A 141,839-nucleotide genomic window follows, 5' to 3' on the forward strand; every position below is an offset into this window, starting at 1 on the left:
AGCATCTGTTCCGAAGGTAAGAGAAGAAAGCTGGGTCAAAGACAAACATAGATTTTTTTGGTACAATCCAAAGTGCCAGGAATTCCCTGGCAGTCCTGTGGTTGGGACTCTGTGCTTCCACTGCTGGGGGCCCAGGTTCAAACCCTAGTCAGGGAACTAAGATCCCTCAAGCCTCGCGGCCAAAAAAAATTTTTTTTAATAACAAATTTAAAAAAAAGCAAAGTCTCTTTGCAGCCTGACCCCCAACCTAATTAGGCATCCCAAATAAAACATGTTTCCTGCAGGAATATTTCATGATGAACTTGGTTCCTCTTTTTGTTTCCTAGGGCTACCATAACAAATTACCATAAACTGGGTGGCTTAAAACAACAGAAATGTATTCTCTCACAGTTCTAGAGTCTAGAAGCCCAAAATCAAGGCATTGGTAGGGCCACACTCCCATGCTTCCCTGTAGGGAAGAATCCTTCCCTGCCTCTTCTAGCTTCTGGTGGTTGCTGGGAATCCTTGATGTTCCTTGGTTTGTGGCAGCATGACTCCAAGCCTTCCTGTCTCACATGGCCATCTTCTCTGTTGTATGTGTGTCTCTGTCTGAGAATCTTCCTCTCTTTAGGACACCAATCATTGGATCAGGGCCCACCTTAATCCAGTATGACCTCATTTTAAATTGATTATATCTGCAAAGACCCTATTTCCAAATAAGATCTTGTTCACAGGTTCTGGATATCCATGAATTTAGTGGGGGCCAATATACAACCTAGTACAGTGCCTGTGAGTAATCACAACTTCCGTTGGTTTGGTGAATGGCTGTTTTCGTTACTATTTCCATTGGTGATTGGCCAATTCGAATCTGGGAGCATCAGAATGGCTCAAAACAAGTGAGGGGAAGACGAGAGTAGAGCTCATCATGTTGCAGGGTTTATGTAACACCTGAAGTTGAGTTATAGAGTTTGCTCCAGAACACACCAGAATGTTCTCAAAGGGAGCTCACTTCCTGCCTTCTCAGATCTCTACGCATGCCCAGGGATCCCCGTAGGCTGCAAAATCAGAGCGGGGAGGTGCAAAAGGGGAAAAGATGCAGAGCCATCAGAGGTCCTTTCCAGTTCTAATCTCGTGGCTCCTTCAATCCCCCTCCTCTACTTCTCTGGCCCTTTCTCTTTCTTGTGGTTGGCATTGTGGGCCTTCATCATCTTCGTATCTTGGTGAGTATCTGTATCTTCATTTCAACCCCTTTTCTAAAGCTTTAATGTCACACTTCCAACTTCCTCTTGGGTGCTCTATTTTGAATGACCCCATTACCTCAATCTCATTGTGTCCCAAACCACAATCAGTTTCTTTTCCCGACTTCCCTATTTCAAAGAATCACAAAGGATGTTTGTGGTAAAAGGATCCTCTTAGAAATCTAGTGCAACCCCTCTTGTTTTGTAAAAATGAGACCGCCTGGCCTGCAAATCAGCCCTGATTCCTCCCCTTTCCCCAGATTCCACACAACCTTCCCAATCCTCTCTTCCCCAAGCTATTTCCTTAGCTTAGAACACCTTCGTCCTCTTTACTTAGCCAAATACTACTGAGACTTGCAGTTCCAGTTAAAGTCACAGTATCTCCAACAAGAACTTTCTTGATGACTCCAAAGTGCTCTCTTCCCCTTCTGAGGCTTGCAGCCCTTGTCTGAGATATATACTGCCTTACTGTGAGATCATGTTTGCACGCTCATAAACTTCCATAAAGAACCATCACTTCATATATCATTGCTCTTACTATGTGGTGAGCACTATTCTAAGCACTTTTTATTTATTTATTTATTTATTTATTTATTTATTTATTTATGGCTGCATTGGGTCTTCATTGTTGTGCAAGGGCTTTCTTTAGTTGCAGCAAGCCGGGGTTACTCTTCATTGAGGTGCTTGGTCTTCACACTGTGGTGGAGAATGGGCTCTAGGCACGCGGGCTTCAGGGGTTGCAGCATGCAGGCTCAGTAGTTGTGGCACACAGGATTAGCTGCTCCACGGCATGTGGGATCTTCCCATGTTCCCTGCATTGGCAGGTGGATTCTTATCCACTGTGCCACCAGGGAAGTCCTGCTAAGCACTTTAAATATAGTAACTTATTTTTAATCTTTGCAACTAGTCCTATGAGGTAGGTATTAATATTATATCCATTTTATGGAAGAAAGAGGCTTCTAGGACTCAGGGAGGTTGAGTGATTTGCCCAAACATCACATAGGTAATAACCCCAAGTCCCTGGTTTTGGGTTTTTTTTTTTAAGAATTTTTATTGAGATACACTTGACATACAATAAACTGCCTATATTTAAAGTGTACAATTTGATTTTTTTTTCTTATTAGTAATGTATATATGGCAATCCCAATTTCCCAATTCATTCCCCCCCGACCTCCTCCCCACCCAGCTTTCCCCACTTAGTGTCAATGTTTGTTCTCTACATCTGTGTCTCTATTTCTGCCCCAATTCCCTGTTCTTAACCATTATACTATGCCATCTATACCACCTTCTGTGAATATTTTTGTATCTCCACAGGACATGGCTCCAAGCCCTTATTCCAATGTTTTTCTAAGTGTGATTTCAGGATTCTGCCTCTCTGCTTGCTTGTCAGTAATGTAGATTCTTGGCCCTGACCTATTACATCAGGGTCTTGGGGATGGTTAGATACTTAAGGTCCACTCAGGTTTGAGGATCACTCCCTGAACAAAAATAGGCATTAGAGGATTCAATGACTGAATGGAGTCATTGTCTCCAGCTCAGTTTGAAGACACCACAGTGCCCAGTAAGGACAAACGGAGGGACCTTATGTGCAATAGCATCCCAGACTCACAGCTCCTGTGTGCCATGGGGTCATGAGATGCTGTGGCCCATTCAGAGGCTCTGATCTTTGCCTTCCTTTCCTCCTCTGCTCATCTATCTCCCCAAATCCTGACTACTCCTTTCCTGATGATTTATTGCCTCTAGAGGCATTAATATGTCCATTTCAGATTACTTTAAGTACTCCTTCTGGGAAGAGTTCTTATTTTTCCAATCCCTTCTATCACCTTTCAAATATGACTGATCTGTATTCTAGATGGGGCTTGTTAAATGGTTTAAATAACACTAATCATTTACTGAGCACTTAATATTGTTCCCAACAACCCAAAGAAGCAGGTGCTATGATTTATACCTGTTTTACACACGTGGAAACTGAGACTGGGAGAGGTTAATAATCTGTCCAAGGTCACAAAGCTGGAAAATGCAGAGCCTGATTTGGAACTAAGCTCTGCTGGGTGTGGGAGGCTACTTAGCCATACTGCTTCCCACAAGTTTAGATGTTATCCAACACTTACTTTCTGGGCACCGACTGGACCCCTGGCACTGAGTCTAATTGTTTAATAACTCACCTGATTAGAGACCTTAAGAACATATTTACATTTGCTCACCAAAAGAATGGTAATGTTAATACAGTTGATCTCTTTGGCAGCAGTTCTAAATAAAGACATTAAGAAGAGCTGCCACTGGGCTTAAAGTAGAAATGTCCACACGCTAAAGGAACTTTAGCTGACACATTTAGAGACCTCCCCTTTACCCAGCCCAGTCACCCAGTCATCAGTCATCTCCCAGCTGGTTATCCTATCCTTACAATCCTCTTTCACACTCCCTACCACCTTCCAGATCAACAAAGCCATCCCCATCCCCGCCCCACCCCCTTTCCTTCTAAAGTGCACATTCTGAAATATCCTGACCCTAGGGGGCACTTAAGACAAATTCAGCACTTCTAAGATAGTTCAACCTGTCTCAGTTCCCCAAAATAGCTGTGAATAGAGGCAGGAGTTAAGAGAGGATGGCCTTTCTTTTCTGCTCCACGTATGGCTTCTCAATTGTCCTTTATTGTCTACGTCCACAACCCCGAGTTGGGTACTTAGTCCCTTAGGTGTACTATTCAGAGGAAAACCTAATATGTAGAAATTGTTCTCTGAAATCCAGGAATAATCTCCTGGCTATTTTCAGACAAAGATAGAGGTAGGAGTCTGCAGAAGTGAGCTAGAAAGGAGCTTAAAATACTTCACATTCCAGAAACACCCTCCCTTCCCCCCAGGAGATGGCTTTATTCCCACTCCTTTCTCAGCAGAGTCAGACTCAAAGGAGCTGAAGCTTAAAGTCAGGCAATCCGTACTGGTTGTCTGGGCCCAGACAAATGACATAAAGGTCTCTGAGCTTCAGTCTGCTCATCTGTGAAATGGGGCTGACACCACCCTGTTCTCCAGGTTATTGTGAGAATTAAGATATGTAAAACAACATCAGTATCAGTGTTAGGGCCTGTACCTAGGAGTCCCTAAGATTTTTATTGAGGACTCATAAATTCTTTCAAGGTCTAGCAAAGCAAAAGAAGCCCTATAAATTAGTTTCTTGACAAATGGAAGGATGACCGCACTGGGAACAGACTGACTATAACTAAAAGAGGGAAATGGAGTTTTAAGAAAAGAATCCCAGTAATCCAAGTCTGTTTTAATCAAACAACTATTTATGCCCTAGGTTTGGGGACCTAGGGGCAGTGGGGGTGGAGTGGGACGTTTACCTGACAGGAGACGGAGTTTGGGATTCAGATCCTGTTCTGTGATCTTGAGCAAGAAACCTGTTTGGGGGACTTCCCTGGCTTCCCAGTGGTTAGGACTCCGCGCTTCCTCTGCAGGGGGCATGGGTTTGATCCTTGGTCAGGGAACGAAGATTCCGCAAGCCTGCACAGCACGGCCAAAAATAAAACCAACCAAACAGAAAACCTGTCTGGGTTCCATGACCAAGTAGCAGATATTGCTTACCTACCAGGTTGTGATGAGGCTCACTTTGTAAATGTAAGGAATTTATATCAATAGTAGCTTTTGGACTCAACTCAGGCTTTGCAGGAGTACAGACGGGCAACACCAACCCAGGTCTCAGCTGTAAGGCAGGATTACATGAGAAAAAGTGGCCTTCCCCCACCATGATGCTCATGCCTTTCTGAACAGCCACGGTTTTCCTTTCACAGTCCCAGAAGGGGCCTCTCTGGGGCAAGAGGAACCTACCCAGCCCACAAATACAGCTGAGTGGCTGGTCATGGAACATTTGCTCCACTTCATCCCAGTAAGTGGCAGGCACAGTGGCCTCAAGGAGAGACAGCTCCAGCAAGCAGTTGAGTGAGGAAATTCCCTGTCTACTTCCTCCACACACCCCATGCTAACAAAACAAGCTGATGGTTATAATGCAGTGGTTAAGACCTCTGGCTCTGGAGACAGGCAGAGCTGCTTTCAAATCCCTTGAATTCGTTTACTTACTAGCTGTGTAATGTTGGGAACTTATGTTTCACTCTTAGAACTTTGGTTCCTCTTCTGCAGCCTTTGGCATGTGGTGGGTGTGGCCTAACATGTAGGAAGGAGCAGAGTGCTTAGACATAGGCCGTGCTCCAGCAGGAATGGCTATTATTAAATTCTCTGCTCTTGCATTTATAGCAAGTTTCTGAGAACTAGGGGAGGTAAAGGAAGCCTTCACCTTCCTTTATTAATCAAGGGAGAAAAAAGAAAAATCACATCACACCATCAGTTCTCATAGAATTTTTAAAAAGACATCCTGCAAGGGAATTCCTTGGCTGTCCAGTGGTTAGGACTCCGTGCTTCCATTGCAGGAGACAGGGGTTCAATCCCTGGTTGGGGAACTAAGATCCCACAAGCTGAGTGGCCAAAAGAAAAAAAAAAGTCTGTCCTTCATTAAATGCCTGCCAACCCCTTATGAGGTAGCATTTATCCCCATTTTACAAGTAAGGAAACTAGGGCGTTTAGCTTTTAGATAAAGCTAAAAGGCACAGGATGAGTAAATGAGGGAACCCCGGGATCTCAAGCCTTCTAAAATACAAATTCAGCACTCTTGCAATTCACAAGAGTGCTTACCGAGTGAGTACGGAACCTACCTTGTTTAGACATGTCTGAAATGGCATTTCAGGAACCCAAAGTGGAGTGGCCAGGTTAGCAACACGGTTAGAGATCACTCGTGGCTACCCAGAAACAGTTTTCCTTGGTTCCGGGGGACGCAGTGGGCATAAGCTGCCCCCACTCTGACATGTTTGAGAAATCTTTTATTAGAAGATGTTCCAGAAGGCAACATTTTAAAATCAGGCAATCAGTAATCACAACTAAACATAAAATTTCAGGTAAACCTGCCTTTTAAAATAAATCAGACTCTTGCAACAGGAGAATTGCCCCAGAGTTTTTTTCTTGTACAAAAACAATGAACACCACTTTGCAAAAGGCATACAAAAATACAGTATTAAAAAAAAAAAAAAAGGAGAAGACTGCTCCCAGCATGATACCCAACAGCAGCTTATAAAACATGAGCTATTCAAGTGAGACATCCCACCTGTTCTCCAAAGACAGTTCCAGAAGTCAGTTGGCTCCCAAAAACCATGCTCCAGAAGGTAGGAAGGCTTTTCCCAAACTTCCACTGGGGTTCTCAAAGACCCGGAAGCAACCTCAGGAACAGACCACCATGCATAACAGGTTTGGAAGTAGCAGCTGGCTTCCCAGAGCCATATGTATAGCGTTCTACCATCCTCCCCTCCCCTACTTTCAAACCCCCATCCGGAGGCACCTGCTGCCCTGGGCAGAGTTCTGGAGGGGCCAGTCTTTCTTCCAGGCTAGGCTTAGGGGCTTCTGAGGTTACCCACATGACACCTGTTGGGTTGGGTGCCTTTCTCAGAACAGAGGCTGTGCCTGGAATCCACTTGGAGAGGTTCAGCCCAGCTGGGGTAAAATCCATCATGGTCCACTAAGCAGAGCTCCTGGAAGCTCCTTAAAAACCCACCAGGAAGCTAGTCCGCCTTCTGGAGCACTGGATGCGTCCCAGCAACTCTCCCAGTAAGAACTGCAGTAAGGCCCAGATTCTGGGAAAGGGATCTGATTCATGACAGGCTGGCAGAGGGCCAAGGGTGGCTACAGAGCCAGCAAGCTCCTTGGAGTTGCATGAGAAGGACAGGTTTGCCTGGTCCTAGCAGAACTTCAAACTTATCATTGAGATGAGAGGGAGGTGGGAAAGAGGAAGTGGTACAGTTCTCTCTCCTTAGGTGCCTGACATCTGCTTTGAGAAGATTCCAAGATGGAAAACACCTGGACAGGGAACAAGTTCGCAGCCAGGACTCCAAGCCTTCCCCAGGCCACAGGCTGGAACACTTTGCCCTGTGTCTCAGGGAAATATTTCTGACCTGTGGGAAAGGGGGTGCCTTGGAGTCCACTGCATAACAAAGGCAGAAGGAAACAAAAAAGTCCCTGGTGAGGACCGAATGGTCTCTGCCCTCAGAGGAAAGGGCCCAGGGGACTTTAAGACAAAGAATCTAGAGGCCAAGCTCTTTAAATGTTCTTAAGGTCGCAGCATGGAGCGTGGGAGGAGGGGTGTCATCTAACGTCAGAATATATATATACATATATATATATATATATTAAAGGTTTCTAACTCCTCTGCTACTGTAAAGTGTCTGACAGTGAGGTAATGGTCCCTGCTGATCAAGTCTGCAGCTCATCTTCACCCAAGACAGCTTGTATGTCTCCTGGAAAAAGGAGCCTCAGGGAGAGCGTCCAGGCCCAGCTGTCCTAGCGTCACCCCAGAGACACCAGTGGGAGCATCCTTTCCCAGCCTAAAGCTCATCCGGAGTGTGAGATTTCATGCAGGCTGGAGCCCCCCGACAACATCCACCACCTGTTGCATAGCATCTGTCAGGCTTTTCTTCGGAGCTAGTGAGCTAGGCAGACCCCAAGGCTCCTCAGTCAGCTGCCTGCCTGAGGAGCCAAAGGCGTCAGAGAAGCCACAACACTCCCATGCATGAGTCAGGGCAGAGGGAGAGCTGGGTTGCAAGGTTTCCAAGAATGCAAGCCCTTCTTGTGTGTGCACTGGCTGCAATGCATTCTGGGATCTACTGTCCAGGCTGTCCCACTGGAACCAAAATGTGCAAATTCCTAAGGGGGAGAGGGGAGGTTAAAAAATAAACTCAGGTCTTTGTTAAGACAGAGCAGTCAGTCTTTTTGGTCAGTTAGTAGCCACTGAGGTACGCGATTCTTTTCTGCAGTTGCTGCTGCCGACACCGGAGCTGCCTTTTCTCCGTAGCCATCCTCTTCTCAGCCCCCACCAGGGCTTGCAAGTATTCCAAGGCCTTGCTCAGGATCACTACTTTGGGGGCCTTGGAGCAGCTGGCCAGGGTGGGTACCTGGTCCCTCAGGGCTAAGAACCTGGAACGGAGGTCATTCCGCCTTTTGCGCTCCAGGAAGTTGTGGTTCTTCCTCTTGGTCACATCTTCAGTGTCAGAACTGACAGGTTTGGGGTGAAAGGACTGGGGAGGCTCGCTTTCTACAGGTGTGGGGCTCACAATTTCTTCATCTGCCTCATCTTCCTTTTCCTCTGGTGCATCTCTCTCCAGACCCTCTTCTTGGGGCCCTCGTTCTGGAACCTCTCCTTGGGAGCAGCTTTCTGGAGGAAAACGGGCGGCATAGTTGTGCTGCTGTTGATGGATGGAGATGTGGAAGTGTTTCATGCAGGGATCCAAAGGATCTGCTCGCACGGTGATGGTGACTGGCTTCCGGACACCGAGGGACTGTCTCTTCTCCACTGTCACAACGTCGATTTCTTCACCCTCTGTCCAAGAAGAGAGATCAACAGAAGAAACACATCCCATGAGAAATATATACACAGACCCTAGGAAGGAGTTTAGGAAAGGAGGTGACATTTTCCCAATTAGATATAAATAAATTCAAGTGAGGAGAAAGACAGCTGATTCATTTGTAATGAGGCTACGGGCGGTATGAAAGAAAGGAGGGGAAATAAGCTAGAAGGAAAATATTCTCCAATTTCTCTTTGCACAGCAAGGCTTAGATAAGAACAAAAGGCAGACCCAAGCCAACAGCCCCCAGTCTGCACAAGCTCTCCCCTCCCCCACTGAGGGGATGGAGAAAAAGAGCTATTGGCCTGGGACAAAGTTTAACTATAAAGATCTTCCCCAGTCGGGCTCTTTCATGCCCCATCAGAATTGTAAATGAGGGGTCTGTGGGCAGAGCTGCCCTTTGTTCCTGCCCAGCACAGCCTGCACTTGGGAATTGTTACTTTTCACAAGTTATAAATCCTATTATTCCCCCACCTCTCTATTCTGCCATCCCTTTCAGCTGAAAGTCAGAGAAGGGAGGGCTACAACCCATCCCTCCTCACCCACGGAGGGCAGGGAAAGGGTTTCCCTCAGGAGCATTTTGCTCCTGGGTTCAGTGGGTTTTTAAAGTCATCCATCATTTATAGGTCGCCTGCCCCACCCCCCTCCCTGGACCAGAAGAGGGTTGGATTTGTAATCACAGGTCAGCAAAAGCTGCGTGAACTTCACAAAGGTACAAGCGACCATTTCCAAGCTACCTGTGCCGGGGGCAGGAACTGAGCAGTATGGGAACGTCCTGATACAAGGGCCACAACACTAGCAACACCTGGACGTGCCCCCATCATTCCCTTGCTCCAAGGGCTCTTAGGTTACCCCAACCAGGAGAGGGACAATTAGGGGAGAACCTTCCTGCTCCACATATTTTGCAGCCCCCACATAGAAGGCCACCTTAATGCATTTCAGCCTGACCACAGAAGAGCTCAGTTCTCGGCCTCTTTTGCATATCAGGATGCTTGAGCCCCTTTGTCAGGAAGGCTTCCATTGTGTGGACAATCGCATTATTTCTCCATTAATAAAACCTGACCATTCAGCCCTCCTGGCCCCAAGACCTGTGATTGGCTGGTGAAGCGGTGTTTGGAATGCTGTTTCATCCAGCCTCTAGCCCCTATTGGCTGAGCTTTGCCGTCAGTCACTCTCCCCACCCCCCTCATTGTTTGCAATCTGTTGCATTTTGTTCTGGGCCATGTGGCCTATAAGTGAACCAGGAGCTTGCAAACAGGTTCAGGTTAAAGGGCAGGTTAGAAAATGATTCAGGAGGCTTCCCCACACCCCAAACCTTTAATATTTCAGGGTTAAACCTCATAGCTGGGGAAGGCTCTGCCTAAGGAAGAAATAATTTAAGACATGATTCTCTTTTCAGAGAGTAGTGTCTAACTCTACCCAGACAAGGAAATGTCCTTAGCTGGACAACCGGGTCAAACTCCCTCACATGCAAAGGGAGAAACTGAGACCCAGGTCAGCCAAGTCCACACATCACCTTTGTAACATTCTGAAGCTCAAACTAAGATCTCCAGACTCCCAAAACAATGCTCTTTCCACTCTACCACTCCATCAGCCTTTGTAGAGATACATCTTTATTGGTTTCTTGAGCTCAAAGTTCCCATTCCAGCCATTAAACAAACAGATGGTCTTGGTGTAAAAAGCAAGCAGGCTAAAAACGACCTTAAAACAGTGGACTGAAAAAATTGACTTTTAATTGTTCTTGTTATCCTTATTTTTACCCTCAAGGGTATGACAACCTCCATATCCTTTCCCCAGTTCTAAGTGGTCATGGAAGTTATTCTTAAAAGCTACAGTGAGTTTTCTGTCCTGATTTACCTGATGCGAGCTTCAGTTTGCACCTTATAAAACACCCTTCCCAGTATTTCTCATGGGCACCTCTAAGAAGAGGTTAGGCTAAGAACAACATAGTCTGGTAGCACAGGATGCAGCAGGCTGTCCTCAGTGAGGTTTACATTTGCATTCAGGGATGGGGAAGGGCAGCCTGGTGCTCCATATCTGTGACCCCAGTACCAAGCCCAGAGCTTCGCACAAAGTAGGGGCTGCCAAACATTTGTTGAATACAAATGAAGCAGCTGAAAGCTCTCAGATGAATTGGGAGGGACCTAGGGGAACACCTTCCCACCTCAGGCCAGAGCACACAAGCAAGATGTACCACTTGTCAGATGAGCTACCACAAAGTTCCTCTAAATATCAGAGAAGTGCCTGGTTGGGATGGAGGATTGAGCAAATGAGGCTGGCTGGATGGCAGGAAGCTAGGGTTCACTTCTGGTGATTTCCTATTTCTAAGCCTCAGTTTTTCCACCTCTTAATGGGAAGTGGTCATTCCCCCCCCACCTGTCTCACGAGTGACCGTGTCGATGCCCACATGGTAAGCGGTGGGGGTGCAAGAGGAGCCATTATCGTCTTTTTAAAGTAAAGCAGGCAGGACACCAGGTTTTTAAAAGGATGGAGGCTTTGCCTTTGCACAAAAGGCTCCTCGGCTTCTTCTCTCCCCATGGGAGTGAGTTTCCCAGAGAAAGAGACAGCAACAAAAAAATTCAAGGCTGGAGTGACTCTTAAGGGGCCGCTTCCAGCTTTAGGAGGACAGAAATCCCCTACGGTCCAATCCCCGCATTGTCCTCTCTAAGCGCCAAGCCTCAGCCTGTCTCCCTTGTCCCCTGGGGCTCCAATCGTCATCAAAGGGACGCTGGCTCCCACGCCACTTCTTCAAACTGTTTACTAACACGCCCACGTGCCAGACGGACACCGCTGGGGGCTACGCCGGCAGCTTCAGCCAGAGGAAGGGGGAGGTGGCGGAAGGGCTTGCGCAGACCCAGTGCCTGACCTCAGCGGCAGAGGTTTGGCCACCCATGGGGTGCCCCCCTCTTTGATGGCCCGGGGCGGTCCTTACCCGAGTCGCTTGGGCTCTCGGACCCCGAGCAGGCCTGGGTCTTGGGTTCGCCCAGCGGACAGGGGGCAGCGGGCGCCGGGTTGCCGGCTTCGAGGCTGGGGGCGCAGTCCGGGGCGGCGGGCGCCTTGGGCGGGGTCCCCCGGGGCGCGCCAGCGGCGAGCCGGTCGCTCACCACTCTCTCCAGCCGTTCCCGGGCCGAGAAGCCGCTCCACATGCAGTCACGGCGGATGATGGAGGCGTAGTTCCTGCCCCAAGCTTTCGAGTGACCCCGGGGTTCCACCTCGTCCCCGGCGCCCCCTCCAGGCCACGGCTCCAGAGGACCAATTCCGGGGGCCGGGTCCCCGGCGCCGGGACCGGAGCCCCAGGGCGGCGACGTGGGGGGCGACGGCACTAGCTCGAATTTCTTCCAGATGTCCTCGCTGGGCGCCGTGGAGCGGTAGAAATCCTCCCCGCAGTCATAGTCGTAGAAATAGTGCTGATACGAGTCGAAGTCCATGTCCGCTCCCTGTGGGAGGGAAGGGGGGACGTGAGGACCCGGGTGCGGGCCCCGGGAAGGAGGCGTCCCCCGGCCCCCCAGCACAGCTGACTGCCAGGCTCTTGTCCCTCTGCAACCTCTCGGCTTGGAGCCCGCGCCCTTCCCTCGCGTCCCGGGCAGCCGACCCCGGGTCAGCGTGCCCAGGGAAGCTGCTCACAGCGCGCGGACTAGGCTGCAGGGAGCGAGTTCAAAGCAAACTTTGCCAGCGCCGCCCGGAGCGCAGCTCCCGGGGCCCGGCCGGGGGCGCGCTGTGCCCAGAAGGCAGCCTGCAGCCCGTCCCCCGAGACCCGCGCCGGTCCCCCGGCTGCCCGCAGCCTCACCTCGCTCCCGCCGCCGGCCACCTGGAGCTGACCGGCTCCCCGCCGGCTCGGGGTAGCCCGGCAGCCCGCACACATGCACATGCGCGCCACCGAGCGCGCGGCCCGCACTCAGGAGCTCGCCCCCCGCGTGCGCGCTCCCGCCCTCGCTCGCGCACGGCGGCCCGGACGCTCCCGGGAGCGGCGCGGGAGCGCGAGATGCAGGCGCATTGTTTCCCGGCTGCCTTATATCTCGTCGCGCGCCCGGGGCTCAGAGCCCGGGGGCGGGCCCTATGGGACAAGCCCCGCCCCGCCCGGTCGACAGGTGGGGGCGGTGAAGTCCCAGGCCCACCCCTCCCGGCAACTCTCTCTCGCCCTATTCTATGCCTCGTACCCCTCAAAATGAATTGCACACTGGGGAGCGCAGAGCAGGCGGCGAGCTGACGTCGCCCTGCGGTCGCCTGGAGGCGGCGTGACTCTTTAGCGATGCCCTGGAGACCGAACGAGAACCGCGCTCCTTGCAGACTCTGGGCTGGAGAGGAGAACTACTCCCCGCCCCGCGAGCCTACTTCCCCGGGCTCGCCCCGCTTGGTACTGGTGCGTCTGGCCGGCGGGGGGTGAGGCAGTTGGGGGTAGCCGCACCTCCACCGCGCCACCTGGTGGCCCTCGGCCCTGAACTGAGGCTGGTCCCCGGCACCCGCTTCATCACCCTTCGGCCCATTTCATCAGCTCGGTGTTCCTAAACCTGGACGGACCTCAACGAGGCAAGGTGGTGAAGATTCTGGACTTTGGAGCCTGAAACTTAACCTTTCTGAACCTCAGTCGCATCTATCAAATGAAGAGATGGTAATACCGCACAGGATTGCTGTGGGAATTTAAGAAGATAGGGTATGTAGGGAAGGGAATTGGGCCAGAAGAGGCAAGCAGAACAAACTTAGCCCCTGGTATGGAGAACTTTTTCCCCAGGGCCAGGCCAGGGCTGAGATTCCGCTCTCTCATACCACACACAAAACGCTCTGTAGGAGCTGTACTAGTAAAGAATGGGGATTTGGAGTCTGGAAACTTCCTTCCCGCCCTCACTTTGCTACTCACTAGCTGTAGAGACAAGTCCTTTGAAGCCTCTGTAAAATGGGAACTTTTCTTGCAGCTGCATCTCTGGCCAAGATGATGGAAATATAAGCCTTGTGTCCTCTTCTATGCAGACTTCCTTCAGAAGAAGAGGAAAAGCTGAACTATTGGGGCATTCTATTTAGACCAAGGAAAGTAACTTGGGATAGCAGCTGACACATCTAGAATGCTCTAACTGGCATTCAAGTATGGTCTACAAGCAGCAGCTTGATTACCTGCTGTCTTTCTCTCTCAGCCCTGTGGTCTAAGAGCATCAAACTGCTCACTGTTGAAATCCCAGCAGAGGGATGTGAGATGTGCAAGCAGGTCAATGTGTTTGGAGCATGGGAGACCAGGTATGAGTTGATATATGGGTTGAGAGAAAAGGGAAGGAAGATGACACCCACAGTTTTACGTATGTTAGCTCCAAGATGCATGCATGCAGGACTTCTTTGAAGGCAGCAACTAGCTCTTACTAGCTTTGCGACCTCAGTACATGGAACAGCTTCTGGCTGAACTTACTGAGTGACTCAGTCAACCAGGTATTATTGAGACAGTCTGTGTGCCCTGCTTTGTGCTGAATGGAAGGCACAGGTTAGAGAGGTTCCAGGTTTGGTTGCAGCCCCGAGGCAGAGAGGTTGGAACTGCCTTTTGCGGACTTATTCTCCGGTCCACAGATGTCTGAAACGGTTGCTGTACCAGTCTGAGTTCTTGGTTACAGATGACAGATACATTTAAGCAGAAGATCATTTTACTGGAAAGATTTGGGGCATAGAATCCATGGGAGGCTGGGAATATGTGCTTGAGAAATGGGTCTGCTTTCTCTGTCTAGATAAGATTCCTTGTTCAACAGCCCCTCCCCATGGTTCATTGTAGTAGGTGATATCTGACAAGAACCAGGAGGTGGCCTCACCTTAAGAACTAGGATAAAGTGAATTCAGTTGTCTTGTGAGAGAGCTGCTCCTTCACTTTGCAAACTTTGTCTTCCTTACAAGACTGTGAGCTCAATGAGGGTAGGGACAAATGTCAGTGTTGTTGACTGCTGTAACTCCAGGGCTTAGAACAGAGCCTGACACATCATGGGTGCTTTGTAAATGTGTTGCCTGTTTGGACACAAGCCTCTAATGCTTTAAAGTAAAGATGTGCAGATGAATTGGGAGATTGGGATTGACATATTTACACTACTGATACTATGTATGAAATAGATCACTAATGAGAACCTACTTTATAGCACAGGGAACTCTACTCAATGCACTGTGGTGACCTAAATGGGAAGGAAATCCAAAAAAGAAGGGATATATGTATATGTATAGCTGATTCACTTTGCTGTACAGTAGAAACTAACACAACATTGTAAAGCAACTATACTCCCATAAAAATGTTTTTTTAAAAGGAAAAAAAAATAGAGATGTGCCAGTCTACCTGCTGGAGACAGAAGCACTGTCAGTCAGGCCCAATCTAGACTGTAACCTGAATAAAGGTATCCATGCAGCTAAAGAGAAGAAGGTGCCAGTAAGGAGGGGTCTGGACAGTCAACGAAGCAGAGATCAAGAGCATTGTCAAGGCAATCATCAGAGTGTCCATCCTAGCATTGTCTGGGGACAAAGATGCTGGTCCAGGAACAACGGAGATGGAGGCATCACTCTTTGAAACCACCCAATTTGCCCCCCACTTCACTTGTGCTCAAGATCACCAAGCAACCTGCTGAGAAACCACTCTGTTCCCTATGTAGATCTGCCGACAGGGAGAATGCACTCATTAGTGAACAAGAAGATCCAGTCTGCTTCAAAGCCCTCCTTCCCCTTATAACTTAATGAATTGGCATCTGATTTGAAGTGTCAGTCTCATGAGCCTGGTTAATGTATCTGTTCTGCAGAGATGCTGCTGCTTTTAGGGCTAACAGCTCTGGTTTCTGAGTGATGTCTAGACCCAGGATGGTGATGAATTCATGAAGGTAGCAAATACTACCCTAGGGACACTCAGTTTTTCTGAAGTTTTTAATTTCCTTTATTTTTCTTAAAACATATCTTGAATCAAAATAATACATGTACGTAATTTTTCAAAATCAACTAAGTGTATGATAAGCTTAAAAAAAAAGGCAGTCTTCTCGCCTGCCCTTACCACCCCTGATTCCCACTCCCCAAAGACAACCACTGGTTTAGCTGTTTTTTGTTTGTTTATTTGTTGTCCCTGATATTTCCTTCCATATTTTGGCCAATACAGATAATCTATTTTAAAAACTGGGGGGGGGGGGGGCGCATATAAACAGAAAATTATTTCTCACAGCTATTGGCTGGGAAGTCCAATAGGAATTTTTAGATTCCTATTGACATTTAAAATGGGAGATATAGCTCTTATACTTCCCTTCTCACCACATATACTTGGTCTTTCCTTATTCTCCCATAGATTTATAGTTTAATTATGAAATAAATATTAAATATCTATGGTATTTTGACTATATGAGTGTGGAGTACTCTGACTACATTTCTTCTCTTAAACAATTTTTCTTCATAGTTAAATCGTGGTTTTTTTCTTTTTGGCTTAGATTTTAATGTAGATATTTCTTACTATGAGTATATTTATTCTATATATATGAATTTAACCCTACACATTCCCACCAGAGCTACAAAGATTGCTTCATATGGTCAAACATGTCAGGTAATCACTGTCGGTTCCATTTCTTTCTTGGAAATATCCCTCTTGGAGCCCTTTGTCTTTCTGTTACAGTTTGAACTTAATGATCTCTAGGCCTGCTTCACAACTGTCATTTTGCAACTTCCTTCCCCATCATCCTGGAAATTCCCTTTGTTTCTCTCCTGTGTTGGCTCCCCTGTTCTCTGGAGCTCATTGCTTCTTCTTTCTTGGTTTGCTTCCTCACATTGTTGGAGCACACCCTTTAGTAGCTACCTGAGAAAGGGTACTTGGGAAGTAAAATTTTTGAAGTCTTGCATTTCTGAAGTTGTCTTTATTATACCCTCACCTTTGGTTGATAGTTTGGCTGGGTATAGAATACTAGATGAGAAATAATTTTCCCTAAGAAATTTAAAGGTATTGCTTTCCTGCTTCTTAGCAACTGGTATTGCTATTGAGAAGATTGATATCATTTGATCTACAAACCTTTGTGACCAGCTTCTCTCTCTGGAAGCTTTTAGGATGTGCTCTTTGTCTCTGGGCATTCTGATTTTTTTCACTGCTGTGTTTTGGTATGGGTCTGTTGTATAATAAAGAATTTGGCCCTTTTCTCCTGTCCCTAGGAGGTAGCCTCTAAATTCTTGGAATTTCCAGAGTGATAGGACTGTCTTTGTTATCAGGGCCCTGATAGTTTATGCTCATGAGGTTACTCATGGTGGTCCCCGGATAGTTTAAGATGACTCAGGATATGAGTTGGTCAAACAAGAAAGGCCAATCTTGTGATTAGGGGGTTGGGGCTTTAAGCCATGTGATACTGGTCTGACCCCTAGAAAAGGGAAGAAGGGGGCTGGAGATTGAGTTCAATCACATGGACAATGATTCAATCCATCGTGCCTCTATAATGAAATCCCAATAAAAACTGGACAATGAAGCTCAGGTAAGCTTTCCTGGTTAACAATACTCTACATCCATGTGCTGGGAGAGTGATGTATTCTGACTCCACAAGAAGGGGACCCTGGAAGCTTCACATTTGGGACCTTCAAGCCTTGTCCTATGTGTCTTCTTTTGGCTAGTTCTGATTTGTATCTTTTTTTTTTTTTTTTTGCCATAATAAATCTGTAACCATAAGTATAGCATTTTCCAGAGATCTGTGAGTTGTTCTGGTGTATTATCAAACCTCAGGGGGTAGTGGGAACTCCCTGAATTTGTAGTCAGTTGGTCAGAAGTGTGGGTGGTTTGGGAACCCCTGAGCTTGTAGCTGGTGTCTGAAATGAGGGCAGTCTTTTGGAGGTCTGTGCCCTTAATTTGTGAAACTTGGCCTACTCTGGATAGCCAGTGTCAGAATTGCATTGCAGGATCTTCTTGCATTATGAACCTTCAAATCCAGAAAAAATAATTTCACTCTGCAATTATTTTTTTGAAAAAGTTTCCCCACTGCACTCATTTTCTTTTATTCTCTCTTTGTGAAACTCCTGCTATCCTTTTCTTATCTTTTCTTCAATTTCTATCTGTTTGTGTGTGTGTGTGTGTGCATGCACGTGCACTCTCGCGGTTTTTCTTTTCTTTCTTCTTTTTTTTTTTTGACTTTCTGGGAGATTTCCTCAACTTGCATCCTATTGATTTAATTTTTGGACTACTATATTAAAAAATTTTTTTTAGAGCCCTTTTTTGTTTGTTTATTTCTCAGTTGTTCCCTTTTTGTAGCTTCCTGGTTTTTTTTTCTCTGGACACAATTTTTCCCTTCTTTTCCCTCCAAGACTATTAATAATAGTTTTAATATTAAATATAAATTTGAAGTTTTCTACTGCTCCCTGTTTTCCCTATTTCCTTGAAATCTGTCTCCCCCACCCCTCATTTGCTATGCTCTTTTTTTTTTTTTTTAGAGGCTTTCATCAAATGTCTGGTGATCCTTTCTGTCAGCTTTTATTTATATTAAAGAGCGAAGTATTAAAAGCTGATTGAAAGCTCTATGTGTTTGTGGTGGAGGCGGGGGAGGCCTGTCAATTATGGAGTTTCACTTAAGGGTGGCTAAACAGGTGTCTGGCAGTTTTACCAGGAACTCTTCAACTGTCTGTATCTGTGGGTTTTGAAACTTCCACATAGAGAAGTCCTCTAATCTACCAGGGACAAGGTTATAAGCCTGCTTGCCAGTGTTCTGGGAACCAAGAAGGGAAAGGGGATGAGAGGGTCTTATAGTTCAGCCAATCCCTCCTGGTTACAGTACAGTCTGTCACTCCTATTCTCAGCTGTGCCTAGTATTCCCAAATCCAGAGCCTCTCAATTCAATCTCCCAACAAGCTGGAAGAAGGCAGTCACTTGCCTGCAGAGGTTGAAGGAGGAGATTTAAGAGTCTAACTCCTTATACTTCCATGCAAGCCTCCCCTTTTCAGCCCCATCCTACAACCTGCCTTCAAAGGTATCCAGCACCTCCCATTCCTGAGCTGTTCTTGGATTCTGATGCAGTTATATACTTGTTTCTTGTTGGCACTTCTTTCTCCTCCCCACTACCTGGATAAGGAGTTATATTCCAGCTTCCTTCAGACTTTTGCTAAGGCAGCCAGCCCTTATCCATCTGGTTTCCAGCTTCCTATCTCTCAATTGCTGTTGTCTCCCATCCTCTTTCTTTTTTTTTTTAAATTAAACTAGGGAATTCCCTGGCAGTCCAGTGGTTAGGACTCCACGCTTCCACTGCAGGGGGTGTGGGTTTGATCCCTGGTTGGGGAATTAAGATCCCACATGCTGTGTGGCGCAGCCATAAATAAATAAATAAATAAATAAATAAATAAATAAATAAATAAATAAATAAAATTCACATACCATCAAATTCACCATTTTAACCATTTAAAGTGTACAAGTCAGTGGTTTCACAAGGTGGTGCAACCATCACCTCTATCTAATTCCAGAACATTTTCATCACTCCTCCCCACAAACCCATACCCATTAAACAGTCATTCCCTGCCCTCCTACACCCTGGCCACCTTTAATCTGCTTTCTGTCTATTGATTTGCCTATTCTGGACATTTCATATAAATGGAATTATACAATATGTGACTCTTTGCATCTGGCTTCTTTCGCTAAGTATTGTATTTTCAAGGTTCATCCTCGTTGCAGCATATATCAGGAGTTCACTCTTTTTCATGGCTGAATAATATTTCATTGTAGAGATATGTCACATTTTGTTCATTCATCAGTAGATGGATATTTGGGTCTTTTCCACTTTTTGGCCATTATGAATAAGGTTGCTATCAACATTCATGTACATGTTTTTGTTTGAATATATCTTTGATCCTCTTGGGTATATACATAGTAGTAGAAATTGCTGTGTCAGGTGGCAACTCTATGTTTAACTTTTTTTTGATAACCTGGCATTTATTTATTTGGCTGTGCTGTGTGGGATCTTAGTTCCCTGACCAGGGATTGAACCTGCACCCCCTGCAGTGGAAGCACGGAGTCTTAACAACTGGACCGTCAGGGAAGTCCCCTATGTTTAACTTTTTGAGGAACTACCAAACTGTTTTCCACTATGGCTACACTATTTTACATTCCCACCAGTAATGTATAAGAGTTCTGATTTTTCCACATCCTTGCGAACACTTATTTCCAGTTATTATTATTATTTTTATTGCCATCTTAGTGGGTGTAAAGTGGTATCTCACTGTGGGTTTCTTTTTTGGAGGGGGAGGGGTGGCCCACACTTGGAGGGTTGTGGGATCAGTTCCCTAACCAGAGATCAAACCCAGGCCACGGCAGGGAAAGTGCCAAGTCCTAACCACTGGACCGCCAGGGAATTCCCCTCGTGGTTTTGATTCACATTTCTCTAACAACTACTATTATTGAGCATCTTTTCATGTTTATTGGCCATTAGTATGTTTTCTTTGGAGACTTATTCAAATCCTTTTTCCATATTTTAATTGAATTGTCTTTTTGTCATTGAGTTGTAAGAAGACTTTATATAGTCTTGATACTAGACATTTATCAGATACATGATTTGCAGATATTTATCCCCATTCTGTGGATTGTCTTCACTTTTTCATGGTGTCCTTTAATTCACAAAAGTTTTAAATTCTGATGAAATCCAATTAATTTACTTTCTCTTTTTTTGCTTGTGGTTTGGGGCATCATATCTAAGAATTCATTGCCAAATTGTGCAGATTTACCCCCTATGTTTTCTTCCAAGAGCTTTATAGTTTTAGCTTTTATATTCAGGTCTTTGATCCATTTGAGTTAAATTTTGTATATGGTGTGAGGTATGGGTCTAACTTCTCCCATTTCTTTCTTTCTTTTCTTTCTTTCCCTCTTTCTTTCCTTCTTTCCTTCTTTCTTCCTTCCTTTCTTTCATTCTTTCTTTTCTTCCCTCCTTCCTTCTTCCCTCCCTCTCTCCCTTATTCCTTCCTTCCTTCCCTCCCCCTCCCTCTTTCTTTCTTCCTTCCTCCCTTTCTTTCGTTCTTTCTTGCAACCATCACCACATTTCCAGAACATTTTCATCACCCCCAAAAGAAATGTCACACCCATTAAGTAGTCATTCCCTCCCCTTGTGAGTTTATACTTTTTTTTCCTAATCCATTTACTGTCATTGTAGTGGAATTTCAGGAATCAGTGGTGATAAGCCCATGCGATCAATCCTCATGTTTAGCCAGAAATCTGCTTTTCCTTTCAAACCACAACAATTCTCGCTTTCATTAGGCAGATTCCTGAGCCAGGTGGTCTGAGAGGGCTTTCTGGAGGAGGGAAATTTGATCTGAGCCTTAAAGATACTTAGGATTCCAGTGGAAGTTAAGGAGATGAAGGTGGGAGAAGATGAGAAGGGAGAGTTAGGGAGAAGAAAGGGGGAAGGAGGGGAGAGGAAGGACTCTGGCTTCAAAACCAGAAAATTTTAATCAGATTAAAATCTGGTTCTTATCCCAAGTCTGTGGTTCTGCTTGAGTTTCACTGAAAAGCAGTCCTTTCCTCAGAACCCTAAGAAATGTGGCCTTGCCTTGAGTGCTGTGAGAAAGGAGTTCTGGAGTCTTTGCACCTCATTCTGCAGCCAGCCTGGGGCAGGGGCCAGGTCTAGAGAGATAGGGACAGCTTTCAACAACAAAGCTGGGTAGGCTAAATATCAAACTTCTCTTTTTGCAAGCTGGGTCACACTGAGCCGGCTTGTACTGCCTCTCGGTTTTCTCATCTGCAAAGTGGTTATCCTTATCTAGTAGCATTATTGGAGAGTTAAATAGTGCTGTTGGCAAAGTGTTTAGCCCAGTGCCTGGCCCAGAAGAGAATTTCAAAAATGGCAGTCTTCTTTTTCTTCTTTCTTTGAGATTCAAGGTAAACAATATATGTGGGGTCTCATTCAAGGCCATGGCTGTATGGTGAAGGAGCTTGAACGAAGCTGAAAACAATGGAGAATTATAGGAGGTTTGTGAGTGGAGGAGTGAGACATATATCTGTGCTTTGGAAAGATCACTTCTGGAAGAAGACAGTCTAAGCATAATGCAGGAGAGGGAGCCCCAGCTCTGCATCTAATTGACTCCATTTTCTGATATGTGCCTGACACATATGAATGGTCCTCATGGGTGTTTCGCTAGTGGACTATGAGCTATGTGAAAACGTAAGCCCTAATAGAGACAGGCACTCACAAACTTGCCTGTTTTAGACATAGACCTGATGGGAGTCGGGGGAGCTGATGTAGCCAGCCTGGGCTATCACCCGGGGGATGAGATGGGACTTTTGAGACGCTCTGGAGATCTGATCATGGCTGTTGCCCAGGGGCCCTCCAGGCACTGCCCCTCAGAGAGGTGGAATACCATGTGCCTCGTGCCTGAGAATAATTGTGAAATCATATGAACTCTCCTTAAGAAACTTTTTCCGTGAGGGATGATGAAACCTCATCCACACCCTACACTGGGTTCTGAGCTCTGGGCACAGGTGGAGCCAGAGGATCACTTGGAATGACTTTTCTGTCCACTAGAGGGAAACCCAGGCTAGAGAGACCGTGACGCCTGTGAGCAGGAGCCCTGAGGCAGCAGAAGGAGCTGCCAGCCCCAGGGCCTGAGTGACAGAGGCCCAATGCTGTGCTAGAGTCGCATGTATCAGCTCAGTGAGAACGGGTTGTTGCCTTTTCAGGAATTGTGGGAGCTGGTTGTTACATGTGGTCGTTAAAAATTAAATTATATAAATTTACATTTAAATAAACATTAAAAATAAAGATAGTAGAGACTCCAAACTCATCATTCCCCACTTGTTTTACTGTATTTTACTATTATCTATTGTATCTGTTATGGTGGAAGTATTATAGAATGGTGTGCTACTGTCCAACTCCAACTTTGATAGCTTGACGTTGGCCATGGTGGAGTATTTACTCCACTGAAGCCTGCAAATGCTATAAATCAGGGTGTTCCCACATCCCATTCCAGTTATTAAATATTGGCTTATTGTTAATATCTTATAGAAAAACCCAAATGAAGTCTGTGGACAACACAATATTTACCAGAACATCACTGCCTAGGCCTTTCCCACATCAAGTCTTATGCGGAGGAGATGGGCTTTTCCAGAGGTCTTGCCAGACACACACTCAGAGATGTCCCCATGCATCCAATTTCAGCAGGCAGAGGCTGTAGGAGGGTTCAGTCAGGGGAAAGGCAGGGGGCATTGTCATCTTGTTGCAGGAGCTTGGCCCAGAGGTCCTTGCCACAGTCTTAGGCTTTGTGCAATGTGCTCCTTCCATTTGAAATCTCTTTGTGCTTAAGTACTCAGGCGTGCCTTTCTGTGAGTTCTGAGATCATACAGCACTAGAAAGTTTTCCCGTATCAGAAGAGTTGCTTCCTGAGGGCCAGGGAAAGCTCCTATCTGGGTCAGTCTTCCCAGGCCTGGCTCCAGTCCCTGGGCCAAAACATTGAATCAGCTACACAGAACACTGTACTGGAACAAGCAAGACACTGGTGTCAGACAGATCTGGGCTCCTTCATCCCCTTACTGCACGATCTGAGAAAGGCACTTAACCAATCTGGTCTTCAGTTTCCTAACTTGTCAAATAGCGATACTCATCGTCCATGGCCGTTGTGAAGATTAAAGGAGATTATCCATACAGAGCTCTCAGCTGGGCTTTCCCATCACCTACAAGGGGTTCCGTGATGTAAAGCTACTATCGTTATCCTACTTGTGGAGGGGTGGGGTGGGTGCTGAATTCAAATTGGCTCTGAGTCCCGGACCACCCTGACACTCGGCGAGTCAAGGAAGGGGCGTCGGACGGGAAGGAGCAGGAGGCAACAAATCCGTGGTGGTACCGCTGGCAGACCTGCCGCGAGCACACAGCCAGGAAGTGAACCCTCCCCGACTCCAGGCTTGGGGCTTGTGGGGCGGAGGGCGGCAGCCGGACGTCTCAGGCCCGGGGGGTGTGCGCAGGAAGCGGTGGCTGGGGCTGTCCGGGAGCCTCAAAGCGGCGGAAGGGAGGGAGCAGCCGGCACCTGCATTGTGCAAGGCCCGCTCCCGCCGAGTCGCCACGGACTCCCTGGCGCGCGTTCTTGGCGTTCGCTGCTGGGGCGGGGCCCGCGGCATTCGGGCAGGTAGTTCTGGGCAGAGAAGACTCCATTTGCCCTCTTGCCTTCAGGCCTTCGCTCATTCACGTATTCCTTAGTTATCAAGCTTCCGCAGACACTGGTGCACGATCCCAAGGACCTTCACAGTTGGTGGCTCTGTGGTCAGATGGCTGGGTGGAACCTTGACTCTGCCACTCAGTAGCTGTGTACCTTGGGCAAATGACTTAACCTCTCTGGACCTCACCGGGTGCAACTTTGGGGTAAATGAGTAGACTAGCTCCACTACTTTGTGGGGTGTTGGGAGTAAATGAATTCCACGTGAAGCACTTGGAGCCATGGCTGCAAGCAGTCAGCATTAAGTGTAGGATCTTTTCAAAAAATAATTTTTATTATTGCAAAAGACCATTTCAAGAGTGGCATGGAGAATGCACTAGAGGGTCCCAAAGTTGCACACTGGAGGCCTGAAGAGTGGTTTTAAAGATTTTGAAAACTGATTGCCAACATTTGAATGTTGTGAAATTTCATCTAAATCTCAGATTTGGGCTTCATTTAAAAAAATTGATGGTCTGAGAAGCTTGTGTTTCATAACCTGCTATTGGGTATTGTGCTAGAGGCAGTCTCTTTATTTATAGCGTATTTTCCTACATCTTTTGCAAAGTGGTGTTAATTGTTGTACCAGAAAGAAACAAAAAAACAAAACTCAGGCAATTCTCCTGTTGCAAGGGTCTGCAAGGCAAATTTATTTTGAAAGGCAGATATTATGTTTAAGTTGTGGTTATTGATTGCCTTGGCTTTAAAATGTTGCCTTCTGGGACATCTCCTGAAAAAAATTTTTTTCTTAAATGTGTTAGGATGGGGCAGTTTATGCTATTTGCATCCCCTGAACCAAAGAAAAGATCTGAAGTCCTTTGAGTTTTCACAGCTGGACTAAAGGCCAGACGTTAGTGATTAGGTGGAAGGTGTGGAGGAGACCTTACCAGGAAATGGAGTGGAGGTGGAGAGAAGGAACAGACAGGTGTCAGGTATTTCGAAAGTAGAATTGACAGCATGTGGGGAATGGGGGAGAGAGAGGAAGATAGGTTGACTCTTGGGTTTCTGGCATGAGGGAATGGGTGGGAGGTATACCCATTCACTGACCTGAGGGTCCAGAAGAGGGGAATGAGTTTATTTTCAGCCATGTGGGGTCTGAGAGTCTGCGTCAGTCATGAGATCAGTGAGATATCTCAGATCTGGTGCTCAGGAAAGAGAGCTGGCACTAAGATGCATTGTTGGTGAGACAGGAGGCCCAGGGGTGTTTGGGAAGAACAGAAGGCCCAGGATGGATGGACCTTGAGGACCTGTTAACATTAAGGGTCTAAGGCATTGAAGGAATTGGAAGATATAACAGGAGGAGGAAAGGAGCCTGCAAGACTCTGTGGGGTCCGGAATCTCTTCCTTTTACATCCCCTTCCTCCCCAGGGAGACTTATCCTCCATCTGTAGCACTGGACCTCTCACCACTACCTCATCTCAGAGGTGGACTGAGGAATAGTTAAGGAGGAGGGGTTCTGACCAGAGCCTGATGTAGCCTGAAGGGTAAGAAGGCGGCAAGACTCCAGTCAAGTTCAGAACATCTAAGTGCCCTTCATTAGCTCCTTCTTGCCCCCCAGGGTCACTTGGTGGGCCTCTGGGACACTACTGAGAAGGGGAGCTCAGTGGAAGGGCCCAGCTGGGCCCCTCTGGCTGCAGAGTGAGCAAACAGGGCACCCAGGACATTCTCAGTTGTGGGGAAGTTGGGAGTCCAGAGGTACCTGGAGCTGCCACATGGTAGGATAACTACAGGTCAAGCGAGGGAACCCCACCCCTTGTGACCAAGAGGTATCTCGATTGTTATCCATAGAGGCCGGTGGTCTTGCTTGGGAGCCAGAGATCTGGGCAGGGCTGAGCTTTGAAACATGCATTAACTCTTACTATGTGCCAGACACCATCATGCATGTTTTATCCGACCTTCATAAAAACTCTACAGAGGAAATGCAATTTTCTCCATTCTATGGAAGAGGAAACTGGGGAGCAGAGAACATAAATAACATGTCAAAGATATGCAGCTGGTGAGAGGCAGAGTTGGGAGGAGAAGGCTGGAGCTCAGGCTCCATCCCTATGGTTTCTCTTGGGGTGGCCCCACTTCTGTGATGGCTTCTCAGTCTCCCTGAGACTTGGGCTCTACCTTGGGTGTCCTCCTAGGCTTCATCCTTGCCCTCACACTCAATCAAAAATTAATTACTGGACTTCCCTGGTGGCGCAGTGGTTAAGAATCCGCCTGCCACCATATGACCCAGCAATCCCACTACTGGGCATATACCCAGAGAACACCATCATTCAAAAAGACACATGCACTCCAATGTTCATTGCAGCACTATTTACAATAGCCAGGACATGGAAGCAACCTAAATATCCATCAACAGATGAATGGATACAGAAGATGTGATACATACATACAATGGAATATTACTCCGCTGTAGAAAGCAATGAAACTGGGACATTTTTAGAGATATGGATGGACCTAGAGACTGTCATACAGAGTGAAGTGAGTCAGAAAGAGAAAAACAAATATTGTATATTAACACATATACGTGGACTATAGAAAAATGGTACAAATCAACCAGTTTGCAAGGCAGAAATAGAGACAGAGATGTAGAGAACAAACATATGGACACCAAGTGGGGAAAGCGGGGAGGGTTGGGGGCGGAATGAATTGAGAGATTGGGATAACAAATTGTACACTCTAAATATATGCAGTTTATTGTAAAAAATAAAAAAAAAAATAAAAGAATCCGCCTGCCAATGCAGGGGACACGGGTTTGATCCCTGGTCTGGGAAGATTCCACCTGCAGTGGAGCAACTGAGCCTGTGCTCTAGAGTGTGAGAGCCACAACTACTAATCCCATGTGCCACAATTATGGAAGCTTGTGCAGCTAGAGCCCATGCTCTGCAACAAGAGAAGCCACCGCAATGAGAAGCCCGCGCACTGCATTGAAGAGTAGCCCACACTCGAGGCAACTAGAGAAAGCCTGCACGCAGCAACGAAGACCCAACGCAGCCAAAAAATAAATTAAAAATTAAATAAATAAATAAACCATTAAAAAAGTTATTTAAAGAAACTAAAAAAAGAATTATAATTACCTGTCAATCCTACCCCTCTACAGATCTTGCATATGTCCCCTTTCCTCCAGTCCTGGAGTCACTGCCCCAGTTTGGGCCTCGTGATCTCCTGCGTTGGCCTTTACATCAGCCTCGTCCTTAGTCTCCCCACCTTCCAGTTCTCCCACCTCCACCCCAGTCCCTCCTCCACATGAGCAGCCAGAGGTCTCTCCTACAACCCAAGTCTGGCCATGTCATTGTCCTTAATACCTGCCAACGATATCACGTTGCTCTCTGGATAAAGGGCAAGTCTCCAGCAGGTAACCAGGCCCCTGGGCTCGTGCTCCCTGCTCCCACCCCCGCCAGCCAAACAGGATCTGCTTCACCCTCTTCTGAACAGGACCTTTGCACCCGCTGCTGGCTTGGCCTACTGCAATCTCCCTCATCCATCTCTGCCAACTGAAGTCCTGGCCACCGTCTGAGGCCCAGCTTCAGGGAAGGCCCTTTTGTCCGAGCCAAGTACACCTTGGATCGAAGTTCTGGCCACCGTCAGAGGCCCAGCTGCAGGCAAGGCCCTTTTGCTAGAGCCAAGTACATCCTAGATCAAAGGTCTTGGTGTTTCTGACTCTATCTTGCCTACTGAGTAGCATAAGCTCCTGTGTGTCTCTCCCTTTGCACCCAGCACAGTACCTGACATACTGGGAATGTTCTGTAAGCATGAGCTGGGAATCCCTTAACCTCCATCCTCCAACCCCTCTATCCTGGCTCCGGCTGCAGGTTCAGTCCCTTGATGTGGCCTGGATTCACTCTAGCAACAGCAGCAGCTCCAGGTCTGGCTCCTGGCTCAGCCCCAACTCTGATTCTAGCTCTGACTTGCTTCAAGCTATAGCTCCAGCTCCTGGCCTTGCATCAGCTTTGGCTCAATATCCAGGACAAGTATAGGCTTAGCCTATAGCATTGGGGCCAGACACACAATCCATCCAACTGTTTCCCACCCTCCCAATCCCCAGCTCCACTTTCCTGAGCTGAGGTTTCCTGCCTCAGTACTCCCCAGTTAGAAGGAGGGAGAGAACATGGGAAGAGAGTAAACAGAGCCCTATACAGCCTGCTCACTTCCAGGATTACCCCTGCCCCTGAGCCACATTGCTGCAGCATCCCAGCCCAAGGTCAGGGCCCTGACCAGTGCTATGAGGACAAATAGTCCCAGGTTCAAAACAAGAGCCTGCCATTTACTGGCTGTGATCCTTGGGGCCCCAATTCTCTTCTCTACAAAATGGAACAACAGTGGGTGTGAGAATGGCAGGAGACAAGGCTGTGGAGTCCCTACAGGCGTGGTGAATAGATGTCAACAACCATGAAGGCCTTTCCTCATCACCCTTGGCCAGGTCCATTGGGTTGGTTCCTGCAGGTGCCCTTCACATTCCAGTGCCCATTGCATAAGGGCTCTTCTGCCACTATGACATTATTGGGCCTGGCACAGCCTTGTTTCTAGGCTTCTGGCTGGCACTGTTGTCCCTAGGGCATCTTGGGCTGTGGGGACAGAACCAAAGTACCTTACTGGAATACTGGAGCCCCTGCCCACAACTCCATGTCCCTGACATCAGGTACAAACACGAGTCCATAGAGTAACGGGGGAAAGGCCAGTCTTCCCTCTTTGTTGTGGGCTGAGTATATATATTTCGGTTGGGGAGGTAGGGTGACTCCTTCTCCCCTTTGATTGCCTCAGTGAGTCTCTGTCCCATCAAAGCTCAGAAGGCAAGGGTTCCTATGGATAAGGGAACTTGGGGACCCTGTGCCCCAAACCCAGGAACCACCATCAGTGGGGGTCTGGGTGTGATGTGAAGGTGTGTGTATGTGTAGGTATGGATGTATATGTAGCATGGTGTATGGTAGGAATAGGCATGTTAAAATATCATGTGTAGTGTGTATATGTCTGTAGGTGATGTGTGTGTGTCTATACATGATGGGGGGTAGTTGGAGGGCTGCGCCTATATGTAGCATGTGTGTGGTGTGTGTATGTGACTTTTGCGTATGGATAACTGTATATGTGGAGATAGATGTGGACCTGGGTATGTGGTCCAAGCAATGTGTGTATGTGGTGTGTCTGTATGTGATGTGGGGCAGGGAGAGAGTGTGAGCTGGAGAGCTCTGTTAGGCAGTGGGCAGTGGGGAGGTGTTGGCATATCTGAAATTCCCCTCTGAATTCCCTGAAATGACACAGGCCAAGGTCATTGTCCACGTGCTGAAAAAGCAGAAAAGGGCAGTAGGGGCCAAGTCAAGGGGGTTGGGTCTATTCTCCAGAGAGCCAGACGCTCCATGCCCAGCTGACTGCCCTGCCCTGTTGTCTGCAAACAGCCCGGGGATATAAATACAACCTTTGGAAGGCCTGGTGATGTGTCTGGGGAGGATGCTACAGCTGGTAGCTCATGTGAGCACTGCTCTGCCTTTGACCAGTGGTTGAGGCTGCTGAGGCCAGCCAATCCTAAATGGTTATCTCAGAACTGCAGCCCAGCTCCAGAGCTTGCAGATCCTCCCTGTTATGCAGCGTTAACCCAAGTGCAAGTCGGCATCCCTTGGAACTCCAGGCCAGAGGAGGAATGCTTAGGGACTTCTAAGGCCAAGCCATATTCAGGCTTGAATTTTAACTCAGGCTGGTTGCTCCCTGTCCCAGCTCTAGGTGTGCCTCTTTCCTCTGAATGGGTCATGTCTCCCCTCTCAGAATCACTCCTTAGATAATGTGATCCTGTATGTGTCTTCCCTCACTCCGTGCTGGAGACACCCTGAATAACGTGCATTTCCAACGATGTACTCTGCAGCCCACTGCCTGAGACATCCTCATCTGCCTGGCCAGCTCTGATTCATCCTCACAATGCAGGTTAAGCGTCAGCGCATCAGGATGTTTTCTGAAGCTGAAACTACTCGTGGTCCCCTAATATCCATTACCCTGCTTGTCCTCAGTCACAGAACACTGCTCTTTAGCTGGGCACAAAGTTGGCCTGGAGTAAAAGCTCTATTTCCCAGAATTCCTTGCAGCTAGGTGTGGCTCTGTGACTAAGTGCTACTCAACAGCTTGTGAGCAGAAGGATTTTGTGCAATCTCCAGGCACTGTTTTTAAAGGGAGAGTATGCGGCTTTCACACCTTCCTCCTTGGGACTGACTGGAATGCAGCCGTGATGACCAGAGCTTAAGCAGCCATCCTGGACAGTGAGATAGAAGCATTGTGTTAAGTATGGCAGAAGATGGTAGAGCAATAAAACAGAAAGCACAGGGTCTCTGACCGTCATGGATCCACCACACTAGCTCTGGACTAGTTATTTCCCAGACTTCTAACTGGTTGTAATGACTGTGATTTGGGGTTTTCTGTCACCTGCAGCCAAATCCAAGCCTAACTGATACATTTTCCTTGGAACAGCTGTCTCTCCTCTTGTCACCCCAGCTCTGTCTGCCAACACTCTCTATTCTAATTGCCTAGTTCTATTTGCTCATCAGACTGTGAGCTCACGAGGGCAGGGTCCATGTCATCTATCAAGCACAGTGTCTAATAAATCAAAAAAAGTTAGTTTTTATTAACAACCATGTGAAATACACATTCAGGCATCCAGATTTGGGTAGAGCTGTGATTGAGGAGTTATTTGTATATTAGTATAGAATATAATATAGGCTATTAGTATAAATACAGTCACTGAAGTGGTGGGAGAGTCTGGGGTAAAGAGAAAAGAGGGTTAAAGGAAGAGGTCCTTTAAGCTCATGTTGAGGGGGAAACGCCCTAGAATGAGGCTGAGAAAAAAGCCTAAGAGCTGGCAAGGATCTAGCAAAGGGCTGCAGAGCCGGTGACCTCTGAGACCATATGTAATTCCAAGGTTTCCTCCAGCAGCTCACAGTAGCCTGGCATAGGAGCAGAGAAAGGAATCAGTTGGGTTTGACCCAGGATGAGAACAGGGGAAGGTGTCCTCCAGAGAGATGCCAGCCCTGTGGAGGAAAGACAAAGTACAACTAGGAAGGGCTGCTAGGTTGGGAGAGGATGGGGGTGTGTTGAGGGATGGGAAGTCCTGATGGGGTTGAAAAATAGGTGGCGTGGATGTGCAGACATGAGAGAGTTGAAGAGAATTTGACATTTTTTCAGGGTGTAAGCAGGCCACACCATGCCTAGGATAAATACAAGGTCACCACATGGTGGGTTTTTGTTTTTTTTTCCCCAGTTCTGCAGGACCCCAGCCCCACTCAAAGTCCTCCTAGGAGCTCTGGGAATCCCAGGGGCTTCTCACACAAGACTGGAGATTTCACTCATGAGACTCCCTGCTCATTTCCCCTTTCTGCTCAGGGTCTCAGTGGAACCATTGACTCTTGTCAATGTTGATGGCCAATGAAAGCACTGCTGCTGGGGAAGCCCAAAGAGGGGCTGATGGGACTGCTGGTGTCCACCTGGCTCTGCACTGAGGCCACCCCTGCCCAAAGTTAAGGGGCCTAGTGCTGAAAGAAGCAGGGGTCAAGGGCTCAGCGTTCTAGAGTCCAGGACATCTGAGTTTCCATCCTGGCTCTGCCAGTAGCTCTGTAACCTTGAGCATGCTAATTAACTTCTCTGCACTTATCTGCAGAGGAGAGGATATTAAAGAACCTACTTCATGGGGATGTGGTGAAGTTAAAAGAGAAATTCACCGAAACCACTTAGTACAGTGCCTGGCATAAAGTGAGTGGTTAATAAATGTTGGTGATTATGATTTTTGTTATTTCAGTCCCTCTTGCATTCATTAACTCATTTAACAGAAAGCTCTCGGCATTTTCCTACATGTGCTCTGTGCTTCAGCCAAAATGGATTTCCTGACATTTCCCAGCATTTAGCATCTCGCCTCACCCCTCTGTGGCTTCGTATGTGCTGTTTGCTCTGTCTAGATTGTCCTTCACTCCTCATCTGCCTGGCAAACTTGCCCTTTGAGCCTCAGCTAATGCCTGGTATCCTCAAGGGACTCTCCAGACTGGATCAGATACTTCCTATGAGCTTTCACATGACCGGGGCCATCTCATTGCACAACTCCGGGGGGACCAGTCATAATAGACCCCCAGAGTTGTGTGATATGGCAACCACGCCCATATCTCTCCTCTGTTTCCCTCTACCATATTTCTTAAAATCAGATCCTAACTGTAATGATTTATTTACCTGTCCCTCTAAACTCTGAACTCCTTGAGGACTCTGCTTGACACAGAGTCAGGGCTCAGTGAATGCTCATCTGAATGAAGGGATCTTGGTCTTGTCCCTGTATCCTGGGGCTCCTGAAGGCTGGGAAGACAGAATGATCAAACAGGAAACATGTTAAGAACTGAGCATGCCCAGGAGGTTCACAGTCCTGTGTGTTTTAGAGTGAGGCTTTTCTAGGACAGAGCTGTAAGGGAGGATGCCATGGTCACAGTGGGGGACTGGAGCTGAGATGTAAAGAACGAGTATGTACTTGGAAAACCCAATGCCCCACACTTCTGGATTGCTCTGCTCTGGGGCAGGAAGAATTCAAGCCCTCCATCCTCCATGATTTTCATCTGGTCCAAAGTAAAGGAAGTAATCATTTCAAAGATCTTACAAGGACATTATATGCCCAAGAGGGACTATCATAGGTTGATGCTCTTTGCAGGCCTGTTTTTAATGCATGGTAGGCTGAGGCATAGCCTGAAATGAGAGGATGTGCTCAGAGGATCTGCCGTTGCTCTAAAAGATAATTCAAGTTATCCCTCCTATGGGCAGGCACTGGATTATAGGCTCTTAAGAAAGTGTTTTCTGGGGCTTCCTAGGTGGAGCAGTGGTTGAGAATCCACCTGCCAACACAGGGGACACGGGTTCGATCCCTGCTCCAGGAAGATCCCATTTAAAAAAAAAAAAAGAAAGTGTTTTCCTTCCTCCATATGGATTTAGACTATATTGTTGCTGAGAATAAACACATATTTTATAGGGGTATGTGTGTATGTGTGTATTTGATCTGCATTTAACCATCCCACCCCAACCCCGCCATCCTCACTCACCCCAAAAGGCCAAATCTGAACAATGAGGAGGAGGCATAGCTCATTACTCCTCATTGGTGGAAAGACTTTAAAGGGACAGAACACTGAGAATCAAAATTGCCAAGCCCACCCTAGGCTGTGTGGTGAAGGCTATTTCCTGTACCTTTCCATACTCTTGCTGTGAAATTCTTCTAGACTGAATAATTCAGACTTTGGGAAGTATTCTGCTAAGTATTTCTTATCCTGTTGATGTGATCCCATGTGCCTTAGCGGGTGAGGTTTCCTGCACAGAGCGTGATGGAGATTTTGCCCAGTGGAGAACTGAAAAGGTGGTCTTTTTCTGTGGGTGTGAGGGAAGGAAGATCTGAGACAGGAGAATAAAGTTAGGAACTGAGTGTACTATGAAGGGACATCCTTTTAACAAGTTTTGGTTGTTTTTTTTCCCCCTCAGGCAGTCATGTACAATTTTAAATGATTTCTCCTAGTTTTATTTCCCTATAGGAATTCCTGCTCCTTCAGTGAATTCTGTCACCTGCACGTGGGCCTTTCATCATGGCAGCATCGTGGGGTGAGCATGTCCAGCAGTGGGGTTGGGTACGAGTCCTGCTGGACAAAAGGCTCCAGGGCAGGTGGAGGAGGAAGGGGAGTAAAATGTAGAGTGATCCATTGTAAGGGAGAAGGCAGTCATGGTAAGGGGATGGGCTTGAGCCAAAGCTTTGGTAAGCCCTGGAAATTACCTCTTCTGGGGTCTGAGAGCTTCAAGCCCAACTCCAAGCTGCAACAGAGGGTGGGGTGATGTCTCCTGGAAAGGAAAGGGAAGGTGGGGGTCGGGGGAGCCCCTTGCTCTGTCTCAGCCCATGGTTGCTATGAGCTGCACCTGTGCTTCCTCACTGCTCTCTGCTCTGTGGGAAGGTCCTTGATAACAAGCAGAACAGATCCTGCCCACCTGAGGACCCCTCCATATACCACCTGCCCTACCCTTCACTTCTCATTCTTCCTGGCGAACAGGGAAGTCCTTGGCAGCTCGAGGAAGTCTACTACCACCTTCACTTTGGCCTTCTCCTCTAGAAGGAATTAAAGCTGAAAGTCTCCAGAAAGAGAAATGGGGTGAAATGAGAAGCTCAAGAATTTTCTGCTCTCCCTTCTGCGACCCCTGCCTCCTAATGTAAGCTCAGAGCCTGGAATTCAGAGGACAGAGATGGCAGCTTACCACCTAGGGTTTAGAACTCAGCCCAGTCCAACCCCAAAGTATAACTCAGAGCCTGGAACCCAAAGCCCAAACAAGCCCAAGCCCTGGTCCAAAATCCAGCCCAGAACCCAGATCACAGAGCCCAGAGCACAGCTCAGTCCTAGCCCAAAGACCAGCCAGAGCCAAAAATCAAAGCTCAGAACACAGAGCTGGGCCCTCAGCCTATAACCTGGTCACAGCCTAGAACCTAGAGCCAGAGGCCCCAAAGCTCAGAAGCCAGAATTCAGAGCAAAGCTAAGCCCAAAGTCTAGAGCCCAGAGCAGCCTAGCGTCCAGCTCAGAACCTACCCAAAAGCCTAGAATCCAGCATAGACTCATCTTAGCTCCAGAGCAGCCTAGAATCCAGCTCAGAACCTACCCAAAAGCCTAGAATCCGGCACAGACTCATCTTAGCTCCAGAGCTCAGATGTCCAGCCTACTAGTTAGGGTGGCCCAGAACCCCACACTCAGCCCAGAGCCTAGCAAATCCTTGATACTCCTCCTAGAGGCAGCCCCAAAGGCAGAGATCAAGACTGCAAGCTGAGGAACTTCCCTAGTAGCACAGCGGATAAGAATCCGCCTGCTAATGTAGGGGACACGAGTGCGATCCCTGGTCCAGGAAGATCCCACATGCTGTGGAGCAACTAAGCCTGTGTGCCACAACTACTGAGCCTGTGCTCTAGAGCTTGTGAGCCACAACTACTGAGCCCAAAAGCCACAACTACTGAAGCCTGGGTACCTAGAGCCTGTGCTCCGCAACAAGAGAAGACACAGCAATGAGAAGCCTGCGCACCACATTGAAGAGCAGCCCCCGCTCTCCGCAACTAGAGAAAGCCCACTCGCAGCAACGAAGACCCAACACAGCCAATAAAACGAACAGACAAACAAACAAACAAACAGCGTTGAATTCTGGAATAAATAGGGTTCTGGAATAAATAGGGTTGAGTTCTGGAATTCCTCCTCCCTAGACTTGCAGGGAGGAGGAATTCCAGAACTCAACTCTATTCCTGGCAGAAGGGAACAAGGAGCTGGTGTCTGTGTGTGTGGCACGGGAATGTTCTGTGGTACTCCCAGCCCTGGTCTGGAGGGTCCGACTTGGGGGACTCAGATACCAGGGGGCTTTCTCTGCAAGAGCTGGCCCTCAGAATGCCAAAAGAATGGGAAAGAGAGTCCCACTGCTACCGACTTGCTCTGTGATCTTGAGAAAGCTCCTTCCTTTCTCTGCTCTCACTCCTACCAGAAAGGAAATTAGGAAGTGCTTTATGTAGACCCAGAGGCCCAGAAACATGGAGGAAGGGGTTCTTAGAGCCCCTTCACTCATTTAGTCTTTCATTTATCAAACATTTATTGAACACATAAAACAGGTAGACCTTAAAAAGGGGGATGAAAAGATCATATTTGTTTTTAAAAATTCATCTGTTGGGGAATTTCCTGGCGGTCCAGTGGTTAGGGTCCCACGCTTTCACTGCTGAGGGCCTGGGTTCAATCCCTGATCGGGGAACTAAGATTCCACAGGCCACGTGGTGAGGCCAAATTAAAAAAAAAAAAAAGTTCATCTGTTGTTGGAGATAGGATCAGAGGGGACCAGTTAGGGCACTGCTGCAACAGTCCAGGAGAGATGAGATGAGGGTTTGAAGATGGCCAGTCAGTGTCATCTTTATAACGTACAGATGTGGTCATTTTACTCCTCTGCATTTAATCCTTTTAACGGCTCCCTAGTGTCTTCAGGATGAGGATACAAGGCCTCCTTCCATCTTCTCAGCCTCAGGGCTCACCAGTTCCTCAGCTAGCAAATGCCCAGCCAGCCCAAGCTGCTCAGGGTCTCTGTACCCACCATCCTCCACCGCACTTCCATGTCTGTGGTGTTCCCTTTGCCTGGCATGCCCTTCCCTGTCTCAGGAACTCATACTCATCCTTCAGGGTTTGGCTGCATCACCACCTCCTGTGTGAAGGCTTCCCAGACTTCCACCCCTTGAACAGAAGCTGGTGTTTTCTTCTTCTTTTTTTTCTTTCTTTTTAGTTTGGATATCATTAGTTTACTATAAAAGAGAAACATGGAAATTATTTCCATGATGAAAGATTTCAGAACTTCAGTGGAATGGGCAGTTTCACATAATGCCATTTCAACTGTGACATTTCAGTCAACATATAATAAGAGTGGGGTTTTTTGGTTGGCTTTTTGTTGTTTTTGTTGCTGTTTTTGGCCACATTGTGCACCATGTGGGATCTTAGTTCCCTGACCAGGGATTGAAAGCTTGCCCCTATAGTGGAAGTGCAGAGTCTTAACCACTGGACTGCCAGGAAAGTCCCCAGAATCTGGGGTTTTCAAATGTGTACTCAGACAGATTAGACCTTTGCCACATCATTCCATAACTTCGTCTGCTTCCATTTGTCTCCAGGATTTGATGTCACTTTTTCAAAGGATAAGATTATCCATGCTTTACTCACCTCGGTGCTGTTGGGTGGGATAGTCCTTGTGAACGTGCTGACAAGGCCACCTTTATAGCTCCTCCCCCAAGTATCCTTTTCTTTTTCTTTCTTTTTCTTTTTTTTTTGATTTAAGGCCCTCAACTGTTAAGTTTTAAACCCAGATCATAAAGTGTTTTCCCATTGTCTATCAATCAAAGACATACTGCTGGACTTCCTAGGTGGCACAGTGGTTAAAAATCCGCCTGCTAATGCAGGGGACACGGGTTTGAGCCCTGTTCCAGGAAGATCCCACATGCTGCAGAGCAACAAAGCCAGTGTGCCACAACTATTGAGCCTGTGCTTTAGAGCCTGTGAGCCACAACTATTGAGCCCATGTGCTGCAACTACTGAAGCCCACGCGCTTAGAGCCCATGCTCTGCAACAAGAGAAGCCACGGCAATGAGGAGCCCGCGCACCACAATGAAGAGTAGCCCCCACTCACCGCAACTAAAGAAGCTCGCACACAGCAAAAAAGACCTAACACAGCCAATAAAATAAATAAATAAATTTATTAAAAAAAAAAATCCACCTGCTAATGCAGGGTACACAGGTTGGAGCCCTGTTCTGGGAAGATCCCACATGCCGTGGAGCAACTAAGCCCGTGCACCGCAACTATTGAGCCTGTGCTCTAGAGCCCATGAGCCACAACTATCGAGCCTGTGTGCCACAACTATTGAAGCCCATGTGCCTAGAGCCCATGCTCCGCAACAAGAGAAGCCACTATAATGAGGAGCCCGCACACCACAATGAAGAGTAGCCCCGACTTGTAGCAACTAGAGAAAGCCCGTGTGCAGCAATGAAGACCCAATGCAGCCAATAAAATAAATAAATTTATACAAAAAAAGACATCCTGCCAATCAGAGGGATCAAAGGAAAGAAATTAACATCTGTTGAGAGCCAACTGTAAGGTCTGTTTTGTACGCATACATTGTCTTACCTGATCCCGTAAAACTATGATCAGATAAATTACAGATTAGATAAATGAGGCTTAGAGAACTGAACTGACCTACCCAAAGTCACAGAGCTGGCTAGAGACAGAACTAGATTCAAACCCTGATGAGCCTGACTCCAGGACAAACTCTCTAAGGGCCCCAGCTATGCTTATCTCTTGCTCCTAATAACCATAGGATCACAAGGTTATCACTGTATCTGAAGGTAGCCACCAAAAGCCAGAGTTCTCTGCATGCCACAGTGGAAGTGGAAGCAGCCATTGCACAGTGTTGGGCTGTCCAGATGCTTTTTTGTGCAGATAGGTAAAAGGAGACCCAGATGGGAGGTGGGACCTCAGGGCTTCCCAAGGCAGATTCTGCTTCTGCCATGTTGGCCTAAGTCCAACAAGTCACTTACTCAAAGAGTCTTCCAGCTCTGTGAGGGTCAAAGTCAGCAGATCAAGGCACAGCTGCCAAGCAGGAATATGAAATGAACATAAAGAGAAGGAGGGCAGAGGCCTGGCCAGGCAGTAAGAGAGCGGTATCACTCAGGCTTCAGTCCCCACCCCTTCTTCTGAGGCCAGGTTCTGGGCTCCTGGCCAGAGAGCATCTCACCTGATCTTGCACCCCAGAGGCTACCTGATAGGTTGGTCCAACCACTGAGGCTCCCTCAGAACTGTGCCATGGCCTCAGATGGCATGGCTTTCTGAGCCAAGGCTGACCTACACAGCTTCTTCCACTCCATCATTCTTACGTCACCTTGGTGGTCAGAGTCTTCCTTGGAAGTAGGGCCATCTCTTCTGGAGGGGAGCTTGAACTTGGGGGAGCTGAGGATGAGAAAATGCAGAGGCACTTGGTAGGGAAGGGGGCACCAGGTGTCCCAAAGAATCTCTGGGCACTCTCCATGTCCCTCGGCCCCAACTGAGGCTGAGAAGTTAGACCCATCACCCAGGCCAGTCCTGAAGCCCAGGATAGGAGGCTTCCCTGGGGAGTGATCAGCCTTGAGTTGGTGGATCAGCCTTGAGGCCTCTCCTGTCCCTCAATTGCCCAACCAACGTCCAGGCAGGAACTGGTAGCCTCAGATGACTTCAAGGGCCCTCAGCTACTTCCTCCCCAAAGAGCCTCTCTTGGGACCCTCAAGAATCCCTCCTTCCTACTTTCTGCCCTACCATCTCCCTCCAGAGCAAACAAAAGGGCTGGGTGGGGAATAGCCTCCAGCAATAGTCCCAATGTTGCCCAGCCCTAAGCTCTTCAACCTGGCCATTCCCTAGCCTCAGACCTCAGACCACCACCACCCAGGGTGTCAACTTACTAGTGGCTCTTGAGATAAGTGTGTTTGAAGGCATGGGCTGGGCTCCTTTTCTCAGAAGTTAGGGTGGTGGATCTGCCAATTAGGGACTAACGAGATCTTACTGTTGGATAACAGACTGCAACCTATCCCACTTGACAGCACTGGCATCTGCCAACACCTTCACTTAGCAACAGTCTCCTAGCACCAACACCCCAACAGCTCTACCTGGTAATTCTGCCCTGGCAGCATCCCACTGGGCTAGAAATACCATCTTGAATCACCAGATAGAAATCTAGCCCCTAGCCATCTGCATCAAATTTTCTCCCCTCTGACTTAAGTGGCCTTCCTTGGTGTGGTTTCACCCAGGATACTACTAATGATGTTGATGGTGGTGATGATGTGGATGATGATAAATCTTTTTAAGTGCTTACTACAGGGGCTTCCTTGGTGGTGTAGCAGCTAAGATTCTGAGCTCCCAATGCAGGGGGCCCAGGTTCCATCCCGGGTCAGGGAACTAGCTTCCACATGCATGCTGCAATGAAGAGTTTGCATGCCACAACTAGGGAGCTGGCAAGCTGCAACTATGACCTGGAGCAACCAAATAAATATTTTTCTTTTAAAAAGTGCTTACTGTAGGCCAAGCCCTATTCTAATGACCTCATTTAATCCTCATGACAACACTGTGAGATACACAGAATTGTTATTTTTTTAATTAATTAATTAATTAATTTATTTATTTAATTGGCTGTATTGGGTCTTTTTTGTTGTGCACGGGCTTTCTTTAGTTGAGGTGAGTGGGGGCTACTCTTTGTTGTGGTGCGCGGGCTCCTCATTGCCGTGGCTTCTCTTGTTGTGGAGCACAGGCTCTAGGTGCATGGGCTTCACTAGTTGCAGCACATGGGTTCAATAGTTGTGGCTCATGGGCTCTAAAGCGCAGGCTCAATAATTGTGGCGCACAGGCTTAGTTTCTCTGCAGCATGTGGGATCTTCCTGGAACAGGGATCGAACCCGTGTCCCCTGCATTGGCAGGCAGATTCTTAACCACTGTGCCACCTAGGGAGCCCAAAACACAGACTTATTATCTCCATTTGACAGGTGAGGAAAGTGAGGCCCAAGAGATTTTGTAATTTGCCCAAGAGTAAACTGTATGGTAGAGACAGGCTATGAAGCCAGGTGACCTGTCCTTGGAATCTTTGCACTTAACTCCATTGCTCTGTCTTCCAAGAAGCTCAGGGGACCCAGTGGCCTTCCCCAAAGGCCCTCAGGGGAGTACACAAAGTTATGAAGAAGCCCACCAGGCTGGGCATGGTGCCCTGTGAGGCCACCGACAGGTGGAGAGCAACAAGGGGAGCTCTGAAATGTATTTGCCCTCGGCTGTGAAGCTGGGCTAGATCCAGAAAGGGTCAAGGTTGGCCGCAAGGATAGCACCACTACAGAGTGGGGAGCAGCCTTTCTGCTCCTCAGGGAGAAGCCCTTGTCCTCACTGCTATCCTAGATGAAAAGAATGTTGCTGTGAAGAATGGGCCCAGGTCTCCCCTCCAGGCTCCTGAGGCTAATGGAGCTTGATAAGGTTGCCCTCTGCCGACCTTGGACTGAAGCCTCAGCAAAGCCCCTTGGGTCCCAGGCCTGGTGGTGTTGGGGGAAGGAGCAACAGTACCCCAGAAGGCCATGGAGACATGTGGTCAGGACTGTGTGTAGCCAGAGGACGACATCTCTAAGTGATAAGTTTACATCCAAGCTCACGGTCAGAAAAAGGGACCTGACTCTGGGTGTATAAAACTGGTCCCTGCTTTCCCTCTCTTAGCCTCAGGTTCATCATCTATAAAGTAGGGATAATAAAAACTACCCTCCCCAGTTATGTTGTGAGTAAATGAGATGGTATATACCTAAAACACTTAGTACAGTGCTTACCCAGCAATAATTGGGAGCTGTTGTATTAGCAGGGCCCTGATTCGGTCAATGGTGAATGCGTCTCTAGAGGTGTGTTATGGGGCTCTGTCTTGACCAACTGGCTGGATGGTGTAGTTGAAGTCGCAAGGAGCAGCCTGGATCTAAACTTAGAGAAGGAGAGAAAAGAGGGGGCAATAGAACCAGCATTCAAAACAATTTCGACCGGCTGGAATAAGCAAAATGGTATTGCTGTTCTGTGAACTTCAAGAAGGGGGAGACACTACACAAAGCAGAGGATGGGGGAGAGACCTGACTTGACCCCAGCTCCAGTGAAAAGGATCTGAATGGTTTAGTTGAGCACAACCTGATGGGAACTAATCATGGGAGAGAAAGGCTCCGAAGCCCGGCAGTCTTAGGCTGCATTAACAATGTGTCATGTCCAGACTGGGGGAAATAATAGGCCCATTGTGCGGGCTTGATCAGGCCATATCTGGAATCTTATACTGCTACACTGGCAGGCTGGAATTGGGCCAGGAGGGGGGACCAGCCCAGCCTCTGCTCCCAGGCACTTGTGCTCAGCACTTCCCCTGCATTTTCTTGTTTCATACCCAAATCAGCCCTATCAGGTAGTCCCTTAATATCTCCACCTTATACACAGGGAGGTTACCTGATTTGCTTAGGATCGACCACACAGCTAGTAAAAGGAGGAGCCTGGGGCTTTTCTGAATGGGCTTCCCCTTGTGCTTGTACCTGAGGGAGACTGAGCAGACATCACTGAACACATATTTATTAAGCTCCTACTACGAGTCAGGCCCCAGGCTAGTCGGTGGGGATATGGCAGTGGAAAAGAGGTGGTACCTATCTTCCCGGAGCTTACCATTTGGCGGGGGGTCTAAATCACTTGTTACGCGGTGTGATCCCATAGCACTGAGGGTGTTAGGCTGGAAGGGATCATAAAGTCACCTCAGCTGACTCAAGCCCAGAGAGGGCAACAGAGAGAACAGTGTCACACAGCTCATGGCAGAGCCATAGGGGCCAGTCCAGGCCCTTCTCACAGTATTCAGCTGCCTCACCTTGGCTCTCTTAGGCTCAGCAGTGGCCAAGATCTGTGTGCCAAGATGGGGATCTGCTAGGGCAGATGAGAAAGCTTGGTGTGGCCATCCTGGGGCAGCCAGACCTCATCTCTCCTGCTGGCAATCAGATTGAATGAAAATAACAAGGAAACTGACACCGAGCAACACAGGCACAGGAGTGAGTAGCCTTTGAGCATCCCAGCAAACACTTCACTAGCCAGTGCCAACTGGCCCCCTCCCAGACTCTTGAGTGTCTGGGAAGCCAGGGGTAATGGTGACATAAGGGACCCAGAGGTGGTAGAAGACTGTTTCCTGGGATCTGCATCTGGCCTCTCACCCTCTTTCAAGGATGAGATTATTCAGCACTCTCTTTCAAACCTTTCCCTGATTGTTTCAACCCAGGGCTTTGTATCTCCCAGGGCTTCTTTTCGGTCATGCCATGCAACTTCTGGGATCCCAGTTCCTTGACCAGGAATCCAGGGATTGAACTCAGGCCCTTGGCAGTGAAGGTGCAGTTCCAACCACTGGACTGCCAGGGAATTCCCTCTTCAGGGCTTCTTGTTGGGGAGGCAGGTTTAGCCTTCTCGTAATTTTTGCTGAGAGGGATAGCTAGGGGCTGTGAAAAGGGAAGGATTTGAAATGGGGCAAAACCTTCCAGTCCTGGCTCTACCACATAACAGCTGTTTCATTTCTCTGAGTTTCCCTTCCCTCAGCGGTAAAATGGGGATAGTAATAGTACCACCCTCACATGGTGGTTGGGAGGGCTGAATGAGATCATGTTAAGCGTAGAGGCAGCTCTCCATAAAATGCCGTTGTTATGGTCATTGTGTGCTAATGGCTGCGGTCCTGACTCCTCTCCACCACTTGGGAGCTTCCTGCCTGCACCGCATGGTGAGGGCCCCAAAGATGCCAATGTCGGGAAGACGAAATGGTCCGTCTTGGGGGAGGAGAGAGAGGCGTCGGTCAGGAAAGTGCCAGCTCTACATCCTTCAGGTTTGGAGCAGAGGGAGACTCGACCTGACTCCAGATGTTAAAGGGGGCGGTGGGCTTCCGAGCTCCTACCTTTCCTAGGCCTGGCGGTCAGAAGTTATGGGGTGCAGATCTCACTCAGGGAGAACTTACTCTTGGGGACCTCAGGCAGGTCACTTCTAGCTTTGGGCCTCAGTTTCCTCGTGTGGGTCAGGTAGGTCTCCTGGCTTTACAACCATGGGGTTGCGAGGAGCACAGCCGGCGCAGCCGGATGCGGGTTCCGGGCTGGAGAACGTGGCTCGTAGTACAAGCTGTGGAGCTGCTTTGGCCTGCCGGAGCACCGGCGGGCTCCAGGATTGGCTGGCGGCGGGGTAGCAGCGCTCCAGGATTGGCTGCATTAGAGAGGGCCGGGCCCAACCTTTAAGAAGCGCGGGGGGCGTGCAGTGAGCGAGTCGGCAGCGGCCGTAGCGGCAGCGGCAGCGGCTTACAACTACCACGCGCCCGGGAGCAGCGGAGGCCCGCGGAGCAGAGGAACATCGCGCAGCAGGAGCAGCCCGGCCTCCCAGTCCCGGGCGGCGTGGCCCGCCGGTCATGGCCAAAGGAGAGGGCGCCGAGAGCGGCTCCGCGGCAGGGCTGCTGCCCACCGGCATCCTCCAAGCCGGTGAACGCCCGGTCCAGGTGAAGGTGAGGGCCCGGCACCCCGGGTGGAGGGTCAGGGGTGGGGGGCAGGCTGAGATGAGGGCGTCGCGGGATAAGCCTGATTCTGGGACACCTTGGGCTAAGTAGGGAACGGGAGGACCCAGAGGCAGGAGAGGGCCCTGGGGTGCCCTGGAGGCAGGGAGTGATGGAGAAGGTTTGTAGGCGCCGGACCCCCTTTGCCCAGCCCCACTCTGGGCGTCCCTGAGGAACGGCCCACCCGCAGCTCCAACGTGGTGCCCGGCTCCGCTCTGTGCCTAGCCGGTTTCCGTTCCTCTGTGACCAGCCGCTTAAGTTTGCTGCCCTAGACGGCAGAGAAACCCCAGAAATCTAGGAAACCCATCTTGGTCCCCCATCTCTCACCCGCCTACTCCCCACCCCCACATCCTACGCTTGCTTCTCAACTCTGCTGTGAGGGCTGCTCAAGTTCATTCATAAGAACAAGGGCTGTGCTCTTAAAGGAGCCGCTTTCCTACGGCGGTGTGAGTGTAACGCGGAGCTTTGCGTGTCTTGACCTTCGGCCCCATACCCAGCTCTCCGGACGTAATGAAGGACCCAATGACATCAGGCGGCCCCAGGGAGGGATCCCTGGCAAAAGATACCTTCTGGGAGGTGACTGCCTTTTGGTTTTAATTTTATTAACCCATCTTTGGAAGGAGCCTAGGTAAGCAATTATGCTGCTCCCAGGTATGAGTAATCTACCTTCTCTGGGCAACGTTAACCTCCCTAGTGCCCCACCCAGAGAAGGCCCAGCCCTGCACCTAAAGGCCCTTCCTCCCCTCTCCAAGATCCCCTGGGAACTGGGGGAGGGGGAGAGGGAGAAGGAGGGTAGGACAGCTCCTGGGTTTGCCTAGAAGGTCTAGCTGCCTCCAGGGGCCAGGGAGGCTCTGGGACAAATGGAGGGAAGAGCTGTGCCTACAGCCAGCTGGGCTGGGCCCTTACAGATCTCAAGAGCCCTCACCCACCAGGCAGGTGGGTTCTAGCCTCTGAACCAGGGCGGAAGCCGGGGCTGGGCTCAGGCAGCTCTTGGCAGCAAGAGGATTTTCAAGTTGTGGCAGTTGGTACCAGGTGGGGACAGGCCCACTGCTGGAGCATGCTCCCCCTCCAACTTGGAAAGAAACATAACAGGCGTGGGGGGGGGGTAGTCTTGAAAGGATGATGAGCTGATAAAGATCTGCAGTTGGGATGGGGTGGCTTAGGGGCTACTTCCTCAGTGTGGATTCCCCTTTCCCAGATTTTTAAGAACAGAGAATACCTTTCTTTTTTTGTGGGAAGTGAGATCTCCCTGGGTGGGAACAGGGCAAAGCAGACTTGTTCCTCCTGGCAGAGTTTGCTGGAGGGATGGTCCTGCCTCTGGAAACTTCTAAGATGGAGGCCAGGATCATGGATCTCTTTTCATTCTTTCCTCTTCTTCCCAGAAGGAACCAAAGAAGAAAAAACAGTTGTCCATTTGCAACAAACTTTGCTATGCAGTTGGGGGGGCCCCCTACCAGGTGACGGGATGTGCCCTGGGGTTCTTCCTGCAGATCTACCTGTTGGATGTAGCTCAGGTGAGTGAGCTGAACCCTTTAAGGCTGAACCATCACCCCAAGGTGGGAGAGACTATGGACTCCAGGGTAGGGTCATTTTCCCCAACTGTGAAATGGGACTGGGAATCCCTACTCTACTGCCTCTCAGAGTCACAGTGGGTGAGAAATAAGAAAGCTTTGGAGAGTATCCAGAAAGGGAGTCTCTCTGCCCCAGGAGTGTTAGCTGGCAAGGTCAGGCAACTCCTCCTTGCCTGGCAAGAGCAAGAGAGGCTGGAGGGGTAGGCGGTGGTGTGAGAGAATGGAGCCCACTGTGATGTTCTTAGAAGAGACTGGCACACCATGTCCCCGGCTGGACAGCAGTCAGCTGGCTTGGCTTAGGAGTTGGTGGATGTTGCCATGCCTGTGGATGAGGTGCATCCCACCTTCACCTGAGGAGCAGAGGCATGTCAGTGGGCAGAGAGGCCCTCAAGTGCTGGGTACCCTAGTACACAGGGTCTTTGACTGGGAGAGGTACTTAGGGTGATGCAGGGCTCCTTGGCCAGCAGCCCGGCATCCTGAGAATTCACCTTGTCTGGTGCGAGAGTGGGAGGCCCAACAGTCATGGCTCTCAGGGTTCACACACTGGCTGTCTTTTGTGTATAACATCTGACTTTGCAAGCAAGGCATCTTAGTTGTATTCACTTATAGATAGGGAACACTGAGCCCCAGAAAGGACAAATGACTTCATTTAAGCAGCTAGTTTTTGAGCAACTCCCATGGGCTGGGCCCTAAGTAGGGTGCCAATATGGGGAACCTGCTATCAAAGTGTAAAAAGTTCAAAGTTAGAAAAGTCAGTCTGGGGAAGCTGCAGTGTGGGAGAGGGCTCTCCAGCTTCCTGGAGTGATAGTAATAGAGCCTAGATGGATGAGGAAGTGTCCAGGGAAACTATTTAGGCCTAGAAGTTTTGCAGGGAGGGGGATAGCTTGAATGGGTAGTGATAGTGACAGCCTACTTTTTCAACATTTTTTCTGTTGATTCCTTTTTCCACATCCAAGATAGAACTTGAATCTATGAGATAGGGATCATAACCCCATTATACAGATGGGGAAACTGAGGGCCACTGCAGTGACCCAGCAAATACTATTTCTGATATCAGGTGGTTGGGGGCATGGGGGTGTGAAAGGGAGGCAGGGAACTGAATTCTGTATTCATTCTAATTGATGGGAGTGTTTTCAAGGGCAGTGGAGGGGAGGACATAAGGGGGCAGATCTGGAAAAATTTCTAAGGGGACATACAGTACTACTTCTGTTGGGGAACTGTTGTCATTGTTAACAGGGCAAGTGATGATGCTTAAGGCCTGGGTGGGAGCAGTACAGGGTCCTAATGGCCTGGCTGAAGTGGGGAGGGAGCCTTGCTTTTGCCCATAAGTGAGGGTGGAGGTTGCCCATCAGTTGAAGGATGAGGGAGTCATCTTTTGCCTGTTGCCCATTCCAGGTGGATCCTTTCTCTGCTTCCATCATCCTATTTGTGGGCCGAGCTTGGGATGCCATCACAGATCCCCTGGTGGGCTTCTGCATTAGCAAATCCCCCTGGACCCGCCTGGGCCGCCTCATGCCCTGGTGAGTAGAAGATGCTCCTTCTGAGGTGGTAGAAGGCAGGGCTTCTGGCATGTCTGCTACCCCGTGGTCCTTCTGTCTGGTTTGTCACAGGCTGGGGGGTGAGGAGAAGGAATGATGCAAAAACCCCAGTGAGGCCTCAGCTGCCGCAGGCATGGGCACTGCAACTCCTGCCAGTTCATATGCAGGCTGGCTGAGTTGCTAGACTGAGCACCTTCCCCTCACTAAGGCCCAGGCCCCATCCCTCCCCAAGGTCCTTTCCCTTCCATGAAGCTGGACTTCTAACTTCTCCTGCTCCATCACTTCCCATAATGGTTGAAAGGTTACACTCTGGAGCCAGCCTGCCTCAGTTTGCATACCAACTTCACCAATTATAGCTACACAGCCTTGGGCAAGACATTTAACATCTCAGCCTCAGGTTTCTTCATCTGCGCAGTGGGGATGATAATTACACCTGTCTCACAGGGTTGTGGTGAGAATTAAAATTGTTAATGGGTAATGTACTTAGGACAGTTGCCGGCACATAGTAAGTAATATATAATTTGGTACCCCTGCAGAGTGGCTCCTGGTGGGGGGGTGGGGATAAGCATGGAAGGTAAAACAGCATAACCTCTGGCTCCTCGGACCGTGAGAACCACCTTTTCCTTTGATACAAAGCCTACACTCCTCAGCCTCAGGCTTCGAGGCGAGACTGGGGGAGGTGGTGCCACAGATCAGACGGCAAAGGCAGGCACAAGGGACAGGCTGACAGGCCAGAGCTCTGGTTCCCTCCAGGACATCCTGCTTGGTGGTTGAGGGGGGGGAACATACCCCTTTCATCTCTAGCCCATCCAGGCTCAAGTGGGCGCCTTCCTGCCCCAGGGGCGCCCATACCTGGTCTCCGGCCTTCAAGGCCTTCAAAGCTCTTCCCACAGTCCCTGCCCCCCCCTCCCCCGCACCACAGCTTCCTTTCCCACGAAGCCCCCCTCCCGCCGAAATCCCGCCAGCCCCTGGCAAAGGCCCAGGTTGGGGCCTTTGATCCAAGCTTCAGGGCCAGGGGGCAGGAGGGCCTGCCTTACCTGCACAGGCTGCTGGGGCTCCAAGTGAGCCAGCCCCTGAGACTGGGCCTTGTACCCGCCTCCCTGGCAGCCGCGCGGGGGCGGAGCTCTGCTGCCACATCTCCTCATGAGACACAGCCAATGGCAGGCAGCCGCTCCCGCCGGCCTGACGTAGCAGCAGCAGCAGCCGCCGCCCGGGTCACTCCCAGGCACATTTGGTCCTCAGCTTCCTCAGTGCGGCTGCTGGGATGGAGTGTTGCTTTGGTGACGGCTGCCTGCCTGCCGGAGGAGCCCTTATTCTCTGAGGATTTCGGGGGGGTAGGTTAGGAAGCCCTCCCTGTGGGAGGTAGGATCTGAGGGCATCCTGCCCGCCCAGACAGGTGTGGCAGCCAGCTTGGTGAAGTAGCTGAGGGCCCTTTGGGCTGGTTTCTGATTTTGCACATGTCCTCAGCTGTCTGGGTGGTTCTCCTGGCGATCCCTCTGAGTGGTACCCCCACCCCTGTCTGAGTGCATGCTGAGGGCTGCTGTGTAACGTACGGGACCCTCCTCTCCATCCAGACTCATTAGGACCTGGGACCTGGCACCCCTGCTTTCAGTGTAGGAAGAGGCTGGGCCTTCCAGGGTTCATGAGCCCTGGGGCCCCCTCTCCTCCCAGGCCTCAGACCAGCCCCTGCCCTCAGCCAGCATTTAAATTCTCCTTTTCAGACCAGGAAGACTTTGACAAACACTTTCCTAGAGTTCCCAAGGCCGCCCAGTGAGAGTCAGGGTGTCAGCAGGGTCACGTGGGAGATGCAGCAGGCTGCACCTGAGGTCTGATTCCCAGCCCAGTGCTCTCCACAGCCTCCTGAAGTCTGCCCTGAGCTTTCCTGGTGTGATAATCACAGCAAACACTTGCTGTGTCCTGAGCACTGTTTTACATTTTAATATCAGCTTAAGTCTCAAAACCACTTCAATCCTGTGAGATAGAGCCAAAGTCCTTACAATGAGTTGTACGGCCCTACGCGGCCTGGTATCCCCTTTCCTCTCCAGCCTCATCTAAGTCTGTTTCCCATGCTCACTCCACTCGCTCTGGCCCCCGGGCCTCCTTGCTACTCCCCAGACCTGCTGGGGCACATTTCCCGCCTGAGCACCGCTGCCCTGCAAGCTCTGCAAGGCCAACTCCCTCCTCTTATTTGAGTCTTGGCACAAGGGTCACCTTCTCAAGGAGGGCTACCTTGGCCACTTGGTTGGGAATTGTACCTGCATACTCCGAATCCCCTTCAGCCTGCTTTCTCTCTTTTTCCTGTGGAACTTAATCACCGTCTAATGTAGCTTTTTTGGTGCGTGGTAGAATACGCTATTTAAAAATTTTTAAATTTACCATTGTAGCCATTTTCAAGTGTATCATTCGGTGGCATTAAGTACAGTCACATGGTTGTGTGACTAGCTCCAGAATTTTTCCAAACTGAAACTCTACCCATTAAACTAACTCCCCATTCCTTCCTCCCCTCCAGCCCCTGGCAACCAACTACTTTCTGTCTGTGAACTCGACTCATCTAGGTGGAATCATACCAGATTTGTCTTTTTGCGTCAGGCTTATTTCCCTTAGCATAATGTCTTCAAGGTTTATGTTGCAGCATGTGTCAGAATTTCATTCCTTTTTAAGGTTAGATAGTATACACCTTATGTTTATTTTTTGTTCGCCAGCTAGAATGTAAATTCCACAAAGGCAATGACTTGTCTGTTTTGTGTACTGATACGTCCCAAGACATTAGAATAGTGCTCAGCAGAGTTGGCACTTGGATATTTCTTGAGTAAATGTTGAAGGTAAGGTAGGTGCTATTACTCTTCTCATTTTACAGATGAGAAAATGAGCCTAAGAAGTTTAATAACTTGCCCAAGACTAAGTTATGTACAGTTACTGGTAGAGCCAGAACTGGATCCCTGAACTATGGCTTCAAAGGCCTTTCTTTTAAACACGGTTCTCTGCTGTCTTTCTCATCTGATGCCATGAAGTTGGACCGTCCTGAGATCTAACTAGGATGCTCTGGCGCTCACATGCGGGGAGGCAGACGTTGGCCTCCTTCTTACAGTTATTTCGTTTCGCCGGGCCCAGTCCTCCCCTGTGGCCGCTCCGGAAGGAACACCTTCGCCTGGAGCTGGCCTCGCCCACCCCTGTGTGTGCACATGGGTGAGAACCCCAGCACTGGGGTTACTCCTCCCCTGCTTCCCCGCGCCACCATCTGAGGTCTTAGCCTCCATTCTCAGCTCCCCAGCCCATAGGAAGCCCCTCTCTTTGGAGCCTTCACCCCTGGGGAGAGGCAGGCAAGGCTCAGGAGTGTCTGACCTCGTACTCTGTGCTCAGGATTGTAGGCTGGGGGCCTGTCTCAGTCTGCCCTTCTGGGCCAGGCCATCAGTCCCTTCCCAGAGACCCTGGGGTGGGTGGATCCAGGGGGAGGGATTTCCTTCCTGCCAGGTACCCTGTGGGGCTGCAGAGGAGTCCAGGCTGGGTCCAGATCCTGGGGTTTTGGCATTCAGCCCCCACTCAGACCCTCCCCTTCCTCAGGATCATCTTCTCCACGCCCATGGCCATCATCGCCTACTTCCTCATCTGGTTCGTGCCTGACTTCCAACAGGGCCAGACCCTGTGGTACTTGCTTTTCTACTGCCTCTTTGAGACTCTGGTCACGGTGAGTGTGGGCAGGGGTGAGGGACGTCCCTGGGGCCTCCGGGGTTGGCGCCCAAAGCCACATCTGTCTGTCCATCGTCTGACTGGCCGAGGGCCTCTCTTCCATGCCAGTGTTTCCACGTTCCCTACTCAGCTCTCACCATGTTCATCAGCACGGAGCAGAGTGAGCGGGATTCTGCCACTGCGTATCGTAAGTCTCCCAGCCCACTGAGCCCACGCACCAGGGACCTGGGGTCCCCCACTCCCCGACCCCTCCTCTACCACGTTTCTTCCCTTGTGGGCCCAGCTCTCTGCTCTTGGCAGTGGATGTGAAACGATCTCAAAAATAACTTACTGCTCTAGTGAGACCAGGGAGGTGGAAGGACCAGACAGAGGTCACACAGCAAGGCCATGAGTTTAGGCCAAGGTACCATCTATCCCACTACCCAAGTAGCCATCCTATCTGGAGCTGCTCCGACCACCTGCAGCCAGAGCTGGGCTTCCATCCATCTGACCTTCCTCCCTGGGGGCCCACAAGCCATGCGGCCCCTAAAAGGACTTGCTTTTTCCCACTCAGGTATGACCGTGGAGGTGTTAGGTACAGTGCTGGGCACAGCGATCCAGGGGCAGATTGTGGGCCAGGCGGATACACCTTGTGTCCAGGCCGCCAATGCGTCTACAGTAGATGGTGTCAATTACACACAGAGCACCACCTCGCTCAAAGAAACGGTGAGGCCTTGGCAGGGCAGGGGTGGGGGAGGGAAGGATCGATGGGGTGGTTTTGCAGTTATCCTCAAAAGAGTCATAATGGCTAGTGTTTGTAAATGTTGGGCATTTGTTATACAAAGTATTAATATGCCCACTTTGCAGATAAGGAAACTGAAGCACAGGGAGGCTAAATAATTTGTCCAGGGTAATTGAGCTAGTGAGTTGCAGAAACTAGCTTTGGGGAGATGTGAACTGTGGGCTCTCAGACTCCACAGCCTGGCCTTCTTAACCTTTTGTTCACTTGGACTTGGCCCAGCCTTGGGAAACAGCAGCAGGCCCAGGCTGATTTTCCCATTTCGCAGATGGAGACAGTGAGGCCCCCAGAGAAGAGACTGGTCCAAGGTCATTGAGTAGAGCTGCTGGGAGCTGGGATGAAATCAGACTGACTATTTATCTATGTCACCTTTACATAACCTCTTTATAGCAAAATGCATACCTGCTGGCGGCAGGGGTCATTGCCTCCATCTATGTCATCTGCGCTGTCATCCTGACCCTGGGTGTGCGGGAGCAGAGAGGTGAGGGGTCCTGGGGAGGGGTGCAGGCCCCAACGTGGGGTGGTTTTGTCCCCTTGCCTGGGCCTCAGGCCCGGGGAGGGGCCTCTGCTCCTGCCTCACTGTCCCCTCTGGCCCCCAGAACCCTCCGAGACTCAGCAGGCCAAACCAATGCCCTTCTTTCGGGGTCTCCGGCTGGTCATGAGCCATGGCCCGTACATCAAGCTTATTGCCGGCTTCCTCTTCACCTCCTTGGCTTTCATGGTGAGTGAGGCCCTGATATGTTCAACCTCGGGGGTGGGGGAGGTGTGCAACAAGGGGTGGGGTAGGCCTCAGACTCGGGATGTGACAAAGCCCGAGGGACAGGTGGAATGGGGGTGGGGTGGGCAGAGGTCTGTGGAGCATGGGGAATGTCTTGGAGGCTCAGCCCCAACATCGCTTGTTTCCTTACCTTTCCTTCCTACTGTGCTGTTCTGTCCCCCAGCTGGTGGAGGGGAACTTTGCCCTGTTTTGCACCTACACCTTGGGCTTTCGCAACGAATTCCAGAATCTGCTCCTGGCCATCATGGTGCGTGTGGGGCCCCGAGGGTGGCCGAAGTGGCTTAGGCTGCGAGATGGTTCTTTGGATAGCCAGAGGACGTTTCCCAGACTGGCCCAAGGTCATGAGGGATGAGGGAGGCTTCTCAGAACATTTGGATCTGACCTACTGTTGCTTAGGTAGGACTATGAAAGAAAGAGTTTGGGTATCGAATCTTTGTTGTACACCTTGAATGAGTACAGTGTTATATGTCTATATCTCAATAACACCAGGGGAAAAAAAGAGGGTTTGGGGTTAGATGTTCAAGTAGAGAGCATAGCAAAAGCAAAGGTATGGAGGCTAGAACTTCCAGAGCTCCGAGCTCAGAGAAAGCAGGAGACGAGAGTGGGACTCTCAGCTCCCTTGAAGAGCTATCGGGTGCCTGTCCTCACTATCCAGATGATGTCATCTGGCTGCCCTTGAGCAGGCTGGGAGCGCCTTTAGAGTCCTGGGAAGGGCAGGAGGGATCCCATGGCTCTAACCTGATTCCTTCACCCCTTTTGCCCACCCACAGTTCTCAGCCACAATCACCATCCCCATCTGGCAGTGGTTCCTAACCCGGTTTGGCAAGAAGATGGCTGTATACTTTGGGATCTCAGTGAGTGGGGTTGAGGGATAGGGCCTGGGCTGGCTTGGGGGTTACTAATGGGAGCCTCCCAGCTGACTCATCTTCCTGCACCCGCTCCCCTAAGTCAGCAGTGCCATTTCTCATCTTGGTGGCCCTCATGGAGAGTAACCTGATTGTCACATACGTGGTAGCTGTGGCAGCTGGCATCAGTGTAGCAGCTGCCTTCTTACTGCCCTGGTAAGTATATATACACCTGCCTGGGTATGTTCCCCAGCTTCCCACCACCAAGCTCTGAAGCTCCTTAGGGGGACTCTTGTGGGGGCTTCTCTTCCTGCAGGCCATTCTGTGGGTCCAGGTTGGGGGTGGGGCAAGTCTTCCCAGTACAGTTGTACAGGTTGCACACTGCACAAGCACATCTAGTCAGGGTGGGAAATGGGGGCTCAAATCCAGCCTGCACCCTACTTGCCTAGCTGAGCAACTAGATTTGGGGCTATTTCATCTTGGAGGAAGGGGCCTTTTTTTATTCACATGAAGTTGCCGTCTCATTGAACTGTGTGTGTACTGTGGGACTGCAAACTCCCAGAGGACCACTCTTATTGACATGGAACACAGGGGTAGTGGGGTTGTGGGGTTGCTAGGTGGGAGGGTGCTCACGGCTGCCACCACTGTGTACAGGTCCATGCTGCCCGACGTCATTGATGACTTCCACTTGAAGCAGCCCCACATCCATGGGACTGAGCCCATCTTCTTCTCCTTCTACGTCTTTTTCACCAAGTTTGCCTCTGGAGTCTCCCTGGGCATCTCCACCCTCAGTCTGGAGTGAGTGGGGGGGTGTCTGGGCAGTGCTGGGCAGGGGTAAGTCCCAGGTGCCCCATCTTCACCACTTTCCTAACCACTGGGTCCTACAGCTTCACCGGGTACCAGACCCGTGGCTGTTCCCAGCCGGCACGTGTCAAGTTCACACTGAAGATGCTGGTGACCATGGCTCCCATAGTCCTCATCCTCATAGGCCTGCTGCTCTTTAAGCTCTACCCTATCGATGAGGAGAAGCGGCGGCAGAACAAGAAGGCCCTGCAGGCTCTGAGGTGAGTGGGGAAGGGTCAGGGAGATGAACGAGGGGACATCACCCAGTCTAAGCCCTCGGCTAGTGCCTCCTGGGGCCAAACCCAGATTTGCCTCCCGCACATCTTCCCTCGACAGCTTCTCTGCCCTTCCCCCTTGCTGATTCATCATAATGGCAATTGATATTTCTTGAACACTTGCACTGCCTGCCTGTGCTGAGTGGTTTTACAGTTATTCATTCAGCAAGTACTTATGGGACACCTATGTGCCAGGCATTGCTCTAGTGAATGAAACAAATAAATCCCTGCCCTCAAGGAGTTTACATTTTAGAGAATGTACTTATGATCTCCTATAGTCATCCAACAACCTCGGGTGTCAGAGATTCCTATGATTTCCACTCTGCAGATGAAGAAGCTGAGGCTTAACCAGGAAGAGTGACAAGTGATAAGGGGCAGAACTGGGGTTTGAACCCTGGTGTTCTGACCCCAGAGTCCACACTCTTCATGGCTCTCCTGGCGTGAAGGACCTCAGGTGTGGAGACCAGAGGGCAGGGTGGAGTGAGTTATGCCAGCTTCTCAGCCTGCCAAGGCCAGGGTGTAGTACTGGGGCTTGGGGTGCCTTGTGGGCAGCAAAAACAGTAAACAAACCTACCAGCAGTTTCTGGGCTGAGTGGGAGTGGGCAAACTATGTCCTGTGATTGAGACTGGCCTGGCAGTCAGCTAAGACTGTAGAGCCAGGATCCTGCAGGGAACGAGCAGATGGGTAAGTATACTTCCTCCAATCTGTCTCCTGTCTCTTGCAGAGAAGAGGCCAGCAGCTCGGGCTGCTCTGACACAGACTCTACAGAACTAGCCAGCATCCTCTAGGGCCTGCAGGGTGACCTGAAGCCACTATGCTCAGGGCCTGGGTCACCAGGCCACATGAGGAATCCAGGCCAGCTTGCCTGCTCCCTGAACAGCTGGTCTCCAGATGCCAGGAAGGGGACCAAAGACTCGAGTAAGCGACCCAGGACATCTCCTGTGCCCATCGTGAGGCGGGCTGTTTGTATAGCTGCCAGCCTCCCTCTGCCTGCCCCTGGGGCCACTCCCAGGAGCTGCTACTGTGAATATGCCAAGGACTGATCGGGCCTAGCCCGGAACACTAATGTAGAAAAAAAGTTTTATACAGAGACTAATGAATAACTTAATGACCGTGTGTACATAGCTGTGTATGTGTTTTTGTATATGTCTGTGAGCTATTATTAATGTTATTAATTTTCATAAAAGCTGGAAAACAGAGCTGCCTGTTTTCTGTCTTTGTCCTTGGCTACCCACTGAACCCTTCTGTGCCAAGATGCAGAGAGTGAGAAGGCGCACTCAGCCCCAGGTGCCCTGGGTGGTGAGAGTGTGTGTGGAGGTGTCATAACAGCATCAGCTAACGTTTACTAAACACCTGACTGTATCAGGCCCAGGTGTGGAAGCTTTCCTCACACTTTGCTGATGTTCTCACTTAATCCTGGAAACCATCCTGCTAGGTCAGGACTGTCCCCATTTTAAAGATGAGGAAACTGAGCCCTGGTGTTGAGAGGGATTTGGCTAAACTCACACAGCCAAGAGAGACCTAATTGGAATAACGTGCCGGGTCTCCAGTGCCTTAACCACTACCCGCTGCTGCCCTGTGTCTGAGAACGACCAGCTTGCTCTGCTCAGGCCTGCATGCTCTACTTCCCACCCTTTATGTGCCTGAGCACCTGGGGCTGGCTGTGCTGGGGCAGACTGTGACTGGGGCCCTGCAGGGTCCCCGGAGACCTGTGATTCTTTCTCCACCACTGCTAATGACAGTGTTGGAAGGTGGAATGTACCTAGCTGGGTGTATGTGTTGGTGGTGGGGAAGGTCTAGTTTGTAGCACCTGCCTATTTCCAGGCTGTAAATATTCCCACTATAGCCAATTTCAAGTTACCAGTAGTAGTGCTATCCTGAAAAATTGCTGAAAATTCAGTAATTGGCCCTTATAAGCTGGTAGGAACTTGCCTTAGCAAGTCATTGGGTTCATACAGTTAGGTAAAACTCCAAAAAATCAGGAAAGCAACACTGGCAGGATCAGAGGCTACCAATCCAACCTCTTTATTTTATATAGATGGATAAATGAGGCCCAGAGAAGAGATATGCTTAGACTATTTAGGCTTGTTTTTTACTTTGGGTTTGGGACTCTTTTTTTTTTTTTTTTTTTTTTTTTTGAGTTGGAGCTCCATTTTTTGGATGTTCTACCCAGCCACTTTTATAAATTTATAGTGTTAATAACAGGCACTGTTACACATGCTTAATAAATGTGAATTTAATTAGTCCTCATAACTTCCCTCTGAGGTAGGTACATGATTATCCCCATTTTACAGATCAGGAAACTGAGGTACAGGAAAATTAGTAAGTGGAGGATCTGGTAAACCACTGCTTTAGGCGGTTATGTGAACCAATAATTTTGCCACCATGAAGCCAGTTCCCACTGCTGCCTTTGGAGCTGCCCTCAGGGTCAGAGGCTGCTCTTGCCTGACCTCCATAGCTGGAACATTCAAGGACTCCTGAGATGACATTTGCAGAGGTCCACTCATACCTCCTTTCTCCCTTCACTCCGGTCAATAACCACCAAATCCCATCTTTAAAACAAATTTCCTGAACCACCTAAGCTTGCTTCTTTCCCATTCCTGCAATTGCTTCTCAGATTTTATCTTCTCTCACCTTGGATAATTATACCAGCATCCTCTCTGGATGACTGTCTGATTTGATCTCCTCAAATCAGATTTGATTCCTTCTGCAAGATGTCCAAGATAACCCAGTAGTTTTCCTGTTTAGAAACCTCAAGTCCCCATTGTCTTCAGGAGGAAATCCAAGACCTCTGCCGACTTCCCCAGCTCTAGATTTAGATGCAGCCCTTTCTGCAGGCCACCTCCCTGGCCCTGGAACACACCTCTGGCCCCTAGTCCCCCTGGCAGACACTGGTCCAGCAGGTCTTGGCTCCAGCATGCCTCTCTTTGAAAGCTATACCTGCCCCCTGCATCTCTGGGACAGCTCTGGGAATCCATGCCTTCCCCTCGTCAGGCATGGAGGGGAGGGGAGGGGTGGAGCACGTGGAGCTGAGTGAGTGAGCTAAGACTGGATAGGGCTTTGTCAGACAGACCCAACGCCCACTGACCCGCTAGGAGGCTTCCCCGGTCTCAGTTTACCCCACCTGTACCATGGGGATTTGGGATTGAAAATTGTTGCCTCTCCAGTTTTATGTTCACAGAAAGTTGTTCTCCTCAAAGACCCCTTGCTGACTCTAGGTGTGGTTTAGGAGGTGGGATAGGTGGAGGGACATGGGGAAGCAATCTGGGATCCTAGAGACCCCTTGGATCATTGGCTGTTCCAGGTCCCTTCTGCACAGCTCATACTGTCCTTTGGGAGCTGCTGCCACCTTGACTTCTTCTACACTTGAATCCAGCAACACTGCAACAAACCCTGCTCTGCCTATTCTCTGTCCTGCTGCCCTTAGCCAGGCAAACCATGTACCCCTCCACTCCACCCCTGCTGAGAACCAGATGTGGCTTTGACCCCACCTGCTGGAAGAAAGGGGAAGCACCTTTTAAGATTGCAAAGAAGCATTTCCAGATCTGTCATTGACTGGCTCTAGGACCTTGGCTATCCATTGATGGAACAAGTATTTATAATGGGCCTACTATGTGTCATGCATTGACTAGGCTCTGAGGATAGAGTGGCGAACAAAACAGAGCGTACATTCTTGGTGGGGACCAATGACAAACAAATGGACGTGCAAGTAAGATAATTTTGGATTGCAATAAGCACCACAAAAGAAACATGCAGGGTGCTCTAATTGAGGGGATGACACAGAGGTTATTTTATTTTATTTTATTTGGAGGTTATTTTTAAATCAGGTGCTCAGGAAAGAATGTTCTGAGAAAGTGACGTTTGGATCAAATTACAGAGGAGGAGAATTGGCCAGACATTTGAAGAGCTTGGGGGAAAGCATTGCAGGTAGAGGAGACAGCTAGCCTAAAAACCCCGAGGTAGGAAAGAGCCTGGTGTATATGCAGTACTGAAGGAAGATGGTGCAGCCAGAGCGACGTGAAGGAGAAGGTAGGGGGTGTGAGGTGGGTTTGGAGAGATATAGAGGAGCCAGATCACCCAGGGCCTTGCAGCCTACAGTGAGAGTTTCAATTTTATTTTGAGAGCAGCCAAAAGCCATTGAAGAGGTTTAAACAGAAAATTGATTTACATTTGTAAAAAAGCGAAGGCAGAGGCAGATGGCACAGGGCTTTGTGAGCCATGTTAAGCGCTTTGGTCTTTATCCTAAGAGCAGACAGAGCCACTGACAAGTTTTAAGTAGGGGAACCATTTGCTAGATCAAGAGTTTAGAAAGACCGCATCATCTGCTTTGTGGAGAAAGGGCTGAAGGAAGTGCAAGTGGAAGCAGGATGACCAATGAAGGGACTGCTCTTGCAATGTTCCTGGGTAATGAAAAGTACCAGATGAGACAGAGGTGGTGGCAGTGGAAACAGAAAGAAGTCAGATTTGGCAGCTATTTGGCCTGGATAATTGACAGAGAAAGGGTGAAAGTGCGAGAGGGAGAGAGAGAAATGCAGGTGATTCCTAGACTTCTAACTTAGGAAACAAGGTGGTGCTTCTACTCCATAACAGAGGAGCACTGGAAAAGGAGCAAGCTTGTGGGACAAAACAATGTGTCACCTGTTTGTATCATTTTCTTGTTTGTTTTTTAATAAACTATTTATTTATTTATTTATTGGCTAAGTTGGGTCTTCGTTACTGCACACGGGCTTTCTCTAGTTGTGGCAAGCAGGGCCTACTCTTAGTTGTGGTGTGCGGGCTTCTCATTGCAGTGCTTCTCTTGTTGTGGAGAATGGGCTCTAGGTACATGGGCTTCAGTAGTTGCAGCACGCGGGTTGTGGCTCGCAGGCTGACATGCTCCACGGCATGTGGGATCTTCCCGGACCAGGGCTCAAACCCATGTCCCCTGCATTGGCAGGCGGATTCTTAACCACTGTACCACCAGGGAAGTCCCTGTATCACTTTCATATAAAAAAGAAATCACACTTAGAAATTCCACTAAATCAGGAACAAAGATATGCACTATCACCACTATTACTGTGTAACATTTCATTGGAGATATTAGCCAATGCAATTAGATAAAAAAAGAAATAAAAACTGGAAAGACAATAAGTAAAATTATCTTTATTTTTCAATGATAGGTTTGTATTCCAAGAGAACCCAAGTGAATCGACTGAAAAACTAAATAAGAAAAGTCAGTAAGGAAATGGGGTATAAAATTAATATACAAAAATCAATACCTGTTACAGAGGAATTCCCTGGCGGTCCAGTGGTTAGGACTCCACGCTTTCACTGCCAAGGGCCTGGGTTTGATCCCTGGTCAGGGAACTAAGATTCCACAAGCCACATGGCCAGAAAATAAACAAACAAACAAACAAGTACCCTTTACATATACAGACTGAAATCAGTTGAAACTGCATCGTTAGACATGATACCCACTACCACGTGTGACTATTTGAATTCAAATGTAAAATAATGAAAATTAAATAAAACAAAATTCAGTTTCTCAATCCTACTGGTTACATTTTAAGTTCTCAATAGCCACATGTGCTTAGTGGCTATCTGTTCGTGTAATTATGGAACATATCCCGGGTTGTAGGAAATTCTGTTGTCCAGTGCTGAGTTAGAAGACATGGTGAAAGTGAAGATCACACTTATGAGGGCAATAAAATACCTAGGAATAGGAAAGAAATAGCTCTTTGCCAAACCACATGACTTATTTGGTCACAGGATCCTTGTCTAGACCTCTGTGTATTTCAGGTCATAGCCAAAGTCTCACCTCTTTGGGAAACTTCCCTGGCTTTTCCAGGCTGAGTCAGAGGTTCCTCCAGGATCCCCCAGTACAGCCTACAGTTAGTTGATCCTCATTTTTTGCAGATTCCGTGTTTGCGAATTTCTCTACTTGCTAAAATGTATTTGTAACCCTAAGGAGGGAGTCAGGAGAGGAGAGAAGAAAGAAGCAGCGATGACAGAGGCGGTAGAGAGCCAGGGAAGGTTTAGGACTGGGTGTTTTGGATGAGATCCAGAGCCTCCCCCTTTTTCTCCAGGGCAACTGTACAGGGCAGGGTGGAGCTCACATCTCCAAGGCAATCAAGGACGTGCCCAATTGCTATGACCTAAATCGCTTTCTGTTTTCCGGGGTGAGCCCTGAAGCGGCCCAGCCTTGAGTGAGTTCTGATTGCTCACCCATGCAGGAAATTACCTTCTGTCTGTTAGAGATCCGGTTGAAAATGACCTGGGGTGGGTGGACTGGGTCCCCCCTCCAAGGTGATCCACTATGGCCTGGATAGCTTGGAGGGAGTCTAGCATATCCTGGGGTGACCTAGGTTAGTGAAGCAAGGAGGGGGCAAGACTGTCTGTCCTTGTAATGGTTCATCAGAGATGAAGGATGAGGCCTGAAGTCTCTCTGTCTCCCACAGCGGTCACTCAACCCAGTACCTTCCCCTCAGGACTCCCATACAGCCTCTAAGGACATCTGTACTGTGGAAGGCAGTGGAACCTTCCCGGGGAAGGCAGGTGGCCCCCAGGTTCAGAGAGGGCAATGGAGTCACACAGGGTCACACAGCCAACCAGAGACAGAAGCAGGATGGAATCTAGTTCTCACTCCCACACTCAGAGTTATTTTTGTTTTCCCACCAAATTGTCAGTTTCTTACGGACCAAGACTCTTGCCCTGTGTCAGTCCCTTCCCCTTTACTTCCATCAGGGCCCAAGACACCAGAGCTAGTTTCCCAGCAGATAGGTTTGGTCTTTTCTGTTAACACCCAGGAGCAATGCAGTTCCACTCCCTGCTCTTTCTTAAAGGTACCCAGGCACAGAGGCCATGAGGGAAGAGACCTAGGTTGTCTAATCCAACTCCCCCCTGATGCTTGGACACCCCTACAACATTCCTGCCTTGTGGCTCGCTGGCTGTATTTTGCTCATACACGCCATTGGCAGGCAGTTCATTATGCTTCAAGTCAGTTTGTTTTATTTCTAAGGGAAGTTGTAAAAAAGATATTCCTCATCCTAAATGGAAACAAGGTCCTTGTGGTTTGCCCCACACAGATCCTAGATCTGCCCTTAGAACTCTGCACAAAACACAACCTCCCTCTAGCCCATCTCAAACCTGCAGAGAGTTGAAGATAGACCCGTGTCCCCAGAAATGGGTTCAAGGCTTGGTTTCACTCTTTTAGTTGCTTTAATTTCCTATAAAGAGCATGCATTTATTTGCTTTTGTAATTCTAAAAGAAGCTCCTTGTTTCAAATCTTTTTTATCGAGGTAAATTTCATGTAGGAAAATGCATGAGTCCTAACTGTACAGCTCAATTTTTCCTTTTGTGTACAGCCACATAACCTCCACCCAGTTCAAGATATAGAACTTTTCCACCTCCCTGGAAGTTTCCTTGTGCCCTGTTCAAGCAATACGCAATCCACCAGAGGTAACTGCTATTCTGGTTTCTATCATCATAGATTAGTTTTGCTTATTCTTGAACTTCTTATGAATGGAAGCATATAGTATGTATTCTTCTGTGTCTGGTTTCTTGCTCTTAGCACAATGTTTTTGACATTCATCTGTGTTGTTCTGTGTACTAATATTTTTTTTTCATTTTGATTATTGCTGATAATATTTCATTTTGTGAATACATCACAAATTGTTTTACTCTCCTGTTGATGGATATTTGGATTTTGTCCAATCTGGGCTGTTGACTAAAGTTGCTATGAACATTTTTGTATAAGATTTCTGATGGACTTATGAACTAATCTTTCTTGGGTATATGTCTGCATGTGGGATTGTTGCATCATAGTGTAGGTGTATGTCTGGCTTTTTAAGAAACTGCCAAATAATAACATAATAACAGTGTTCAAGTTACTCCACATCTTCAGCAAACCTAGCTGAAAGTTTTTTTTTAAACAACTCTGCTGAATGTATCAAGTATCTCATTGTTGCTTTGACTTGCATTTCTTTCATGAGATATTATTTTAAGTCCTGTTGCATATGTTATTGATCATTTGTCCTCTTTTGTGAAATGCTTGTTCCAAGTCTTTTACTCATTTTGAATTGAATGTTTGCATTTTCCTTAATGATTTGTAAGGGTTCTTTCTATATTCTGGATATGATTTATTAGTTTCTACCTTGCTGATTTGTTTTCTTAATGATGTCTGTTTATGATTAGATGTTTTTAATTTTAACTGAGTCCAATTTATCAATTTTTTAATGGCTAAGTGTATTTTGTGATCTGATTAAGAAATCTTTGCCTACCCCAATATCAAAAAAAATTCTACGTATTTATTTAGAAGTTTGAGTGCTGAAGTTTTTACATTTAGATCTATGATCCACCTCGGAATTATTTTTTGTGTTAGTTTGAGTTAAGGGTCAGGGTTTTTTTTCTCCACATATATCTAATTGCTCCAACATCATTTATTAAAAGGCCATCCTTCCCCTATTTAATTACAAGGACACCTTTGATGAAAATCAAATACACATGAGGGTCCATTTCTAGACTCTTTATTCTGTTCCAGTGATCATATTTGTCGATTGTTAATACAAAAGCTCCTTGTGTTAATTACTATAGCTTTAGAGTAAATCTTGAAATCTGGTGACATGTTGTACATCTTTTTTTCAAGAGTTCTTGGATATCCTAGGTTCTTTAATTATCATATAAATTTTGCTATCACCTTGTCATTTACACACAATCACACACACACACATACTACACACATGACTTTTTGAAATTTTATTTGGATTGCATCGAACCTTTAGACCAATTTAGAAAAAATCGGTAACAATATTGAATCTTCCAATTTATGAACATGGAGTATCTGTCCATTTACTGAGGTTGTCTTTAATTTTTCTCCAGATAAGTTTTATAGTTTTCAGTGTCAAGGTCTTGCACACCTTTCAATAGATTTATTCCTAGGTATTTCATATTTTTCATGCAGTTATAAATGGTATTGTTTTGTAAGTTTCATTTTCCAATTGTTTCTTGCTAGTATGTATTGATAGAAATACATTTGTTTTGTATATTGACCTTGTATGCAGTAGTCTTTTTAAACTCACTTATTAATTCTATGAAACCTCCACATATTTAATTTAAAAAACATTTCATCAATCTTGAAGTTCCAGCTGGTATTTTCATTATTTTAAAGCATCCCATTTTTTGATCATCACTACTTATGTTTCTGGCTCACTCTCTTAAATATCTTGAACCCATTAACATTCTAACCTCTTCAGGACCTCCAGCTCATTGACCGAGCTGCCTTTTTTTTTTTCCCCCATGTTATGCATATATTTTTTTAAGGACTTTTATTGAGATATAATCGACACACAATAAACTGCATATATTTAAAGTGTACAATTTGATATTTTTTCTTGTTACTAATGTATATATGGTAATCCCAATCTCCCAATTCATCCCACCACCCCCCACCTCCAATTTCCCCCCTTGGTGTCCATATGTTTGTTCTCTGCATGCCCCTACCACCTTTTTATTGTCTTTCACCTTGCCGATTTACCTCTTGGGGTTTATGGTCTCGTTATTATTGCTACTTTCTTGCCCCCTTTCACCTCTATAGGTCTTGCCTGGATAGACTCCTGTTTAAATCCAAATCCCAGGCTTAACATGGTTGAGAAAAAGACACAACAATATTGATTAGTTTCATTACAAATGGGCCTGTGATGCTACTCATTTTCCCAGTCCATTTGTTCTTCCACTCTTTTAAAAAAAATATTTATGTATTCATTTATTTATTTATTTTGACTGCACCGGGTCTTAGTTGTAAGATCTTTTAGTGTGACTCCTTAGTTGTGGCATGCATGTGGGATCTAGTTCCCTGACCAGGAACCCAGGTCCCCTGTATTGGGAGCGCGTAGTCTTATCCACTGTACCACCACAGAAGTCGCTGTTCTTTCACTCTTAACAGACTATCTCGGGACTTCCTTGGTGGTCTAGTGGGTGAGACTCTGAGCTTCCAATACAGGGGGGCTGGGCTCCTGGTCAGGGAACTAGATCCCACATGCATGCCACAACTAAGGAGTCCACATGCCACAACTAAAAGATCCCACAACTACGACCCAGCGCAACCAAAATAAATAACTATTAAAAACAAAAAACAAAACCAAAAACTATCTCACACTCTCTGTCTTCTCAAACCTCCAAAGCCTCCTCTTCGTTCTCACTTTCAAATGGTGATCTTGGCTTCTTATTTCATTAGAAAAGCAATCAAAAGAGAACTTCTGCATTCTACGACCACCACATCAACCTACCCACCAGCATCTGCGCTCCCTTATTCAAGCGCATTCTTTCTACAACAGTTTTATCTCTCTCTCCCTATCTCTCACATCTTCCATTTCTCCCTCTCTAATGATTCATTTTCAGCAGCTTACAAACACGCTATGTTATCTCTTATCTTAAAAACCAAATCAGGAGACGCGGTAGCACCCGTTTTCCTAGCGCTTATCGGTCGTTCTGCCAAGCCTCTGGCCTGGGTCCGGGGCCACCATGGGGAAGGTGAATGTGGCCAAGTTGCGTTACATGAGCCGGGATGACTTCAGGGTTCTGACCGCGGTTGAAATGGGCATGAAGAACCATGAGATCGTTCCCTGCAGTTTGGTTGCTTCTATAGCCAGCCTTAAACATGGTGGTTGTAATAAAGTCTTAAGAGAACTAGTAAAACACAAACTCATAGCTTGGGAGCGAACCAAAACTGTCCAGGGCTATCGGTTGACAAATGCAAGCTATGATTACCTAGCTTTGAAAACACTTTCTTCTAGACAGGTGGTTGAGTCTGTTGGAAACCAGATGGGTGTTGGCAAAGAATCTGATATTTACATTGTTGCAAATGAAGAAGGGCAGCAATTTGCATTAAAGCTTCACAGACTGGGAAGAACCTCATTTCGAAATCTGAAAAACAAGCGTGATTATCATAAACACAGGCATAACATGTCTTGGCTTTATTTATCTCGTCTCTCTGCCATGAAAGAATTTGCTTATATGAAGGCATTGTATGAAAGGAAATTTCCAGTTCCAAAGCCAATTGATTATAATCGCCATGCAGTGGTCATGGAACTTATAAATGGCTATCCTCTATGTCAGATACACCATGTTGAAGATCCTGCATCAGTATATGATGAAGCTATGGAACTAATTGTTAAACTTGCAAATCATGGACTGATTCATGGAGATTTCAATGAATTCAATCTCATTTTGGATAAAAATGACCATATCACCATGATCGATTTTCCACAAATGGTTTCAACTTCTCATCCCAATGCTGAATGGTATTTTGACAGAGATGTTAAATGCATTAGAGATTTCTTCATGAAACGTTTCAGCTATGAAAGTGAGCTTTTCCCAACCTTCAGTGACATCAGGAGGGAGGACTCTCTTGATGTAGAGGTTTCTGCTAGCGGCTACACAAAGGAAATGCAGGCAGATGATGAACTACTTCATCCAGTAGGTCCAGATGATAAAAGTATTGAAATAGAGGAGGGATCTGAATTCTCATTTTCTGATGAAGAGATGTCAGAAAAAGCAAAGTATTGTAGATCAGAAAATGAAAGTGGACGAAACTCTGTAGGTGAATCAGTTGACTGCTGTTGCCGATCATCTGGAGACCTTGAACAAATAAAAGAAAGTTTATCAGAGGACAGTGCTGTTGCACACAGTTTTGAAATGACTGAATTTAATCAAGCTTTAGAAGAAATAAAAGGACAAGTTGTTAAAAACAATTCTGTAACGGAGTTTTCTGGGGAGACTAGCAGAACTGAACATGACACCAAGCAAGATAATAAGACAGGTCAAGCTGGAATCCTCATGGGCTCTGAGAAGTATGAAGATGAGTGCCCTCATCTGATTGCCTTGTCATCATTAAACAAAGAATTCAGGCCTTTCAGAGATGAAGAAAATATGGAAGATACTAATCAACATAGAACAAGAACTCTGAGTGTTACTTCTGTAGGCAGTGTTTTAAGCTGTTCAACAATTCCTCCGGAATTGGTGAAACAGAAGGTGAAACGTCAGTTGACAAAACAGCAGAAATCAGCTGTGAGACGACGATTGCAGAAAGGAGAAGCAAATATATTTACCAAGCAACGGAGAGAAAACATGCAAAATATTAAATCAAGTTTGGAAGCAGCTAGCTTTTGGGGAGAGTAATATATTTAAGAACTTGAATATTTTTCAGAAAGTTACTATGATCCCTTTTTAAGCCACCTTTAGTATTTTTTGGACCAAGGCAGATATATATAAATAGGTAAATAAATGCTCTTTCATTGATAAATTTGATTCATTCAGTACGTGTCCTCTAAAGAATAACTATAGTAATTCTGCTAAAGCAAATCAGTTTTCCAAGTAATTTTTGTTAGGAATATTTGAGTATTTTTTAAAATCTAAATATCACTTTTTATTGTTTTTTGTTTTCTACCACAAAAAGGTAGATTGTTTTGAGGATTATATGAGACAGTGCACAGAAAGCACTTAGAACAATGCCTAGCGCTTTAAAAGTGTAGTTATTGGAATAATTATAATGATGTTTATCTTTCAGAAAATCTGCTAATGACTTGGTTGCATTTTATTTAGCCACTGGAAGAATTCACTGCCATCTGTTTTTCTAGTCTCTAGTGTTAAGGATAAGCCAGTAATGTCTACTTTTATTTTCAATTTGTAATGTGGTCATGGGAACAGAAACTTGAGATAGTCCCACCATGATTTTTACAGTTTCCACTTTTTATGCAGTCTGAGCAGAAGGACAAGACTTAAGGGTGAGGGAAAGTAGAAGGGATGAGAAGTGAAAAGTTCTTTCTGATATTCTTAACTAGATGGGTCTAGAACATATTTCACATCAAAGACAACAAATATCATTGACCCTTGAACAACATGGGTTTGAACTGCGAGGGTCCACTTATACATGGATTTTTTTTTTCCAATAAATACAGTACTGCGTGATCTGAAAAAAAAAAAAAACCAAATCAAACCAAATCCCTCCTTTGACAGCAACTTTTTTCTAGGTATCATCTCATTTTCTAATCCACTTTATAGCAAAACATTCTCAACGGATTGACTTTATCCTCTCTCTATACTTTGTCTAGTCCCATTCTCTCTTGAAGCCACTGCAATCCACTTACCCTAGCCACAGGGAGTGCTGTAACAGGGAGCAGAGAAAAGAGCAGTATCTAGAGAGAGGTATGATTGGACTCTAACCCAGTCAGGCTTTGCCCCAATCATTACACCAAAATTGCTCCCATCAAGGTCACCAATGACCTCCATGTTGCTAAGTCCAGTGGTCAGTTGTCCTCTTACTCGCTCATCTACAGCCCAGATGATCACTTCCTCCTTGAAACTCATTTGACCTCACAGGGACACCCTTCTCTCCTTGTTCTCTTCATCCCTTCTGGGTTCAGTATTTAACAATACTTCTCCCCATTTGCTTTATCTGTTCCTTTATTTTCCTTTTTCTTTTTTCTTTGCAGAAGTCTGAGATTTGAAAACGAATCCCAGACATCCCGTCGTTTCACTCCTACCTACTTCAGTATGCATTTCTTGTTTCTTTTTCATTTCTTGGTTTTGTTTTGTTTTGTTTTGTTTTGTTTTTTGTAATTCAAGCAAGATCAGTATGCATTTCCTAAAGACATGGGCTATTGTCTTGCAAAACCACAATGCCATGACCATACCTAACAACATTTAATATAGTTCTTTTTTTTAAAAATAAATTTATTTATTTGTTTATTTATTTATTTATTGGCTGCATTGAGTCTTCATTGCTGTGCGTGGGCTTTCTCTAGTTGCAGCGAGCAGGGGCTACTCTTTGTTGCAGTACTGGGGCTTCTCACTGCAAGGGCTTCTCATGCTGCGGAGTGTGGGCTTCTAGGCATGTGGGCTTCAGTAGTTGTGGCACTAGAGTGCAGGCTCAGTAGTGGTGGCGCACCAGCGTGGTTTTTCCAAGGCGTGTGGGATCTTCCCAGCCCAGGGATCGAACCCATGTCCCCTGCATTGGCAGGCAGATTCTGAACCACTGCGCCACCAGGGAAGTCCCTAATGCAGTTCTTTGGTATCATTTAATATCTAATCCTTAATTACACGTTCCTTAATGTCTCAGATGTCTCATTACAGAGGATTTGCTCAAATCTTGGATCTAAACAGGTCTTCACATTATATTTTGTTGCCGTATCCTTTCAACCTTACTCATTGTCAGCAGTCCTCCTCCTCCCTTTATTTTTCATCTCATTGACTTGTTGCAGAAACCAGCTCAAATGTCCTGTAGAACGTTCCACATTCTGGATTTATTTCCTTTTTATAACAAATCTTTTGTAATTTGCCCTTTACTGTCCTGAAACGAAATTCAGAAATAATGTAGCTACTGTATTAGTTAGGGTCTGACGGGAAACAGATGGCACAGTCAAGCCGAGACCAATTGAGGCCAGTTTTGTGAGGGGATTATTGACAAAGATGTGGGCAAAGTTAAGAGAACCAACAAGAAATGACGAAGCACTAGAGGGTGTGTCTGCCATCCCTGGGCCTGAAGGCCCAAGATGAGGGAGTGGTATCTCCCTTTGGCTGAACCCAATGAGAAGTCACGGGGCAAGGGAGCTGGTTGACGTCATTTATGAAAGTTGGCCTCCTGGGGCAGGGAGCAGGGAGCAGAAGAGCAGAGAGTAGATCGGGTCTAGAGAGACAAATGGAGAACATCCCTCACAGCAATCTACACACATAATTTCAAAATAACGAATTGAATTTCCTGTATTACAAGCAGAAATAAGAGGAAACTAATGCATAAAGTATTACATATTTCAACATGCAAAAATTTTGCACAACTTCGCCAGAAGCCCTAGTAGAATCATCAGATGCTTTGCAGCCATTCCTAGAATCACTGTGTCTGCCAAAGCTGCACACGCAGACTGACCAAGGAGAACTGGAGTGGCATTCCAAATACAGAGAGAAGCCATGTTGTTGATTTTCCGAACAAGACAAAGGACCCTCTTGCATTAATCACAGGGAAATGGCGTTCCTGGGAAACTTGGTGTATACTAAAACCATACCCCGAATACTCTGTGTTTACGTGGAGGATAGATTTAGGCTCTATGCTGAGATAAATAATAAACATATTTTTCATCAAATGAATGTCTGATAGGATATTTGAAAATCACGTGGAATGCGGGACAATTTCTGTTGTGCAGGACTATCCCGTGCATTGCAGGATGCTGAGGAGCCCTGGCTCCACCCACTAAAGCCTCATAGTGCTCCCCACCCTAATCATCAAGACAAAACCTCCCTGCCCCCCCAAAAGTGTTCTGGCAATTTTCCAAAATTTTCTCTAGTGGATGGATCATCCTGTTGGAGAATTGTTGGCTTAAGTGATCTCCACTGGTCCCATGGATTTAAGTACACTGACAGGGAATTTCCCTGGTGGCGCAGTGGTTAAGAATCCGCCTGCCAATGCAGGGGGAACAGGTTTAATCCTTGGTCCGGGAAGATCCCACAAGCAACTAAGCCCATGCACCACAACTACTGAGACTGTGCCCTAGAGCCCGTGAGCCACAACTACTGAGCCCGTGTGCCACAACTACTGAAGCCCGTGCACCTAGAGCCCATACTCTGCAACAAGAGAAGCCTGTGCACTACAATGAAGAGTAGCCCCTGCTCTCCACAACTACAGAAAGCCCACGTGCAGCAGTGAAGACCCAACACAGCCAATAAATAAATTAAATAAATATATAAAATAAAATTTAAAAAGTTAAATATGGACAGAAGAACATATGTGAATTTCACTGACTAGCCAAAGGGGTAGACAATACCAGATTGTTGGCATTTCAGCACCATTCTCACTTCCTTTTAAGATTCATCCTCACTTCCCCTATATTTTGGAGTCTGGAAGCCTCAGGATTACATTTCCCAGATTCCCTCAACAGCATGGTTCTAGGTTGTGTCCAGCAAATGAGGTGTGTGTGTGAGATTTGCAAAGCAGAGGAAAGGAGAGACCATTATTACTCTATCAGTGGTGACCAGGCTAGGGCTTCTGCAGGCGGAAGGAGGCGGTTTAGGATGTAGCTTCAGGCATCCTGCTGTGAATCATCCACTTTGTGTCTCTGGTGGCTGAGATTGTTGCTGTTGCTTCCTTATGATTTCTGCATTTCCTGACTTCCTAAACATTAGCAGACATATTTTTGGCTGCGGGATTCTTTGCAAGATACGTCTCAAAATCTTGTATTATCATAACCAAGCCCTCTTTTTCCCTCGATTGTACAAGTATGGAGGCCCAGCTGGGCAGGCCAAGTTGCAGTAGCCTAGTTCTCCAACCAGGAGCAGAGGCAGAGAGCTGTTCCTTACCAGCTTTCATAACACCCTCAAGACTTGGCTTCTAATATTTTCCCCAAGGAAACTCTGCACTGGTGGTTGGTTGCAGGACATTTAGGGAGATGAATTAAATACTGCACATAGGATCAGAAGACTTTAGTTCTAGGCTCAGCCTAACTAGGTGACTACTACATGGCTTTGGGCAAAACCCTTAACCTTTGGGGTCTTATTTCCTCACGTATAAAATGGGAGAAAGAAGAAAACAAATTTGAATAATAGCTAACATTTACACCCTACTTTCTATGTTCCAGTCATTATTCTGAGGACTTTTCATATAGGCATTCATTGAATCATCATAAAAATCATAGGAGACGGGTACTATTTCTATCCTACATTTGAGGAAACAGATATTAAGAAACTTACCTAAGTCACCCAGGAAGTCTGTGTTGGGACTTTTAGCCATGAAGCTATTTGGCCTCTTGTTACATGAAAATGTGTGATAAATGGCAATCGATTTGCGGTTTGGAAATGACTAGTTTGGGATGTAGTGGCCCTTGTCCCAGGTTCTTTGGCCTCCCCAGACAAGGTAGGAATTCACTGGATCCAGGAACTAAAGGCATTAGGAATTGCTCTATTTCTTCCTCTCGTGTGTTTCTCTGCGTATCTTTGCTCAGCATTTTGTTCCACTGGCAGGTAGAAGATGACCAACATATAGCTCTGAAGCATACTTCTCTGTATGACCTCCCCTGATTGAGTTGGACACTCCTGATTCTAATTATGGATTTGCCTGACAGAGAGAGAGACCCTATTAGCCCAGCTAGAATCTGGAAGTGATAGCTCTCCAATCACTTGGAAGTGGTGGACTTGCTTGACTATGGAGATAATTTAGATCCTTTGTCACCAGCTCAGGGACAGTAATATGTCTCTCTCCTTATGGAAAAATGTCTTTCTTCTCCAAGCCTGGCAGCCAGTCTCAATCTTCCAGGGACAGCTCAGTTATAGTGGAAAGAGCCTTCTGTACGATCTGAAGTCCTGGGACGGGATGGACTCCAGGTTACCTCTTACTGACTGTGTGACCTCAGGCAAGTTATATAACCTCCCTGAGCCTCTGTGTACTCATTTCAGAAAAATCAGAAAATGCAAACAATTATAACTAGAAAAAGAAAACCACCCTCTTTGTCCCCTTCTTTCTGCCTCTTACTAGGCTCCTTTTGATGTAACACACACAGGCACAGATGGGAGGAGTCTAAGGGTTTAGTTTCAAAGCTTTGGCAGGGGCTTTGTGTCTTTGTAGAAAAAGGAAAAGCCATTAAGAAGTACCTGGCTCTTCAACAGGCCTGCTCATTATTCCCAGCGGGCCTAAGTGAGCATGGTTTGGGAGGGCAAGGATCAAAGAAAGAAATAAAACTGTTCTGCATTGCAAATAGAAGTCCTACTCCATTGTGAGAGAGGTGGCCTTGCAAATTACGGGTACAGTGGGTGAGGTAGCTAAGTCAGGAACAATTAGTGAAACCCAAGAGCGGAGAATTGTATAAACCTCTAGGGGAAGGTAGGAGACTAGGACAAGTACGGGAGGGGTAGGTTTCCCCTTCCTGTTCTGACCCAGTCAGTGGCAGCAGGCCACCTCTAATCTAATCTAATGGGGCCCCTTAGAGGAAGTTAGTGAAGGGCACCCCCTCCCTGAGTGGATGCAGCTCTGTGCCAGGATACAGAGTTTGGTGAGTGGAGTGTGAGCTCAGCACCTTACAGGCAGCCTGGTCTCCAAGGCTACGCGCAGCAGCCCCGACTGCCAGTCCTCAGTGTAGACTAGTGGGCTGCAAGGAAGATGCGCTAACAGGACAGACCCAAATGGAGCCCAAACAAGGGTTATACCCAGAGCTCTCCCCCAATCTTGAGACACACCTGGTGGGATGAGAAAAGGAGAGACCAAGCATGCAGCCCAGCTCCCTACCCTCTGAGATTACTTAAAATTGCCTCTACATAAATAAATAAAAATTTTTTTAAAAAAGTAAAAAACAAAACAAACAAACAGCTGCCTCTAACCTCCAGTCTCAAACTCTGTGGAGGAAATCCATAGCCTCCTTAAGAATCTTGTGAATTCCTAGGGATTACATTCTCAGGTTATCCCATTGGTTCCTGATCCCTTCCACATATATGACCTCACTTCTTTCTCCAAGTTTTACAAAAACTACTCATACTAAAGTATTCATTGAGTAGTAGGTATGATTGGGGGGAGGGCAAGGAAGTATTCACACTGAAGAAGGGAAAACTCCAATCTTAAAATTCTTTTTTTTGGGGGGGCTTCCTAGGTGGCGCAGTGGTTAAGAATCCGCCTGCCAATGCAGAGGTCACGGGTTTGATCCCAGCTCCAGGAAGATCCCACATGCCACGGAGCAACTAAGCCCGTGTGTGCCCAAAAAAAGGAAAAAAAAAAATTCTTTTTTTTTAAAATATTAATTTATTTATTTGGCTGTGCCGGGTCTTAGTTGTGGCACTAGAGCTCTTTAGTTGCGACATGAGGGATCTAGTTCCCTAAGGATTGAACCTAGGCCCCCTGCATTGAGAGCGTGGAATTTTAACCACTAGACCGCCAGAAGTCCCATTACTGGGTGCTTTTTAAAATGATAGTTCTTAAGCATTAAAAAATTATTAGTATAAATATAACTGAGACTTCAATGTCCTGCTTTGGAGATGATGAAGGGGAGGGGTGCTACACCTGGGAAGTGCTGACTGACACTATTTAAGTCACTTTGTGCAATTTTGCCCAAAGATGGAGCTATCAAAGTCAATGCAAATCCAGAGTATTTTGATCGTCTGTGACCTGGGGACGGAGATCAAAGCAAAAGATCTTAGTTCTAGTTAAGTTTAATAAATCGGAGAGCCTGCTGTGTTCCAAGAAGTTCAAATACATCCTGCCAGACTTCAGTGAATCACAGTTGGTATCTTAGATGGTAGAGAGGAAGGGCCAAGTGGAACTACATACTAGAAACTGGTCTCTCTCTGTTCTGTGGGGAAGAGATGGTCAAACGGACATAGAGATTCCTAATAAAGATATTTAGGATCATCTTTCTCAATGGGGTCTCACAGACAACCATGCAGCTGGCAATCTGCCAGGATTCTTGGGAATGACAAAAAGTGGTGATTGCTGAGTTAAGGGTGTGAATGTTGAGTGGCTTGGAATGGTTGGGACAGAAGCTCTCAGAGTGACAGCAAAATAGAAGGTACCAGGGACACAGTATTTGCTGTTCTTTTCCTCTAGCTCATATCATCAATATCCTGAATCTCCTTTTCCTGGCAGCTTCACAAAACCTGGAAAGAGGGATTGTAAACTTGGTTGCAAATGAGGGGCAGATTTTTTTCGGAAAACGAACACGTAAGTATGAATACAAAATTGGGTACAGGGCTTTGGAAGGGTCTCACACAAGGAAGGGGTCCTAAATCTTTAGCTTCATTAGCTTCATGTTAAATGTGTCTCTTTTTTGACCTGAGTCAGAAAATCTTTTTCTGCCCACTGTATTTCTGGCCATTGGTCCTTCTGGAAGGCATCATAGAAAAGGATCAAAATCCACCATGTTCATTCCTGCAGAGCGATGGCATAACATCAGAGAAGCAAGCCTGGGCCATCATAGGGACTAGCCTTTCACTAGCTCATCAAAGGTCAACTTTGTAATGAAAGAAGCAAGTAGAACAGCAGGGATCTATCTGGAAAACATCAGGTTATTATGACTATTTTTCCAGCATTCTCATGCTGATACCTCGAAGGTTGTTTGCGCTAGCTGCAAAAGGAAGGGTAGAGGACAGCCAAGATGATCAGGCCCAGCTCTGCAATTTATAACATCCCATAAAGTTCTCATGTAGCAACACCTCCCATTTTTTTTTTTTTTTTTTGCTAGGGGTGGAACATCACACCATTTTCTTGCAATGTAGCCAGGGATTACACAGGAGGATATGTTTTCTTTTAAAAACTCCCATGATTGTATATCTGATATGATCTTATTTATATTTTGAAAAGTTCCCTCTGGCTATTGTGTGGAGAACTGACAGTGGGGACATGAGTGAAAGCAGGCAGGTGAGTTGGAGGCTCTGCAGTAGCCTTGGCAAGAAATGATGGGGCTTTAGACTTGATAGGTAGGACTTCAGAAAAGAGGTTAGAGTTTTTAAAAAGGAGAGTTAACAAGAGTGGTAATGAATTGGATGTGGGGTGAGGGCTGTGGGATGGAAAGGAAAAGAGGATTCACAGTTGCTTCCTAAGGTTTTGGCCTAAACTATTGGGTAAAATTTCAGAAAAGGGGAAGATGGGGGCAAATGTAGAAAAAAAAGAATCAAGAATTCTCTTTTGGGACTTCCCTGATGATGCAGTGGTTAAGAATCTGCCTGCTACATATATATATACAATGGAATATTACTCAGCTATAAAAAGGGATGAGATGGAGCTATATGTAATGAGGTGGATAGACCTAGAGTCTGTCATATAGAGTGAAGTAACTCAGAAAGAGAAAGACAAATATTGTATGCTAACTCACATATACGGAATCTAAAAATGGTACTGATGAACTCAGTGACAAGAACAAAGACGCAGATGCAGAGAATGGACTGGAGAACTCGAGGTTTGGGGGGGTGGGGGGTGAAGGGGAAGCTGAGACAAAGCGAGAGAGTAGCACAGACATATATATACTACCAACTGTAAAATAGATAGCCAGTGGGAAGTTGTTGTATAACAAAGGGAGTTCAACTCAAGGATGGAAGATGCCTTAGAGGACTGGGATGGGGAGGGTGGGGGGACTCGAGGGAGGGTTGGGGGGGAGTCGAGGGAGGGAGGAAATATGGGGATATGTGTATAAAAACAGATGATTGAACTTGGTGTACCCCCCAAAAAATAATAAATAAATAAATTTAAAAAAAGAATCTGCCTGCTACATAAACCTACCTAAGGATACAAAAGACTTGTATTCAGAAAACTATAAAACACTGATGAAAGAAATCAAAGATGACATGAACAGATGGAGAAATATACCATGTTCTTGGATTGGAAGAATCAATATTGTGAAAATGACTATACTACTCAAAGTAATCTACAGATTCAATGCAATCCCTCTCAAATTACCAATGGCATTCTTCACAGAATTAGAACAAAACATTTTACAATTTGTGTGGAAACACAAAAGACCCTGAATAGCCAAAGGAATCTTGAGAATGAAAAACGGAGCTGGAGGAATCAGGCTCCCCGATTTCAGACTATACTACAAAGCTACAGTAATCAAGACAGTATGGTACTGGCACAAAAACAGAAATTTAGATCAATGGTAAAGGATAGAAAGCCCAGAGATAAACCCACACACATATGGTCACCTAATATATGACAAAGGAGTCAAGAGCATACAATGTATTGTATGCTCACTCATATATATGGAATCTAAAAAAAAAGAAAAATGGTACTGATGAACCCAGTGACAGGACAAGAATAAGGATGCAGATGCAGAGGATGGACTGGAGGACATGGGGGTGGGGGGCGGGGGGCAAAGGGGAAGCTGGGATGAAGTGAGAGAGTAGCATAAACATATATATACTACCAACTGTAAAATAGATAGCTAGTGGGAAGTTACTGTATAACAAAGGAAGATCAACTTGAAAGTGGGTGATGCCTTAGAGGGCCAGGAGGGGGAGGGTGGGGGGGAGTCGCAGGAGGGAGGGGATATGGAGATATGTGTATAAATAGAGCTGATTCACTTTGGTGTCCCTCATAAGCTGGTACAAGAGTGTAAAGCAATTATATCCCAATAAAGAGCTAAAATTAAAAAAAAAGAGCATACAATGGAGAAAAGACAGGCTCTTCAATAAGTGGTGCTGGGACAACTGGACAGCTACATGTAAAAGAATGAAAGTAGAACACTACCTAACACCATACACAAAAATAAACTCAAAATGGATTAAAGACCTACATGTAAGGCCAGACACTATAAAACTCTAAGAGGAAAATATAGGCAGAACACTCTATGACATAAATCATAGCAAGATCCTTCCTGACCTACCTCCCAGAATAATGGAAATAAAAACAAAAATAAACAAATGGGACCTAATGAAACTTAAAAGCTTTTGCACAGCAAAGGGAACCATAAACAAGACAAAAAGACAGCCCTCAGAATGGGAGAAAATATTTGTAAATGAAGCAACTGACAAAAGATTAATCTTCAAAATACACAAGCAGCTCATGCAGCTCAATAAAAAAAAAACAAACAAAACCCAATCCAAAAATGGGTGGAAGACCGAAATAGACATTTCTCCAAGGAATACATATGGATGGCCAACAGACACATGAAAAGTTGCTTAACATCACAAATCATTAGAGAAATGCGCATCAAAACCACAATAAGGTATCACCTCACACCGCTCAGAATGGCCATCAACAAAAATTCTGGAAACAATAAATGCTGGAGAGGGTGTGGAGAAAAGGGAACCCTCCTGCCCTGTTGGTAGGAATGTAAATTGATACAGCCACTATGGAAAACAGTATGGAGGTTCCTTAAAAAACTAAAAATAGAAATATCATATGACCCAGCAATCCCACTACTGGGCATATACCTGGAGAAAACCATAATTCAAAAAGATACATGTACCACAATGTTCACTGCAGGACTATTTACAATAGACAGGACATGGAAGCAACCTAAATGTCCATCAACAGATGAATGGATAAAGAAAATGTGAGACATATATACAATGGAATATTACTCAGCCATAAAAAGGAATGAAATTGAGCTATTCATAGGGAGGTGGATGGACCTAGATTCTGCCATACAGAGTGAAGTAAGCCAAAAGGAGAAAAGCAAATACTGTATGCTAACTCATATATATGGAATCTAGAAAAATGGTACTGATGAACCTAGTGGCAGGGTAGGAATAGAGATGCAGACGTAGGGAACAGACTTGAGGACACCAGGGGTAGGGAAAGCTGGGACATAGTGGGAGAGTAGCATTGACATATACACATGACCAAATGTAAAATAGATGGCTGGTGGGAGGCTACTGCAGAGCACAGGGAGATCAGCTTGATGCTTTGTGAAGACCTAGAGAGGTGGGATAGGGAGGCTGGGAGGGAGGCCTGAGGGAGGGGATATGGGGATATATGTGTACCTGTGGCTGATTCACTTTGTTGTGCAGCAGAAACTGACATAATACTGTAAAACAATTATACTCCAAGAAAGAAAGAAAAGAATCTGCCTGCTAGGGACTTCCCTGGTGGCACAGCAGTTAAGAATCCGCCTGCCAGTGCAGGGGATGGGTTCAGTCCCTGGGCCAGGAAGATCCCACATTCCACAGAGTAACTAAGCCTGTGCACCACAACTACTGAGCCCACCTGCTGCAACTACTGAAGCCCATGTGCCTAGAGCCCATGCTCCGCCACAAGAGAAGCCACTGCAATGAGAAGCCTGTGCACCTCAGCGAAGAGTGGCCTCCACTCTCCCTAACTAAAGAAAGCCCATGAGCAGCAACAAAGACCCAACACAGCCAAAATAAATAAATAAATAAATAAATAAAAATAAAAGAATCTGCCTGCTGATGCAGGGGACATGGGTTTGATTTCTGGTCGGGGAAGATCCCATGAGCTGCAGAGCAACTAAGCCAGTGCACCACAGCTACTGAGCCTGTGCTCTAGGCCCACTTACCACAGCTACTGAGCCAGTGTGCTGCAACTACTGAAGCCCTTGCACCTAGAGTCCATGCTCTGCAACAAGAGAAGCCACGGCAGTGAGAAGCCTGCACACCGCAACGAAGAGTAGCCCCAGCTTGCCACAACTAGAGAAAGTCGGCTTGCAGCAATGAAGAGCCAATGCAGACAAAATAATAATAATAATAAATAATAATAATGAAAAGAATTCTCTTTTGATCATGAAATTGATTAAGTCAATCTCCACAGACTATGGAACAGCTGTTCTGAACAATGCAGGTTTTCAAGTCAGTCACTATAATATCCATCCATTAAAGAACAAGCTCTATAAAAAACAATGCAAATGATATATTTATTTAAATAAATTTTGTTTCTTTTACCCTGACATAGAGAAGTCCATGTCTTGTCAGTGTTATAACTAGGTCAACATAACCAAATTCCACTTCCTCTGGAAACTTTCAAGGCTAAAATAATAAGTATAAGAAGAAGTTAAACTACAGCAGAAATTAACACAACATTGTAAATCAACTATACTTCAATAAAACAAATTTTTTTAAAAAAGAAGTAAAACTCAAATGACCACCATGTTTGCAGGCCAAACAGTAATATCTAAAAGGCAAGTCTCAAGGTTTAATTACCGACAACAGAGAGTTCTGAAAGAGAATTTTGTCAAATGGGGAAAGTCTTTTATGTGCCTTTTCATTAATTAATTGATTGATTAATAAATTATTAATAATCTCACATGCAAACAAAAAAAGCACTCAACTCCTTCCAAAAGGAGACAACCCATGTCTAGTTATGGCATCCATTCCTTCCCTGATGACATTTGCTTATTTAACAAACATATAATGAATGTCTATTATGTACCAGGTATGGTGCTAAATTACAGGAACTTATATATATATATATATTTTGTTTGTTTGTTTGTTTGTTTGTTTGTTGGCGCACGGTCTTAGTTGCTCCGTGGCATGTGGGATCTTCCTGGAGCAGGGATTGAACCTGTGTCCTCTGCATTGGCAGGCGGATTCTCAACCACTGCGCCACCTAGGAAGCCCCTAAATTACAGGAACTTAATTACAAACAAAATACCTTCCTAGTCTGTGTGGAGCTTGCAGTCTAGTTGGGGAGATAGAAAAGTAAACACATGGCAACTTCCAACTTCAGAAATCTGGAACACTAGGTAACCTGAAAATGTTCAGGTGATAAACACTTAGAAATGCTGACTAAAATGGTAGGAAATGCATAACTGAACTGGTGAGAAGAAAGAGTAATCTCCAGGATCCAAAGTAAAGAGAGAGCTGAAAACCAGAGTGGTAAGCATGAGGGCAGATGATGTAGTTACTCTGGGGGAAGACTTAATCCCAATAATCTAAAATATTCTGCATTGTCAGGCGGATTCTTAACCACTGCGCCACCTAGGAAGCCCTAAAATATTCTAGGATCTATTCAGTGTGGGAGGGGACTAAACGAGGACATGAACCCCAGGGGTGAGAATCACTGGGTGCTACTGTGAAGGCTGGCTACCACAACCCACCTAGCAAAGCACTCGTCCAACCAAGGTGCTGGCCAATGACAAGACAATCTGGATTGGTGGGAGAGGAGAGAAGTCACGAATACCATAATCAGCTCTGTTAAGCAAGGACTGTTGCCTCTACTTGTATTTCCTTCCTTGCTGTGTCATGGATTTTTTTTCTCTTTTATTGAGATATAACTTTGTGAGCTAACAGAAAATATATATACTGTCCTCTGCCCCTGGTTCTTGGTACAGAGCTCCTAAAACCCTTAAAACTTCCTAATTTCAAGGAATTAATTAGTTTCTAATTAATAAGAGCACTAAGAGCATCTTTTGTTCTAATAGTTGGTCTTTGACCCTAGGTCCTGACACAGAGTTCCTTGGAATTTCCTGAGTGACAGCAGTGTCTTTGTTGTAATGAGGTGACTCTTAGTGGGCTCTTGGATGGGGGCTGGTCACCAGAAAGACCAAGTGATGATTAGAAGCTTAGAGTGTTCAGTTCTACCTTCCATTCTCTAGAGAGGAAAGAGGGGCTTGAAATGGAGTTAATAATTGATCACATCTTTGAGATGAAGCCTCCATAAAAATCCCAGTAGTATGAGGTTCTGAGTGCTTCCAGGTCAGTGAATATGTGAAGGTATGGGGAGAGTGGCACTCCCAAAGGGGGCATGAAAGCTCTGTGCCCTTTCCCTGGTGCCTTGCTCTGTGCATCTCTTCCATCTGGATGTTCGTCTGTGTCTTTTATTATACCTTTTATAATAAACTGGTAAACAGTAAGCAAACAGTTTTCCTGAGTCCTGTGAGCTGCTCTAGCAAATTAATCGAACCCAATGAGAAAGTCATGGGAACTTCCAATTGATAGCCAGTTGGCCAGAAGCACAGGTGACAACCTGGACTTGCAATTGGTGGCTGAAGTATGGGCAGAGGGCCAGTCTTGTAGGTCTGAGCCCTTAACCTGTGGAATCTGACGCTATCTCCAGGTAGCTGGTGTCAGGATTGAGTTAGATTGTAGGACATCCAGCTAGCATCATGGAGAATTGCTTGTTGTGGGGATAAACCCCACACATCTGGTGTCAGAAATGTGAGTGTGGTAGTGTGTGAGAGTAAAGGAGAAACACAGGAGGAAGACTGGATTTTTCCTTCTCAAGCTGAGATAGAGAAATATGTAGAAAGTCAGATATATTTGGAAAGTAATTATCCTTGTCTTTCCTTTTCCCTTCCCCTAGACTCGTGTATGATGTGAATTGTGATGGTTAAATTTGTCATTTTGTCCACAAGTTGCAAAATATGGAGGGGGATCATGATGGATCCAGGGGAGAAATGGATGCCATAACTGGCCATGCGTTATCTTCTTTTGGAAGGAGTTAAGTGTATTTTTTGTTTGCATGTGAGATAATTACATTATGTTAGGCAGAGGCATTTTAAAAATTGTATATGGTACGAAAAAAAAGTGGGAGGATGTTGCTTGGCAACCCATGGTTGGAATGCAGAGGACATCTGCTGTTTTCCTCTATCAGCATTCTATCTCCTTTTGGAGAATGCCTCTTTCCCAACTATTCGCTGGCTTGGTGGGGCTGTCAGTTATAGTTCTCTGCCCTTCCCTAGTCAGGGGATGGCATCTAATCCCAACTAGGCCACTTGGAAGTGCTTTCTCTGGAAGACCATTTTAGTGGGAGACAGGAGGATGGAAAACTTTTAAAGCTGATCCATTCTGGGGTCGTACCCTGAAGGGACTTTCTGTTTGTTTCTGTTACCTATATATCCAGAACTGCCCTGATTCCTGATTACCTTGACTCTTAACTGTTCAGACTGTCTTTTGATTTTGTGAACTTTCACATTCTCTTTCAACAAATCCTTTGATGTCCCCCCTGAAGTTAGCCAGAGTTGGTTTCTCTTGCTTGTAGCCAAAGAACCTTATTTAGTAGTTGATTCCTTAGCATTAAGCTCAGGTAGAAGGATCTCATAGCAAAAAGAACACTAAATTCAGTTAGGAGGGTTTTGTGGCAAAGAGGACCCCCAAGAAGCTGATATTTAGTGATTCAAATTTTTCAGCACATGCATATAGTAATTTTCTAACCAAGCGTACCTCCATAGTGTCTGGACTAAGGTTTCAGGAAGAGTGCCAGTACTTGCTGATACATTGTATGCAGAGCCACTACCTAGGATATGTCCTTATAGGTTTTGCACTACAAAACACTCCAGGGAGTACCATTCACATAGATTTATGTGAATGGTGCCCTTGATGTTGTGTAGTGCAGCGACCAGTCACTCCTCTCTTACAGCCTCTGTTGCTGGATTTGGTTTTTTGCGTCAGCCTCATACAGTCCCCTCCTTCTCTTGAACTTTTTCTCAAGTGCACAGCTGAATTTCTCTCCAACCAGTCAGGGCTAAACCAGTCCATCAGATGAATTTGCATGTATATGAATCAAATAGTAGACATAGATCAAGAATGATTCTCAGGAAGTTCCTAGGAAATCAGAGGATACACTCAATGTTTATATCCCCCCCAGATTCATATGTTGAAGCCCTAAACTCAGGTATGGCTGTATTTGATGATGGAGCCTCTGAAGAAGTCATTAAAGTTAAATGAGATCGTGAGTGTGGGTTCACCATCCAACAGAATTAGTGTCCTTTTAAGAAGAGATACCAGAGAACTCTCATTCTCTCTCTCTCTCTCCAACGCACATACACTGAGGAAAGGTGTATGTGTGTGGAGAGACACAGCAAAAATGTGGTCGTCTGCAAGCTAGGAAGACAGTCCTCACCAGAATCTGAATTTGCTGGCACCTTGATCTTGGACTTTCCTGCCTCTAGAATTGTGAGAAAATTAATTTCTGCTTTTTAAGTCACCCAGTCTGCGGTATTTTGTTATAGCAACTCAAGCGGACTAAGACAGATTTAAATAGATATGTGGAGGTGGAGAGAAGAGCATTAATGCCTTTCACTTATCAGAAGAACTGACTCCCAAACTGTGTCCAATCTAGCCACCTTGCTACATGAAGGAGACAAAATGAATTGATTGGGTCTTTTTGTTTGTTGTGGGGGAGGATAGGTGAATGGAAAATGTGAGAGAGAATAGAATTAACTCTTTCTATGTTTTATGTTATCTTCAACATATAATCCATAAATACCTTATCACTATAGCAAAGTAATTATTACAGCATGACCACCACCACCACCACCACACATACATAAGCATTAGAACAGAAACTGTCTTAATCATCAAGGAAATGCAAATCAAAACAACAATGAAATACCACTCCAGGATGTCTATAATAAAAAAGACAGAAAGACAGACAATAACAAGTTTTAGAGAGAATATTGAGAAATTGGAACACTGATCCATTGCTGATGGGAATGTAAAACGGTGCAGCTGCTGTGGAAAATAGTTTAGCAGTTTTTCAAAAAGTTAAGCTCAGAGTTGTCATGTGATCCAACAATTTTACTCCTAGTTATACCCAAGAAAGTTGAAAACATATGTTCATACCACAACTTGTACACAAATGTTCATAGCAGCACTATTCACAATAGCCAAAAAGTGGAAAAAACAGTACAGCAGAAACTAACACAACCTTGTAAAGCAGTTATACTCCAATAAAGATGTATTGCAAAAATTTTTAAAAAGTAGAAAAAATGCAAATGTCCATGAACTAATGAATGAATAAACAAAATATGGTACTTCCATAAATGAAGTAATACTCAGCCACAGAAAAGAATGAACTACTGATATATGCTGCAACATGGATAAACCTCAAAAACATTCTGCTCAAGTGAAAGAAGCCAGATGTAAAAGGCCACACGTTATATGATTCCATTTGTATGAAATGCTCAGGGACTTCCCTGACAGTCCAGAGGTTAAGACACTGTGCTTGCACTGTGGGGGAAATGGGTTTGATCCCTGGTCAGGGAACAGATCCTGCATGCCACGCCAAGTGCAGCCAAAAAAAATCAGAATAAGCGAATTCATAGACAGAAAATAGTTTAGCGGTTGTCAGATGCTGGGTGGGAGACATGGGGGATGACTGCTAATGGGTATGGGTGTTTGTTTGCTTGTTTGTTTTTGCTGCACAGCATGCGGGTTCCTAGTTCCACAACCAGGGATTGAACCCGTGCCCCTTGTGTGGAGTCTTAACCACTGGACCACCAGGGAAGTCCCAGTAAGTGGTTTCTATTTGGGGTGATGAAAATGTTCTCAAATTAGTTGGTGGTGATGGTTGCAACCCCTCATAAATACACTAAAAATGACTGAACTGTACCCTCAGAAGGGTAAACTTTATCCTGTATGAATTATATCTCAATAAAGAAAACCAGAAAGGAGAGCTAGCTGACTTCTATACTAATAGATCTTGGACAGTCAGCCATTTGGTAACACCATCCAATTTTGCATTTTCTACCAAAATGCAAAAAGGAATCACTCAGAGAATAAGGAGAAGGAATTGACTGTAAATTATGGAACATTACTTTTTAAAAAAATCTACATTGTATACAAGGCTACTTATAAATGCCATATAAAATTCTACAAAATATAAACAATAGCTAAGTGCATAACGTTGAAAGTTAAAGTCTCCTAAATCCTATTTTATGAGCTAATGTATGGTGGTAGTTTAACAAATACTGACATCTCAAGTGCCTAATAAAAGTTTATTTTTCACTTCAGAATTCCAAAATAGGATTTCATCACTGATCAATAGACTGTACTCCCCTAAGCAATGATTCAGGGACCCAGGTTCTTTTCATCTTGTGTCTCTATCTTGAACACAGAGCTTCCAGAGTTGCTCTTTCACAGAAGGAGAAAGAGCACGGAGAATTGTCCACAATTCCACTGGCCAGATCCCAGGCACAAGGCCATACCTCTCTGCAAAGGAGGCTGAGAAATGTAAGCTAATGAGTGCCCAGGAGGAAGAAGAAAGAGATTTGCTGCACTGTTGACCAGTCTCTGCCACACCCACCCCACAGATAACTCTGTCAACAGTTTAGATCAAAGTCCTCCAACTTTCTTTGTATGCATATATTAATATACAATAGTACTTTTTAATGAAAATGGAATCATACTGTGCATATCAGATACTACGCATGGTCAGCTGATTCAGATACAACCTATACTTATTTGTCATCCATATACATTCAAAATTTAGAATACACTGGTTCAAACCTTGGTAACCTCAAGCACTGTTATTCAGACAGTGTTCATGCTGCCACAGATCCTATCCAGCACACTATCTCACATGCCAGCCTGTGTAGATGGCTAATCCCAAGTGAGAAGAATTGAATGGGAGGTTCATGGCCCTGCTGAAGTTCCTCTTCCTGTAGTGTTGTCTTCTTTACTACTTCAAGAAAATTGACATTCTCTGGCCTTTTATATTATCTGCTATTTTAATTTTAACCTCAGATACAGTTAATCATTTTCTTTTTTTTAATTAATTAATTAATCAATTGGCTGCTTTGGGTCTTCGTTGCTGAGTGCAGGCTTTCTCTAGTTGTCGCTAGCAGGGGCTACTCTTTGCTGTGGTGCCCCGGCTTCTCAGTGAGGTGGCTTCTCTTGTTGCGGAGCACTGGCTCTAGGTGAGCTGGCTTCAGTAGTTGTGGCACATGGGCTCAGTAGTTATGGCGCATGGGCTTAGCTGCTCCGTGGCATGTGGGATCTTCCCAGACCAGGGACTGAACCTGTGTCCCTTGCATTGGCAGGTGGATTCTTAACCACTGTGCCACCAGGGAAGCCCCAATCATTTTCCTCGTTTCATGGCATACTATCTTCATTGGTTCATGCAATGCTCCTCATATATATTTATATTTCCTTTCATTCTGTAACCCACTTCTTTCCTACCCCGTAGACACCACTGTAATGTGTTTAATACATATCTTTGTGTTTGTGTTCTTGCAAAATGTATATTGCTTTTCGACCAAGTATTTTTAATTTGCATAAGTGGTTTCTATTTATAACTGCTTTTTTTTTTTTTTTCTGGCCAGGCTGTGTGTGGGATCTTTTTTTTTTTTAATTTTATTTATTTATTGGCTGCTGTTGGGTCTTGGTTGCTGTTCCCAGGCTTTCTCTAGTTGTGACCAGCGGGGGCTACTCTTCGTTGCAATGTGCAGGCTTCTCATTTCTGTGGCTTCTCCCGTTGCAGAGCACCGGCTTTAGGTGTGCGGGCTTCAGTAGTTGTGGCACGTAGGCTTAATAGCTGTGGCTCACAGGGTCTAGAGTGCAGGCTCACTAGTTGTGGCCCACGGGCTTAGCTGCTCCGTGGCATGTGGGATCTTCCTGGACCCAGGGATCAAAACTGTGTCCCCTGCATTGGCAGGCAGATTCTTAACTGTGCCACTAGGGAAGCCCTGCATGTGGGATCTTAATTCCCCAACCAGGAATCGAACCCCTGCCCCGTGCATTGGAAGCACTGAGTGTTAACCACTGGACCTCCAGGGAAGTCCATTTATAACTTATTCTGACTTTTTAACATCAGCACTATTTATTTATTTATTTATTTATTTATTGGCAGCATTGGTCCTTCATTACTGCACAGCCTTTCTCTAGTTGTGGCGAGCAGGGGCTACTCTTCATTGCAGTGCACAGGCTTCTCATTGCGGTGGCTTCTCTTGTTGTGGAGCACGGGCTCTAGGCATTCGGGCTTCAGTAGTTGTCGCACTTGGGCTCAGTAGTTTCAGCTCATGGTCTTAGTTGCTCCACAGCATGTGGGATCTTCCCAGACCAAGACTTGAACCCGTGTTCCCTGCATTGGCAGGCGGATTCTTAACCACAGCACCACCAGGGAAGTCCCACATCAGCACTATTTTTAAGTTCAAGATCCAGCCATGTTATTCAGTGTACGTCTAATCCACTGCTCCCAACAGCTATATGTGGTACTCATGATATACATTTTACATATTTAGTTTCCAAATGACAGAAACTCAGATTGTCTCCACTCCTCCCCACCATAAATAATGCTGGAATGAACATTCTAGTTGACGACCCCTTATGAGCTCATGTGGGAATTTCATTGAGCTATAGACTCAGAAGCAGAGTTGCTGGGTCATTAGGTATACACATACGTACACAGTATTGGACTGTGTGCCACCATGTTGCACACTGGAACGGTTGCACCAGTCTATTCCCATCACGAAGGGTTCCTATTTCCCCCCAAAAGATCATTATTATCTCTCTGATTTTTGCGATTTGACTAGGTGTAAAGCAATATCTCATTGTTAATTTACATTTTTCTGATTATAATTTAAACCTCTCTTCATATGCTTGCTACCCTTCTGAGTTTCCTCTTCTATGTATTGCCTACTCATATCCCTTTCTGTTTTAAAAATTGAAGTTGCTATATTTTTTGTTGTTGTTGTTAGTGTGCAGGAGTTTCTTGTCTTTTCTAGATTAAGGATCAGTAAACTATAGCCCATAGACCAAATCTGGCACACCTCTGGTTTTTGTAAATAAAGTTTTATTAGAACGCAGTCACACCCATTCACTTACTGCCTATGACTGCCTTCCTACTACAAGAGTAGAGGTGAACAGTTGTGTCAGAGATCATCTGGACTACAAAGCCAGCTTAAATTTTCACTATTTGGTCTCTTACAGAAAGAGTTTGCCAAATCCTGCCCTAGTTAATAATCTCTTATGAGTGTCAGACATGGCAAATATCTTTTCCAATTTTGTCATCTCTCTTTTAACTTTGTCTATACAGCCCTTTAATGAACTAAAAAAAAAAACTTGATGTAATGTAATCAAATCCATTGATTTTTCTTTTTTACCTCAAGTTACACTTTTTTGAAGTTTAAGAAACAATTCCTGTTCTGCCTCTAGGTTCCAAAAATATCTTCCTATGTTTTTTCCTATTAAATTCATAATTTTACCTTTTATGTTTAGGTCTTTAACCCACTTGGAACTCACCTTTATATATGGTATTAGATAGAGAGGCAGCATTTTTCTCCATATAGTGAGCCAATTTATCGAAAACTATCTAGTACATAATCCAATTAGCCTCTGTGCCAGTTTTCAATGTATTGCCTCACAGTTCCACATCTACCCTTCATCGCCTGCTCAGCAGAAATTAAGATGATCCCTTTAAATATTTCTCCATTCTCTGTTAACATCTGGCATACTTTAAGCTAGTCAGTAGAGTATGCTGGAGGAATTCTGGAGGGAAAAGACATTTTTACTGGTTCCTTCTCTCATCAGGCTCTTGCACTATGCAGTTTCTGTGACACTGGGCTTGCCGCACGTAACTTCTCCAGCACCTGGTTCCTATACTGCAGTGCCCAGTATACAGCAGCTTCCCCGGCACCCTCTTAGGTAGATTTCCAGCAAAATTCATTGCTGCAACTTAATCATCCAGTGAAGAGGACACTCCTTTGTCAACCCATTCTGGGTCTCAGCCTGGAGCGGGGATACTCTTCTGTGGGCATTGCCCTACAGGTAGTAGCTATTCCTTACATCTGAGATTCTTGTATTCTTTAGGTGCTCTCTTTATTTCTTACTACTCAATCTCCTGTTATTTCATCCCCTGCTATAGTTAATAGTTCTTTACATGAAACTTTTCCTGTTCATATTACTGTATGGTTTTTCATCTCTCGGTTGGATCACGACTGATACAGTCATATTCTCATTTGTGCTATACTTTTTATTAAGTATTAAATTCCCATATTTATACATAGGTCTATCTCTGAGATCTCTCTTTCATTCTATTTGGCCTATTGGTCTAATTTAATCTTAAGTGAGCTAATAGGGGCGAGGTACCTAGCCATTACCTATCTATAGTAGGGACTCATTAAATGATATCAATTATGGTAAAGACTACTATCTTTGTCCTCAAAGAGTAGCCACCTAAGACCAATAATCTGGCTTTGGTTTAATTTTATGACCTGGAAAAGGGGAGTCAGGTCCAGTAGAGTATAGAGTGGCCTATTTCTCAGTTTGATCAGCTTATGAAAGAATGAAAATCCAGAAATCACTGGATTTTTCTGATTTTAAGCTACTGCTTTAGCCATCATCCATAATTAAAATTCATGCAGACATTTATTCTGACAAGGATACCCATGGGTCTATTCAATAATTTAAAAAATTTCTTAAACATATTAACTATAAATCTGTACAATGTAGCCTCATAGAGGAACTCAAGTGAATATAATGTATTCCAAGTATATACAGTGCTTTGTTTCTTTTACATTCTCATTCCAGAAAGGACATTTCTCTCACCAATTAAATACAATTGAGTTATAAAAGAAAACCTAAACAAACAGAAAAACATCTCCTATTCTTGGAAGGGAAGACTTGAAATGTCTAGTCTACTAAAATTAATACATTTAATACAGTTATAAATATAAACTTAGGGACTTCCCTGGTGGTGCAGTGGTTAAGAATCTGCCTGCTAATGCAGGGGACATGGGTTTGATCCCTGCTCCAGGAAGATCCCACATGCCACGGAGCAACTAAGCCCTTGCACCACAACTACTGAGCCTGCGCTCTAGAGCCCATGAGCCACAACCATTGAGCCCACGTGCCACAACTACTGAAGCCCATGCTCTGCAACAAGAGAAGCCACCTCAATGAGGAGCCTGTGTACCACAACGAAGAGTAGCCCCCTCTGGCTGCAACTAGAGAAAGCCTGTGTGCAGCAACGAAGACCCAACGCAACTAATAAATTAATTAATTATTTTTAAAAATTATAAACAATATTTTTTTTTGAAATGGACAAAATAATCTTTAAGTTGATTTTGTAGATAGTCTCCAGAGATGAATGTGATCAACTCCTTCCCTTGCTAATGTGGAGTTACCGTTCCCCTTAAACCTGAACTGGACTGAATGACTCAATCAATAGAATAAAATGCTGACTTGTTTAATCAATAGAATGCAGAGGAATTATCATTTTGGGACTTCCAAGGTTAGATCATAAGAAATACTGCAAGATCCTTTTTGACCCACCTCCTAGAATCATGGAAATAAAATCAAGAATAAACAAATGGGACCTCATGAAACTTAAAAGCTTTTGCACAGCGAAAGAAACCATAAACAAGACTAGAAGGCAACCCTCAGAATGGGAAAAAATAGTTGCCTATGAAACAACGGACAAAGGATTAACTTCCAAAATATACAAGCAGCTCATGCAGCTTAATACCAAAAAAGCAAATAACCCAATCCACAAATGGGGAGAAGACCTAAATAGACATTTCTCCAAAGAAGACATACAGATGGCCAACAAACACATGAAAAGATGCTCAACATCACTCATCATCAGAGAAATGCAAGTCAAAGCCACAATGAGGTATCACCTCACACCGATCAGAATGGCCATCATCACAAAATCGGGAAACAACAAATGTTGGAGAGGGTGTGGAGAAAAGGGAACTCTCCTGCACTGTTGGTGGGAATGTAAGTTGGTACAGCCACTATAGAAAACAGTATGGAGGTTCCTTAAAAAACTACAAATAGAACTACCATATGATCCAGTAATCCCACTACTGGGCATATACCCAAAGAAAACCATAATCCCAAAAGAAACTTGTACCATAATGTTTATTGCAGCACTATTTACAATAGCCAGGACATGGAAGTAACCTAAATGCCCATCAACAAATGAATGGATAAAGAAGATGTGGCAAATATATACAATGGAATATTACTCAGCTATAAAAAGGGATGAGATGGAGCTATATGTAATGAGGTGGATAGACCTAGAGTCTGTCATATAGAGTTGAAGTAAGTCAGAAAGAGAAAGACAAATATTGTATGCTAACTCACATATACAGAATCTAAAAATGGTACTGATGAACTCAGTGACAAGAACAAGGACACAGATGCAGAGAATGGACTGGAGAACTCGAGGTTTGGGGGGGGGGCGGGGGGTGAAGGGGAAGCTGAGACGAAGCGAGAGAGTAGCACAGATATGTATATACTACCAACTGCAAAATAGATAGCCAGTGGGAATTTGCTGTATAACAAAGGGAGTTCAACTCGAGGATGGAAGATGCCTTAGAGGACTGGGACGGGGTGGGTGGGGGGGACTTGAGGGAGGGTGGGGGGGGGAGTCGAGTGAGGGAGGGAATACGGGGATATATGTGTAAAAAACAGATGATTGAACTTGGTGTACCCCCCCAAAAATAATAAATAAATAAATAAAATAAAAAAAAATAAAAATAAAAAAAGAAATACTGCAGCTTCCACCTGGCTCTCTTGGACTGTTTTCTCTTCAGACACTTCCCCTCAGAACCTAGACACAAGGGTGTGAGAATCCCAAGCCACGTGGATAGGTCAACTGTAGGCACTCTGACAGCCCCAACTAAGCTCCCAGGAGTGCGCCCACATGGATTCCCAGTTATATGAAGGAGCCATCTTGGATATCCAGCCCAGTCAAGGCTTCAGATGGCTCTAGCCCCAGCCACCATCTGACAGTAACCACATGAGAGACTGCCCAAGTGCGGACTGCCCAGCTGGGCCCAGGCAACTCACTGGAACATGAGACATAATAAATTATTGTTTTAATTTACTAAGTTTTAGTGTGGTTTTCTATGCAGTAATAAATAACTGGAACAGAAATTGATACCAGAAGTGTTATCCTGCTGTGACAAACACCTAAAACATGTTGTAGGCAATGCCTTGGGACCAGGGAGTGCTGGGAAGCAGCAAGGGCCTCAGGGAGACTGTTAGTGAAGATTTGAAGGAGAGAAAGGAAATTGTCATTGGAGGCCAGAGAAAGGGTAACTCCTGTTATGTAGTAGCAAAAAGTTCAGAAGAACATCGCCTGTGGGAAAACACAAAATAGAAAGTGCGGTTAACACATGGGTGGATTTGGCTAAGGAGATTACTAGGTAGACTGTTCCAAGGGTCAATCTCTCTGTACGATAAGGTACAGAGAGAGATACGTTAAAAGAGAACTAATCAGCTTTTCAGAAAAATTTAGAGGATATATGAAGGGCTCAGGACAGCTTTTCTAGCCATTAAAAGTTTCTCAAAGGAAGGATACTCTTCAAATAAAGATGAGGTCAAGAGTGCATTTATAAGACTCTTTGTTAAGACTTGAGAAAGTTTTAGGTGCATGTTTTATAGATTCCGTCAAGTAAATGAAGTGGCGTCTAAGAATGCTAGAATGCCTCTTAGCCTCTTTTTTTTTTTTTAAATAAAGAGAGCTTTTAAGAATCTTAAGGGTGTTTCCTATAACATACTGAATCTCAGACCACGGTAGAGAAGGGCCTATCTTGAAGACATTTGTGGATGTGACTTTTGAGAACCTAAATAAAATTCCCAGAAAACATAACGTTCAGGAGACATGCATTTTTATAAGTACCACCAGCTTCAAGTAAAAAGGACAGTTCAAAATAAAAAGAGCCCTTGCAACACCCAAATTCCTATGGGCAAGAAGCAGGCTGCGAAAACTACTCAGCAGGAAAATGAGCCACTATTTATGGGAAAGGAAGGATGACTCAGTGTGAAGAACCAAGAGGCCAGAAGGCAGAGCTCAAGGCCACAGAGAATCACTCCCCGGGAGCAGTTAAGGAAATGGAAACGTATCCGGCTGGGATTTCAGAATTGCTATGAACACTGACTGTTATGTGCCTCCTATTTCTCCCTTTTAAACAGAAGTATTTATTACATTTATCTTATCCCTATAACATCATTGTGTGTTGTGTTTGTGCTGGAGAATATTTGATTATTTTTTCAAAGATCTTCAGATCAAGAGGAACACACCTAACGAGCCACATTTGAAGAGCCTCATCTACACCTAGACCTCACTTTGATGATGAGATCCTGGACTTTAAGCTGATGCTGTAATGAGATGAGATTTTGAGAATTGTGGGAGGGGAGTGAGTGTATTTTGTACATTCAACAGACTTGAATTGTGTTGTCCACAGGGTGGGCTCTGGGAGGTTGTTTTTAAATATGTTACACCATCGGTCTCTCCTGTAGCTTCTTTTTTACTACAAAAATTTTGTGGGCCTTCTCTTCATCATTTCATCAGGGATTTATCTATTTCATTATTCTTCTCAAAGAATCAACTTTTGGCTATCTCAGTCTTTTAAAAATCACATGTATTTGTTTTTTGCTTATTTAGTTTCTCCTCTTACTTTTATTAACTTCTATTTTCTTTGGGTTAGTTCCGTTGTTCTTTGCCTAACTTCCCTCTCTCTCTCTCCCTCCCTCCATGCCCCGAGGCTTGCAAGACCTCAGTTCCTCACCAGGGATTGAACCTGGGCCACTTGGGTCAGTGAAAGCCCTGAATTCTAACCACTAGGCCACCAGGGAACTCCCTCTTGTCTAACTTCTTGACTTTAATGTTTAAGCTCTTTAAATTTTAGCTTATCTTCTTTTCTAATATCCTACAAGTTTCAATGCACAGTATTTTTTAAGTCATTTCATTCTAAGTATTTTCTGATTTCCTACCTGTTGTATTCTGTGATCAGTTTAGCAGTATGTTTAAAATTTTCCAAACATACAGGGCATTTTTAGTTACTACTGTTATTGTCCTCTAATTATGATTTAGACACACAATGTGGTAAGTATAATACTGATTCTTTGGTATTTGAGATTTGTTTTTCAACAAGCCTAGAGCATGGCCTAGAGTATGGTCAATATTTACAGAAGCTCCGTGGAAATGATCGATGAAAATATATACTCTCTAATATTGGGTAAGTTTTCTAAATAAAATCTATTAAATCATGCCCCCCAAAAAACTGTTTTAGTCTCAGATCCCCCTGTCATAATTATATGCCATCTGTGACATTTTTTGCAGGGGGTAATACACTTTTCCTTTTTTTGTTAATGTGATACAAAATATGTCAAAATTTTATGATGTAGGCAGAATGCTTGATATTTAACTATGAATTTACGGAGTTTTACACCTAATAGTCTGTTAATATTTTGAGATACTGATATTTTATGTTCTTTTTTTTTTTTTTTTTTTGGCCACACTGTGTGGCTTGCAGGATCTTTCCCCAACTAGGGATGGAACCCATGCCCCTGCAGTGGAAGCCTGGAGTCCTAACCACTGGACCACCAGGGAAGTCCCATGATATCCTCTTTATATGAAAAAATTGATTTCAAATTTTAAGCTGGAAAATCATTGCAAAATTGCTCAAAAAATTATTACAGCCATATAACATAGAGATTTTCATTACTTACTGTCGATTTCCTCCTTCACAGTTGTTAGCATTTGCCTTATGTATTGAGGTGCTCCTATATTGGGTGCATATATATTTATAATTGTTATCTCTTCTTCTTGGATTGATCCCTCAATCTTTATGTAGTGTCCTTTCTTGTCTCTTGTAACATTTTTTATTTTAAAGTCTATTTTATCTGATATGAGTATTGCTACTCCAGCCTTCTTTTGACTTCCATTTGCATGGAATATCCTCCTCCATCCCCCCACCTTCAGTCTGCATGTGTCCCCAGGTCTGAAGTGGGTCTCCTGTAGACAGCATATACATGGGTCCTGTTCTTGCATCCATTCAGCCAGTCTGTGTCTTCCGGTTGGTGCATTTAGTCCACTTACATTCAAGGCGATTATCGATATGTATGTTCCTACCACCATTCTCTTAATTGTTTTGGGTTTGTTTTTGTAGGTCCTCTTCTTCTCTTATGTTTCCCGCTTAGAGAAGTTCCTTTAGCATTCGTTGTAAGGCTGGTTTGGTGGTGCTGAATTCTCTTAGCTGTTGCTTGTCTGTAAAGCTCCTGACCTCTCCCTTGAATCTGAATGAGATCCTTGCTGGGCAGAGCACTCTCGGTTGTAGGTTCCTCTCGGTCATTACTTTAAATATATCGTAACACTCCCTTCTGGCCTGCAGAGCCTCCGCTGAGAAATCAGCTGCCAACCCGATGGGAGCTCCCTTGTATGTTACCTGTCATCTTACCCTTGTTGCCTTCAACAACCCTTTCCTGTCTTCAATCTTCGTCAATCTGACCACTACACGTCCTGACGTGTTTCTCCTTGGGTTTATCCTGCCTGGGACTCTCTGCGCTTCCTGGATTTGGGCAGCCACCTCCTTTCCCATGTTAGGAAAGCCCTCAACTACAATCTCTTCCAGCATTTTCTCAGGTCTTCCCTCTCTCTCTTCTCCTTCTGGGACCCCCACAGTGCGAATGTTGGTGCGCTCAACATTGTCCCAGAGGTCTCCCAGGCTGTCCCCAGTTCCCTTCACTCCTCTTTCTTTATTCTTTTCCACATCAATGATCATCACCATTCTGTCCTCCAGGTCACTTATTTGTCCTTCTGCCTCAGTTAATCTGCTATTGGTTCCTTCCAGTGTATTTCTCATCTCAGTTATTGTGTTGCATATCTCTGTCTGTTTGTTTTTCAATTCCTCTAGGTCTTTGGTAAACTCTTCTTGCAGCTTTTCGATCTTTGCATCCAATCTTTCTTCAAAGTCCTGGATCATCTCCACCATCATTACTCTGAATTCTCTTTCCGGAAGAGTGCCTATCTCCTCTTCATTTAGCTGTTTTTCTGGTGTTTTATCTTGTCCCTTCATCTGGTACAAAGTCTTTTGCCTTTTCATTTTCTCTGTCTTTCCGTGGCTGTGATTCTCAGCTCCACAAGATGAAATAGTGCTGATACTGCTTGATTCTGCTGTCTGCCCTCCGGTGGAGGGAGCTGTCTAGGAGGCTCGTGGGTGCTTCCTGATGGGAGGGACTGATGGTGGGTTGGGCTCGCTGGGTGGAGCTCAGTGACACTTTAATCTGCTTGTCTGCCAATGGGTGGGGCTGTGTTCCCACCCTGCTGGTCGTTTGGCCTGAGGCGACCCAGCCCTGGAGCCTACAGGCTCCCTGGTGGAGCTAACCGTGGACTCTGGAAGGGCTCACGCCAATGAGCACGTCTCAGAACCCCTGCCGCCAGTGCCCCCGTCTCCTCGGTGAGCCACAGCTGCCCCCCACCTCTGCAGGCAACCCTCCAACACCAGCAGGGAGGTCTGGTTCAGTCTCCCATAGGGTCACTGCTGCCTCCCCCTGGGTCCTGGCGAGCACACTTTTTTGTGTGCCCTCCAAGAGTGGAGTCTCCGTTTCCCCCAGTCCTGTGGAGGTCCTGCAATCAAATCCCGCTGGCCTCCAAAGTCTGATTCTCTGGGGATTCCTCCTCCTGTCGCCGGACCGCCAGGTTAGGAAGCCTGACGTGGGGCTCAGAACCCTCAAGACTTGTGCGGTATAACTGTTCTCCAGCTTGTGAGTCACCCACCCAGCATTTATGGGATTTGATTTTAACGCGATTGCGCCCCTCCTACCGTCTCACTACGGCCTCTCCTTCGTCTCTGGACGCGGGATGGCTTTTCTTGGTGAGTTCCAGTGTCTCTCCGTCGATGGCCATTCAGCAGTTAGTTGCAATTCTGGTGCTCCTGCAAGAGGGAGTGAGCGCACGTCCTCCTACTCCGCCATCTTGATTCTTCTCCGAGATTTTCAATACTTAGATTAAGAATTATGTGCCAACTGGCATAGTATCTATGTTCTGATCATCAAACAAAAATAATAAAAAATTGGCTATAAAAAAGTATACATCAGCATGGGACTTCCCTGGTGGTCCAGTGGTTAAGACTCTGAGCTCCCAATGCAGGAGGTCTGGGTTCGATCCCTAGTCAGGGAACTAGATGTTGCATGCCACAACTAAAAATAAGAAAAAAAAGATCCTTCATGCCGCAGCTAAAGATCCCACATTCGGTAACAAAGACCTGGAGCAGGCAAATAAATAAATACATAAATATTTTTAAAAAAGTATATGTCAGCATAGAATTAGACTGAATTCAGACACACATTTCAGTGTACATGGGAATTTTAAGAATGACAAAATGGTCATCTTTCCTTAGGGAGGAAAGTGTGGCTTATTTAATACACGGCACTGGCACAATTAGCCATCCATCAGAAAAAATAATAAGACCAGACTCCCAAACTCACTACATTCAGAAATAAATTCTGGATGCATGAAACGAAGGTAAGAAAAAACATTTTAAAATAATATTTTGGAGTCTAAACATATAATTTAAGATTTAGAAAGAACTTTTATTATTTATTTTTTATTTTTTTGAAGTATAGTTGATTTAAGGTGTGTTAATTCCTGCCATACAGCAAAGTGATTCAGTTACACATATATCTATTCTTTTTCACATTCTTTTCCATTATGGTTTATCACAGAATATTGAATATAGTTTCCTGTGCTATACAGCAGGACCTTGTTGTTTATCCATCCTATATATAATAGTTTGCTAGTCCCAAACTCCCAGTCCTTCCCTCCCCCACTCCTCTTTGGCAACTCACAGTCTCTATGTCTGTGAGTAGAAAAACCTTTTAAACAAGAGAAAAATTCAGAAGATCAAGAAGAAGTTAGGTTTATTTGACCTCATAAAAATTCTTTTTTTTTTTTTTTTTGTAATGGGAAAAGGTAACAAAGCCAAAAGGTAGATTGGGAAAATGTTTGCAGTGCGTGGAATTGAAAAGGGATTAATACCTGTAATATATAATGAGAGTCTATAAATTAAATTAAAAAAAAAAAGCCTCAACCCTCTGCAGCAATGGGGGCTATAGTTCATCCCATTAGCCTCCCTCTTCTAAGTTTGCCCTCAGGAGGAGGTGCCTGTGAGAGCTGTAGAGGAGGATCTGCTTTCCAAAGCTGTGTGGAAAAGTGGATCCCAGAGCCGTGCAAGGAATGGCCTGTGTCAGCAGGGGTGGACTGTGTGCATGACCTCTTAGCTCTACATTCAAAATGAGAACTGCTGCGAGGAGCGTAGGTGGCTGCCAGCTTCCAATTGCCATCCTGCTGCGATTTGCCATAACATTCACGCAAGGCACACTCTTCCTGGATTAATCCCAGTCCATGACTGAGCCCAGTGGGCCTGGAGCTGGGCCACTGGTGCCTCTTGCTGGGCTCCTCTAATGGGAAATCAGCGTGGCCAAGGCTTTCTCAGAGCTGTCCGCACGCACTCTGAGGCTCTTCTTACTCATTCTTCCTTTCATGGGTGCCAGTCCCACGTCACAGTCTGCAGATTCTCCCTGTCTACTCCTACTTCCTCTCATTTTTATCTTTCACAGGCATTTATCCTTGAATTTCTAATTCCTTCTTTGGCATCTGCTTGCTAGAGCACTCAGATTTAGTCTGGGGTGATTCACTATACAGCAGTAGATAATGAAACAGCTTGGTGTGGGTGCTACCATAACAAAAGCCTAAAGCATTGGCTTTGGAACTGCCAGGCAGAGAGGCTGGAAGGGCCTTGAGGGAAAAGGCTTGCAAGGAGCTTCAGTAAGAGTGTGAGCTGAAATCTAGAGGACATGAAGAGGGTCGTTGGGGGACATGAAGGAAAGAGAGGAAAGGGGGTCCTTTCCCAGAAAGTTTGGCAACATTATCACATGAAGTAATACAGAAAATAAGAAATGTCCCTATTGGGATGATTAGTGAAATTTAAATGGGTTTTAAGGATCAGATGGTAGTAACGCATCAAAGTTAATTTCCTGACTTGGATGGTTGTGTTGTAACTTTACAGGAGAACGTTCTTGTTTGAAAAGAAAACACCCTTGGGCTTCTTAAGTGGTGCAGTGGTTGAGAATCCACCTGCTAATGCAGGGGACACAGGTTCGATCCCTGCTCCAGGAAGATCCCACATGCCGCGGAGCTACTAAGCCCGTGCACCACAACTACTGAGCCTGCGCTTTAGAGCCCGAGCCACAGCTATTGAGCCCATGTGCTGCGACTTCTGAAGCCCAGAGCCAAGAGCCCGTGCTCCGCAACAAGAGAAGCCACAGCAATGAAGAGCCTGCACACCACAACGAAGAGTAGCCCCTCACTCACTGCAACTAAAAAGAAAGCCCACGCACAGCAAAAAAAAGACCCAACACAGCCAAGAAAATAAATAAATTTATTTAAAAAAAAAACACCCTAAAATAATCAGGGGCTATGGGTAATTAGGTTAGCAATTTATGCTCAAATGGTTCAAGTAAAAGAGTTCTCTATACCATACTCGCAACTTTTTCAAAAGTTTGTTTCAAAATTAAAAAATAAAAACTCAGAAAATTAAGACAAAAAGAGAATTCCCTTAACCTCCTAAGGCAGTGTTTCTCAAAGTTGCTGCACAGACAGGAGCCAGTTCTCAAACGGCTATTGATGTGCGATGAGAGAAGTACAGAAATTAAGAGTCTTAACAGTATTATTATTATAATTAATATTACAGTATTAATACTGTAATAATAATTAATAAACAATATTATTATTGTAATTAGAAACTTTCACAATAATATGACAGATTTTATATCTTGTGAATCTAATAAAGAAGAATTTGGGCAAAAAGAAAAAAGAAAGGAAGAAAAACAAAAAGAAATGTCCCTGTTGAACTCAAGGAGCCAATCAAGGAGATTTCTAGGCAGAACACTGAAGGTGCTACCTGCCTTCTACATGTCACCTATGATAAAATATGAAAGGAGAGAGAGAAACTAATCAACTTAGCTATAAAGAAGACCACATATTGTATGATTCCATTTGTATGAAATGCCCAGAATAGGCAAATCTATAGAAACAGAAAGCAGATTAATGGTTGCTACAGCTGCACAGTGAGGACTTGGGGGAAATGGGGAGTGACTGCTAACGGGTAAGGGTTCCTTTGTGGGGTGAAAAATAAGTTCTAAAATTGGTTGTGGTGATGGTTGCACAACTCTGTGAATATACTAAAAACTATCAAATGGAATGTTTTAAATGGGTGAATTGTATGCTATGTGAACTACCTCTCAATACAGCCTCCCTGTATATCCAGGACCAGGACTTACTGGGTTTAAATATAAAACTGGTTTTCATTGTCAGCCTCTCTAAATGATAAATGATTCTAAAATTAAGAAGTGTCTCTTGGGAATTCCCTGGCAGTCCAGTGGTTAGGCTTTGGTGCTTCTAATGCTGTGGCCTGTGTTCAATCCCTGGTCAGGGAACTAAGATCCTGCAAGCTGTGCAGCATGGCCAAAAAAAAAAAAAAAGTCTCTTGGTAAAAATAAAATCCAAGACACTGTTAGGAAAACATCTAAAAATGAAGTTAAGGGTTAAGACTTCAAAAAGATCTGATGAGGTGCCCCATAGAATCTGCCAGAAAGAAGTCTCCCTGAAGGTCTTAAGGATGTTCCCTCACAGGAGTCTCTCAGGGAGCCCCAGGTAGAGAAGAGCTGATCTCAAAGAGAGTTGTGGGTGTGGCTTTTGTTAAATGGAGTGGGTTAAAAATCAATGCATAATAACTCCACAAAGCCTGTCAGGGAATTGTCCTGGCAAAAGCATCATCAGCTCAGACTAACAGGGACATATTACGAAATGAAGAGGCCTTTGCATCCCTTTTATAGGCAAGGAGGAGGCTGAAAAGGCTACTCAGTTGCAAACTCAGTTTTCTTTTGGAAAAGGAAGGATGATTCAGAGGGTGGAATCAAGAGCCCAGACACTGGAGCCAAAAACCACATGAACAAGAATGACTCTCAGGCAAATGTGCAAAGCTCTAATCCAACAAGCATTTGGGAGTTAGTTCTGTTGTGTACCTCCTGCTTTCCCTCTTTCTGAGGTTATCCTATGCTTTCCCCACTATGGTATGTGCCATGTGTGTAGGGGGGAGATAATTTGCCCCTTTAGTTTACAGATCTGCTATACAGGGAAGGGGTGAGAGGAGAGACTAATTAGGAGATAAATTCAGAAGCTCTTAAGATAGCCCAGGCAAGAGATAGTGGTGGATTTCAGTAGGCAGCAGTGGAAAAAATGATAAGTGGTGAGATTCAGAAGGTATATTGAAATTAGAGCCAACAGGATTTGTTGATATATTGGATTAGGATATGAGAAAAAAAGAAAAGTTGAATAAAGCTTCATAATCTCTATCTGGAAGAACTGGGTGAATGAATGTTCCCCTTTTGTCTGCCTCTTTTCAGAGCAGAATTTTCCAGAATGACCTATACTGTTGTCTCCATTTTCTCACCTCCCATTTGTCATCCCACTAGCTAGGCTCCACTACCACCTCTGTAAAATTGCTGTTGGAAATATCACCAACAGCCACTATGTTTCCAAATCCAACAGATACTTTCTCATCCTCTTTTTATTTGATCACTCTATTGCTTTTAGTACAGGTATCCACTTCCTTTTTGAAACATTTTCTTCCCTTGACTTTCCTCTTCTTCTTCTCCCTCTCCTCCTCCTCCTTCTTCTTATTCTCCTCCTCCTTTAAATTAATCAATTAATTTATTTATTTGGCTGGCCGGGTCTTCATTGTGGCACGAGGGATCTTTAGTTGCAGCATGCAGGATCCAGTTCCCTGATCAGTATTGAACCTGGGCTACCTGCATTGGGAGCGCAGTCTTAACTGCTGGGCCACCAGGGAAGTCCCTTCCCTTGGCTTTCTTGAATCATGTATTTTTCCGATTTTCTGTTACCCCTCTGGTTGGCCCTTCTGATTCTCCTTTTCTAGCTTTTCTTCTAATTCACTATTAATGTACATCAGTAGCACTGAATGACTCCTTTCTGGTCTCACTTTATACCCCATCAATCCTAGAATTCCTAAACCAACACCTCCCAGCCAGACTTGTCTTCTGAGCTCCAGTTCTATATGTCTACTTGCATATTCAGGAAATCCCACAGATACTTCAAACTGAACATGTCAAAACAGAAGTCATCACTTTCTCCAGCAAACTTACTCTTCCTCCAGTGTCCCCAGTCCCTGTAAGGAAATACCATCTACTCAACTGCTCAAGCCAGAAAGCTAACAGTCTTGGCTACTCGCTCTCTTACATACCCCCATAGACAATCAATCACTAGCTCCTGTAATTCCTACCTCTTGTATCACTCACTCTCAAGTCTGCCCATTTCTTTTCATCTACTGCTGCCACTGTAATCCAAGCCCTCATTATCCCTTGCCTGGACTTTTGGATCAGCCCCCTACCTCTATCCACTGGCCTACTTGTATCCACTTTGGCCCTCCATACTGTGTTCTTATTCAGACACAAATAGGACCCTGCACTCCCTTAGTTTAAAGTCTTTCAATGATCTCCTATATCCTGGAAATTTACTACAAATTGCTTACTATAGCTCATAAAACTTTGCATGATCTGGACCGTGCTGTCTGTTTCACCTCAATCTCATATCACTTCCCTTTTTTTTTTTAAAAGAATACATGTATTTATTTATTTATTTGTTTATTTATTGGCTTTGTTGGGTCTTTGTTGCTGTGTGTGGTCTTTCTCTAGTTTTGGAGAGCGGGGGCTACTCTTTGTCGTGGAGCACAGGCTCTAGGAGCACTGGCTTCAGTATTTGTGGCCCATGGGCTCAATAGTTGTGGCTCTTGGGCTCTAGAGTGCAGGCTCAGTAGTTGTGGCACACAGGCTTAGTTGCTCCGAGGCATGTGGGATCTTCCTGGACCAGGATTCAAACCCGTGTCCCCTGCATTGGCAGATGGATTCTTAACAACTGTGGCACCAGGGAAGTCCCCCTTTTCTTTTCTGTGGCCAGTCACACTGCTCTGATCTCAGTCCCTTGAACCTGCCAAGGTTTTCTCACCTTTGGGCCTTCACACTTTCTGCTGAAACAGCTCTTCTCCATTCACTTTGTCTGGCTCTCACTCATCCTTCAAGTCTCAGATTAAACAGCACTTCCTCATGGCAGTCTACCCTAACCCCCCATATTAAGTCAGCTCGCTCTGTTGTATGTTTTCATAACCTTCTGAACTTCTGCTTGGCAGTACTTTGCTTGTGATTCTTGTAATCATTTAGTAGAGTATCTGTTCCGTGTCCCTTCTCCCCACCAGAATATTAGCTGTACTATGACAGACTGTGCTTATTTATTCACCATTGTAGATGAGCATGCAGTTAGATGCTAAGTATTTCTGGACTGGCTGACAATCGGGGAAGGCCCAAGTAGCACTGGCCTTTGGGTACAGGCTAGAATTGCCTGAGGCTATAACCCTCCACCCTTTCCTCCCTTAAGGGAAGTTATAAGGGCCAGGGGAAACGGAAACAATCGATGACTTCACACACTGTCTGGTACAGTATGAAAGAATATTCACCACAATTTTACTTATTAGAGTGAAAAATCAGAAAAAGCCAACAGCTTTTTGCTGTTTCATACACTACACCAGTGGTTTAAAATAATTGTCTAATATAGCTAATCCTTTTCAAATAAAACCTGGCATAGGACCCTGATGTAAGATGCGCTAAATGAGGCTATTCTAGCTAAATGCGGGATGGGGCAGAACTTAATTTTGTAGGCCTCCCTAGCTTTCCCTTTCTCTTCCCCTCCCCTACTTTTCATCCTTTCTCCCCCAGGTCTTTTTTTTTTAATTGGCTGCATTGGATCTTCGTTGTTGCACGTGGGCTTTCTCTAGTTGTGGCGAGCTGAGGGCTACTCTTAATTGCAGTGTGCAGGCTTCTCATTGCAGTGGCTTCTCTTGTTGTGTAGCACAGGCTCTTGGCATGTGGGCTTCAGCAGTTGTGGCACAAGGGCTCAGCAGTTGTGGTTTGTGGGCTCTAGAGCGCAGGCTTAGTATTTATGGTACACGGGCTTAGTTGTTCTGCGGCATGTGGGATCTTCCCGGACCAGGGATCAAACCCGTGTCCCCTGCACTGGCAGGAGGATTCTTAACCACTGCGCCACCAGGGAAGTCCCTCCCCCAGGTCTTGAAAGCTTTCCACTTCCTGGCTCTATTCTCTCTTTGAAAGCCGGGACATCATTTCTATTTAGATTTTCTCGAGACACTCCCAAATGTTTTGTTGTGTCATTGTTATGCTGGCTCAGGTTGATTTTCTGTTACTTATAATTTTTAAAAAACAAGACCAAAAAAACCTTAACTAATGCTGTTGCAGCTTAAGATTCCTTTATGAAATGGAAAGAGAACTGGGTTTGGAGTCAGAAAACTGGTTTCAAATTTAGGTCCTGACTTAAGGCAAATTAATCATTTTCAACTCAGTTTTCTCACCTACAAACGGGACTATACTTTTGCAAATATTAAAAAAAAATACTAATATATTAAAAGGATCAGTATTGAGCAGGCTCTCAACAAATGTTGAATAAATAAGATTAGAGTCTTATTAGACGTTGCTCCTACTCCCTCCAATTTGAAGGAGTGTACTCAGTGCAGCCATAGTTAGTAAGGCTGCCATCTTGTGGCAATTTACTGACACTGTCCAATGTCACAGCACATTTGAAGTAAAACGTTCAAGAATTTAGAGCTATCTAAAAGGATGGCAAACACACCAGAGAGACGTTGGAATGAAGCTGATAATCAAAGACATGAGACAGGGTAATTTGCCATTGGAAAGAGGAAGGAATGAAGAACCTGGGACTGAACTTGTAGGACGTGTCACAAGCAGAAGAGAAGTCAGGGAAAGGGCCAGAAAGGAGTAGCTGATGGAGAAGTGAACAAGTATAGCCAGGTGTGACTCAACTCAAGCCAGGGCTGACATGCATATTTGTCATGAGAGCTAACCTGATCCCCTCTTGTTTTTTTCTAGGATTTCAAAAGCCATTAACAAAAGCCAGCTGACACTAGAATACTTACAATACTATTGCCCAGGCCATTCAAATGCTCCCTTTGTCTCTTAAATCAATGTTTCACCCTCTTTTTACACCTTATTACAAGATACCACTGGTAAGGATTTTAGTAATTATGAGGCTACTGCATGTCAAGTGTTCTCACCACTCTACCAGGAATGGGGTACCCATTAGGGTCGGATCTGGTTCCAGAATCCCAGCCTAAGAATCTGCTTTCTAGGGTCGCTTTTACCACCAAATCTCTTAGACCTCAAAGCAGAGCCTGAACAAAGGCTTGCAAACAGGTACATAGTTTATTCTCAGAAGTGATCCCAAGGGACAGGAGTCAGAGATTGACTAGGCAGAATAAAATGGGCAAACCAGGAAAACCACCCCAAGGAGGAGTACGCCAGAAGTCACTGCTTTGGGCCTGTAGGGCTCAATTTCCCTGGAGATACTCAGAGGAAGTGTAGAATGCGGCTCTCAATTGTCCAATCAAGGGAAGGAAGAAGCGAATATTTATTCACCAGCTCCTGTCCTTCGCTGGTCAAGGGTTTCCCGACTGCTGGTAAACCCCCTTGCACTCTCTCAGGTTGGCACTTTAAGGTTGACCCATGAATCAAAATGATTGTGCAAGTTCTCCCAGGCAACCCCTGAGGTGAGTTCCGTGAGAGAAGCCCGAGGGCAGAAAGTGAGATATTTGGAGAAAGCAGATGAAGATTTGGACTGTCAGGTTATACTCGCATGCACCTTGTTGCCATGGCAATAGCTGGAGTAGAAGGTGCGCCCAGAGGCACAAAAAGTGCCCAATACATGGCCATAAGTAAGAGACAACATTTTGCCAGATGAAGTTCTAGCCTACATAGGACGCACTATTAGTTCTGAACCAGTAATCAACGTGTGGTAGTGTTTCACTCATGGCCAGAATAGGTGGATCCCAGGAAAAAAGGGTAAATGTGGAGTGACAATTCTATTATACCTAAATGATTAATTTAATGTTTATCTTCATGTCTCTGTGAGTCTGACTATGGCTACTGATAAGTTTTATTACCCAAGGGAGGAATGCCTCTACCAAAGGACATGAAAAAAGTTCCACTGATTGGAAGCTAAGGCTGCCATTTGCCAATTTTGGGCAAATTTGTTATGCCAGTAGGTGAACAGACCAAAAAAAAAAAAAAAAGATTAATTCAGTGGTCTGCTAGAGCCAGTTCATACAGGCTTACAGGCGTTGATTGTGTACGTGTATTAGTTTCCTATTGTTGCTATAACAAATCACCACAAATTTACTGGATTAAAACAAAATAGGACTTCCCTGGTGGCACAACGATTAAGAATCCACCTGCCAATGCAGAGGACATGGGTTCAATCCCTGGGCCAGGAAGATCCCACATGCCATGGAGCAACTAAGCCTGTGCCCCACAGCTACTGAGCCTGCACTCTAGAGCCCAAGAGCCACAAGTACTGAGCCCATGTGCCACAACTACTGAAGCCCGTGTGCCTAGAGCCCATTCTCCGCAACAAGAGAAGCCACCTCACTGAGAAGCCCACACACTGCAACAAAGAGTAGCCCCCGCTCGCCAAAGCTAGAGAAAGCCCACAATGAAGACTCAACGTAGCCAAATAAATACATTAATTAATTAATAAAATTAAATTAAAGCAAAACAAAACATACTTATCTTACATATCTGGAGATCAGAAATCCAAAATGTGACTTACAGGGCTGAAATCAAGGCATCAGCACAGGGCTTCCCTGGTGGCACAGTGGTTAAGAATCTGCCTGCCAGTGTAGGGAACACGGGTTCGAGCCCTGGTCTGGAAAGATCCCACATGGTGCAGAGCAACCAAGCCCCTGTGCCACAACTACTGAGCCTATGCTCTACAACCCATGAGCCACAACTACTGAGCCCGTGTGCCACAACTACTGAAGCCCACGCGCCTAGAGCCTTTGCTCCACAACAAGAGAAGCCACTGCAATGAGAAGCCCGCGCAGCACAATGAAGAGTAGTCCCTGCTCGCCACAACTGGAGAAAGCCTGCATGCAGCTATGAAGACCCAATGCAGCCAATAAATTTAAAAATAAATAAATAAATTTATTTTTTTAAAAAATAGGTGTCAGCACAGCTGTGTTCCTTCTAGAAGCTCTAGGAGAAAATCTGTGTTTTGCCTTGCCCTAGAGGCTACCCACATTCCTTGATCATGTCACTAGGACTTCTGCTTTCATTGTCACATCTCTTTTTCTGATTGACTCTCCTGCTTCCTTCTTTCTCTTATAAGGGTCCACATGATTATATTTGGCCTACCTGGATAATCCAGGATAATCTCCCCATCTGAAGATTCTTAATTTAATCACACCTTCAAAATCCCTTTTGCTGTGTAAGCTAGCATATTCACAGATTCCAAAGATTAGGACATGGACATCTTTGGAGGGCCACTATCCATATACCACAGTGCATTTTTCTTCAGTAATAGAACATTGGTAGCTTAAAATTGGCCACGGTGGGAGTATTTACAATACAGAAATTGGCAAATGCTACAAATCAGGTATTTTACCCATGGAGGACATATTGTTAAAGTTTACCTGCATACCTCTGATTATGATGGTTGCTTGAGGTGAATGAGCCATTATTAAGGCAAAAGAGAACTGTCACTATGCAATAGAGGGAGGGAGGATTATGATATAATCCAGAGAATACCTAGGGCACCTCCTAATTCTGCCATGCTTAGCGCAAAAAATTTTGGAACTATTATACAGGCAGGACCACCAAGGTCTTCAATCCCTCAAGAAAAAAGGTTTGGGTAACCTATAGAAAATTAGTTATAGCCCCAACTAAAAGTTATGTGATTAAGTTCTAGTTATTGAAATATAGATGGAAGTGATATATGCCGCTTACGGATCAGGGACTTTAAGACAGTGGCATGCTTCCTTCATGCCCTCTTTCTTTTCCCATCACTATGACCCTGATGGACCTAGGTGTTGGTTGAAAACAAAGAGAATATGGAATGGGTAGTGGATACGTGAAGTCGAAACTATCAGCTAAAGCCTTGTGATCAGTTACAGAAATGTTTCATGTCACGTCAGCTCAACACTTGCATACTACATCTAATTTTCTTCTCCCCACCCTCCAATATATATAGGGTGTGGCATGTTGTGGTGGTTGATCTTTAAAGTTCAATCCACAGGCTGAAGAACATTGAGGAAGGATCATTGTGGAACTGGAGGAAGATGAACGTTATTCAGAAATCCTGGACTTGGAGCTGGATGAAGTAACTGATGAGGCTCGGGTTCATTCCTTTTTTGGGGTGGGGGAATGAGTATAGTGATGCCAATTTAGGTTATAAAAGGGAGGGTTGCTTTACTTAGGAGTTTCGTTTTGTTTTGTTTTCTTTTTAAAATAAATTTATTTATTTATTTATTGGCTATGTTGGGTCAATAAATGTAGCTGCACGCAAGCTTCCTCTAGTTGTGGTTATCGGGGGCTACTCTTCGTTGCGGTGCTCAGTAGCTGTAGCTCACGGGCTTAGTTGCTCAATGGCATGTGGGATCTTCCTGGACCAGGTATCAAAACTGTGTCCCCTGCATTGGCAGGAGGATTCTTAACCACTGCGCCACCAGGGAAGTCCTGTTTCACTTTCTGAAGTGTAAGTATAGAAAGAAGGGTATATGCTGATGTTGGGCAGTCCAGGGTTTATTATTGTGGACATTATCCTTCTTACTGGGCACTCAGCATCGGCATCCCCTTAACATATTTGGACAATATCCCAAACAAAGAAAGAGCACCTTATACCATTGAAGCTGACAGAGGTCACTGTCACTTTCCTAGTGTAGCTGACCCAGCCAACTCCATTCTCTTTAGCTTGGCTTCCCTGAGCCAAGTGAGTTGGAGAAAACAGAAAAACCAATAAAGGGTTCATTAATAAGTGGGTTCCCACTGTGGACAGCTGGAGCTCAGTCCCTCTGGGGACCCTTGAAAACACTGGAACACAAACCTTGAAAATGTCCCTCTGAGGGACAAGGAAGCTGAAATATTTGTTGACTGTTGGTTCTGCCTATGAGACAGAAAGCAGGGTATGCTTTGTAGAATTCCTCAGAAATTTTTAGCTTTCCAATTTCAGGTGCTGCAGCTTCCCTTTCCTCTTTCCTTAAACAGGATGTGATGGCTTGGGCTACAATAGTGAACTTGCAACTTCAAGAGTAAGTCAAATTGAATTGCAGAGATATCAGCTCATATATTACTGAGCCAACAAAAGTGCCCACCTCCATTCTTCTTTCAAGCAAAACATACTTTAAAAAAATGTTACCATGGTCAAGTTTTCTATCATCTGCAGCCAAAAGCATTCATATTTATCTCGTCTTACTTGAAGCCAAGGGCACAGGCCCAGACTTTGAATCAAACGTTAGTGATATAAAGGGACTTCCCTGATGGCCCAGTGGTTAGGACTCTGCGCTTTCACTGCCAAGGGCTCGGGTTCAATCCCTGGTTGGGGAACTAAGATCCCACAAGCTGTGCAGTGCGGCAAAAAAAAAAAAAGTTGGTGACATAAAGATGCCATACTTTATGGTGATGGGGCAGTAGCGACAGTGCTTCTGGTGGCACCATCCAGTGTGTTGACCTTTCAGACCTTATTTTGCTTCCTGGTGGCCTTCACCAGGGACACAGACAACAGACTCTCCGTATCAAATAATAATTGTCACTACTCATTGAATATTTACTTGAGTCAAATGTGTTATAAATTTTCTTTCCTAATTTCATATCAACCATTCAAGATGGATTTTAATATACTTTTCTGAGGTTAACTGACTTGAGCAAGATCACACATTAAGTGGCAGAGTTGGGGTTCAGGTTCAGGTCAGAGTGATGCCAAAGCCAGATCTTAACCACTACATTATTATATCGCCAATATCTCTTTTGCCAACCTGTAATTTTTGGACCTGAGACCTTAACTCAGGCTGGAGCCAGGGACTCTATCCTAGGAGGATAAGAAAGATGGGCTCACATAGATCGTTGTCTGTCATCAGCCCCTTCTGGCAGGGGGATACAGGATCTGCCCAAATGCAGGCTCTCAGCCAGGCAGAACAGATGTAGGCACTCCTCTGAGCCAGGCTGGGAAACCCTCCAGATGAACCACCAGACTTCTGTGTCTGAAACTCTGAGAGATAAGCAAGAATCTTGGGTGGCATCCTCAGAGACAAAGCAATTCTGCAGGTTTAGAATTTTGCTGAAATTCAGGCAAAGTAAGTGACAAAATACATGAAGAGGGGGCATGTGTGAGAATTAATCAAATCTCCGCTGACAATTCTTGTTTGCAAAATGATTAACTGCACTCCTTTCTCCCTTTCTCTTCCCAGGTTGGATTTTGAAGTCTGAGGCTGAAAACCCCCAAATCCAGTCTTCCAGCCATCTGCCATTCATCCATCTCCAAGTCTCAGAGCCACCTCAGCCCTTCCCACCCTTTTCATTTAGTCACAATGTTCCATCAATATCTATTGAGTGAGATAGGTTTTTGTGCCAGAGAGGCAAGGACTCTAACTTCTAGGTACTTAGAGAGAAAGAAGATATTAAAAGATAATTGCACAAATTATTTCATTAAGATTGTGATATCTGTCAAGAAGGAAAAGTAATATTCAGTGGGAATAGGGAACTAGATCTAGTTAGAAGGTTCAAATTCATATCATCCCCTTTCCATCTGTCTTCCTCCTCCTCACTAGCCCCTTTATAAGAATGCTATCTCCTGCCTTGTCCCCTTTGCTGCATCTCCGATACCACAGCCTTGATTCAGACCTCACTACATCTTTGTATCTGTTTTCTAACAGGTCTCCCTGCCTCTTTTTTTTTTTTTTTTTACTCACTCAAGCCCATGCTCTACACCACAGCTAGAGTTGTATTTCCAAAATGCGATCTGACCAGCTCCCTCTCCCTTTCACATTAGGGTTTCACCTCTCCTGCCTGGCACAGCTTGCCCAACCTCTTTTTTTTTTTTTTTTTTTCAGCCTTATCTCCTATTCCTCTTCAACAGGAACCTCTCACCTCATCTAAGCACAGATTCCCATCTCCACTACTGTTTACTCACATCTGCCCTGCAACCCAACCATCTCAGCCAGGAAATGACTGTTCTGAATTCAAGGGGCTCACTGAACATGAGCTTGATGAGAGCCCACCAGGGATGAGACACTGAATACTGGACACTGGGCAAGATCAGTGAGGAGGAAAAAAACTAGAAGCCAATGGTCAGTACATCTTCTGATGATTAGAAGTTCCTGAAGGGCAGGCATTATGATGTACTCATGTATGAACTCTTTACAGAGAATCACTTTACCAAGTAGTTTCACATAGGTTATTACCTCTGTTTCTCATCGCAACCCCATGCATTATTATCCCTAATTTATAAATGGGGAAACTTTCTTCCTTATTTTCTTCCTTCTCCATCCTGTTTCCTCCTTTCTCTTCCCTTCCTTTATGCACGTATGCTTTTGGTATTTCCTGTCTCTAATCCAGAAAGAGATTTAGAAGGGCTAAATGTAGAGCTGATTACAATGAGGGCCAGGGAGGCTATTTGCCCTAGGATACACACACATGAAGCAGTCAAATATAACCTTTTGATGTTATGTCTGAATAGAGTTGGTGTGCGTGTGAGAGACAGTGTTTTTGTAAAATGTAAATATTTAAAACATACAATTTTTGTTCCACATTTTGTCATGTGGTCATTTTCTTCTAAATACTCCGCGAGTCATAAAATTGGAAAGAGGCCTAGGTTCAGAGAAGTCAGGTAACCTGACCCCTGGTAAAGTCTGACCCCTGGTAAAGCACCTAAGCCATGACTGGAAACCAAGAGGTCTTCCTCACCAGGGGCATCACTGCCTCCAAATTGCAGCAAATGATTCCAGAATGGTCTATCATAGGGGTTAAGTTCTGGGATTTAGTCAGATAGATGTGTTCCCTTCAAAATTCCGACACTTTATGAACTTGGCAAGTAATTCAGCGTCTTCATTTGAAAACTGGAGGCCATAGTGGTACCTACCGCAGAGAGTTCCTATTAGAATTAAATGAAAATGCTCCTGAAGCATTCAGCACAGGCCTGGCATGTACTCAGCGCGCAGTAAATGGTAGCTGTTATTACATGCATTGTATTTGTTGAATGAGTGACCCTGGCATATAACGCTTGCATTCAACTTGGAGCTTGGAGCTGTCACAGGAGTTCAACCTGAAAGAGTGGGAACTCGCCAATTTTTTCTGGAAATAAAATCTTTGTGGGAGGATAATCACTGGTTGGAAAGTGCGAGCCTTGAGGGAACAAAGCTCTGATCCCCGGGCCCGAGGAGCACGGAAGCGAAGTCTTCCCTGCGCGGAGCGGTCGCCGTGCAGAACCTCCCCCGGAGTGACGGGCAGCCAGCTGGGCACGCCCAGCCCGGGGCAAGGATGCCTCAGGGGCTGGGTTTTAGCCGAGTGGAGCAAGGTCTCTTCCAATTCCGCTCATCTCCGCCCCTTGCCCCCCGCCACTCCCGCTCATCTTATTATCGGGGACCACACCCTGCGCGCGAGGAGGAAGGACTCCCAAACCGCGAGGCGGAGGCTTCTGCGCGGCTCCAGACCTGACCATCTATGGTCACAGCGCGCACCGAACAAACAGGAAGTGGAGCGAGCTTCCACCTTTCCAGCCCGCGGCAGAGAGAGCGGGGCAGCGGCGGGCACGCCCAGAAACGCGGGGCTGGGCCTGAGCGCCCCCGCCGACCCCTCCCCACATCCAGCCTCCACAGGTCCTCCCGAAACACAGTCCAGACCAAAAGGCTCGCTCCGTCACAGACGGGGAAACGGAGGTATGCACGCCCAGAGGGAGGCGGAGCGTAGCCTTGATTCCCCCCTCGGGGAGTGGACAGCCGCCCGGGTTTCCCGGCCTCAGAGAATCGCCCCCGCTAGTCCCTATACCCCTTCCAGGCTACTGTGAAAAGAGACAGGCCTTTGCCCAAGAGGCCAAACCGATATGAGAATTAGCCACTCATCTGTCCTCCTTCCCCGGGGGTGGAGCCTAGCTAGTAATTTCGGCCCTTCATTGGCCCGGGCGATTCCGGACCAACGGTAGAGGGGCGTGGCCTAGCGTTAGACACGCCCCACCGCTCCCCACTTAGGGGCGGGGCTCTTTACCTCAGCTAGCAGGGATTCTCCCCCGCGTGGCGAACAGGGGGCGGAGTCAAGAGCGCGGCTGCCAGGCTTCTTCTAAGGTCCCTCCTCTGGGCGGGCGTTTCAGCAGGGCGTTCATTTCCGGTGGGGGTGCCGCGCCCAGTGAGGGCCCGGAAGTGGGTCGCGCGAAGATTGCTGGGCGGTTCTTGCCGGAAGTGGAGAGCGGCTGGTCGCAGTCGCGAGGTGAGGCAGAACTCTGAGGTGAGTGTACGCGGCCGGGTAGGGACTAGGGTCCTCTCCGCGGCCCACTAGCGCTTGGCGTTATTAATGGCCCTTCTGGCCGAGGCGTGTGCGGTGAGCCCACCTGAGGGGGCCGGCGCGGAGGCCCTCAGGCCGCCCCGGGATCCTGGGCGCGGTCTCTTGAGGTGGGGCCGGGGTGACCAACTGAGCCAGGCTCTCCTGGGGAGGCTCCCTCCTCTGGACTTCGCGGTTCCGGCCATCAGCCTCAGCGGGGGCCTGATTCCTAGGGTGCTCTGACTGAAAGAAACCTCTGAGACCTTACAGTCTTCCCTGTCCCTCGACTCGCCCCCATTGCTCGGATAGGTAAATTGATCCCCGGAGAGACGAGGCTGGTCTAAGATCTTACAGCGAGTGAGGCAAACAGTCGGCATCTAGACCTCAGTTCCTTTGATTACCAGCCCCAGATCCTTCTCCTGTTCATTTGCCAGGAACCTCTCTCTCTACCTTGGGGTGGTCTTCCGGTAGGTGTCTCGCGGGCAGTTGCAGGTTAAAGGCTACCTGCTGCGTGGAACTTTTTGAAAATGCAGCCTGTTTGGAATGCCTGGGGAGTTTTTTAAAAAGAGAGGAGCAGGTCTTTGTGTTTGCAGTCAGAGAGCCTCCCCCTTCTCCTTGTCTATACCTCTTACCCTGAAAAGCCAAGTTAACTTTATTGAAGGTATCGCATACTTCTGGACTTGAAATTAGTTGCTCAGTTTTGGTCTGGCCCCACCGCTAAGCATCGGTAGCCATAAGTGCTTTATTTAACTTGTTTGAGCCTCATTTTTCAAATCTTTTAAGTGGAAATCTCTGCTCATTTCACAGGGTTAAATTCAGTGTAACAAATCGTGTTTATTCTTTGTTAGGGACTCTGCCACATCCAGGGAATGCAGAAACAAAACAAGGTGGACCCTGCTCTGGTGGAGCTGACAGTGTTTGCAGGGAATTTAACAAATAATTATAAATGTGGTGAGTGTTAGGAAAGAAGAACAGGGTGCTATGACAGTATGTAACCAGGGGCTCAGGAAAATCCCTTCTGCAGAAGCAGCGTTTAAGATGAGTTTTGAAGAATGAAGAGATGGGTGAAGAGAGGATGAGAAACTTCAGGCAGAGGTTGGTATCAGAACTGTGTCAGTTGAAGCTCTTTATAGGGATCCCCGGTCAAGTGAAAGACCCGGCAGCCCAGCATATTGATCATTCATCAGTCATTTATTGAGCCCTTGATATGTGTGAGGCACATATTAAATGAGAGTTGACCGTGGTAACTAAGAATACAGTAGTTCTCATGGAGTGGAGGAGGAGGCAGACAAGTAAATCAGGAGTGGCTTACAGTGTCATAGTGCACTGTGTGAGCACAAGGCTCTGAGGGGAGGAATACCTGAGCCAGGATTGCAGGCTTTGGGGAGGAAGTGGGAGGCTATGTCTTGCAGGATTTATTTAGCCATATGGTGAATCTGGAAAAGGGATTTCCAGCCAAAGAGTCCAGTACAGGGACTTCCCTGGTGGTCCAGTGGTTAAGAATCTACCTTCCAATGCAGGGGATGTGGGTTTGATCCCTGGTTGGGGAACTAAGATCCCACATGCCGCAGGGCAACTAAACCCGCGTCTCTGGAGCCTGTGCACCACAACGAAGATCCCACGTGCTGCAAATAAGATCTGATGCAGCCAAAAATAAATAAATAAATGAAAATTTAAAAAAAAAGAGAGAGAGAGTCCAGTGCAAGGATATGGAGTCTGGACATGTGAAAGACCATAACTGGAATTCCAGTAATGCTCAGAGAAGTGGAGGAAGTGGGTAGTGGTGGGATCAAATATGAAGGCCCTTGTAAACCATGCTGAGGAATTTGGAGCTTACCCTGAAAGCTGTGGGGAGGCTTTGAAGGCTCTTATGTAGGAAAATGATGTGGTCAGATTGATGTTTTAGTTCAGCCTGTCAAGGGAGAAGGAACATAATGGGGAAGTAGAATGTGGCTTGAACCAAAACAATGAGAATGCGAAGGAGAGGAGGGATCATATTTGAGCAGTATTAGAAAGATGGAATCCATAGAGTTGGAGGCTGATTGTTTATGGAAAGGAAACAATAGGAGTAGACTAGGACGATTGGTTTTCTGGTTTAGGGAACTGGGTAGTACCATTCACCAAGATAGTTACTGTGAGAGGAGGGTTAAGTTGAAGAGGTGACATGGAAAGAAAATGAATTTCAGACATAGTTTGAGATATTTGCAGCACATCTAGGCAAAGATGTCTAATAATGTATCCCAACTAGAAGAAACAGCAAGAGCAAAGATGTGTAGGTGGGAGAGGGTTTATATTATTTCATGAAGTACTGGAGCCTGGGGTTTGTAGAAGATAAGACCAGAAAAAAAAGGTGGATGCCGCCAGGTTGTGAAGGGCTTTTGATGCCTTGTTTGAATGCGTTTGGATTTATTCTGTGGTTGGCATTTTGCTAATTGTTTGAGTTGCTGCTGTCCAGGATAAAGAAATTTCTGTTGGAATTTCCCCCCTTTTTCTTCCCCAGAAATACTTCATCAATCAGATGGACATAATTCATGTTTTGGAGGAGTTTAAATAAAATGGTAGCAGTGAAAGTACTTTGTCAAGTACAACCTGTCATGCAAACCAAAAGTGGTGGTATTGTTAAAGATTTCAGTGAGTGTGTTTTTACTTTGAGAAGTTTAGCTGTTTAGTTTATAAAATGTTTTGTTTCCAGCCTGAAGGATGAACTTTTTTTCACTCTTTTTCTTGCTTATACATACTTTTGTTTAGTTGCAGGGTGTTTTTTGTTTGTTTCTTTTTTTGTTTTTTTTGTAACCCAGATTCTTTCTTCATAATTTATTGTTAGAAAATAAAATATAAATACAGAATTTCCCCTCCCTTTGCCTTCTTTCCAGATATAATCATTATCCTGAATTTCTGGGGATGTTTTATGTGACTACATACACATATACTCCCTGTACATGTATAGTTGCAGTTATTTTTTTTTAAGATACTATTTTATTTATTTTAGGTTTTTAAAAAAATTTTTTTGGCTGCGCTTGGGTCTTCATTGCTGCACACGGGCTTTCTCTAGTTGTGGCGAGCGGGAGCTACTCTTCATTGTGGTGTGTGGACTTCTCATTGCGGGGCTTCACTTGCAGATCATGGGCTCTAGGCTCGCAGGCTTCAGTAGTTGCAGCACACGTGCTCAGTAGCTGTGTCTTGTGGGTTCTAGAGCACAGGCTCAGTAGTTGTGGCACACAGGCTTAGTTGCTCCTTGGCATGTGAGATCTTCCCAGACCAGGGCTTGAACCTGTGTCCCCTGCATTCGCAGGCAGATTCACTGTGCCACCAGGGAAGTCTGCAGTTATTTTTTTAAGCAGGGTCGGAGCCTTTAAAAAGTTACTTCCTCCTTTCAGTTTTCTGTGAAGCATGGTGAGTCAAAGATTCATTTTACTTAAACAAGCAAATGCAGTGTCATTGGAAGTTGAACCCTCTGGTTTGAAATTTAATCCTGAGATTTGAAATGCGAGTATCCTCAAGCTATATGTTAGCCAGTCCTAGTGATTATTCCTTTGACTTGTCCTCATCAGTTTCTTTCTTTACTTTATACTAAACTGGCTTTCATATCTATTCTTCAGCTTCTGTACCATAATCAGACAACCCTTTTGGAAAAAAAACCATTTTCATCTTGTTAACCCTTCACTGGCTTCATTTTCCCAAAGAATCAAGTCTAAACTCGTCTAATTTACAGAGTTCTCCACAGTCAGACCCTTATCTTAGTTTTCATCGAGTGGCACAGACTGACTTTCTAATTTAGAAAGTTCTAAAGTATTACATTAGCATTTTATTTGTACCTCTTACCTTTTGTCCATTATTACATTAGAGCAGGGTTTCTCAGCCTCAGCATAATTGACATTTTGGGCCAGATAATTCTTCATTCTGTGGGGTTGTCCTGTGCATCGTAGGATTTCAGCAGTATCTCTGGCCTCTACCCATTATATGCCAGGGGCACTCCCTCCATTGTGACAACCAAAAATGTCTTCAGACATTGCCAGATGTCTCCTGGAGGACAAAATTGCCCCTGATTGAGAACAGTGCATGAGAAAGTATCATAGCTCTGATTGTGTGGTGTCTTATCTCTCCAACTCAGTTCTCTGAGGGCAGGCTCCATAGCCATGGTCAGCACAGTGTATGACACGTGATAAGCACTGGGTACCTTGCAAGGAGTGAATCATGGGTTTCATTGAGGCATCAAGAATTATTGTTCACTCAAGGGATTTCTGGGTGGGCCTTGAAGGACTTGCCTTTTTGTGTTCTTTACCCTCAGAGGGTGTGATCTTAATAGAGAAAGGCCGTTGTTTAGGTACTCACTAGAAACGAGGTTTGTGTTAGTTGACAGCACAAGTCAGCAGATTTATATTTCCCGTGTATTGGGGGTAGATAAATTCCTGTTTTCTTTGCCTGCATTTAGATAACTTGGTTTAGTAGACAGGGATTATCATTTATATTTTAAATGGCATATAATTTATGATGTTGTTACTCAACATTTATTTTTTTTTAAAATAAATTTATTTATTTATTTATTGTCTGTGTTGGGTCTTCATTGCTGCACACAGGCGTTTTCTAGTTACGGTGAGCATGGGCTACTCTTCCTTATGGTGTGCAGGTTCCTCATTGCAGTGGCTTCTCTTGTTGTGGAGCACGGGCTCTAGGCCCGCAGGCTTCAGTAGTTGCGCACATGGGCTCAGTAGTTGTGGTGCATGGGCTTAATTGTTCCACAGCATGTGGGATCTTCCTGGACCAGGGATCGAACCCATGTGCCCTGTATTGGCAGGTGGGTTTTTAACCACTGTGCCACTAGAAAGTCCCTCAACATTTATTTTAACAGATAAAATTGTTATACAGTTGACCCTTGAACAATGTGGATTTGAACTGCAGGGGCCCACTTCTACGGGCAGATATGGAGGGCTGGCTGTAAAATTGTTGAAGGATTCCCCACTGCACTGAGGGCTGGTGCCCGTACCCCTGTGTTGTTTAAAGGTCGTATGTAGTTTCATCATCTTTAAATTAATGCAGCCCTAGCATTCAGCATGAAACTGTTTTTGTTTTTGTTTTTTGCCTGCATTGGGTATAAGTTGCTCCACGTGGGCTTTCTCTGTTTGTGGTGAGCTGGGGCTACTCTTCCTTGCATTGCATGGGCTTCTCATTGCAGTGGCTTCTCTGTTGTGGAGCATGGGCTCTAGGCTCGCAGGCTTCAGCAGTTGCAACATGTGGGCTCCGTAGTTGTGGCTCACGGGCTTAGTTGCTCTGTGGCATGTAGGATCTTTCCAGACCAGGGATCAAACCTGTGTCCCTTGTATTGGCAGGTGGATTTTTAACCACTTCGGCACCGGGGAAGTCTGAAACTATTTGTTCTTGATATACCATCATGTAAACCTAATAAAAACTTCTAAAGCTCTAAAAATACTCCTCAGTTACAATGCAGCTTTGTTTGCCATGTATTACCAGACCTGTTGTGTCAAATTTTTCTCTTCAGCTGGAAAATAGTTATAGTTGACATGTTTAATGGAAGGAGTGAGCTTGCTTTTTTGTTTATTTTTTAGTTTTTTTCCCTGCAGAGGTCACTAAAATTCCTATACTTAAGTTAATTATAGACTTACAGTCACAGATCTTTTCATATCTCTAGCTGTAGCTGAATCATGGCTAGGGCCAAATGGCATCCTTGTATCTATCTTTATGCATGAGAATGGGAAATGCTCTTCTGTTTAAAGAAACTACCAGTTGAAATAAACCAATGCAGTTTTTCCTTATACAGTGTAAAAGATGCCTGCTGAATGCTTTTATGCTGTTAGTTTCGTAATACTCCTTGAATGTAAGAGAGAGGGGAACCTATGACCACACAAAGTTATCTGTTTGCCCCAGAGCATTGAAACAGCTAGTTCTCAAGTCTGACTTCAGTTTGTACACTATTACTAGCTTTACTCACTCCTGGAGTTTTAGATAGAGGACCATGTTTAATGAGGGAACAGGAGACAGATGCTGATATTGGGTAGAATTCTTTCCCGCCCTAGGAGACAGGCATTTCTTTCTGTTTTAATCTAAACCTCAGGTGGCAGTGACTCAGGCACTAAATGTCATTGGTTTCATCAGCGAAACCAAATGCTTGGAGAAGAACAGTGGCTCCTGATTTGGGTTAGATTTAGATGGCATCTTTACTGGGGCAAAGTGGTGTCTGTTCTTTGGTTTCTGGGTTAAACCAGCCAACTTGTAAGTATCCTGTTAGCATGTGTAGGTTTTACTCTGTAACATGTTAGAGCCTAGTGATGAGAATTTCTATATTGTTAAGAGTACAGCTAACTAATGCCTTACAGTTTAGTGATAGCTTAGGAGAGATAACCAAATGGAGCTGTTTTGTTTTGTTGTCTTCTATTGTAAAGAAATTACATAACTATGTTTTAAAAAATTTGGAAAATAGAAGGGGAAATTGTCCAAAACTGCATCACTTGAATGTGACAAATACTGTAAATTTTGTGTTCTTTTTAAGTCTTTTTCCACAATGCGTTTAGCTATTCGCATATAATTAGAAGTCTAAGCTTAACACTGCGGTGAACATCTTCATGCCTATGTTTTCCCACATTAGTATTACTTTCTTAGGATAGCATCTAGGCAACAGAATTACAAAGTAAAGGCCACCAGAAGCATTTTGAAGCAGATCAGTTGAGCCACCATAGTATACAGAGTGACTTGTATAATTGCTTTCTTTTCGATTTTACTTAAGGTTGTGACTTAGAGGAACAACTACCTGACAAAGTAGGAAACATTTTAAGCATAGCAACCTCTTATGAGTAGAAATTCATTCCACTACCTTAATTGCCTGGTGAGATGAGGCAAGAACTGCAGGAGTAACCTGGTTCCGTTTACTTCTGAATGACAGGCAGAAGGAATTGGGTTGTTTGAATTGTTAGAATGATGAGAACATGAAGCAGCTTTGGCAGGAATCACTGACCATTTCTGATTTTGCTTGGTTTCAGAACACAAAAGAAATTGCTGGAGAATCAAGCTCCTGGTTTCTTTTTGCTCTTCATGATATCCCTCCAAAAGCCTATGCGGTCTCATAACTTTATGGCATTTCCTTGCTGATGACTTGTAAACACTGGTCTCTCCTGCCTTGATTCTTCCAAAACTGACCTAATCTTCTTGCCTTAGCTAGAACATGCCAGAAACTTGTTTTTTCCTAGAGTGACATCATTGTCTTACTCCCCTGGATTTGCAACTCTGGAGTCATCTTTGACTCCCTTCTCTGAATGCTACTGTAACTAAGTAGTCAGTACCACACAGTTAATACTTGTTCTGTGTTTAATGCTCACTTGTTTTGTGTGACCTCCAAGGGCGGAATCAAGATCAGTGGGTGGAAGTTGCAGGGAGACGGGTTTTACCTCCATATAAGGAAGAACTTTTAAATACTTTGAGCTGTGTGAATGGAATGGGCTGCCTCCAGAAGTCTTGGGTTCTCCACTCTGAAGGTATTTGAACAGAGGCTACCTGACTAGCTGCTGAGAATGTTGAAAGGTCTTTTCTGGCGTCAGATTGTGCTTTCTTGACTCCCTCCTGATCCTGAGAGCCAGTGATTCAGTGGAAGGTAGCTTTGTCCCTCCTGCTAGACTGCCCCAGGGCAGAAAAACTATTTTACTGTTAATTCAGGTGCTGGTCACTTAGCAGCCTAAAAGTGATTATTTTTTTACTTTGCAATATCAAAAATATTTTTTGCAGTACCGCTTTTATTTTGCAGCTAGTTGAACAGCTTTCAACCTAACCTAGACCCTAATACCTTCTTCCCTTTATCTCCCCGAAACCCATTCTATCAGACACTACTTGTAAAAATTTTGCTTTTATATTATTCCTTCACTCAAAACCCTCGAATGGCTTCACATTTATTCCAACATGAAATTCAAATACTGTCCAAGTTTCAGTGCTCTCCATAATCTAGCATGGTTTGCTTATTTCCCATGATGCTGTTTGCTTACCTGCTCATACTTTCTGTACGTAACCTTCTTGGTCTCTCTTTGCTTTTTATTGCTCTGGAATGTCTTCCCTTTTTCCATTTACTCCTTTCTGTCAAAATGCCCCACTTCCCTCCTGAAACCTCCTGAGACTACCTCCAGTCCTCATTGATTTCTTCTGAACTCTCCAAGCGTATAGTCATTTATACTTTATAATTCAGGACCATACAGCATTCTGCAAAGAAAAAGCACCAGTGTATTGGCTGATACTTTAACTTTTCCCAATCCAAATGAAATTAGTTAATCTCTAACAGAACTTTAAAAAATATAGTCTTCAGTATTTATTCCTTTGGCATTTCATTTGTGTTGCCCTTCACAATAAGAACGAGACTTCTAGAGGGCAGAGACCATGGGTCTTCCATTTCTTCAGTAGCTGTCACAGTGCTAAACATTTTCATGTTATGAGTGTCTTCTGTGTGCCAGGTTGTTGTAGGTGCTGCAGATATGGGGGGTGGGGACAGGGGTGGAGAGAATGTTTCTGGAACCTATATTCTAGTACATGGTATGCAGTGATAACATTTTACCTTTGAACTGCATTTTAAGGCTCCCACAGTGACTGCTCATCCATAAAACCAACTCCTTTGATCCTTACATCTCTGTGTGCTAGGTGAGGACCCATTAAATGACTGTCCTAAAGTTACACAGTTAATACGCGGCAGAGTTGGGACTCAAACCTTGGTTTCCTGAATCCTCGTTTTATTTAGACGTGGGTAATTAGGACTGCCTCTCCTCTGAAGCTTTTATGATGAATGCTTAAATAGTTGGGAATCTGTACATTCATTTATGGAGGCTTACATATAGTTCTTGGCTACTGTCAATCAAATGGCAGAGAGCAAGATTAGGCAGAGCTATAGTTTTCTGCTCTGACAATTCTGTATTCTTGGAAAAAACCTTATTTTAAAATTTGCCTTCCAAATATGTGTCTGTACTGAATGTGAAAAAATATTGACCTCCATAGAGGAAATTGAGAGCAGAGGAATTGAAAGCTGCTAATAATGTGACTAAAGACACCATAAAGAGACTTTGAACCCACAAGTGCTGCGCTCAGCACACAGCTGGGGCTGGATACTGTGATGAACCCATCCGTCACTTAATTGCTCAAGAGCCATGTGGAGTGGTGGGAAGAGCCTTAGAAAATTTGTGCGCAAGGCTAAATTCTCTCCCCACTGGTTGTTTGATATCTAGCAAACTTTTTAACTTCTGTCAGTTTCTTCATTCTAAAGATGGAGATCATTATCTTTATAGCATACATCACAGAATGATTTTCAGTCTTAAAGAAGCAACAGTTTGATGATATAAAGCACTTACAACTTAAGGGAGCTTTGTTTTTAATTAGCGTTATATCAGCTAGTAAAGAAGGTTATCTTCCTTATGGCACTTGGTTTGAAGATCTCTGCATCAATGTAATTTGTGCCCAAGAAGGCAGCACAAAGATGAGAATGTTTGTTAGATCCTACAAAGAGGCAAAAAAAAAAGTTTTTTTTTTTAAGAAAGGAAAAAAAAACCAAACCCACAGTTCTCCCCAGGTTTGACACAGAGAGGAGATCGTGTTGAAGAGAGAGAGGGTAAAGGCCCCTATTTATTTATTTTTCCCCAAGGATCTTTACCTAATGTATTTATAGTGCCTATCATGTTTATAGTACTGAAATAACAAAGGCAAGACATGGTCTCTTCAGTAGGGTGACTAATTGCCTGTTGACTGTTAAGTGATTTTAAACCAGTGTGTTAAATGTGTGGTAGAGATAAGTACACAATGAAATGTTGTGGGAGCACACGCTGGGGAGGTGATACCTTACCTGAGACTTAATGGACAGTAGGAATTCTGGAGGGGGCAGACTGAGAAGGGAAATCGTACCAAACTGGAAAGGCTTCCTAGAGGAGGTGACACCTTAGCTGAATCTGAAAAAGGCAGTCAGAGTTATGAGAAAAGGAACAGGTTGGGAAGGGAAAGCAGCCAAGCAGAGTGGATAGCTTTGTAAGGGCTCAAAAGTGAGAGAAAGTATAACTCTTTCTGGAAAATGCAGGTGGGTTCTGAGTTGCTGTAGAATGTTGAGGAAAGGTATGGCAGGAGATAAAACTGGCAGAGTGGTAGGAAATAAAGCAGAGCCAGAATATTGTAACCCTTATTTGGACTATACTTTGAATTACTGTGGTAATAAGAAAAATGGACAAAGAGGGTGTGTCCCTGGAATTAGAGGAGACTAGGAAGAGGTTATTGCAGTAATCTAGGCAAAGTCATGATGACCAAATTTTTATCAATCAGGATGAAGGCAAGGAACATCTGTTTATGATATGCAAGATAGAGCCTATGGATTTTGAACACTGATGAGATTAGTAAGAATATATTTTTGTTAATGTTTATAGAATCCTAACCATTTTTTAGGACCGAGTGAGCCAAGCATGCTTCCATGTGTATTTCCTCATTTATTCTCACTACAGCCCTTTGGACTTTTTTTGTTTGTTTCTTGTTTTGTTTTTTGTTTGTTTGTTTGTTTGCCCTGCTGTGTGGCATGTGTGATCTTAGTTCCCTGACCAGGGATTGAACCCGTGCCCCCTGCAGCAGAAGTATGGAGTCTTAACCACTGGACTGCCAGGGAAGTCCTAGCCCTTTGGATTTTATACTGTTGTTGTCCCTGTTTTACAAATAAGGAAGCTGAGGTGCAGAAAGTATGGTAACACTCAGACACAGAGCCAGTGAGTGCTACTATTCAAACTCCCATTCTATCTGACTTCTCTAAAGAACATTGCTCTTAACCATTGTACTGTACTGCTTAACAGTTTCTAGGTTACTATCTTGATTAATCAGGTGATTGCTGGTAGTGCTGGATTACTTAGACAGTGAGGGTGGGGTCGGGAGGAGCAGTATTACGGAAGATAATGAGTTCTGTTTTGGATATTTTAGATATCCTTTGGGATATCCAGGTAGAGATGTTTAGGTGGAAGCTGGATCTAAAATTCTGAATCCAGAAGGATGGCGTGAGCTGGATACACTGCTCTGGGAGTTGTTAGTCTATAGGTGGTTGTGGTGGTATCACTCAGCAAGTGGACTGAATAGTAATGGGATAATAGTAGTTGATGGCTTTGGAGTGGACATGACCATCTAAAGAGTGAATATGTGTACATAGAGAATAAGACATAGCGTGTCTTTTGATCCCTTCAATTCTAGACATTCTTTCCCATGACATCTCAAATTTCACTCCACCCCCACCAAAACCAAAAAACTAGGTACTGTTCTAGGTTTGATTAGTGGTGGAATGAGATTAGCTGTAATGATAGCTGTTTATCCTTTCTCATTCTGCTAAGAACTTTTTTTTTTTTTTAAAGTTTTGATACTTTATTTTGGTGGGGGCGCTGCATTGGGTCTTTGTTGCTGTACACGGGCTTTCTCTAGTTGCAGTGAGCAGAGGCTACTCTTCGCTGTGGTGCATGGGCATCTCATTGTGGTGGCTCCTCATGTTGCAGAGCACAGGCTTCAGTAGTTGTGGCACTCAGGCTTCAGTAGTTGTGGCATTGGGCTCAGTAGTTGTGGCTCATGGGCTCTAGAATACAGGTTCAGTAGTTGTAGCACATGGGCTTAGTTCTCCAAGGCATATGGAATCTTGCCAGACCAGGGATTGAACCCGTGTCCCGTGTCCCCTGCATTGGCAGGCGGATTCTCAACCACTGCACCACCAGGGAAGTCCTTTTATTAAGCTTTTAAGATTGGTAAGTGTTCACCAACCCTGGCAGCCTTTAGAGACACTTGTACTATGTTACCATGTTAACACTGCCCTCAACATGTAGCATCCATTATGTGTGAAGGAACATGTTTTATAACAGAGTGGCTGGTATCTATTAATGGAAGGTAGCTTGGGAGTTTATTGTGGTCACCACCTTTTCCCCTGGGATTTACAGAGTGTGGTGGATTATATGTGAGTTTGTCCCTGGATAGTACCCAGAACGAACAGGGCAGCAATTTGGATATTCAAGTGATCGTGCCATAACATAAGGTAGAGTATATTGGATGCTTCTAGTCTGCTCCATTTTGAGTAGATTTGGAGGCCTCTGCTGCCTCTCCAGGACAGGGAATGAAACGGTTTATCTGGTTCACATTCTCATTTTTTTCTCCAATTCTCTCTCTCTCTTTTTTTAATTAATTAATTATTTATTTATCGGCTGCGTTGGGTCTTCATTGCTGTGCACGGGCATTCTCTAGTTGCAGTGAGCAGGGGCTACACTTCATTGTGGTGCACAGTCTCCTCATTTTGGTGACTTCTCTTTTTGCAGAGCACGGGCTCTAGGCGAGAGGGCTTAGGTAGTTGCGGCACATGGGCTCAATAGTTGTGGCTCACGGGCTCTGGAGTGCAGGCTCAATAGTTGTGGCACATGGGCCACAACTCCGTGGCATGTAGGATCTTCCTCGAGCAGGGATCGAACCCGTGTCCCCTGCATTGGCAGGCGGATTCTTAACCACTGCGCCACCTAGGAAGTCCTTTAATTCTCTTTTAAACAACATTCTCTGGCAAATCACTGGGCTCTGAGAGATCAGAGCCTGTATACAGAAAAGAATGGACAGGGATGATATTGTCTTCCTTAGTTTATCTTGTCGGTTGCTGATCTCTTCCCCAGGGAAGACAGTGTGGTAAATTGAGATAGTCTATCATGTCGTCACCTTTGAGGGAATTGTATTGCTGTGGTTGTTTTAGGTGGCTTCAAGGGAGTTGAGTTCATTTGGCTTCAGTTACCTGAACAAATTAATGCTTTGAAGTGGAATCTCTCCAAGTCAAGTGTTTGACTGAAATTTCACTGACTGATTTTTATGAGATCACTTATAGTCTCAAGCAGTTTATGTTAATATATACTGATAACATTAACATTTATTTATGTGTATTTGTGGATACTTTCAGAAGCCCTGTCTCTCTGGAGTTCTGGGATACTGTACTTCAGGTTCATTAACTTCATAAATATTTATTGAACACCTTCTGCCTGCCAGGTAGTGGTCTAGATGGTAGAGGATAAACTCGTTTAGGAAACAAACCAGAGAAGGTCCCTTCTCTTTTGGAGCTTGCTTTCTTTAGGATATTAGACACTGAATGAGGCTAGTTCAGATAAGTTCGTACTTGTGAAAGGTCCATAACAAACTCTTCTGGATGTGTCTGTTCTCTCTCCCTACTGTATATCCAGATCCTACCCGTCCTCATTTGAAGCCTGGCTCAATTGGCAGCTTCTCCATGATAGCCTTATCTGATCCTTCCAGCTGATATATTCTTCCCCTCTCTGAAATCCTACATTATTCTCTCTGCAACTTATGTCACCCTAATTTTTTGTTTCTGTTTGTTTTATAGTTGTTAGTGCACATGTAAAGTCTCCTTTATTAGACTGTAAGTCACTGGGGGCAGAATAAATATCATATTCATTTTGGTTTTGGGAAGTCCACTTGCAGGCAGCAGGATGTTGTAGGAAAAAAACACTGAACTTAGAGCCAGAAGCCTTGAATTTGAGTACTGGCTTCCCTACTAGCTGTGTGACTATAGGCAAGTCATTTAACTTCACTGAAATTGTTTCCTATCTCTGAGAGTATAGTAATTATCTTTCCATTCCTAAATAGTTGTTGAGAGACTTAAACTGAGGTAATATATGTGACTGTACTTTGTAAATTCTGAATTCTTACGCAAATATTTATTTGGTGATATCATAGTAAATATTCAGTAAGTATTTGAATGAGTAAGCATTTGCTTTCAGTTAACACTGTTTCCTGGGTGGTTCTTTTGCTTAATAAGATGTCTGTGATTTTGCAAATATGCTAGACTATCTTCCATCTTAATTTACTACAAAATGATTCTGTTCCTCAGAATTGGCATCCTCTTCACCCCTAGGGCATTCTTTTGTTTCTCCCTAGGTTCTGTGTAATATTAAAACAACAAATGGATTAAACAGGACCCAAAATATGTAAAACAGAAAACAAAATGAAACAAAAAAAACAACAAATGACATTTGATCTCTTTCAGCAGGTGGTACATTATGGCTGACATGCAAAATCTGGTAGAAAGATTGGAGAGAGCAGTGGGCCGCCTTGAGGCAGTCTCCCAGGCTTCTGACACACACTGTGGGTATGGAGACAGTGCTGCAAAAGGTAAGCAGTATACAAGCCAGCAGAATACTTTGAGTGAACACTTGGTGTCTTGGCCTGAAATTTTTCTATCACAGTATATTCTTTCCTTTGGAGCTAACTTCCTAAAACGTTTAATCTAGAAAGTTCATCGCCTGTAATTCACATTGCTGTGAACAGATAAGGGAGGAAGTGACTTGTGCAGGGAGGCCTGTGGTTAAGTTATTTTAACACGAGAACTTCCTGCTTGTGTGATATTTCCTGTTCTTTCTTTAGTAAAATGACTCTAGTATAAGTCAAATGACAAGTGATATTAAAATTTCGTCTCTCCAGATGATTGGCAAATTGGCCATTTTGCATGTATACCAGTTGAATCATAGAATGTTAGAGCTAAAAGGAACCTTGGAGGGATCACTTTGTTTATTTTCATTGATAAAGAAAATTAACCTAGCAAGAAAAGGGGACTTAGCCAGGATCACACAAGAAGTTAATGGTGGTTCTAGAGCTAGAACGCAGGCTCCTGACTCATGCTCCAGCCTTCTGTTTACTGTGTTACCTTGCCTCTCCGCTTTCATATGGAAGTGCCTTTAACAAATCCTCTTTCTGATATGTGACCTATTCTTCATGGTGTGTCTGTCTTCAGCAGGAACAGCTCCATATGTGCAAGGCTTTGACTCACTGCTGGCCGGTCCTGTGGCAGAGTACCTCAAGATCAGTAAAGAGATTGGGGGAGATGTGCAGAAACATGTAAGGAGGTTTGGCCCTTTTTTCCCTCTTTGAAGGACTGGTGGCTTTCTTCAAATCCTACTCATCCTTGGTTTAAGAGCCCCTTGAGAGGCTCCTGGCTCCTTCTCTTCTACCTGTACAAAGGAACTCAGTCCACACACTGGAATGGTTCCCCAGATTTTCCCTGGCCCCCTGCTTTTATCACATATTCTGCATGGGCTTCTTTTATACAGATAGCTTGCTTGGTGCATAAGACATGGCTTGGTTCATCTTTGTAGTGAGAACATGCTACCAGTCTGATCCCAACATGTTATAGAACTACAAGCCTGGGGTGGCTTATTCAAAGGAGTCATCATCATGACTTAGCATTTCTAAAACTGTGCTTGGTAGTTATGCTAAAACTATGCTAATGTGAGTTATTTTCACACCTAGCCCACAGTAAGAATATGAAGTCGGCAATGACAGGTGCCTCTCCACCCACCTCTCTTCATGTGCTGCTACCCGCATTGTCACCACCACTCCCACTCTGGCTCTCTCTTTAGGACCTAAAATCTTTCTGCTAGTCTTCTGAGTGATCCTTTGTAAGCAGTCACCATGTTTAGGATCTTCCTTTCCCATCAGCAAAACTGGCTGCTTGATCTTTAGAAGATCTCTTTGGAGCCTCTTATATACCATCTGTTGGCAGTGGTATTAACTGTAGAGAGTGGGACTTGGACTCAGATAGGAGTGTGGGGGTTTGCATTTTTACTTTATATGGTAGATAACATTTGAAAAGGTTTTAAAACATGTATCACTTTTATATTTTAAAAATACAAATCCAGGGCTTCCTAGGTGGCGCAGTGGTTGGGAATCTGCCTGCCAGTGCAGAGGTCATGGGTTCGATCTCAGCTCCAGGAAGATCCCACATGCCGCGGAGCAACTAAGCCCGTGTGCCAAAAAAAATAAAAATAAAAATACAAATCCAGAAAAATACATGACTTGAATTTGAATTTTTATATTGGTAGTGCTTATAGCCTCATGTTTCTTAAATTCATTTGACCATGACCCTCAGTAAGAAATACATATTTGTAACTAAGATATAAGTTTCACAAAATAGTGCTTATGCTACTTGTACTTTTTTTTGAAATAATTTCCAGTTGATGTATTACACTTATTGTTCTGTTCTACCTCACTTAGTGAAGTGCTGGTTATGGATCACAGAGTTGATTTAATTATCTGTGTTGATCATGATCCAGCATTTGAAAAATAGCTTTAACCTAAAAGAGTAAATACCTTGAGAATTTGAGGCATAAATTTAGGCTTTTGCTTTTACTCCTACCCCTAGTTTTTGAAAATAGATTTTTTTTTGTTTGTTTATTTGTTTTGGTTTGTTTTTGGTTTTTTTTTGTTTTTGGTGATGAGCAGTAGGAGAGATTTTTCAGTGTGTTTCATATCACACTGCACGTGCAGTTGCTAGCTTGACTTCAGCAAAAGCTAGCCCCAATTATTTAACATCCAACTCTGGATCTATATCCCTGATTAGTTTCAGTGGGAACAATGGTATATACAATTCTGCTATCAGTCCCTGGAATCTGGAATACTTGAAGAAATCAACATGAAGTGCCTAGGTTGCTACCAGAGTACATGGAAGTGGAGGTTTCAGGTTATTCTTATCAGGACCTCTCCAGTTGTAAGGTGTCATTGGTAGCTGATTCTTCTCCTTTCCTCTCCTTTTCAGGCAGAGATGGTCCACACAGGTCTGAAGTTGGAGCGAGCTCTCTTGGTTACAGCCTCTCAGTGCCAGCAGCCAGCAGGAGTAAGTTCACTGCTAGTTGCCTTTGTTATTGTTTGTTGCACAGGACAGGTTGAGAGCCTTCTGCTAAGCTGTCGCAACATGCTAAGATAGACCTACCAGGCACCAAGTCCCAGAGGGAGAGTCAGATTTTAAGCACCGCTGTGGGAATGTGCCATTGAGTATATATTTATTGGGCTCTACTGGCTTTTTTTCTGTCATTTTACTTAGGACTGTAGTTACCCCTGGGACTTTTTTGCTGCTTCTCTCAGTAGACATTTTTAGCCTCTTGGCTTAGCCCAAATTCATCATACTGTCCCCTGAGTCCTTTAGGCCCTAGAGAGTGGTTCTCTTGCTCCACTGTGGGTGGGCTTAGTAAGGCTGCTGGGGAGATCCTCAAACTCCTAAAGTACTGCTTCTCCCCTCACCCTTCAGTGGTTGGGCATCTGTCTTTAACTTTATTCCTACCTCAAAATTTTGTGCTGCCAAAGTGTGAAAATAAATTAGAGAAAATTTAGATTTTTATCAGGGCCAAACATTTTAGTTTTATTTTGTTTCTTCTTTTTGCATTGGCTTTCTTAGGGAGAGGGGTAATAAAATAAGTCTTCCTGCTAATGCTGTATTAAAACCTGTGAACCCTGAACATGCCTAAATAATATAAAAATTAGTGTAAGATAATGTTAAATATGTTAGACTCTAATTTTTAATCTGTCTTGAATGGTTAAAGCATTTTGTCTAAACCTTTCTTCCAACCCCACAGTTTCTACAACAAATCAGGCAGCTGAGACACTATTATATTTACCTTGCTTTAGATTGAGGATTGGCAGACTGCAGTCTGCAGGCCACATCTGGCCAGCCACCTACTTTAAATGAAGTTTTTGGAATACAGCCATGTCCATTCTTTATGTATTGTTTATTGCTGCTTTGTGCACGACAACAGAAGAGTTGAGAAACAGCAACAGAGACTGTATGGGCTGCAAAGCCTGAAATGCTTACAGTCTGGCTCTTCGCAGAAAGTTTGCTGACTCTTGCTTTAGACTGTTCTCATGCTAAGATCTGAGAATTAAGATGTTCAGGAAACCAAGCTTCAGAGGAGGGATGAAAACACAGAAACACAACATTCATCCATTTTGCTAAGCTGCCTGCTCAAACACCAAGCCTTCTAATTGCATTTGATTCAAGAGATCTCTTCTCAGCTACTGCTACATGGCTAGCGACGTGTTGAGGGCTGTATGGATTATAGAAGAGGGCTGAGACAAAGCACTTGTCTTTGAAGAATTAATGAAAAAGGAAAACATGTTCACATGAGTCCATTAATAAATGGTGCTGATGTGTGATAAGGTGCCAGAATCGGCTATGCTGAACATAGATGCTGTAGGAGGCCAGTGTGGCTGGGGTTGGAGGGCTGTTCCTCGTGAAGCAGAGGAGCACATGGGTAGATGGAAAAAGAAGAGCCCATCATAAGTGGAGGCCCAGACGTGAACTAGTGTGTCCTGTTAGTTGGACAGAAAAGACACAAGTGGCAGAAGTGATAGAATTTCGTGGTACAGCTGAAGTATGGTCCTGATCATGAAGAACCACAAAACCCAGCCTGAGGAGTTGGAACTTGCTGAGGAGAGTGCGACGATGAGCAGTACTGTAGCCATATGAATCTTTACAAGAGGAATACAGAGTTTGTTTGCGCGCTCGTTGTAGTTCATGAAGAAGTCCTGCCTTCAGGATCAGAGTTGAGCAACATATAAAGCTTTTATAAAAAAGACCCTAACCTCAATCTTTTCCTGCATTTTTCTAGAACAAGCTTTCTGATTTGTTGGCACCCATCTCCGAGCAGATCCAAGAAGTGATAACCTTTCGGGAGAAGAACCGAGGCAGCAAGTTGTTCAATCACCTGTCTGCTGTCAGCGAAAGTATCCAGGCACTAGGTTGGGTGGCTATGGTGAGTGGCGCAGCTTCCATGGGACGGAAGGGACAGAATGAAAGAGGAAAGGAGATGTGGTTGGAGAGGCCCCCAGTCACTGACAGCTCTCTTTTTCTAGGCTCCCAAGCCTGGTCCCTATGTGAAGGAAATGAATGATGCTGCCATGTTTTATACAAACCGAGTCCTCAAGGAGTACAAAGATGTGTAAGTCCAGCCTGTCCTCAGGGGTAAAGGACAAACCCAGCTGGTTACTTGCTGAAGTAGTGCTTTGGGTTAAGTTAAGGCAGACCTTGGCTGCCGTGTTTGTTCTCTTATCTCAGGGCTGTTTTTTGGAAAGTTTGATAGATACTGGCTCATAGAAGCTGTAATTGCAAGCAGGAAGTGTTTCTGCTTCCTCTTCTGCTTTTTCTCCAGGGTTTGTAGAGGGCTTTTGAGTCTTCTCATCCTTACCCTTCCAGGTTTAGGAGGTTTTGCTTTAGGTAAAAATGGACTAATGCCCTTTTTTGCCTGGTGGACAAGATTTTGTTCCTTTGTTGAAAACTTCTAACTGGCCCAGTGGCAGAAGGTTCGATAAGATTTACTAGAAAGTGATCCTAACTATTCACGTGGTTAGGTAAAGTGAGAGGAAGGCTGCCTGACCACTGCAGGGATTGCATAAGGGGAGTCACTGTACGTCCAACCACATGTGTCCACCAGTGCTAGTGCTGACTTCTCCATCGCTGTTTTTGAGGCGGAGTGACTGCAGGCAGCTATCACTTAGCTGCATAACTCTCCAAATCCTTCTTTTTTTCTGTCCATCATCAGTTAATCAACATTTGTTGAGTAACTACTCGATGAAGGAATAAGCCTTCATGTGGGTGAAATATGTCCCAGAACACCAGATAGCTCCTTGATCCTTCCAGTAACCTGGAATTAAGCATCACAGTGTTTTGATTATACTCCACCATTATACTCTACAATTTACAGTTGAGGTAATTAGGTCTTATGCTAAATAATCATAAAGGCCTCCAGCTAATAATATATGAGAGGAGACTTGAGAACTATCCCCAATGGTCCCGTGGTTGAGACTCCCCTGCTTCCCCTGCAGGGGGCATGGGTCCGATCCCTGGTTGGGGAAGACATGCCACGTGGGGCAGCCAAAAAAAAAGAGAGAGAGGGGACTAGAACTGTAGTGCAGTGCTGTTACTGTAATTTAATACCAATTATTTCCTCCTAAAGAGAGGTTTTAGTTTTTAATTTTTTTGGAGGAGGGCATATTTTTGACATAAGGCATTATGCTATAAGGCAGTCGAGTTTCTCAGAGTCCTAGAGATCCACAGTGATGCTTGGGAGACGTCTCTACCATGGATTCATGCACAGAATGTTTGCTTCTATCATTTTTCTATACAGCATTAGATTCTGCCTAAGGTCTACTTTGAAAAAACAGTTTGTTACTTTAAAAAAAAAGTTTGAGGAATATGGCTATAAGAGATAGAGATATACTCTGGAGTCCCTATCCACATGCACTTTGCACTAATTAGTGTAGGAGAATAGGTTAAAAAAAAGAAGAAAAGAAAAGCTCAGTTATGATAGAAAAGCTGCCATTGAGCAGAGCCTAAGAAACGCCACAGGCAGGAGAATGTGAGCTCACAGATAGGAGGGGATCTGGAATCACCTATGTAATGTACCGTGACTGCTTGTGATGAGTTCTTCTTTAATTCTCCCAGGGATAAGAAGCATGTGGACTGGGTCAAAGCTTACTTGAGTATATGGGTAGAGCTGCAGGCTTACATTAAGGAGTTCCATACCACTGGACTGGCCTGGAGCAAAACGGTGAGTCCTGCTCCCCTCCCTTCATCCCTCTAGGACTGGATCTACAGGTTTCTTAGACTTTAGCTCTACCAAGGTCCAAGAAGGAATGCTGATCTTTTCAGTGGAGGGTAGAAAGAAATAGGAGAGAAGGAGGGGAAAAAAGAAAAGCATAAAGAAAGCAAGAGTCAGAGAAGGAATCGTCAGTTCTAGTCACTGTCATTAAATATGGGTCAGGGACAGTGACTGGGCTGGAGGGGAGATAGATGAATGAGTTGCATTATCCCAACCCTTGATAAGCTGAAAAATGTAGATACGAAAGCCAATACAGATCGCCAAGCTCAGTGCTGTAGTAAAGGTGCATGAGGAAGAGGAGAGTGATTGTGCTAGGAGGGACTGTGCTTTGAGGAGGTATACTCTGACCTGAGCCTCTTCAAGTACAGGACGGGAGAGGATGGCAGCCAGCAGCAAAGCGTGAAGTAAATGCAGAGTAAACGTAGAGGTTGGTCACCTGGCATCATTAAGGAGAGAGAGTCACGTTGTTATAGGGAAAGGCTGGAAAGGAAGGTAGTTGAGACTTTTAGACTTCATAATAGGTGATAAGTAACTATTATAGGTATTTGAGCAAGAGAGTGATAATAATCAGATTTGTCCTTAAAAAGAGTCTTAGTATGTAGGTTAGGGTTAAGGCCTTATGCTCAGGCTGTGGAAGTGCTCACGGTGCTAGGGGCCGGTACAAAAAAGAACTTACAGGAGATATATCCAAGATAATAGAGTGATTTAATGAGATTGAGGGGGTTGGAAGACTTAAAGAAGATTAACAGTCAAGCTTGGACAGTAATATCTTACACTGAAATAGAGACACAGGTGTGATGGTGAAATCAGTCTTGGACTTTGTGAGTCTGAGGTACCGGTGACACACAGAGTATAGATTTTTAGAACTATAGGTTTAGAGCTGGAATTAGGTAGAGGCCAATGGAAAAATGTGAATGAAGGTTGAAAAAGAGTTGGATCCTCGGGAAAGGGTGAGAAGGGATAGAGCCAAGTCAGGCAGGGCACAATGGGTACCCCGTGTATCTTGGACACATGTAGGGCCCTACTGGGGATGGTACAGAGGGGAAGAGAGGCTGACTGTTTTACCTGCACTTACTGTTCCAGGGGCCTGTGGCAAAAGAATTGAGTGGATTGCCGTCTGGACCTTCTGCTGGATCGGGTCCCCCTCCCCCCCCACCAGGCCCACCTCCACCCCCAGTCCCCACCAGTTCAGGCTCAGATGAGTCTGCTTCACGCTCAGCACTGTTTGCGCAGATTAATCAGGGGGAGAGCATCACACATGGTAAGTGGATGCTTTGGCAAGAAGAGTCGGTAAGTAAGTTGTTTGGCAAACTTATCAACTAGAGTCCCTACAGTCTGTAAACCAGGACCATGGTTTGTGTCTGGGAGATTCACTTGGGGTGTCACATTCCTTCAGGTTGCCTAAAGGGATAGAAGAGCTGGCTTAAATGGAAATTGAAAATGGGTCATTACAGTTGGGGGACTCTCTCTCCTCTTAGGAAACTCATTTAATATTAAGGGGCATGTACAGAGTACCTACCCTGTTGTGCCAAGGCAAGGTGGCAGCAGTTTTCCCCAGAGCTTTTTCCATGTTACCTTGTGGTCTCTTTGGAAGGTCATCGTGGAGGGGGTGGTTAACTTCCTCCGAGGATGCATGTTAGTCATGGAAATTTTGCATAAGAATGACCTGATGTTGTTACAGAGAAGGTGGACACGCTTATACACAGCAGGTGGAAGTCTAAATTATACAGCACTCTCCTAATGTTGTATAAATCTCCCCATAAAAATATTGAAAGAACAAGTTTTATATATTATTATTTATAGTAGCTAAAAATGGTGTAACAACCTACGTATCCAACTGTGAGAGAAATGGTTAACTGTGGCATGTTCCTCTTCATGCAATATTATGCAGGCACTAAATCTTTTTCTGCAGTGAACCATGCAGTGTTTAGAGGAAAAAAAACTATAACGATAGGAGTGGTGGAGCTAAAAGGCCAGTATTGGTTATATAGATTGGGCCATGTCCACAAGCAAGGCATGTGTTAGCCTGTTGAGGGTGATGATGGAATGTTTTCCCTTAAAAAGAAGATATTTTTAGAAACTAGGTTAACTTGAGAAAATTTTTATTGAGTTTATTGGTTATACCAAATTTCTTAACAATGTGTATGCTTATATCTAAATAAAAAGCAACTATGAATAGAAAAATTATTGGGAGTTTCAAATGCTAACACTGGGGGTGGTAGGTTAGCTGTGGGGGAGGGTTTTTTTTTCCTTTTACCAAATTTTCTTTATTATCACATATTACTTTTTCTTCCTCTGTTGCTTTAAAAACTGCATATGTATTTTGTGCGTATATATTGATACTTAGTATGTGTCTTTCTAGATCTTTTTCTTGTATTTACATACCTATCCCCCAGTACCACACATTCCACATTTTATTTATTTATTTTTTAGTGGAACTTTATAATTTAACCTTGGGGTAGAAAAAAAAAAGTGCCCCAAAGATGTGTAAGAGAACATCTCAAAGGCTCTGGTTTGGTTTTGGGCTTTGAATGTTTTCTTAAGGATCAGTTTAACTTCTGATAGCAGAAGTTGGTTATTGAGTCAGCCCAAAGCCCTGGTATGAAGGACAGGAACAAGGCATTTGTTGTTCTTGCAGCCCTGAAACATGTATCTGATGACATGAAGACTCACAAGAACCCTGCCTTGAAGGCTCAGAGTGCTCCAGTACGAAGTGGCCCCAAACCATTCTCTGCATCTAAACCAGGAGTCAGCCCATCCCCCAAACCAGTCATAAAGAAGGAGCCAGCTCTACTTGAACTGGAGGGCAAGAAGTGGAGAGTGGTGAGTTAAAAGTGCGAGGTTCTGGCTTAGATTGCAAGAGTGAAAGTTTGGCATAGTCTGTTTTTTGGGGTGGTGTGTGCTTAGTGGTGAGAGTCCTAAAAGGGGTATCTCTTTTACAGGAAAATCAGGAGAATGTTTCCAACCTGGTGATAGATGACACAGAGCTGAAACAGGTGGCTTACATATTCAAGTGTGTCAACTCGACATTGCAAATCAAGGGCAAAATTAACTCCATTACAGTAGGTGAGTTCTCGTTGTTGGCCTAGGCAGGCTCTGTCCTAGAGCTTGAGAGAGTTGGAACCATGCCTCCCCAATTTCCAGAGATTCTTAAATAGGGTACTTTCCTTTAAAGTTATCCTGTTGACCCACTCCCTTTCTTCTCCTAGATAACTGTAAGAAACTCGGCCTGGTGTTCGATGACGTGGTGGGCATTGTGGAGATAATCAATAGTAGGGATGTCAAAGTTCAGGTAACTTGATATCTTGGCTCCTTCCTTTGGTCCCTGAGGAATTAATTGAAAGAGACACAGCCGACCCACAGATGTTGCTGTGGGGGGAATCTGACTCTACAGAGTCTGTAAGCTGAGCTCTGTTGGACGTGGCAGGAAAGGAGTTGGCCCTTATTGTGAGCTCTTTCCAGCCCCCATCCCTACCCGCCCCTCGTATCCAGTATCTGTTGTACACCTGTGAGTTTTTCATGTAATCCCGTGAAACAGTGAAAGCTTTTCCCACAGCTAACTGTTGTTCTCCCAGCTGCTGGGACTCAGTGCTCTTGGTTTCCCCTGCAGGTAATGGGTAAAGTGCCAACCATTTCCATCAACAAGACAGATGGCTGCCACGTTTACCTGAGCAAGAATTCCCTGGATTGCGAGATAGTCAGTGCCAAATCTTCTGAGATGAATGTCCTCATTCCTACAGAAGGCGGTGACTTTGTAAGTTTCTTGATCTCTTTAGTCATATGATCTAAAAGCAGAAGGGACTGAAGACTTGGGTTGGGGAAAGCTAGTTGATGGACACTCTGCACCAAGTGGGTCCAGCCCAGCAGTGCACACCTCAAGCACACAGACGCGTGAGGTAGTCCCATGAAATAGACCCCCAAAGGAGGGTAGTTTCTGCCTTTCTTAGGCTGAGCAGATGCTCAGGGTGGTCAAAAAAGGAATGAAATTAAATCACAGCAGCCTGCTGAGCTGGGGCCATGAAGCCACACACATTGCCGTCTGTGCCTCATAGGGTTAACAGTCTGTCCATGGTCACTGATCAGCGAACAGTAGGAAACAGACTCAGACCCACATCTGTCTAGCGCTGGAGCCTTTCTTCTCATTCCTACACTGCACTGCTCCTCCACTGTGTCAGTGGTGGGGGAGGTGGTCTATAAGATGTGGCGCTGCCAGTTCCTTAGCCTTGCTTTCATAGGTGGGTTCAGTTTCTCTCTCAGTATATCCTACTTGCTCTCAGAGTTTAGTGTAAGCAAGCATGGGGAGAAAAGCCTAAGATTTAATGAAGCCCAGCATCTTGCCTAGCTTGGGTTTAAACCTGTTGTTTCTTTATTTGCAGAATGAGTTCCCAGTCCCTGAGCAGTTCAAGACCATGTGGAATGGGCAGAAGTTGGTCACCACAGTGACAGAAATTGCTGGATAAGCAAAGTGCCACTGGGTTCTCTGCCCTCTCCCTCACACCATGGGATAAATCTGTATCAAGACGGTTCTTTTCTAGATTTCCTCTACCTTTCTGCTCTTAAACTGCTTCTCTGCTTTGAGAAGCACAGCTACCTGCCTTCACTGAAATATACCTCAGGCTGAGATTTGGGGTGGGATAGCAGGTCATTGATCTTCTGCAGGAAGGTGCAGCTTCTCCATATCAGCTCAACCACACCGCCAGTCCATTCTTAAGGAAGTGCAGATCAGGACAGGTGTGTTTTTGCTTTCAGCCTTTGGAGTTTATTTGACCAACAAATAGTCTTGGGAAGAATAAAGCAGTCCCCAGGAATTAACAGACCAGAATGTTCACACAAGTTAATCTTTTTCTAACAATGAGCATGAAGGTAGCAGAAGCTGGTGTGATCCTAGTTGGTTCTTCTAACAAACTAATTTCACTATTGACAAGTGAGGCAAGGGTTGCACAGGACCAAAGGCTGAAGCTTGGCCATCTAGCATTCCAAGCAAAATGATTTCCTGTAAGCATTCCTTTTCTTCTGCATTCCATCCTGCATCTGCCCGAACCTGAGATAGTAAGTTGTCCTGTGTTAGCTGCTGTGGCGGTGCCCTGCACCCAGGCCAGCTAAAGGAGTCTTGGACCCTTCCTCTCTCTGGGGCCCCTGCCCAGCACCTTCCTACAGAGATGACTTAGGAAAAAAAAAGAAAACCACACCATTCCCAGGAATCTGGCTTCCCTTGCTCCTTCCATGCTAGGTGCCCATCATCCATCTTCATTGCCTCCTTTGCCCTGTCATGCTCAACAGCTTCTGGCTTCTGTCTGGGCACCTGAACAGAGGACTAAAATCTCCACTGCAGGCTGGTTTTAGGTCTTGTGTAAAAATCTTGCACAGCATTGCTAACGTAAATTTCAGTTCTTCCTCTAGGACAAACACTTTACCAAAATATGCAACTTTTTTTGGTGGGAAGAGAGATTGTCCTGTGATTTCTACCCATTTCCTGAGGCCTGTGGAAATAAACCTTTATGTACTTAAAGTTATACAGAAAATAGAATAAAATTAATACCAAACTCACTTACTATTTATGTGTGATATTTGCTGTACAGAGATGTAAGAACTTTGAAAAGAGAAAGGACACCAAGGATAAGAAACTACTCTTTATTTTAGACAACTTCATAAAATTATTTTCACACGTCCCCACTTCTTGCCTTTCATCCTCTTTAGTTGAAAAGTCTTGAGAAAGGTGAAGGAAAAATCACAGAGGGTAAACTCTGCAGCACTACCAAGGTGCTTCCCTCAAACATAGCTAACCATCTCCGCAAACTGGCATTCTGCAGAACAGTCTCCCAGAAAGTGTTGCTGGTTTTCATGGGATAAGAGAGTGGGGGGCTAAGACGTCCTTGCTCAAATAGTGTGGGAAGTGGTAGATTGTTAGTTTTCTTCACTGTAACAGGAATTCTCAGAGTCCTTAATATTCTAAGCTGGGCTGATCTCCAAGAGGAGAAAAGAAATATGAAATAGTCCCTAAGCTTTTTGAGCAAATAATCTTTTTTTTCCACAAAACACATCAGAAGCAGTTTGAAGTATGCTGGTAATCTGAAATTTTTGAGATGGAAGTTAGTTAGAAGGCCTGATCTCTTCACATTTTTACTCCCATTCTTTGCTAATGCCAGCAATAGAGTGACTAGAACCCAGACCACTAGTCATTTTCAGAAAGGGCAGGTTCGTCAAGGATGGAATGGAAAGACCAATGACCTCCTTTTTCATTTTTACATTTTTCTTTAAACCTTCCCCCACTCCCATCTAAGTCAGGCAATATGTACACTTCCTCCCTTAAGCAATCCAATTGGGTGCTACTTCCCTCCTTTTGTGACAGAGCAACTAATTCATCACTACCTGAGGAGACAAAAAAAGTGCCGCCAAGGCAAATGGTGGGCTGCCGGAATCTGTCTAATAGCTAAGACACCACAGAAAGCAGCATACTCAAAGAGAGGAGGGGCAGCCTCAAGAAGTTACGTGGACATGTTATCCAAGCAATACTTTTCCACGAACTGGTCAAATCTCCACCAGCACAGCTGAGAACGCATTTATGTGAATACCTCAGGCCTGGGTACTGGCCTTTTGCTTTGAGATGTGGCTAGATTTTCCTGAGAAAGGCATCTGCTTTAGACTCCATCTCATTGCTTTAGTTTGTTCAGTCTCTTCCAGGCCTAGGTACAGTTCTGCCACTGACCTGCAGCAAACTCCTGATTCCTAAAACAGTCCGACCACATTAGCTAATTAAACTTGCATTCAACACCATATGTGCTGATAGGATGAGGCAAGGGATAAGATTCGTATCTTGGTTCTTTCCGAGCAGGGCATGTTAGACGTGACTAGACAAGATTAGTTGCTAGCTGGATCTGAGCTCAGGCATGGGCATGGAGGGAACTGGTTTGGAAGTGTGAGGGGTTCCCTGAGCTCTGGTGCAAACTACAAGGGTTTCACTCAAGGAAGGGTATGATGTGGGCATAAAACCATTCTTCAGACAGTTGAAGGTGGTCCCCTTCGAGAGCCAGGAACACCAGCTGTCCTGCCTTGTCCATTGCCTTTAGCCCCAGGCGGTCCTGCAGGGAGAAAGGCCATAGTTCATCAAGAGGCTTAATGAAAAGCTTCACAGTAAAATCGTAAAGAAACAGAATGTTAACTTGAGATATATTCTCAAAATGCAATCTTTTCTCTTGAGTATTAAAATGTAGGTGAAAAAAAATAAAAAATAAAATGTAGGTGTATTGTTGAAAATGCCAAAAAGGATACTTCCCTCCAGTTTTTTTTTCCTAAGCATTAAAATGTTTGTGCAATTGAGGTTGTTCAGTACTGTTTTATATTCTGCTTTCTGACAAGTTTCCCAGAGTTTCTGGAGGACCACCTATGAGTGGGCAAGCCAAAGATAAAACTGCCTCAGAATGTCAAGTGGGACTGAGCCAAAGACAGAACAACATTATTAGCTAGATAACTTACAATATATACAACCCTTAGATAACAAAACTCAGATATTTTCATATCCTGCAGCTAAACACAGCATGACCCACAGCTGAGGTGCTGAAGAACAAGTATGGGTGCAAAGATGAGCAGTTATGATGGTGCCAGAATGTTGTTTCTGCTGTAGCTACCATCAATTTGAGTTGTATGACAAGTTCTTAGTTGTAATTTCCAAAACTCTTTAACAGACCCTAGCTTCCCTGTCTTAATACCTCACCCAAGATGGGATACCAGATGCAGGAGAAAAGCCAAGAGATGACAACTGGCCTTTGAAATTACTTGGAGGAATAGAAAGACAGCAAGCAGTTCAGATGTAGCACTTCTGCACTTTGAGGAGAGTATCTCCAAGATAAAAGCTTTAGAATATGGAAGGCCTCAGAACTGGAGATGGTGAAACACTGCCTACCTCTGCTTGAGAAACAGGACCTACTGTTGAACAAAATTCACAGCCTTGTTCCTCTCAGTCTCCTGCAGGAGGAGCTCCCCATGTCAGTCCCTGATTTAAAAACAGGACTTCCACATCAACGTTTTAAAGTAAGAGCCCTCTATGTTTCTGTCATGCATGAGGGCGTCTTGGATTTGTAGTGGACTGTACCTCAGCAAAGGAAGCCAGTTCTAAACCTTATCAGAAGGAAGGGGTATGCAGCTTAATACCAAAACAAATAACCCAATCCAAAAATGGGCAGAAGAGCTAAATACAGTTCTCCAAAGAAGACATACAGGTGGCCAACAAACACATGAAAAGATGCTCAACATCACTACTCATTAGAGAAATGCAAGTCAAAGCCAATGAGGTATCACCTCACACCAGTCAGAATGGCCATCATTAAAGAATCTAGAAACAATAAATGTTGGAGAGGGTGTGGAGAAAAGGGAACCTGCACTGTTGGTGGGAATGTAAGTTGGTACAGCCACTATGGAAAACTGTAATGGAGGTTCCTTAAAAAACTAAAAATAGAACTACCATATGACCCAGCAATCCCACTACTGGGCACAAACCCTGACAAAACCATAATCCAAAAAGAAACGTACCACAGTGTTCACTGCAGCACTATTTACAATAGCCAGGACCTGGAAGCAACCTAAATGTCCATCAACAGATGAATGGATAAAGAAGATGTGGCACATATATATACAATGGAATATTACTCAGCCATAAAAAGGAATGAAACTGAGTTATTTGTAGTGAGGGGGACGGACCTAGGGTCTGCCAGAAAAAAACAAATACCGTATGCTAACTCATATATGTGGAATCTAAAAAAATGGTACTGATGAACCCAGTGACAGGGCAAGAATAAAGATGCAGATGTAGAGAACGGACTTGAGCACACAGGGTGGGGGGTGGGAGGCGAAGGGGAAGCCAGGAAGAAGTGAGAGAGTGCACTGACATATATACACTACGAAATGTAAAATAGATAGCTAGTGGGAAGCTGCTGCATAACACAGGGAGATCAACTCGATGATGGGTGATAACTCAGAGGGCTGGAACAGGGAAAGTGGGAAGGAGTCGCAGGAGGGAGGGGATATGGGGATATATATATATATAAATACAGCTGATTCACATTGTTGTACAGTAAAAACTGGCACAACAGTGTAAAGCAATTATATTCCAATAAAGAGCTTAAAAAAAAAAAAGGAAGGGGTCAGAGATGACGTGTCCCTTGTACATGCCTGAAAACATGAGGTACAGCTCCTTTAACCTTCAGGATGTACACTTCCATAAACCAGCGCCTGATAAGCTAGTGCAACTATCACCAGCCTAACAAGCCTCACCCACATCAGACATGAGTCAGACACCTCTGGAACACCCGCTGTGCTGAGATGTACAGGACAAGGCCTGTCACCAAAGCACCTAGCAGCTTCTGGAACCAGGAGCCGAAAAGGACTGCGCCACTCCTCCCCAGTTACCTGTGTGTACAGGGTGCTCTCCTGTAAGGGAATGGTTTCCTTGGCTTGGCCACTTCTGTAAAATCCAAACCACTGCAGGAGAG

General features: G+C 45.1%; 5 protein-coding genes across 22 annotated transcripts in view; 3 read left to right on the forward strand and 2 right to left on the reverse strand.

Annotated features, from left to right (window-relative positions):
* Nucleotides 1-6,075: 6,075 nt before the first annotated feature.
* MYCL (MYCL proto-oncogene, bHLH transcription factor) lies at nt 6,076-42,907 on the reverse strand. Of its 7 annotated transcripts, XM_057706421.1 has the most exons (6): nt 42,770-42,893; nt 40,596-40,740; nt 38,706-38,791; nt 38,009-38,220; nt 11,585-12,089; nt 6,076-8,627 (listed from the first exon to the last, which is right to left on the reverse strand). In XM_057706421.1, exons 5-6 carry the CDS (start codon nt 12,078-12,080, stop codon nt 8,029-8,031), a joined length of 1,095 nt encoding a protein of 364 aa, XP_057562404.1. In that variant the 5' UTR covers nt 12,081-12,089; nt 38,009-38,220; nt 38,706-38,791; nt 40,596-40,740; nt 42,770-42,893; the 3' UTR covers nt 6,076-8,028. The 7 variants fall into 7 exon arrangements, with proteins under 7 accessions (XP_057562404.1, XP_057562396.1, XP_057562413.1 ...); XM_057706413.1 differs by lacking the exon at nt 38,706-38,791; XM_057706430.1 differs by lacking the exons at nt 38,706-38,791; nt 42,770-42,893 and adding an exon at nt 42,710-42,728.
* Nucleotides 42,908-43,073: 166 nt separating this feature from the next.
* On the forward strand, nt 43,074-58,357 carry MFSD2A (MFSD2 lysolipid transporter A, lysophospholipid). 5 transcript variants are annotated; one of them, XM_057706470.1, is made up of 14 exons: nt 43,074-43,300; nt 44,731-44,862; nt 46,315-46,439; nt 50,019-50,142; nt 50,253-50,331; nt 50,698-50,849; nt 51,313-51,403; nt 51,522-51,643; nt 51,864-51,947; nt 52,471-52,554; nt 52,649-52,761; nt 53,200-53,343; nt 53,433-53,609; nt 54,389-58,357. In XM_057706470.1, the coding sequence occupies exons 1-14, from the start codon at nt 43,208-43,210 to the stop codon at nt 54,450-54,452; spliced, it is 1,584 nt and encodes a 527-aa protein (XP_057562453.1). In that variant the 5' UTR covers nt 43,074-43,207; the 3' UTR covers nt 54,453-58,357. The 5 variants fall into 5 exon arrangements, with proteins under 5 accessions (XP_057562453.1, XP_057562462.1, XP_057562470.1 ...); XM_057706479.1 differs by having other exon boundaries at nt 44,734-44,862; XM_057706487.1 differs by having other exon boundaries at nt 43,074-43,294.
* Nucleotides 58,358-64,093: 5,736 nt separating this feature from the next.
* Nucleotides 64,094-66,598, forward strand: LOC130837291 (serine/threonine-protein kinase RIO2). Its single transcript, XM_057710522.1, has one exon. The coding sequence runs from the start codon at nt 64,163-64,165 to the stop codon at nt 65,816-65,818; it is 1,656 nt and encodes a 551-aa protein (XP_057566505.1). The 5' UTR covers nt 64,094-64,162; the 3' UTR covers nt 65,819-66,598.
* A 44,609-nt stretch (nt 66,599-111,207) lies between these two features.
* On the forward strand, nt 111,208-137,901 carry CAP1 (cyclase associated actin cytoskeleton regulatory protein 1). Of its 8 annotated transcripts, none has more exons than XM_057706585.1 (14): nt 111,208-111,372; nt 111,801-111,934; nt 125,976-126,100; nt 126,723-126,823; nt 128,520-128,597; nt 130,366-130,509; nt 130,610-130,695; nt 132,198-132,303; nt 133,438-133,615; nt 134,993-135,177; nt 135,297-135,420; nt 135,564-135,646; nt 135,965-136,108; nt 136,731-137,901. In XM_057706585.1, the coding sequence occupies exons 3-14, from the start codon at nt 125,989-125,991 to the stop codon at nt 136,812-136,814; spliced, it is 1,425 nt and encodes a 474-aa protein (XP_057562568.1). In that variant the 5' UTR covers nt 111,208-111,372; nt 111,801-111,934; nt 125,976-125,988; the 3' UTR covers nt 136,815-137,901. The 8 variants fall into 8 exon arrangements, with proteins under 8 accessions (XP_057562568.1, XP_057562562.1, XP_057562543.1 ...); XM_057706579.1 differs by having other exon boundaries at nt 111,209-111,372; nt 125,979-126,100; XM_057706560.1 differs by having other exon boundaries at nt 111,210-111,372; nt 126,720-126,823.
* A 70-nt stretch (nt 137,902-137,971) lies between these two features.
* PPT1 (palmitoyl-protein thioesterase 1) overlaps nt 137,972-141,839 on the reverse strand; it is a 16,814-nt gene continuing 12,946 nt past the window's right edge. The window contains exons 8-9 of the mRNA XM_057706614.1: nt 141,757-141,828; nt 137,972-139,433 (exon numbers count right to left, since the gene is read on the reverse strand). Coding sequence (XP_057562597.1) covers nt 139,311-139,433; nt 141,757-141,828 — 195 coding nt within the window. The 3' untranslated portion in view covers nt 137,972-139,310. The remainder of the gene's footprint in view (nt 139,434-141,756; nt 141,829-141,839) is intronic.

This window comes from Hippopotamus amphibius, chromosome 1 (assembly GCF_030028045.1).
Source record: "Hippopotamus amphibius kiboko isolate mHipAmp2 chromosome 1, mHipAmp2.hap2, whole genome shotgun sequence".
NCBI classification, from domain to species: Eukaryota; Metazoa; Chordata; class Mammalia; order Artiodactyla; family Hippopotamidae; genus Hippopotamus; species Hippopotamus amphibius.

What these genes read in the sequence shown, in the direction of transcription:
- MYCL (XM_057706409.1), bottom strand. Translation starts at nt 12,520, where the DNA reads ATGTGCATGTGTGCGGGCTGCCGGGCTACCCCGAGCCGGCGGGGAGCC. An exon ending in TGGCCGGCGGCGGGAGCGAG is followed by an intron (nt 12,090 to 12,439) that starts GTGAGGCTGCGG and finishes TCCCTCCCACAG; the next exon opens with GGAGCGGACATGGACTTCGA. An exon ending in CGAGAGCCCAAGCGACTCGG is followed by an intron (nt 8,628 to 11,584) that starts GTAAGGACCGCC and finishes CTTCTTGGACAG; the next exon opens with AGGGTGAAGAAATCGACGTT.
- MFSD2A (XM_057706470.1), top strand. Translation starts at nt 43,208, where the DNA reads ATGGCCAAAGGAGAGGGCGCCGAGAGCGGCTCCGCGGCAGGGCTGCTG. An exon ending in AACGCCCGGTCCAGGTGAAG is followed by an intron (nt 43,301 to 44,730) that starts GTGAGGGCCCGG and finishes TCTTCTTCCCAG; the next exon opens with AAGGAACCAAAGAAGAAAAA. An exon ending in ATCTGCTCCTGGCCATCATG is followed by an intron (nt 51,948 to 52,470) that starts GTGCGTGTGGGG and finishes GCCCACCCACAG; the next exon opens with TTCTCAGCCACAATCACCAT.
- LOC130837291 (XM_057710522.1), top strand. Translation starts at nt 64,163, where the DNA reads ATGGGGAAGGTGAATGTGGCCAAGTTGCGTTACATGAGCCGGGATGAC.
- CAP1 (XM_057706560.1), top strand. Translation starts at nt 125,989, where the DNA reads ATGGCTGACATGCAAAATCTGGTAGAAAGATTGGAGAGAGCAGTGGGC. An exon ending in TGGAGACAGTGCTGCAAAAG is followed by an intron (nt 126,101 to 126,719) that starts GTAAGCAGTATA and finishes GTCTGTCTTCAG; the next exon opens with CAGGAACAGCTCCATATGTG. An exon ending in GGGGGAGAGCATCACACATG is followed by an intron (nt 133,616 to 134,992) that starts GTAAGTGGATGC and finishes TTGTTCTTGCAG; the next exon opens with CCCTGAAACATGTATCTGAT.